The 109,436-nt window shown below is 48.5% G+C and overlaps 4 protein-coding genes across 9 annotated transcripts; 1 reads left to right on the forward strand and 3 right to left on the reverse strand.

Moving 5' to 3' along the window:
• Positions 1–11,039: 11,039 nt before the first annotated feature.
• Positions 11,040–32,421, reverse strand: CFP (complement factor properdin). 2 transcript variants are annotated; one of them, XM_078610523.1, is made up of 12 exons: positions 32,251–32,421; positions 26,970–27,161; positions 24,674–24,821; positions 22,113–22,282; positions 20,677–20,844; positions 18,952–19,137; positions 17,853–18,038; positions 16,461–16,658; positions 15,770–15,893; positions 14,058–14,200; positions 13,261–13,367; positions 11,040–11,592 (listed from the first exon to the last, which is right to left on the reverse strand). In XM_078610523.1, the coding sequence occupies exons 2-11, from the start codon at positions 27,046–27,048 to the stop codon at positions 13,261–13,263; spliced, it is 1,509 nt and encodes a 502-aa protein (XP_078466649.1). In that variant the 5' UTR covers positions 27,049–27,161; positions 32,251–32,421; the 3' UTR covers positions 11,040–11,592. The 2 variants fall into 2 exon arrangements, with proteins under 2 accessions (XP_078466649.1, XP_078466650.1); XM_078610524.1 differs by adding an exon at positions 26,485–26,592 and having other exon boundaries at positions 26,970–32,421.
• Positions 32,422–32,430: 9 nt separating this feature from the next.
• On the forward strand, positions 32,431–37,942 carry TMEM271 (transmembrane protein 271). Its single transcript, XM_078610526.1, has 2 exons — positions 32,431–33,375; positions 35,540–37,942. The coding sequence occupies exons 1-2, from the start codon at positions 32,979–32,981 to the stop codon at positions 35,998–36,000; spliced, it is 858 nt and encodes a 285-aa protein (XP_078466652.1). The 5' UTR covers positions 32,431–32,978; the 3' UTR covers positions 36,001–37,942.
• Positions 37,898–76,284, reverse strand: EOGT (EGF domain specific O-linked N-acetylglucosamine transferase). Of its 3 annotated transcripts, none has more exons than XM_078610521.1 (17): positions 75,815–76,284; positions 72,300–72,434; positions 65,819–66,014; positions 63,882–63,985; positions 62,735–62,843; positions 59,297–59,391; positions 56,469–56,573; positions 53,595–53,701; positions 52,135–52,238; positions 51,770–51,862; positions 49,857–49,928; positions 48,969–49,055; positions 47,976–48,044; positions 46,392–46,453; positions 45,044–45,163; positions 43,372–43,474; positions 37,898–43,122 (listed from the first exon to the last, which is right to left on the reverse strand). In XM_078610521.1, the coding sequence occupies exons 3-17, from the start codon at positions 65,999–66,001 to the stop codon at positions 42,976–42,978; spliced, it is 1,560 nt and encodes a 519-aa protein (XP_078466647.1). In that variant the 5' UTR covers positions 66,002–66,014; positions 72,300–72,434; positions 75,815–76,284; the 3' UTR covers positions 37,898–42,975. The 3 variants fall into 3 exon arrangements, with proteins under 3 accessions (XP_078466647.1, XP_078466646.1, XP_078466648.1); XM_078610520.1 differs by having other exon boundaries at positions 72,300–72,560; XM_078610522.1 differs by lacking the exons at positions 72,300–72,434; positions 75,815–76,284 and adding an exon at positions 66,419–66,506.
• A 2,981-nt stretch (positions 76,285–79,265) lies between these two features.
• Positions 79,266–106,279, reverse strand: TMF1 (TATA element modulatory factor 1). 3 transcript variants are annotated; one of them, XM_078610537.1, is made up of 19 exons: positions 105,985–106,279; positions 102,321–102,385; positions 101,425–101,645; positions 97,127–98,712; positions 95,375–95,478; positions 94,393–94,519; positions 93,146–93,251; positions 92,592–92,734; positions 91,449–91,615; positions 90,510–90,666; positions 89,343–89,435; positions 87,935–88,091; positions 86,673–86,865; positions 86,059–86,128; positions 85,426–85,518; positions 84,403–84,525; positions 83,427–83,561; positions 82,616–82,741; positions 79,266–81,680 (listed from the first exon to the last, which is right to left on the reverse strand). In XM_078610537.1, the coding sequence occupies exons 3-19, from the start codon at positions 101,567–101,569 to the stop codon at positions 81,537–81,539; spliced, it is 3,669 nt and encodes a 1,222-aa protein (XP_078466663.1). In that variant the 5' UTR covers positions 101,570–101,645; positions 102,321–102,385; positions 105,985–106,279; the 3' UTR covers positions 79,266–81,536. The 3 variants fall into 3 exon arrangements, with proteins under 3 accessions (XP_078466663.1, XP_078466662.1, XP_078466661.1); XM_078610536.1 differs by having other exon boundaries at positions 101,425–101,649; XM_078610535.1 differs by lacking the exon at positions 102,321–102,385.
• Positions 106,280–109,436: the final 3,157 nt, after the last annotated feature.

The raw sequence follows: 109,436 nt of genomic DNA on the forward strand, positions 1-109,436 counted from the left end.
TTCTTAAGCATCAGAATGTGGCCCCAGAAAAAAAAAAGTTGTTATACGCACAAACTAGCCAACCAGCTACTTAATACTAGCCAAACATCTGACCATAACCAATTAACCACTATTACTAGTCATCGCTGACTAAACAACGAGCCAACCAGCCACTAGCATTAGCCCTCCACGAACAAAACCACCACTTGTGCAATCCTGCCTGTTGTGACCGTAACTCTTCCCTTAAATGAACCTCTGCCAACTTCACCGGTCCCATTAAAAATTTTTGTCCGCCTTTCAGTTTTGCTATTCGTGCCACCATCATGTATTTTGTTACGTTGTATCTTGTAGTAATAATAATAGTTTTTTTTAATGCTTAATTACGTGCTTAAGTTTGGTTATGAGATCACCAAAACCAATGAGTCCCAGAGCTCTGCTCCCCCCCATTGGCATTGATGTCGGGTGCGCAGGCAATGCGATTGTATCGTGACCCACGTGTGGCAAGGGCTCCAGGTGGACATGGAGGGGGGGCCCATTTAATGCCTCACACCAGGGCCCATACCAAACACGCTACGCACACTACTCCAATACAACTGAAATATAGAACTGCATCGATTATCTTTTATTCGTACTCCAATAGTCTGTTGTGAAAATTGCTCGTTCTTTCGTTATTTCCCAAGCCCGCACCGTATCGGTTGCTCTTGATGTCAAAAAAGGTCATAATTTTTATTTTATCCCCCCCCTGCAAGATGAACCATACACGCTCAATGGGATATTTGGCTTCATTAGCATTTGCTCTGAAGCTGTTTGCCACCCAATATGCAAAGCAGAGGCCTCTTCAACGCCGCCCACGCACGACATTAATATTTTACAAACGTGGCCATCTCAGGAGTGAACCATCCTGCAGGTGGTGCATCCCATTAACCCCCGTCACGAGTAAATGCTCCCCGCTGTCGCGTTGCGGTCTTTAACATCGGGCTGTGGAGTGCCTTGAAGGCATGGCAACGAGTCCCGCTTCGAACATCGTTGCCAAGATCATGCAAGCGCGCATACAATATCGGCATTGTGTTTATACGAAGCAGTGGCCGATGGTTACCGTTGCGTGCGTGCGTGTTTGTTTGTTTGCAAAAAAAATTGTGTTTTGCGGAGAGGCAGCCGCGTCCTTTTCAGCGTCCGAGAGCGTCACATGCGCCAAGATCTATCCACCGCTGCATGAAAGTCTCGTCAAGCCATCGCCATCTCTCAAGGTCCTGCGAAGGACGTGTATGTGTACATCCCTACGATGCGCTTCCCTCTGGCTGCCACTCCGCGACTGGTCTCGGACGCTGCCGCTTTTCGCACTTGCGGTTGGCTAAGGACGGTGCAAAAGAAGTTCAACATACCGAACATGAATACTTCTCGTGGCGTTTCCTTCTCTCAAGCCCGCTTACTTTTACCGTGTTCCTAACTTTGCGTATGTTCTCTAAACCGTCTGTTCTTCTTTCTGTCATCGCCCAGGAACCAATACCACTCAAATTTTTTTAAATCAAAAATACAAACAATTTCAGCAGCTTTGTCAATTCATTGCTGGATGTCAGGGTCCCCTAAAGTGTGTTGGCCGTGGGGGGGTTGTTAGACCATACTTCACCACGCTGGGCAGTGTCCAAGACCGGCTTGGATATCGCTCGCCAACTAATGTTAGCCTTAGCCAGATTTCAAGCTCTTACAGCAGAAGATGTAGCTTGGTCTGCGAGAATGTTCCCAGCGTCAGGTTAACTCGTAGACGAGTCAAGCTTGCGTGTTGGTATTTAAAATCGATGACATTTTGATTGAACCCGGTTCTGACGGGGGGAGACGAAAACAAGAACATTTCGAATGGAAAACAGAAAGAGTCGAAGCAACGTGGGTGGGTTAGCAACTTTCAGCCTGGAGAAGAAAACCACGTTTCATCCAACAGCAGACAAGGTAATGTGCTGATGATTTTGTTGAACCAAGTGGAGGAACTTGCTGGAAAGTGGCCTTTCTTTTTGTTTAACACTGCCCAGCAACTTCACGCGGCACGGGACAGGCTGCAACTTCCGCTTGTGCCCAACCAGAGCGCCACCGTGACTGTCCAAGTGCTCTTCGAGCTGCACTGGCTTCCGATTGCCGAACGAATACCTCGTTATCAGATCGCGCTCATTCCGCGCAAAGTGCTCGGAAGGACGACCCGCCGAAGTGGATGTCACAGAGCTTCCTGCCGAGGTCCCTTTGAGTGATCAATCTGCGGTCCGCTCACAGTAATGGGTCTCCACTTTCCCCACCTGCTCAGCCCAACAGGGTAAAATGGTCCATCGCATGACGTTCGAACCGATATATATATAACTTTAAAATTCTCAAAGTGAGAATTTAGCCAAATGAAGTGCCAGAACCAAGGGTTTTTTTGTGTGTAGGTGTGTGTGTGTGCATTCATTGGTGACCAGCACCGACCCAATGCAGTGAGAACACGATTTGACGACGGGAGGCTTCGCTGGAGGTCAGACTCAGGAACTGAGGGGTAACGGCCTCGGTGCTTCTGACCTTTGAGTCACACGGCCGCCTCTCTCGTGCGCTGCCTCCTGACGTTAGCGGCTTCAAAGGACGCGATGCTGGGCAGCGCCGTGTCCCCCCGACCACCCACGGCAAACTGGCTTGGGCATTGAGGCGAGCGAGTCCGTTCTGGTGAACTTTGCTGCTTAGCTGAATGCATGTGGTGGTTTCGTGGCCCAGCCTCTCCGGGTTACTTTGCTCAGTCGGTGTTTGACCATACTCTTTGTTTTTTTCAGTAAAGTCACGTAGGTAAAAAATAAAAATTACTTAAATCACGACGTTTCGGGCGCAACACAAGCGTCCTTCTTCAGGTTGGAACAACTTAGCGAAAGCACACCGCTTAAGTGTGCACACACAACTTAGCGAAAGCACACCGCTTAAGTGTGTCGCGCCCGAAACGTCGTGATTTTATTTATTTAAATTTTTTACCTACGTGACTTCACCGAAAAAAGCAGTATGAATCCTTGCAGTCACGAACTTCAAATCTAGAATACGGTGTTTGACCGCTGAGGGCGTAACGCAAGGCTGTAATTACAATACATATTGGGGGGGACATAAATATTCAAATATGAAAAAAATTCGTCGTCCCCCCCCCCCAATATATTGCTATAAAATAAATTTCTGTTTATATGATTGTGGTTATGGTTGTACTTTATTAATCCCTAATTTCTGCCATTACATACAATGAAACAAGAACATGTAAAAAAAGAAAAACAGAGCAATGTAATACAATGCACTATTAGACATTATTGTAAAAAAAAATACATCCTATGTGTTCGTGATTTTTTTAAATATTTTAGGCAGAAAATGTCAAGAAATTCGTTTTTAAATTTAGATTTTTTTTTCGAGGGGGGGGGACCCCCACACCCCCTGGAAGATTTAGTCCCCCCCAATGTTGACTCCATGGCTACGGCCTTGGCGTAACGGATTACATTTTTACCCCCCAATTCCTGTCGCTGTGTCCCCCTGTAGCGTCACCGTTCCGCAGCGATGCACATTGATGCCTTCTTCATTGAGGGCGATATTTGCACGTAAAATAACGATCGATCGATTGATCTATGGCACTGGCGTTTATTATGGTAGCTCCTGCACATGTTTCTAGCTACGGTCCACTGTGGCTTCAAGAGTTTCCCCGGCACGAAAACTGCGGCAAAGTTGAGCTTTGTTAGATATTTAATTACCAGCACTCTCTCTTTTTTTTCCCCCACCTCACCCATGCTGTGGCTGTGCCCTTCCCTCACAAATGTCAAGAATGGCTCCATAAAGCGGCACTAATTAGGGGGACCCACAGCTGATGCACCACCGCTCCTCAGTGAGGCGTCGAATTTGTATTCAGCCCCTTTCGGGATGGGTCTTCGGACATCAAAGTGTGACATTTTGGGCGATGGTTAATCGCGCGTTGGCTTGCATTCGCTGTGCTCGTTACCATCTTCTTACCTCGCCGTGTGCATCCTCCATCTCGGCGTCCTTCCCGGAATCCCTCATCGCCTCCAAGCTTGTGCTGCTGCTGCTCCTTCACCTCGGTGTCAGGAGGCAGTATTCTCAAACACAGCTGGCCACGAGCTCGTCACGCCTGACGGCTCCCTTCAGTTTAACGTGGAGTAGGTTTCCGCGACCAATACCATCCATCAAGGTTTTTTTTTTTGGGGGGGGGGGGTTAGATCACGTAAATATATAAATGTGTCGTTAAAGCCGCCACCACTCGACACAGCCAATTAGCAAGGTTTGTCACGTAAACAGAACGTGCCAATTCGTTACTAGTACAGCAACACCGGTGTGTTGGAGAGCAAAGCCACATCATTTACAATCTAAGTACGACGTTTCGCCAGTAATTACCAGAGGTGTGGACTCGAGTCATGTGACTTGGACTCGAGTCAGACTCGAGTCATGAATTTGATGACTTGCGACTCGACTTGGACTTGCATAACAATGACTTTGTCCCACCTATGAGATGTGGACTCGAGTCATGTGACTTGGACTCGAGTCAGACTCGAGTCATGAATTTGATGACTTGCGACTCGACTTGGACTTGCATAACAATGACTTTGTCCCACCTCTGGTAATTACAACTAGCTTCATCGGCCAACACCGCAGCGACTCCACTCAGAAGGGTTCCGCGGTCTTGACAGACGCGTGGCAGGCGGCACACACACGGGATGAGACTGAGAAAAGAGAGCCGTGGACAAGTCGCAGATGAGAGAGAGATTAATTCGCCTTTTTATAAAGGGTGCTTCAAAAACTGTTTTAACACTCATATGGGACTATCGTTTTTAATGGGAAAAGAACGGATAATACACTGTAGCATGATAACACATTGCTGCGGAGGGAGCTGGTAGGAACGTTGGGTTGCTCGGTCAATGGCCAGGGTCAACGGCGGCGTGGTGTATTCCGCAAATATGGCCGACTGTGAGGGCGGGCACAAGCCGGCGTGAGTAGGTGAAACGTTGAGTTTTATAAGGGCACCACGGGGTGACCAGCCCCTCCCCACCCAGCCCCACCCCTCCCACCCCCCACCCAGCCCCACCCTCCCCACCCAGCCCCTCCCTCTCCACCCAGCCCCTCCCTGCACGACGGACACAATAATCCCCTGTTGGCTGGTGTAACCAGGAGGTTCCTACCCGTAACAAATGTAAATGTTTATAGCTTCACAAAGTCAAAGAGTCTCTCCACTTGCTTGCCATCGTTGTCAAGACACGCCTGGAATCTTCTCCAGGTGGTCTACAGAGCCCGGAGGCTGCACATCTCTTGTGGCATGGTCGCAAATTCCCGGAAGTGTTAACATTTTTTTGAAGCACCCTGTATTTTCCCATTGGCTTTTCACGTTCGTCACGATACGAATCTGAGGTCATATTTGGTTGCACCACGGAACCCCGGGTGTCCCCTTTGAGCTGTTTAGGGGCCCTCAGCGTTGTTGCTCACTTTGCTACGACGTCACCGCCGTCGCCCACACTCCCTACCTTCTTGACCTCGTGTCGCCCTTCCTCTCCACCGCGGCACGCCGTGTCCCAGCAATCACCGGTTCCTCTAAACGTCAGATTGTCCGTCGGATGAGTAAGGGTGCTCTTCACATCATCAAGCCTCCGTGACAGAGACTCCCTGTCCCTGCTATTTTGCCCCGCTGATTCCAATGTGACGTGAATGTCCCGATCCTGGCTAATTCCCCCTTTATGTTACCGACAAATAGACAATGTTCTTTTTCGTCAATCGCATCATGCAATCTGTGTAATTGTATCCATGTAATTTGCAGCGAAACGTCCATAATTCCACGGTTGCCTCTTCTGCCTTTGAGGTAGCCTATCAGCTGTGCTTGCATTACACTTAAATAAAAACACAATTGCCTCTACATCACACGTATTCCATGTCTGTGCCTTTATCTTATGAGCACGTGATGTAAAACGTGGTGCGATCCGTCTGTGTGCAGGTGCCAGGTGGATTGTTGCATGGTAGAATTGTGACGGGGGTGGTGGCGGCTTTTTTTTCCAGCAGCGAGTGGGTTGACCATGGCTGGCTGATGATGATGATGATGTAAAGCACTGTTTTGTGATATATTGTCGATTTAGTTTGTGAAAATATTTTGTAAAATTATTCGTTTTCTTACGTGGCAAGCCGTCATAGTTTTTCGTTGTTGTAATGCAAAAAAATGCGTGCACACTTAATTTACTACTTAATGTTGAAAAACAAATTAAAAATGTTAGCAAAGAGAGTGGCACAAACAACGATGAAGGCTTACACGTTAAACGGTCGTTGGATTTAAATCAGAAGTGCAGTTTGGTGAAATCACTCATTGAGTGCCTCCGAAGCCTAAGTTTAAAAAAGGGCAGATATTTGTTATGGCTTGAGTGGGATATTATTATAAGGTGTGTGCATATATATACAGGCAGACCTCGCTTAGCACTCAAGTTGCGTTCCTGGAGAAGTGAGCAGCGCTAATCGAATCGGTGCCTACAAGGGGTCGTCATACCATTGCCCACATGGGGATACGTTCCCGACAGCAGCGTTATATATTTCGTATGAGCAACAAATGAGGGCTTCATTGGGTATCGCTTATGGCGCTACTAATACATGGGATGGGGTAAACATTATTTTAAGACTTAAAGCTTTCGTGACTGCAGGAATTCATATTCTTTGGGTCTTTTGGTAAAGTAACGTAGATAGTTCTAGATTTGAAGCTTTCGTGACTGCAAGGATTCATATTCTTAGGTTTTTTCGTGAAAGTCACGTAGGTAAAAAAATTAAATTAATAAAAGTAAAATAAAAATAAAAAAATAAATCGTCACGTAGGTAAAAAATTTAAATTAATAAAAGTAAAATTAAAATTAAATAAAAATCGTCGTGATTTTTATTTTATTTTTGTTTTACTTCATTAATTTAATTTTTTTACCTACGTGACTTTACCGAAAAAACCTAAGAATATAACGTAGATAGGTTCAAAGAAAATAACAAAAAAACTACGACGTTTCGATCGCAACACAAGCGTTCGTCATCAGGAAGACAAAATTACTCCTTTTTTCTTCCTTGTGTTGCGTTCTACAGGGTCTCGCGCTAAGCGAAGTCTGCCTGTATACCGCGTATTTACCTATTAAAGCCTTCTAAAGTCTCATTACTCTTTTTTTCCCCATGACCATCCAGAATTTGGATGACTGCCCGATGATGCCATGAGTAAGGAGTGTGTTCTGGCGTACGAGATGAAACCAGAGGGCACACAGGCCACGCACGCATACAAGGTCGACAGTCAACACTGCCATCCTCTGACCATCTCACGGTCACACGTCCTCCCCCCAGTGGTGTGGAGGTCACCCGATCCAACGGTAGTGAAAAATGCCCGACCTTGCTGAGCTACAAAATTCCGAGTTAGCTAAGGACAGGCAGAATGAGAGGGCGTGAAAGGCGATTTAGTCGAGGCGATTTGTTCTCCGGGGAGAGATGGAGCAGTGAAATCAGCTCGCGTGCACATGGCTACGCTCGGTTTATCTTCTTGGTTCTTTCGGTAAAGTCACGTAGAAGGTAAATAATAAAATAATAAAAATAAAACATAATAAAATAATTCTCACGACGTTTCGGCCACAACGCAAGCAGCCGTCCTCAGTGAAGAACAGGTCTGTCGGAAAGACAGCGTCTGAATGTAGAAGATGAATCCCTGCATTCACGAAAGCTTCAAATCGAAATTTACGCTGGGTTTGTTGGCATTACAGGACCCTGAGAGAGAGAGCGGCGGTTTTGGGTTCCTTTATCTTGCGGCGGATTAATCGTGACGGGCGATGATAAGGCAACAGGTTCGCACACCTCTTCTTAATCTAAAACGAACTTAAACGAAGCAAATACATGGGGAAGCCCGGTGGTTGTACTCAGTGCCGGATGAAGCGAGTGCGGGACCTGTAGCATATGATGTTATAAAGGGGCCCTCAATAAATAAAAAGACACGTGAATATTAAAACACACACTGTTTTTACTTGCACAGTAAAGTAATTGTATATTCTCATTTTCTATACAGCCAGTTAATACGACAAATCGCTAACCTTAAACACCCAGTCGTTTATAAAAATCGAAAGCAGTATAGTACTATAGTAATAGAGCAAGTGCAGAATCACTGAACCGGAATTTATAGCTTGAAAGCATTTAGCGCGGGGCCTTTGAAATCGCGAGGCCCGTAGTAACTACACGTGCAGCTACTACACGTGCAGCTACTACGCGTGCAGCTACTACGCGTGCAGCTACTACGCGTGCAGCTACTACGCGTGCAGCTACTACGCGTGCAGCTACTACGCGTGCAGCTACTACGCGTGCAGCTACTACGCGTGCAGCTACTTGTGCTACGAGGATAATCCGGCACTGGTACTTGTACTGACTGCACGTGAAGCTCCACGTCCCGTTGTGTTTTCGGAGAAGTCGCTTGCCACTCAGCGGCACGTATTGCAGTGTCGCCCCCGTGTGGCCACTTACACCGAAGTGAATTTGCCGTCAAAACTCCACGCCAGTGAGACGAATGAATGGGATCGATGACGCATCAAAGTGAAAACACGTTTGTCAATAATGAAACCAACAAATTGCGACGTTTCGGGAAATGGCTCTTCGTCTAATCACACACGCATCTAATTTCGTGTCAGAATCTATTCGTATGTACGGATGAAAAAAAACAAGAATAGGTTTTACCCTTTTTGTCAATGAAACAGTTGTGTTAAGATGTGCAAACACCAAACAGAAACGGCGGTGAGAATAAAAAATAATAAAATTTCAATGTTTTTTTATTCTTATTTTCACCTACGCGACTTTACCGAAAGAACCAAAGAGTATGGATTCTTGCAGTCATGAAAACTTCAAATCTAGAACCAAACAGAAACCTTTTGCCAGGAACCATGCCTGCATTGACGACACGTACTTGTGGTGAACATGCAAATAAAACACTGGTGGTTAGGGTTATCAGACGGGGCAGTAGTAGTGACTGGTTGTTTAGGTAGTTAGGGTCATCAGACGGGCTTGTAGTTGTTTCACTAGTTGGCTGGGGTTATGCTCATCAGATGCGCTCAAACTAGTGACTGGTTTACTAGATGGTTAGGGTTTACAACATTTGTATTTTAAAAGCAGTAAAACTTTTAGTTTGCATAGAGAGGGTTTCGTGCTGAGTATACTGCAACTGCATTTTCATGAAAATGCCAAAAACAAACAAACCTGTGAATGATTAATTTAAATCAAGAAATAGAACACAAATCTCGCGTGAAAGTACGGACAACACAACTGCACACATCCCCACAACGGACGAGGAGCATCTGACATCGTTTGTACGTTCAAAGACAAAAAAAGCACGTGTTGACGCTTCCTTGACGGTCACATTGTTTATTAGTCTTGGTGGTCCTCCGATGTGTGGCAGGAGCTCCTTCAGGAAATGAAATGGAGGCAGCGACAAGTTCACCCTTGATCTGCCACAGCTGCTGCCGCTGTTTGAAGCAGTCCCAGGCCTCTGGTGGGCAAAGCTACGAGATAGGCCCCCCCCCCCCCTTGACAACCGCCACGAGATATGTTTTTAACAGCAGTGTCAAAGAACAACACCACTTATTTTGCCAAGGCGGTGCGCCCCGTACAGCGTTAAATTTTCGAGACCGTGAGCGTCAGGACAGCAAGAGGGGGCCGTGATCTTATAAAAGCCACTGGCTGCGACCGCGTGAGACAAATCAAATATTGGGGTCCCACCTGACCGATGTCTGCACCCCCTGAGCTGATAATGTAGCTACTATGCCATTGATAATGTAGTTACTACGCCACTGATAATGTAGTCACTACGCCACTGATAATGTAGTTACTACACCACTGATAATGTAGTTACTACGCTACTGATAATGTAGTTACTACGCCACTGATAATGTAGTTACTACGACACTGATAATGTAGTCACTACGCCACTGATAATGTAGTCACTAAACCACTGATAATGTAGTTACTACGACACTGATGATGTAGTCACTACACCACTGATAATGTAGTTACTACACCACTGATAATGTAGTTACTACGCCACTGATAATGTAGTTACTACGCCACTGATAATGTAGTTACTACACCACTGATAATGTAGTCACTACGCCACTGATAATGTAGTCACTAAACCACTGATAATGTAGTTACTACGACACTGATGATGTAGTCACTACACCACTGATAATGTAGTTACTACACCACTGATAATGTAGTTACTACGCCACTGATAATGTAGTTACTACGCCACTGATAATGTAGTTACTACACCACTGATAATGTAGTCACTACGCCACTGATAATGTAGTCACTAAACCACTGATAATGTAGTTACTACGACACTGATGATGTAGTCACTACACCACTGATAATGTAGTTACTACACCACTGATAATGTAGTTACTACGCCACTGATAATGTAGTTACTACACCACTGATAATGTAGTTACTACGACACTGATGATGTAGTCACTACACCACTGATAATGTAGTTACTACACCACTGATAATGTAGTTACTACGCCACTGATAATGTAGTTACTACACCACTGATAATGTAGTTACTACACCACTGATAATGTAGTTACTACACTACTGATAATGTAGTCACTACGCCACTTAGTCCAGACCATGGGTGGAAAAACCCGATTTTTCCAGCGGCAGGCATCGGGTTTTTTCTTTAATACAATTAAACCCGATTTTGGGGAATTAAAACCTGGTTTCATGAATACGAAACTCTGATCCAAGGCTTAGGCTGCTTCCTCGTCGGTGCTGCTATCGTACTCGGGGGGCCGTCGGGCACGGGGTAGTCGTAGAATGCGGCGGGCAGGTTGGTCTTGATGAACACGAGATTCTCCTCCACAATCGTGGGCGCCAGTGAGTTCCTTAGCTTGGAATGGATGAAGCCCATCGTTGAGAAGTTGGCGAAGGGCGGTTCTGCAATTAGAACCAATTAAACCGGATTTCTCCCAATCTCAGATGATCGGGTTTAATATAAAAAGACAATTAAACCCGATTTAAAAAAAACCAGACTGTGCCACCCTTGGTCCAGACGATGTTGATTTATCAGCTTAATTTTTTGTGCAATATCCATCGTGAACAACTTCAATCCGACAGAAGTGAACTCAACAACCCACGCGTCGATTCTAATCATCCTTCGTAACGTGCTCAAGATTTTCTAAGCGTGAACGAACGTGCTGCATTTGAATGTCATAAGCAAACGTGGGCACACGCCAAACGCTGGTGTGTGTTATAACAGAATGAGTGGTGTACGATGCTAGTCATCTTAATATCAAATTTCGATGTAAAGCTTTCGTGACTGCAGGGATTCATATTCTTGGATCTTTCGGTAAAGTCACGTAGAAAGGAAATAATAAAATAATAAAAAATAAAACAATCAAATTCTCACGACGGCTGCTTGTGTTGTGGCCGAAACGTCGTGAGAATTTGTATTATGTTGAATTTTTCTATATTTTATTATTTCCCTTCTACGTGACTTTACCGAAAGATCCAGAATATCTTAAGATCAATGTGCTGCTTTGAAGCACAATCCAGGCAGGGTGATGGGTTTGCATCTTGTCCCGTGGTGCAGTCGATTTCCTAAGCGAAGAAGACAAAACACATTGTTGAGCGTCAACTTTCACATGAGATGCAATGCCACTTGGTTTGTTCTGTAAATAAATAAAAACCGTGTTGTATCGTTGGTTCACATTAACGTTCATATACGGGGCGTTCGACCGTGACCCCATCGTTTGGGATGCGCTTAATCTTGTCAGACCTCAGAAGCTAAACAGGATTGAGTCTAATTCTAGATTTGAAGTTTTCGTGACTGCAAGGATCCATACTCTTTGTTTTTTTCGGTAAAGTCACGTAGGTAAAAAATAGAAATAAATTTAAATGAAAATAAAAAATAGAAAATAAATTTAATTGAAAATAAATAATTTATTTTATTTGTTTTCATTTATTTTCTATATTTTACCTACGTGACTTTACCGAAAAAATGTAAGGGTAAGGATTGAGTCTGTGTAGTGTGGGGTGGATGGGTGACCACCGTCCATTAAACAGCTGCTTCAGGGTTGTGCCGTGTTGTGGGCAGCAGAGGGCAGTCCAACAAAAGGTCAAGGCACAGCCTTGCAATGACCTGCTCATGCCACCCTCGTAGAAGGCATGTTGGCCTTCTCTTCCTAGCTGGGATAGGGAAGATCAGAGCACGTGATAACACCGTGTGACATTAAAGGATGAAAGCTACTTGGATCTATCAACTCCAGTTTGTATCCGAAACAGTGGACAAGAGGCGTTGTGGCCATTTCTCGGTGTTGTTTGTACCTCAGAGGCGTCAGCTATAGCACGGATGACGAGGGTAGGTGATTAATCGATTTGAGTACGTAATAAAGGCAGGGGGAAGAAGGGGAGTTGCATGGATTTCTTGGCTGAAAATCTTCAAGCGGAGCTCGATGGCACACCACTGTGTTGTGCCATCATGCTCGGCTAATAAACACATTCCTGCGGAGGGAGCTGGTAGGAACGTTGGGTTGCTCGGTCAATGGCCAGGGTTAACAGCGGCGTGGTGTATTCCGCAAATATGCCCGACTGTGAGGGCGGGCACAAGCCGGCGTGAGTAGGTTAAATGTTGAGTTTTATAAGGGCACCACGGGGTGACCCCAGCCGCTCCCCACCCAGCCCCACCCCTCCCACTCCCCACCCAGCCCCACCCTCCCCACCCAGCCCCTCCCCACCCTCCCCACCCACCCAGCCCCTCCCCACCCTCCCCTCTCCACCCAGCCCCTCCCTCCCCACCCAGCCCCTCCCTGCACGACGGACACAATAATCCCCTGTGGGCTGCTGTAACCAGAAGGTTCCTACCAGTATGAATCTACCATCGGTAGCAGAGACAATGACAACAGTTTAACACGTGGGCTTTCGTGACCAAAATCATCCATAATACAGGTTTTATTTTTGGGTGAGATCGCGTCAATATAAATGTGTCGTTAAACCCGCCACCACCCGATACAGCATGGCACGTTCTGTTTACGTGACGAACTTTACCAATCGGCTGTGTCGGGTGGTGACGGGTTTAACGACACATTTATATTTACGCGATCTAACGCCAAATAAAATAAACCTGTATTATGAACAACAACAACAACATTCCGCCAAACGATTTATTTTTTAATCAGAGGATTTGTCTGTCTAAGTAAAGGCCCCCTCAAGTGCTGCGTACAGAGAGAGGGCTTCTCCCGGCGTGGAGTGTGCAGCCCCAGCGCGTACCTAGTTCTCACAGTCCACGTCGCTCGCGTTTTCTCCGGAGCCGTTCTCATCCCCGCTGCCCCCATCACAGAGGGGCTTTGTAGGCTTGGGACGAACTCCCTTGCAGCCTGCAGGAAGATCCAGGGCAAAAAGGGTGCAACAGCAGGAGCCCGAGCAGCAGTTGGCATCATCATCATCATGGCTTAATATTCACATCGCACATCCCACGCGATGCATCTCGAGGCGTCCAGCAGCAGGGGACCCCCCGGTGGCAGCTGTCTCAGTGTGGCGCAAGGTCAGCACAGCAGCGGCCACGGCGAGTGAGCGTTAGTCTGCCAGCATGGGGCGATGCTGCTTCGTGGTTTACCCAATTCAGTAACTTGTGCGTGTCTTTATAAAATTTGGCAAAAATTTGGACCATGATGCCGGGACACATAGGCCACTCTTTTTTTAATGTTATGGGGATATTTAATGTCCCACTGTTAACCAAGAGGAGGTGCATTTCATGGTTAATGCATCCGCGGTATTAACCAGGGTGGCCCACACTGGGCTCGAACTGCAAGTCTCTGCAACAAGCATCAAACGCGCTACCCCTCAGCCGGGTCACCGCCCGCAAAGATGCGAAATTGCTTCACGAATTTTTGCGGCGTGGCCATGCCAAACAATCTACCTCGCATCGTTCCAAGTTTAGTTTGTGCTGCCGTAAGCACAGCCCAGTTACGAGTAGCCGTGGACACAAAGCGCATTATCCCGCGGCTAACGTGAGCCTGGCAGGGGAGGCACATAATAATGTTGGTGCACGGGTCAGGGTGTCTCACCGTCATCCACGCCCTTGGGACAAGCGGGCAGAGCAGGGCATTGCTGCTTCTCCTCCGCGTCGTTGCGGGGAGTGCACTCCTCAGCCGGAGTTCCCCAGAACGTGATGGGGATGTTCTCATTGGCGTCAATCGCCTTGACGGCTCTTGAGGAACAGGCACCGTAAACATCGTAGGTGGGTGGCATGCGGGTGGCTGTGCAAAGCTGGAGCCACAGAACTTGCTGTGCAAAATATTTATAGGTCCAAAGATTTACATGTCATCGGCCATGATCTATTTGCTGCTGGAGTAAGGCCTCCCCATGCTGAGCAGTCCGGGTTGCTGATGTGGGGCACGTGTATGTGGGAGCGAATAAATACAGTCCAACAAAGAATTTCGCTGCAATGCTCTCTGCTGTCCATCGGCACAAGGCCGAGAATTAAAAAAATACTTTAACTCAGGGTTAGATTTTGGGCTCAGGAATTGGGCTGGTTCTAAGTTGGGTTGGCATGATATGGCAATACTACAATGTATATTGTAGGGTATATACACTCCACATTATATCAGCGGTTTTGCTAAATATATCGGAATTACCATTGCCAATTGTTTTAGAAATAATTTCTTACATTTAACAAAACACAGACGTGTGATTTTATGAACAGCAGGAAGACCAGACGGCCGTAACGCCGTGCGTGTGTATCATGTGACCACCACACTGCATGAACAATGCTGTCAGCGTTGTCTAAACCACCAGCTCCACAAAGCTCAACGTTTGGCCGTCTCACAGTCTCACTTCTGCCAACAGGAAACCGTATACTGGTTTCATCATTATAAGGACTCATCAGTCCAATGTAGTACAATATATCATATTCACTCTTGCCCTATCCCTCTAAAAGCGCATATATCGAGAGGGCTTGCACCTTTAGCCTATGGGGAACCCCATTAGCACTTGGCTAAAGACAACAATTATTTAAATCCAACACTTTCTGTACATGATGAGAAAACCCATCACAACAGGAAAACGACATGCAGGCTGGAAACAAACAGATGTAACAAAGGTGAGCTGGCTTGGAAGAGGTCAAAATATCTAACACTGGTCAACAAAAAAAAAACATTTTTTTCTGGCCTGGACTTTTGCAGCTGTTTTAGACTAATTTCAGGGTGCTGATTCCAAATCTGATCTCAGATTTGCTCTATCACATCTCATTTTATGCTATCGGCATACCCCATTTTCATTGATTTTACCCGAAATCAACTCTGTCACTTATGATTGCAAGTTGTTGCGAGTCAGTGACTGCTTTAGTGTTAAAATATGGTGCTGTATTTTTAGGATAGTGTGTTTATAATATAATTTTATGTAGATATCCACATTTATTTAATATTTTTCTTCTGCAGTTTTAATTGAAAATGCAATATTTGATATCTCAAAAATCTGATGTGATAGACAAAAACTGATGCCAGATTTGGAATCAGCACCCCAAAATTACCTTAAACCCGTTAGAATACCTTATGCCAGAAAAAGTGTGTTGACCAGTGTATAATAGATGGACTCTCTAGAGCTCCCTTCTTCCAAGCCCTTCCGCCAGCAGTTGTGAGCAATGTAATTTCCAAGCTGCACCTTTAACCTTGACCCTATCGTATCGCGAACAAAAAGTGACACCTTGGCAAAGCCTGGCTGTGAACAACGGGAGATGGCCGACGTGGTCACGGGGCTGGTCGTGGGGGACAAGTCTCACTTCCAGGGAGGCAGCGGCGTCTTGCAGACGCGTCGGCGCACACTGGTGGAGCACTGGCCGCACGGGGGTTGGCAAAGGCTCCACTCGCCCCACTCGCCCCACTCGGGATTTTTCACCTTCAGCTCTGAAAAAGAAGACACAACGTGAGGAGCCACCCCCGTCCGCTTCAGCAACGTGACGCAGACATCGGTGCGAGTCTCGAGGTAAGGGCTCAACGCGTTTCAGTGAAGACTCCTACTGCACATCGTTTCTGCTGTGCATGCACACAGACAGCCCTCTTGTCGTCCCACTGTCGTATGAGGGCCTACCGCCTCTTCCTCCAAGAGGAGGCCAAAATACCTTTCGAGAGGGCGTCTTTGGAGCTCCTTCTAGTGGAGGCCTTTCTGGCAGCTGTGGTGTGATCAAGCAAGTGCAGGGTTGCACCTGTACCACATTTTTCAGTGCTGTGCGGGGGGAAGCGGCGGTGCAGTGATTAGCGCACTCCGCTACGAACCCAACATCGTGAGTTCGATTCCCGGCCACGGCTAAACATCGATCGCCGGACCAGTGCTCAGCCTCGCCACCGTTCAGCCGGCGTGGTGAAGTGCGGCCAAAATGAAACCCCTGACCGACGCGGCACGACGAGGCCTTCGTCTAGTGGATCGAGATGCTCTATGTGTTTCCACGTGGACGCGTGCGAGGCGCCCGTTACCACGGATGGTGCAGTTTTCCAGGTTGTAGCAGGCGCGGATGATGAATCCCTCGCCGTTGCACGCGGTGCCCTCCTCGTCTTGCCCCACGCAGAAGCGCTGCATCGTTTGCTTGCCCACGCGGTTCCGGCAGCGGTTTTCGTACGGCGTATTGGACATGCACGTCGACCAGGACGACCACTCCATCCACTTGCCGTCGGCTGCGGGCGACAAGGCATCACGCGGCAAGTAACCCGAGCTGGACATGGTAAAAACTGTGATAATTGTTTTTTTACCCTTTTATCTGGCAACAAAACTGACAACTTTTTTTACGAGGAGTCATGTTTGCATAGACCACAATACCTGCAGTCATAATGCAATCAAAAAACATAACTCTGATAATGTATGCACTGTCCTTGATTTTTTACTGGCAAATGAGGTACCAATGATGGTAAAAACTGTCAACTTTTATTTTTCAACATTCCGCCGAATTTTCTGATAAACCAAATCAATTGGCATATTTGTCCACATGACGTCTTGATTTGATTGGCTCTGTCGGGTGGTGGAGGGTTATCTAATCTAATTGATATTCATAAAGCGTCTTCACTCAAGGCGCCTACAAAACGATGACAGAATGGAATTATGTCGTCGACAGGGGGTGTCGGAGGGGAGTGAGGGGCAGAGGCCCGGACAATTGCATACTTGTCAACCCCTCATCAGTGCCCCACCTTGTTACAGACCAATTCAGACCTTATTGGTCACCCCGTGGTTCCCTTATAAATCTCAACGTTCATCCTACAAAGTTCCATCGCAAGGAAGAAACACAAACAAATAGACAAAAACTGAAAAACTTAATTTCCTTTGACAAAAATACGGCGTAAACCGCATGGGTTGACAGGTATGGAATTAATTCTAGATTTGAAGCTTTCGTGACTGCAAGGATTCATACTCTTAGGTTTTTTCGGTAAAGTCACGTAGGTAGAAATAAATAATACAAATAATAATAGAAATAAAATAATAAATCACGACGTTTCGAAGGCAACACAAGTCTCCACATCAGGTGGGACCGTCACAGCTAAATTTAATGATGTAATGATACGCGTGACACCACAGACATGCGAGAAGGCACAACCAGCACTAATTAAAGCCGAGGCTCTGTGGTCCTGAATTAATTGGGTAGTTTGACCAAATCCATTCCTGAGGGTGTCTACATGTGGCAGGAAACCAGAGTACTTCGAGAAAAGCCACACTCAATTCCCATACAGACGGAAATTAACCCACTTGCTTGACTGCCATAGCACCCTGGCCACGAGCCACAGGCAACGGTGACCTCCACTCCCAGGGGTTAGGGATGGAGCTTCGCGATCATCGTGCGATCCACCGTGTTCTTTGCGCGCCATCTCACTGGCCCGTACCGGGGCACTTGTGACTCGAGTCGCACAGCTCGGTTTGGCTTTGCCGTCCGTCCTCGCTGCCGGGGCACAGCCGGCCCCCGTAACGCGGTGCCGGGCTGTCGCAGAGACGGGTGTGCACCCTCGTGCCCAGCCCGCACGTCACGCTGCACGCCGACCATCCGCTCCACGCGCTCCACGCGCCGTCCACTGCGCACATACCGCGCACGGGAACACACCACGAACACCATGAACACCATGAACACCACGCACACACACACCATGCACAACGAGCACGGGCACACACACACCACGCGCACTTTACGCACAGGCACGCGCACCACACACAGGCACCCAATACTGCTGCCGTGCTGTGGCGAAGAGGCTGTGGTTCTGTGTAAGACCCCGGTAATCAGAGGCGGATCTGTGGTCCTCCCCACGGAGATGGGTGAACGGTCGTGAATTGTTAGGATTTTGAATAAAGCCCCGCATGAATAATTTGCCTGATGAATAAAATCGTTTCGTTTTTAGTTTAACCACCAGACTCAGCACCGCTGCTCAGCTTCCAGGTTCTGAAGACACCTGCTTGGAGATGGATGATTGAGAGAAAGAGAACACATTTAGATTTAAAGCTTTCGTGACTGCAGGGATTCATATTCTTGGTTCTTTTGGTAAAGTCACGTTTTATATTTTTATTATTTTATTATTTCCCTTCTACGTGACTTTACCGAAAGAACCAACAATATAGAGAAAACATTATTTACTATTTTTATTTTACCAGACAAGGCCCACTGAGCTACATGGTTCTTTGTCGAAGCGATCTGGCCACACATGATAGTTCAACAAAGTGGCTTATCACGTGGAAGTTTATAGCAGCCAAATACTCTAAACGCGTGTTTCTAAATCTGGAGGGAAAAACCAGAAGCAGCGGAAAAAAATCCACCCAACCACGGGGAGAGACACACAAACTCCAAATATACAGGCGTCAGCGTCGGGATCGAACCCACGCCCTTCCGTACACCAGGCGAGGCAGTTAACATCTCGCCACCAAGATGTGACACACTTCAAAGTCACTTTCCGTCGCCTTCTCCCATGGCCCCCTCTGTGGCACTGCCAACCGTACCAGGGCAGGGGTCCAGATCCAGGCAGGGCCCCGTATCCTGGGAGGCCCCAGGGCACCGCGAGCCAAGCGGCGCCACGGAGGGCACAGGGTTGTCGCACGCACGGCTCCTCGTCCGCACGGCACCGTCGTCCCGGCAAGTCTTGGAGCACTCGCCCCACGACAACCACGAGCCCCATGCTCCGTGAGCTGCCAGGGGGTCGTCGGGCACGGGAGGGGGGGGGGTGATGGCAGAGGTCGCAAACGGGTTTTGATTCATTACCCGTACCCGTACCCGGCCGCACCAGGGTCGCAAATGGGTACCCGTACGCGCGGGTACGGGTACCCGTTCCCTACCCATACCCGTACCCTACCCGAAATGAGTAACAAACGGCTATTCACCAGTGCCTCACGGCCTACCCGTACCCGGCCGCACCAGGGTCGCAAACGGCTACCCGTACCCGTACCCGGCCGGGTACGGGTAGCCGGGTATCGGGTAAGGTACGGGTATCGGGTACCCGGTTGCGACCTCTGGGTGATGGGCAGGGAGGGGGGGCAACGGCCGATGATAGGTCATTTGCAAGGCCACAAATGAGACTCCGATGGCCCACACAATTTATGAATTTGAGGCTAAATTAAAGACTTTATTTTCGAACTTGACATACTAAAGGCTTTCTTGGCCAATGTTACGACTTTCTTTTGTTTATGTTTGGGCACCCTAACGCGAAAATCTATTTAAGGAGCATTATTTTCAAAATGTGTACGGATAACTCAGATAGCGTACGGATGACTTTAAGTCGGCCAAAAGGAGAGTCGTCTCAAGCAGTTTAGTTTCGCAATTTGGTTTCTTCTCGTTTTTTGTGCATATCGTCTAGACCAGGGGTGGGAAACCTTTTTTCTGCTAAGGGCCATTTGGATATGTATAACATCATTCGCGGGCCATACTAAATCATCAACTTATAAATTAGCCCGTTATATTTGGTCAAACATTTCATTAACTCACCCCTAATGTGATGGCAGGAACCGCTTCTCTTTGGCGAGGCGTGTGATGTTAGCTGGTATTGATGATGTTGCTACTCGCAGCTGCTTTTCCAGGTTTGCTCCTAGATTTATTGAATTTCGAGTCCCGCCTGCGGTTGCCTTGGCAGGGCCACACCAAATGATATCGCGGGCCTTGTACGGCCCACGGGCCGGACGTTCCCCACCCCTGGTCTAGACTGTTGTATTTCAATGTTTTAATTTTTTTGCAATCACTTTTTTACTGAGCATTTATCTCAAACACCCATTTGTTCCCCCACCTAGATACATACTGCATGGGTCGTGCGGTATAAATAATAAATGATGATGATGACGTAGCAGTGTTGGCAGTGGGCCCTCGTGCAAGTAATGAAATGAGAACCTCCCTCTACTTTGTCCCTCCTCTCTTCACAGCTCTCAGTGTCTGGGCGTCTCCAGCCCATGGGCCCCCCCCCCCCCCCAGTGCAGTTGCATTGCTGGCACACTCAACAGCCACACCACTGCAACGAACTGAGAAATACTGAGGATATACTCGTATCAGTTTAGGGTAGGCCAAATATCCTCTTGAGGTCTCTCTCTAGAGGTCCCTCTAGCGGAGGGGCAGCAGCATCACGAGCGGTGAATTGCAGGGCTGACTCGAAAAGAAAAACCACGGTGGATCACAAAACGAGAAATGGAGTTTGGAAAATCCTGACTCGCTCCCTCTCCATCCCCGGGCAGCAAAGTACTCACTCGGGCAGATCTGTCCGGTCTCACAGGCCACGCTCTCGCTGGCTGGGCCGTCGCAGCGGACGCCGCACGCATGGGCACCCTCGCACGTTCTGGCGCGACGTTTCTGTCCCGCGCTGCACGTGACGGAGCAGGCAGACCACTGGCCCCAGCTGCCCCAAGCACCTCGCACTGCGTTGCAGACAAGCGGCGACACACGCACGCCAAGGGAAGGGCCCGTCGCAAACTCTTTCACGCATTCACACATTGGCCCATGGGCTCAATCGTTGAATCAAGGTGGTGCTCACAAACGCAAACGGAATCATCAATTCTCAACACTTTGTTGTTTTATTGTTGGTTTGCTTCCAGATTTTATGCCGGTGGTGCGCGAGGTGTCATCTCACGAGACAAAGTACCCATTCGGATCTCTTCCGGAGTCAAAATTATATTTAATTTAAATTAAGCGCAGAGCCAAATTCTATCTAATGGTCTTTTCATGCAGTCATTGGCGACCACAATAAGACCATCGCCTCAGCACTGCACTTATAAACTGGAGACGTTGAATCACTGGAGGCTGCTTGGATTCAGCGGTGCCAGCTCAGCGTTCTGACCTCTGACCCACTGTGGCCACCTCATTTGCTGCTTGTGTTGTGGCCGAATCGTCGTGAGAATTATTTTATTATGTTTTATTTTTATTATTTTATTACTTCCCTTCTACGTGACTTTACCGAAAGAACCAAGAAGATGAATCCCTGCAGTCACGAAAGCTTTAAATCGAAATCAGGTAACTTCTTTCTAATGTACAGTGCCCTGCAGTCTCATATAAAAAGTTATCATAGTTTCCGTTTTCAAACTGGTTCATTTCATATTGTTATAGTCTGTTATGCTTTACAATGTGGTGGTTAGTCACAACCGTAATGCTGAAAATGTTCATCTCGCTTGGTTATCGTTAACCAAAATGAAATCAAAACGCTTAGCTGGTGTTCACTGTCATCAACAAGATGAACACTGACACCGATTGACCTTCACCAAGAAAACCAATTGGCCAGCCTGTACTGGACCACGGACGCACCATTCAACTTTCTCACAGAGTGATCTTTCTTCTTCTTGGTTCTTTCGGTAAAGTCACGTAGAATGGAAATAATAAAATAATAAAAATAAAACATAATAAAATAATTATTACGACGTTTCAGCCACAAAGCAAGCAGCCGTCCTCAGGTGAAGAACAGGTCTGTCGAGAAGACAGAGCCTGAATGAAACACCCCAGACTTGGAGCGTCTATTTAAGCTGGGTTGGAGGGGGGGAGAGCGCCTTGACAAAATAATTTGCATATCAAGAGGAATTTAGCATATTTATGGGAAATGCAGAGTGATCTTTGCCTGGGCCACAAATCAGCCACTGGAACGGGCCCGCAGAGTGTCCACTAACCAAGCCACGCCAGCTCTGCCCAGTTCCCTCACCTGGGCAACAGACGCTTGCGTTGCAGATGCGGACCTGGAAGCGTTGATCCAAGGGGAGTAATTTGTTGCAGGCGCCCGTTCCGATGCAGACCTTGGACCGAGAGCTGACGCCACTGCCACACGAGACGCTGCAGGGTGACCAGTCAGACCACTCCGACTGGAACGCCTTCCTGTTCGGCGCACAGCGACATTGGGGTTAAGGCGACGTTGCAGTGAGGCCCCCTCGCAAGTTGACGCGTTGCGTTCCAACGTCTCCGATCGCTTCCAGGAGCTCCTACACTTGTTTTCTTCTTGGTTCTTGCGGTAAAGTCACGTAGAAGGGAAGTAATAAAATAATAAATATAAAACATAATAAAACAATTCTCACGACGTTTCGGCCACAACGCAAGCAGCCGTCCTCAGGTGACTTTACCGAAAGAACCAAGAAGATGAATCCCTGCAGTCACGAAAGCTTTAAATCGAAAAAATCTCCTACACTTGTTGTTGTTGCCGTATTGCAGTTTCATTCACGGGGGCAAAGAAGCGAACTTAGCAGCTCGTTGCGCTGCGCGAAGGGCACGAGGCATCTTTGGTCACGAGCCGTGCCGGATGAAGCTAGTGCGGGGCCTGTAGCAATACCTACTATAATGAGCCAAGAATGTCTGTGTGTCCCGCACGTGACGTCACTCCACGTCGACCAGCCCCCCTCATGAATAATCATGAATAGGTTACATCCTCCACATGGAGCCCCCTCCCACCATTAATAATCATGAGCAGGTGATGTCACTCCACATCGAACAGTCCCCCCATTAATAATCATGATAAGGTGATGTCCTCCAAATGGACACCCCACCTCCATTAATAATAATTAGCGGGTGACGTCACTCCACATGGGGGGGGCGAGGCGCCTCCTCCCCCCTTCTCGGCGTCAACTCACAACCCTCACTACAAAGGCAGAACCCTCACGTCACGCGATCTCCGTAACGCTGTTGAGACATCGAAGTAAAAAGGACGTCACGATGAACAAGGGATTATAACCTTAAAATGAAACAGGTCTGTGTCACCGCGCCCTTACAAATTGCACACGAATTGATGCAATGAATATCATGTCGCGGTCTGCTTTTCGCTTGCAAGTTTCAGATTTACTGCCATACACCCGTCCTTGGACAGGCAAAGGGCTAGTATGTTATAAAGGGGCCCTAAATAAATAAATAAAACACGTAAAAATTAAAGCACAAATGTTTTACTTGCACAGTAAAGTAATTGCCAACCGCATTAAAGTAATGATCAGCCACGGCAGAAGTGTTGATCCTACCGTGTTTCATTACTTTAATGCGGTTGGCTCACACGAAATTGATTTCTCTAAGACGAAGGTACTTTGCAAGCCCACTGGCTATCAACAAAGATTTGTTCATGAAGCCATCCATATATACAGACACAGACACAATTTCAACCGAGATGATGGGTACAAACTCAGCTATCATTGGAAGTACGTCATCAACCACTTTAAGTCATAACTGGTTGTGATGTTTTCTCCTTGTCGGCTGTCGTCCCTTTCCTGTCACCGTCTGTGCTTCACCTTCGTGGTTTCTGACCCCAAGGCAGATATGCCCCGCCCACTCTGTTCCGTTACCAGGATGCTTGTGCCACGCCCCTTTTTAAACCTTTAAAAGCAGCTTGCATTCGGTGGCATTCCCCCCCTTTTTACTCCTGATGACGATCGCTTGTGTTGTGATCGAAACGTCGTAGTTTTTATTTTATTTACTTACATTTTTTCTATCGACGTGACTTTACTGAAATAACCAAGAATATGAATTCCTGCAGTCACGAAAGTTTTAAGTCAAAAATATATAAAACGGTTGATGAGCACAGGCCCAAATGATCAAAATGCCAAGTGACCAGCAACAAGAAACACAATCAAAGTTGTAATAGATGACTAAACGATGTTTGATCGACACTCTTTGGTTCTTTCGGTAAAGTCACGTAGGTGAAAATAATAATAAAATAAAATAAAAAAGTGAAAACAACTAAATTAAATCACGACGTTTCGGGCGCAACACAAGCGTCCGTCATCAGGTAGAAACAACCACAGCAAAAACAGTTGCTGAAGTATGCCACAGAGATGGCTTTGACAAGGGTTATTATAAATGTTTGATCGAGCAAGGTTATTCAAATTTGAAGGAGGATGGGGGGGAAGGAGGGATGAGATGATGGAAAGGAATTCCAAAGCCAAGCAGTCCAAGGAAAGAAGCAGAAAGAAGGAAAGTTTTTGGACCTGCAGTGTTGGTGGTTCAACAAAGTACGAGTTGAACGAAACGGTCAGTCTGGTAGACCGACTCCTCGGCATGGGTGGAAGAATGGCCGAACGAAGTTCACGGCGCAGTCTGCATGCATGTTGAACTTATTTCGCAACGTACGTAGCCAACCGTGCTTATCGGGAGCATCGCTACGACCAGTAAACCCTGGCAGTAGCGATAAAAGAGCGAAACGGAGACCACCGACCGCCGGCGTGCGAGCGAGCGGAGTGAATCGGTCATCAGTCGGCCCGACTTGCTTCAACGTCGCTTCGTGCGGCCGCTCACCGGCACGCAACGCATGCCCTCCCTTGTGGCGCAAACCCAAAGGTCGGGTTCCGGCAGCAGGCTTCCTGGGTCGTCTTCTGACCGAGCAGCAGCTCCTTGCTGCACACACCGGTCCTGGGGTCCACCTCTGTGTAGCACGCTCCCGAAGCTGTGGGGCAGGGGATTGCAAGTCAGTGCTATCTAAACAGATTTGGCATCGCGGTTACTGGCCCGGTGGTTCAGCGGTTAGAGGCAGTGGCTTGTGAATGGGAAGGTGGCGAGTTTTTCGAATCCGCGCGGTTGTTGACTCAACCCAACGTTTTTATGGGGTCGATAAAACGGTGACCACTTTTGTGGAGAAGTCAATAATTGGTCGTCCCACGTGAAAGGGAAGTCCGCACGAGCCGTCTCGGGGGGACAGGCGCTTCATTCTTGCCGCACTCCCAACCAAGACACGCACTCGCAGGACGCTTCGCCGCCAGAAGACCACCATGCCCCCCCCTTCACACACTCTCTTTCCCTTCCCCCTCGAGCCTTCCAGAAGGTTCCCTGTCCCTCCTCCTCTGCCTCCCATTCTACATTAATCAACTTCTCCCTTCCTTACCTGTCCCTAAACCCACTTTCCCCCAAATTGAACCTCTCAGCCAATCCCACGTCCCGCTTCCCAGCAACTGCGCCCTACCCAGCCAACCGTAGTTTATGAATGTATTACCCTACGGTGTCCTTACATAACAATTACATATAGACGCACTCGCTCCTGCCATGGGAATGATGAATTGCCACCTCTGGCTCAGGTCTGTAAGCAGGAGATGCGCACCACCTCATTGCTCATTTGAGCAGGAAATCACTCGGACGTTTGACTATAACACGAGGCCAACTTTAATTAAACAATAAAACCCGCAATTTATAGCGCGCACATATTGCACTGACCGTGAAATTGCGGCAATTGTCATGGGCAGTGCAATCAGTACGAACGACCACAGTAACTTGTTACGGCTTCACATAGCTACATGGTTAAACAAATCAAGTTGATTTGAGAACTTCAACAAGACGCCAGAGATATTCTAAGTTGCAAGTGACTTTGGTCACGAAAAATTACAAAAGTAATAACTTTAAATATCGCACAGCAATTAAGTCAATAGAAATCAAGGGGAAGAACATACACTTTACAGGAGAAATCTAAAATACTGTACAAACATCAGAATAGGTTTTCCTCTTTTTTTGGCAACAAAACAGGTGTTAAGATGTTAAAACACCAAACTGAAACCTTTTTACAAGGAATCATGTTTGCATTAACCACAATACTTGTGGTCAGAATGCAAACAAAAAAATGCTCTGATAATATATGCATTGTCTTTGAAACTGATTGGTCCACACCAGAAAGTGTACAAACATAATTATGAGTACAAACATACTGTCTAGTTCATGGAAAAGTCACCTTTGCAGCCAAGAGAAACGCTATCATCTAAACAGGAGTCAATTCTTGGACTGACTAACGATCCCACATCTTAAGGAACTCGCCCATTGTTTCAACCGCCATACCTACAGAGTCAAGGGTAATGAATGTGTGAATATCCTCAATAACAAATGAGCCTCCGAAATGTTGCCGATATTCCAGCGACATCACCACGGTCAGATTCCGCAGCTCCAGAGGGTCGGTGGATTTTTCTCCGGGTCCTCCGGTTTTTCGGGGGTTCCCTCCACGTTTAAAATCAACGTGCGTTTAGAGTATTTGGCTGCTATATATTTCCACGCGATAGGCCTCTTCGTTGAGCTATCATTTGTGGCCAGGTCGTTTCTGAAAAAGAGCTCAATAGCTCAGTGGGCCTTACCTGGTAAAATAAAACACATTCCTGCGGAGGGAGCTGGTAGGAACGTTGGGTTGCTCGGTCAATGGCCAGGGTCAACGGCGGCGTGGTGTATTCCGCAAATATGCCCGACTGTGAGGGCGGACACAAGCCGGCGTGAGTAGGTTAAACGTTGAGTTTTATAAGGGCACCACGGGGTGACCAGCCCCTCCCCACCCAGCCCCACCCCTCCCACCCCCCACCCAGCCCCACCCTCCCCACCCAGCCCATCCCCACCCTCCCCACCCAGCCCCTCCCAACCCTCCCCTCCCCACCTAGCCCCACCCTCCCCACCCAGCCCCTCCCTCCCCACCCCAGCCCCTCCCCACCCTCCCCTCTCCACCCAGCCCCACCCCTCCCATTTTTGGATGCACGACGGACGGACAGACACAATAATCCCCTGTGGGCTGGTGTAACCAGGAGGTTCCTACCAGTAAAAAAAGTTTAGTTTATTCGTTTTTAGTTCTTACCGGGCTGTGCTGCTCCTGTGCTCACCAGGGCAGCTATCACGGGTAGCCACAGCCACGCAGCCTCCACGGTGAGCGACATGGCAGAGTGTGGCCCAGAGCCATCCAGTACCGACTCTTATCGGCTCGAAGCGCCGGTTTGTGATGGGGCTGTCACTCGCTCACTCAGCCTTGCAGTGCCAGCATCCTGTTTTTCTGCTCGTTGGGCATAAAACAAGAATGAAAGACACGAACAACAACAACAAGAATAACGATTGTGCCTGTGAAAGGCCACAACATAATGGTGCAATGGAAATCTGATTTGTGCAAATCTTTATGAAACTGGAAGTGATGTTTAGTTCATGGTCGCCAAAACCGTTGCTTTCAAGGTCACTAATTTGCTGTCAGGATTGAGGTGTCATATCGTTATCATAGTTAGTCATGATCAGTCTGCTGCTGGGTGAAGGCCTCCACGAGCTGCCTCCATCTCTCAAGATCCGGCGATGCAATGAGCCACCTAGCACGTGAACGTGAGCTGATCTTCATTGCTCCATCTCCTCGACGGGTGCCCCACTGGACGCGTTCCATTCCTCGGCTGCCGGTCGATCACTGGCCACCGGCCCTTGTAGCGGAGTCTCCTGCCCAGCTTGTTTGATGAGATCAGAGTTGTCGGGGAAAGACGTCTGATGAGGAAAAGTCGACACTCAGAGGTGCTTTCCTCGGCCAAAACGGGGGCCTACTTTTCTCGATTTTAGAATTTCAGTTGCATAACTGAGTAAAGTGCTGTGGGTGGAGCGGTGGTGCAGTGGTTTGCACACTGCGCTGCCAACCCGGCAATCTGAGGGCAATTGCAAGCCACGGCTAACATCAGTGGGGCGTGATCTCTGAACCAGTACTGAGCCTCCTTGCCCTTCATCAACCCGCACAGATGGCTATAAGTATGGCCCGACAACCTCTCACGGCTGACACGGCATGGGGTAAGCTTTTATCCAGCAGTGGATTAACAAAGGGCTGTAGATTATTTTGTATTCCTACTATCCAACCGTGTCAACCAGAGCTGGGCTCTCCAATGATTTAAGTCGATCGATTACTCAACCGATTATCGATTCGGTCACTCGACTCATCAATTGGCTCACACAAAAATGAAGTTGAGTTAAATAAAGTCTCACTTCTGATCGCACACGTGTGTTGCTGGACGGGAGGTAATGGGCCCGAGTTATAGACCACGCACGACGTAGTTCATTTACAATTTTCTTAGGAATTAAATTGATTTTAAATTGACTCATTGTCCCTGGCCTAGTTTCAATGCACCCTGCCGATAGCTCTATATTTAAACATGAGCTATTCATTTAACCTTCAGGACTCCTCTGCTGCAGGGAACACAAGCCACACCCACTGCACTCCGAACAGAGGAATTTACCCATGACCAGCTGGGAGCACATTAACGCCTTACCATGTGGGTTACGCGGTCGTGTGCGACACAGTTTTGCAACAAAGGTGGTGCCTCCCACAATGTGATCTGTGCAGCACCGGTGGCACGTGAGCCATCTGCTAAATAGTCAATACACGTGTATGTGTGTGCACGTCTGTCCCTTGCAATACCAAGCAATGTGTAGCATTGTACGTACTAAAGGTATTAGAATCAAGAAAGCAGTATCTGCGTGTGTGTATATATGTATGAATGTATATGTTTAAATGATCACCTCCAATGTCAATCCACTGCTGTATGTATGTTGAACTTCGTTCGCACTACGTGACAACCCTTACTAGTTGGCTGTGTCGGGTGGTGGCGGGTTTAACGACACATTTATATATTTACGCGATCTGACCCAAAAAAAATACTACCTCTATTAATTATATTGGTCGCGACAGCTTACGTGTTAAACTATATTTACTGTAACCGACATTGTAAACCATCGGATTTATGAATCCTGAAATCTTTGATGTCGCTCAGATACAATATCTTTCTGGGGCTCACAATGAAGAAAAGCTGGTGGGACTTTCAGATTAAATATTGTTTAAATGTTGCTACGTGAGCGAGCAAAGTTTGGGAACTCAGGAATTTTGCTCTTTGGCTTTAGAGGCGCTGCGGCAGAAATCATGAGCCTTCGTAGTGAAGGTCAAATTATTTCCCCCAGGTTAAATAAGCACTGGGCGAGCCAGAGAGCGCAAGGGAAACCGGCGGAATTGGGATAAATGCCAACGAAGAAAATCATTGACGCTGCACTCGCTCTGCCGTGTTAACAAAACAGCACGTGTGAGGGTGACTGCAGTTGACCTCAAACACAAAGATCCCCCGTGTAGCCTTAAACAGATTGCTGGGGCAAGTGCTGTTCGCGAGCACCTATGAAGGTTGGCACGGTGGCACGACAGGGATTGGTGGCATGCACCACGCCCGGCCGCCTTTGTCAGATGCTCACTTGAGGCCGAGTGTGTCACCACTTATTTATTATTATTAATTCTAAACTGATATATTTATTGTAAACTTTCATAGTGCTGTGTGGTGCTGGCCATTTAACGTGTGTGGGCCTTTGGACCTGTGCTCAGCAAGTGTTTAAAAATAATCTCAAAAAGTAACGCGCAAGAGTCAATAAGCCGAAGTGAAACTCTCCTCGTGTGATCACGCGAGCAGTGGCTGAGTGGGGGTTTAAGAATTGCAATCACCACCAGTGGATTGCTGCTGCTGCTGCTGCTGCTTCAGCGAAGTGTTTGTTTTCAAGTTCCCATCATCATCGCCATCAGCAGCGATTCATTTCCACACGGCATCATTGTTAGAGCCCTCTTTGGGAGCAACACACTTCGCCTCCTATCGCCTTCACAGACTGCTGGAGCAAGTGCAGTTAGCGAGCACCTATTGAAGGCTGACACGGCACACCAAGGTGGGTGGCCAGCACCACACCGGGCCACCTTTGTCTCCCTGGTGACGATGTGTACTCATCGCAGCCGGTATTCAGTCGAGGCTGAGTCGACCCAGGGGAGGTCCAGGACCGGTTCAAAGATTCGTTACCGTGATTGCTAACGAGCTCAGATCGCCGGGTTCGTGCGCTAACCACTGCGCCACCACTCCCCCCCACCACCGATCAGCACGGTTGGCTACGTACGGTGCGAAAAAAGTTCGACACACACAAACACTCCCCCAGCTACATGACAGCCAGCCACAGCAAGCGGAGAAGGCGTCCACGAAGCCACGGGCAGTGACCCGGCCCAGGGGACAGCGCCACTAATTGCAGAGGTTCACAATGCCAGGGTCGCCTTCATCATTACCGCGAGTGTCATCACCAACATTCACGACGCGCCGTCTGCATCGCACTAAACGTTGAAATATCCCCATGAGCGAGAGGAGGTCATCGCGTGCCGGTATCAGGGTCCACATTTGTCAAATAAGCAAATTACTCGATTTGGGATTATTCTCCACAATGATCGCCCCCTCTACTTGTCAGACGAATGCCCCAGGTCGCTCTTGCAAATGAGACTCATCCTGACCTCTTGAGTAGACGAAACACAACTCTTGTTGAACCATTGGCCGAGTCGTCCTGAATGGCCCCGATCTCAAAAGGTCAGCAGGGTTCATCCTCGAATCGGTGACCACCAGAGCTTGCCAGTTCGTTCTCGGCATGGCGTTGTGCGGTGACCAGGGCATGGCAGTCAAGCTGGCTCGTTGTTATTCACCAATATCCATTTACTAATGCCTCGTTTGTTCGCACTTGGATGAGAGACTGCCTGAGAATGCCAGGTGTTATAGGCTTGGGTTGCGAGGTGGCCAGGAGATGGCAGTACGGTACAGCAATGGGCTCTTGAATCGATCTTTGCAGAGCTTTGAGCGTTACCCTCTCGTACGCATGAAGTCAAACACTCATGACCAGAATTGGCCAAACATCTCAACGCCATGACCATGAACACAACAGAACAAATCTCGAGAATCAACAAAGCTTTCCCGAGTAAATAATTGTCATTTTGTTTTAGAGTTCAAAAGATCTATTGTTGGAAGAAACAGGCAAATATTTACATGTCACTTCTGTCATTTACACTGCCTTATAACACAATAGTGACCTCGCGATTTTGATAATGGCCCTTCTTTAAACTATAAGAGGGCAACTGAAATCCCACCTTAGACTGTAATATACATTAACATCTCATTTAACGTTGACACAAACAGTTTTGATTTATGTGTGCCCAGTCCGTCCGTGAACGCGTAATAGTGAGTGCGTAGCATTGAGATCACGTGGTTTTCCGGTCATTTCCCCTCCCCCCCCCGATCCATGACAATCCTTGAGTTGTTTTCAGTAAAAACAAAAACTCTGAAACTGCTGCGAGGTTTAAATGGGGCCAGCAGGAAGTAAAACAAGCAAATGCCAGCTCACTTACGGGTATGTGTGCCATCAAAATTCGCCGACTCGTTCAAGAGAAACGCTGTTGTGTCCACGTCTCGTGGGTCAAAGGGAGTTGTCGGTATGCAGCGGTCAAGCGCTGCGCTCCAAACCCAGAACACCACGGGTTCGATTCGCACTTAGGGATATCAACACCAGTGACGATTATCTGAACCGGTCCTGGGCTTCCCCTAGGTCGACTCAGCCTCAAATGAGTACCTGGTTCGGTGTATACACATCGCTACTTGGGAGACAAAGGCGGCCGGGCGTGGTGCTGGCCACCCATCCACCCCCTCGTGTGTCACAGTGCCGGCCTTCATAGGTGCTGCTACTCGTTAACATCACTTGCCTCAACAGACTATTAAGGCTACACGGGGCGGTGAAACTTTATCTTTGTAAATAATGGTGGGGGGGGGTCTCTGGATAGCTCAGTGGCGCTGCAAGTTACTCAACAGAGAACATTTCAAGTTTGATGTTTGTATCGTTTAACCAGGTGAGAACTGAAGAGGCGAGGATAATCTCATTCGCAGGACTGACCTGGGTCACGGCATTGTGCATTGGGTAGAACCAACAAGAAATGCAAACAATTGCAACCGCGTAGAGACCAGGACAAGACCAACCGCATTACAGAATCAAATTGAAAACTGCCCAAAAAAAGATCAATATTATATTACATGCATTTCCAGTGACAAAAAAAAAAATAGTCGTCTCGAACAAATTCCTTAAACAAAAATGTGACAATGTTTCCACACAGTCCACCCTCTACTGCAACACACACGTCGCAGTGACGCAACATGCCTCCCGAAGTGCCAGCAAAACAAAAAGATTCGACACAACATCGTCGCCTTAAGTAACACAGCACACAAGACGTGTGTGGACACCCCGCACCTGCGATTAGCACGTTCGGCTACGTGCGGCGTAAAAGAAGGTCAACATACATGCATATAAACTCCGTGTCGACCAGACCCACACAGTTGAAACTTCCGTAGCCCATAAACCACCTGGACGGCAATGCTTCGTTAATAATTAACCCTCTCCCCCACTGCCCTGGAGATGAATCCGTAGCTTTGCCACAAGAGGCTTTTGACAAGCAGCGAGTTGGAAGGAAGGAATTCGAGCGGACAGCATCGCTCTGCTTCACGACTGCGCTCGAAGGTGAACGAGGGGGGGGGGGGGTTTGAGACTTCGCACGGAGAGCGCCCGGCTGGAAGGGAGCGCAGAGGAATGGGAAGAGAGGCCCCCAGGTGCAGTGACCACGAGCAGCATCGTCGTCGTCGTCGTTTCTATGAGCTGTAACAAATTGGGGGGGGGGGGGGGCACAATTCGATGACAAAATCAGGTCTTCGTCGACAAGTGTCGCATCGTCGAGTCTGCATCGACTTTCTCTTTGCGCCGTCTCGTGCATAGAGTTTTGACCGTTCCACAAGCCTCAGCGTGACACTGCCGTGCCATTTGCGTAAATTGCACTTGGAAACCACAATCACTGGGACCGTGCGTTAGGCAGCCGTGCGAGTCGGAGGTGCGCAACAAAACGTCAAGACGTTTGCTCAACGTCACGAGCACCACGACGGACACCGACCGATGACTCGACGCATCGTCGGTCCATCGCCTCGTGGCCTCCATCGCCTGTGCTCGGCTCAGACCCCACCCCGCCCCGTCCCGAGCGATGGCGCGTTCCGTGCGCACGCGGTGGCGCATCTCGCTCGGAGTCGCCGCGCTCTTCTCGCTGTGCGCCGCCGCCTGCTTGGCCGCGGGCGTCAAGGGCCACCTGCTGGGAGCTCTCGTTGACCCCGGATTCCGTCTCGACGTCACGGCGGGTGGCTTCTACTCGGGCGGGTTGGCCTCGCTCGCCGGCCCCGCGCTTCTCTGCTGCCTGGGCACCGACGCCTGCCGCAGGAGCCGCCGTGGCCGCCGCGGGAGGGAGGCGCGTGACCCCCGCGCCGCGCAGGGCCACGCGGCCGGAGGTGGCGCGTTCCTGCTGGGCGTCACGATGGTGACGATGGCCGTGCTGGCGGCATTCGTCGGCACCGTGCTGGACGGGGAGGCGTTCAGCAAGGCACTGGGCAAGTGGCGCGGTGGCGGTGGCGGCGGTGGTGGGGAGGGAGCGGTGGGGGCAGTCGTGAGGCTCGGTGGCTACGAGACGCGCGGCGTCGATTCAGAGAGGTCGTGGCGAGTGGCTTTCGTCCGTTCGTGGTGGTATATCCACAGGGCCATGATTGATTACGATAATTAGTTGCCCGCGGTAACAATAATAACAACAATGATTTCCTTTGTTTATGCAGGAAATCCACAGGTCACAACATCTTTTTCGGAGGGCTCTCAATTGGGACGTTTGGCCACGAAATAGGCGCGTGACATATGGCAGGAAACCAGAGACCTTAGAGAAAGCCTACGCATCGGGGGCGGGGGGAGAGGTTACACGCAAAGCTGCACAGATGGATTCACGATTTATTTGTTTCGCTGCTATCGCCTGGCCAACTTGCAGCCCCAGCCTGCAGCACCCCTCTTATTCACAGCAGAGGTCGCAAACGGGTTTTGATTCCTTACCCGTACCCGGCCGCACCATGGTCGCAAACGGGTACCCGTACCCGGCCGTACCCGGTCGGGTACCGGCCGGGTACGGGTATGGTACGGGTATCGGGTACCTGATTGCGACCTCTGGGATGAAGCCATGTTGCAGGCGCGGGTGGGTTGATTCTAGGAACTTGAATTGTGAGAAGAGACAAGACGTTGGGAAATGAGTGACAAACGGTTACTCACGGTCTACCCGTACCCGGCCGCACCAGGGTCGCAAACGGGTACCCGTACCCGGCCGGGTACGGGTAGCCGGGTATCGGGTAGGGTACGGGTATCAAGTACCCGGTTGCGACCTCTTATTCACAGTCATTCTACCATTCAAGTGCGTGCCGTCCTGTACCAAAGTGGCTTAACCCTGCTTCGCTTAGGAGCTATTGACGATATCGGGGCACGTTCAGAGTGATTTGGTAAAATCATTCGGCAAGTTCACGTACAGGCGAAAGATCAAGATACATTATTAAAATTAATCTAATCACGTTATGTGTTATCCTGCGGCACGCTACTGTAAGGGAGTCTTAGTAACTGTCATTTTGGTTAATAATTTGACCAAAGTGACCCCAGTTGCAGTGCATGCTCGTCAATGTGTGATTCATAAACTGACGACATTGCTCGTGAGTCAAGTCCAAAAACACGTGTTCGCCTTCTGGTGTCATCTGGCCCTACACCAATGGGGACTAGGCTCTAAAGAAAGCCGTCTCGGGTGTGGGCCAATCAACTTCAAGGACAGTGCATATTATCATCCTTATCAGAGTTGCTTCTTTTTGTTTGCTTTTTTGACTACTTGTGTTGTGGTCATTGCAAACATGATGCCTTGAATAAAGGTGTCAGTTTTGTACCAGTTAAAAGGGTAAAAACCTTCCATTATATTTTGCCACTGGTAAAAGAGATCTCATAGTGAACACGTGTTCAAGTTTTAGTGTTCGAACATTTCTAGTTTCAATAAAAAAAATTTCACGTGAAATTGGAGGCTTCCACAACATTGTGGCTCTCACTCAAGTTGGCTCATTCTGTTGGGTGCATTCTCATCTTTAAGGTTTAGCTTGAGTCGAATAAGCGTGTTAATTTTACATAGATAAGTGAATAAATGTTTGTTGACTTTGTAACTTTTCGATGTTGCTGTCGCAATATGTAATACAGTGATACCCCGATTTACGCCGTTTCACAAACACGTCGTCGCTTTGCCATTAACGCCGCGACCCGATTCGCGTCGTCGACACAATCGTCACCTCTCAGCCTTCGCCTCCACCTACCCCAGGCGGTCGGCTACCCGCGATTCCGGAGCCGTGTGCGAGCTCTGCAAAGGACTGCTGCTTCGTGTCCATTATTTGTCAATGACCCACCGTTTAGAATTCACGCACGATCGGCAGCTCTTGATATATATTCAAGTTTTTTGTTGACCGAATTCAACAACAAAAATGGCTCTTATTCTTCTTACTTTGGTTGCCGCCCCCCGGACCGACCCTGCAGAGCGCTTCGCTTTACGCCGTTTCGATATCCGTCGTCGCACCCATCGGGAACGCATACACCCCCCACCCACCCACCCACCGACGTAAACCGGGGGGTATTAGTGCACGTGCTTAGGCCCTTGCCTCCCATGAATTATCTCTGGGCCACCTCGTAACCGTGCCTTGACGGGGCCCCTGCGCGCAGGCAAGTACGAGGAGGAGTGCACGCGCGGCGGTGGCGGCGGTGGCGGCGGCTGGCGACGGGGCTGCGGCGTGCTCCACCGCTACACCACGGTGCTTGTCATCTCGGCCTCGCTCAACGGCATCGAGTGCCTCCTGGGCTTCGCGCTGCTCATCGCCACGCGCGAGTACAAGCTCGCCGAGGCACGGCGAGACCGGGACGACGGCTACGACGTCGGCGGCGGCGACGGCGGGAACGCCGCCGCGGATACGGAGAGCGGTGGCGGAAGTTCCATTCTCGCGGCCTTCCCGCCCTTCGGGTTCTACGTGAACCCCGCGGCGCTCGGTGGCAACGGTCGCGCGGGGCCGGACCGCGACGTGGCGCTGCCCGGGTACGCCGAGTCGTGTCGCCACGACGGCGACTGCGCGTCGTCGCCGTACAGCGCTCCCCCTCCCGCCTACAGCGACATCTTTCCGGGGAAGTGAGCTCAATGGTTAATTAGCCCACCTTCCCAACTCGCTTTGCTGTTCTTCCATCTCCCGGCCAGTTCAAAAGGCCCAACGTGCTTTCGAGTTTCACAAATCGCGCGTGTGGTCCACCGACCCTCCCCCCGCCAAAGCACTGAATGACGAAGACGGCGATGATGCTGTGCAGCGGCCACCCTGATGAATGCATTGTCGATGCATTGTACCGCGCCTCCGGTTAACACGGTTGCCCATGTATGGTGCAAAAGAAGCTCAACATAGAGAACAATATATGTACATACGTACCACTAAAGATCCTTTCCGATATCATTCGCAAACGGTAAGCGACTGCGTGCCGTCCTCACGGTCAAAATGATTACAAAAGAATGACCCGAAAATTACTCAAAACGCATGGAGCAACCGCCGTCCCGCATCTGCGAAAGCTTGGCAGGACCCTCTTGGAAAGGGTCGTGAGACTCGGCGATGCTCTCCTGAGTAAGCAAGCGTCAACGCCACCTGCAAGGGAGAGCAGCACCTTGGAGGGCAGGTGGTGACTTTTAGCAGTTTCAGGGTGTGGGCAGGAGGGAGTGATGGCCGAGTTGTTGAGGCAGCAATGGCACCGACCACGATGACCACCTTCGAGTCGAATCGCCCCTGAGGAGCTGCGTCAAATGGACTCACAGTCGAGAAAATCTGAGATCAAAAACAGCCGGATGAACCGAACACCTTTGATGTGATTTTATATTTTGATCGCAGTGTTATCATTTTGTTTTTTTCATTGGAGCTGTGCGATTGGGTAGAGACAGACAGTAATTATTCCCATTATGTACCTGGGAAAACCTCACCGTGCCTGAAAAGGTTTTACTCGATTTAAAGCTTTCGTGACTGCAGGGATTCATATTCTTGGTTCTTTCAGTAAAGTCACGTAGAAGGGAAATAATAAAATAATAAAAATAAAACATAATAAAGTTCTCACTTTTCTCTCTCTTTATTGTGTTTTATTTTTATTATTGTATTCTTTCCCTTCTACGTGACTTTACCGAAGGAACCAAGAATCTGAAGGGTTTTATTGAGGAAGATCCTGCATTGGGATATTTGTCCATGTCATTTTTCTGTAGCTTTTAGGATGCAATTGGAGCGCCCGCGGGGAAACCCCCGCTCCTTACGAGGGGGATAACAAAGCTCCACACAGATATATGGGAAGTATCTGCTTGACCACCATCTCATGGCCAAGTCAGCCCAAGCAGACAAAACGGCCTAAATTTACCACGCCTGTAGATCAGAGCCCTCAACAAAGATGAAACGCCATTGGAACCTCATTTGCCAGTAAAAAAAATAATTGTTTTTTTACCCTTTAATCTGGCAACAAAACTGACACCTTTTTTACAAGGAGTCATGTTTGCATAGACCACAATACCTGCAGTCATAAAGGGTAAAAAACCAATTCTATATATATTTTTTACTGGCAAATGAGGTTCCAATGGTGTAAATGCTTACCCGAGCTCTCATACTCTGGTGGTGCATTGTCTTTGAATTGTGCGCCTTTTGGCGTCATCTGGTCCAACACCATGTGAGACTAGGCTCTAAGGAAAGCTGTCTCGGGTGTGGACCAATCAACTTCAAGGACAGTGCATTCATTATCAGAGTTATGTTTTTTGTTTGCATTATGACTGCAGGTATTGTGGTCTGTGCAAACATGACTCCTTGTAAAAAAGGTGTCAGTTTTGTTGCCAGATAAAAGGGTAAAAAAACAATTATCAAAGATGAAACGCTCAAACTCGCTCAGTTTTCATTGCGCACAGATTTGATTATCTAAAACTTTAAACGTCTGCCCTAAACGTTCACGTTAACAGTTTCATAAATATTACCTTGATTCACACCGCACACACACACGCACGAAATAACATTTCCATCTTGATTTTGTGCTGTACAAAATATACTTTATTAAAAGACATTATACTTGCACACTTTCCGATTAAATTCTGAGTGGGCGCGCGGCTTTAAGAACACCCAAGCGTGGAGAATGAGAGCTCCAACCAGGCCCGTAGTGGTAACCCTGCCTCTTTGTAAAACTCCACACACACAAACACGAAGATGCACCGAATCTCTCAAAAGTTCTGCTGCCCCATTATACGATTCCACTTCACGTAAATATTATAAAGTACAATAATATATATTTTTTAAAAGTACTATTACACTTCACGTAATATTATAAAATAAAGCATGAGAAATTTAAAATGTTTTCAAGTAAAGAATGCACACTTTCCTTTGTAAAACACAAGTGTATTTATCCTGGGCTCAGCTGGCCTCAATTTCCTAATACAATTTCTGCTTTTGAAGAAGTTATTGCTTAAACAATTCAACTGTCATTAATTCATCGGCTGGGTTTACACTTCCAAACAGGAGCCTTTATCTTGTTGGTTCTTTCGGTAAAGTCACGTAGAAGGGAAATAATAAAATTATAAAAATAAAACGTAATAAAATAATTCTCACGACGTTTCGGCCACAACGCAAGCAGCCGTCCTCAGGTGAAAGACAGACCTGTTCTTCACTGTCTTTCTGACAGACCTGTTCTTCACCTGAGGACGGCTGCTTGCGTTGTGGCCGAAACGTCGTGAGAATTGTATTTTATTATGTTTATTTTTATTATTTTATTCTTTCTCTTCTACGTGACTTTACCGAAAGAACCAAGAAGATGAATCCCTGCAGTCACGAAAGCTTTCAATCGAAATTTAGGAGCCTTTATCTTCGTTACTCCACTTCCCCATGGCAGATTTTGTCTCAATCTTCCCTCTCATCCTGTCCCATCTTGAGCCGATTCTTCACTGCACGGCTCCTTCCGTCAATTGAGTCAAGCGGCATCCTTCTCTTTCTGCCTCTTGGCCTCTTTCCCCAAACACGCAAACTTCCATCGCTTCCGTCGTCGGAGTTTTCACATCTTGGAAAGTGGCGAATTCACATCATTTTGTCCCCTTTATGGATTGTTCTAATTAAACGCCCGTCTCTCCTCCTGAACCTGCACCAGGTTATCCTTCCGTTCTCATTCACTCTCCTACAATGAGTTCGAGTAACAGAGGTATAAATATATATGTCCCGATCTCAAGTGAGAGAAACATATTCAATTCACGTGCAAGTTTGGATTATTTCCACGTCTGTGCTTTATGCTGTTAATACCTGTGACACCCCCGCATCCTACTTGAGACACAAACCTAATTCCCCACAAAGTAAATTAAGATGTCTTTTGGCAGCTCGTGATTTCGCGAGGGGGGCGGCGGGGGGGGGTGAGTAGTAATTCGTTTCCGATTGTCAACCCAGTGATCAGTCACCTTTGTGCCGGCTGGAGACGGATAATAGCAGGGTTGCACGCTCTCACGTCCCGACCGTCAGCCATCAAATAGTCAAGAAAGCGAAGACGGCATATCGGCCGCCAGTTATCCTGATACTTTCACTCCTTTTCAAGGCTGCTGAACGACACTCGGCCCTGTGTGCAAGGGCCTAAGCAAGGAACCCTTGCCTGGTCACTGCGGGTTCGGAGAAGGCAGGCTGCATGCACGTCAGAGCATAGTACAGGAAAACAACATAGCCCCACAGCAGCCTATGCCCCACCTGTTTCACCTTTGGCGATCGCCCATCGTAGCGCTAAATCAGGATCAATTCTGCTTAGCATCTGACCGATTAGGGGTCGAAAGTATATTTGTAAACAATGGGATTGGCTGTCGATGCAACACTCTTAACAGGACAGGTCTTATATATTGGGACATGTTGGTGGATTCTATCCAGGAGTGACGTACTGGAGAAAACGGCACCGCCCAGAGAAGACCCACACACACACAGGCAAGGGGACAATACGCAGAAGATCCGCACAAATACATTCAAGGACCCACCGCTGTACCGGCATCTCCTGGTTACTTTGCAACTCAAGCCTGCGACATCTGGTGACCGACTATTTCAGGCTCAAATCTGCTTCGCTTCTGATATGATGAAATCGGGCACAATACAATGTGCCCCCCTCCCCTGCAGTGGCAGGCAGGAACGCTGACAGATCTGTTTCTCAGTCTTTCCTGCAACGGACTTTTCGCATTAAACCTTAGTCAGCAGCAATAAAAAAACACCCTCCATTAAAAGAGGTTTTTGGGTTAGTTCAATAGGTATAAATGTGTCGTTAAACCTGCCACCACCCGACACAGCCAATTAGGTTTTCCACGTTAACAAAACACGCCAATTCGTTACTAGTACAACACACCGGTGTGTTGTCAGAGTAAACCCACAAGATTTACAATTCGAGTACGACGTTTCGACGGTAATTACAACCAGCATCATCAGGCGACAGCCAGATTTGTGGCGATTTTTTTTTACTAATTGACCGTTTCGGGTGGTGGCGGGTTTAACGACACATTTACATCTACTCGATCTAACCCAAAAACCTCTTTTATGGATAATGTTGGTCGCGAAAGCGTCCGTGTTAAACTAGAAACACCCCGTTGGTATTTTAAACGAACCTGTTGTCCACCCGTATAAGTTCACGAGAGCAGCCATCACGTTACACATTAAACAAGGTTATGTATTCGTGCAATCGGTGCACGCGCCGCATAAACATACAGCGCTGTGGTTGGGACCCTTGGACCAACGACCGCCCCCCTACGTTGTCCTGCAACATTCCACATTTACTGGAATGTCGGGGGTCAACGTTGCACGAATGCGCTGCCCTGCCTACACAAATATCGATGTCACCATTTCCCCCTCTCTCCCAGCCCCCTCTCTACCCCCATTATTTTAGTTAAAACGAAACAATTTTTATTTTACCACGAAAGGTCCACATAGCTCTGTGGCTCTTTTTCGGAAGCGACCTGGCCACAAATGATAGTTCAACGAAGTGGCTTAATCACGTGGAAATGTATCGCAGCCAAATACTCTTAAACGCATGATTCTAAATGTGGAGGGAAAAACCGAAGAACCCGGAGAAAACCCCACGCGACCACGGGGAGAGAGAGACACGCAAACTTCAAATATGCAGGCGTCAGGGTTGGGATGGAACTCACGACCTCCTGTATATCAGGCGAGGGAGTTAACATCTCTTAGCCACCGTGGCACCCTTCATCTTTCCCCCCCGCGCTCCCCTCCCCACGTAAGCGTTCAGGTTCTCGCTCGCACGGTCCCCACGTGGGGTGGAGGCAGGGAGCCCCCCCCCCCGGGTTTTCTCGTTTAGTTTCTACCCCCCCCACCCCCCTTCACCCTCCACCCCACATCCCTCCACCCCACCCCCCACCCTTGTACTGTGACCGGTGCTTTGTACCGAGCTCGTGTTGAGTCGCAATAAAAAAAACGACTAAACATTGCCCCCGTTTCTTACGGTCGGTGACGAACGCCGCTGTGATCTTTCAGGATAGCCTGGGCCGACACTTTCATCCGGGGCGGACCCTGTCACAGGGTGAACGTGGAAATGGGGACGTACGCGTGTGTGTGCACCGATAAATCACGCGGTAAAATTTCCCGGCTGTGATAACTTAAATAAGTGGCGATGTGTAACTAGTAAGGAATTACTATTTTACCTTAAAGTAGTCAAATGTTTTAAGTTTTTTCGGTAAAGTCACGTAGGTAAAATAATAATAATAAAATAATAATAAATTAAATTTACTAAATTAAATCACGACGTTTCGTAGGCAACACAAGTCTCCGTCTGTGTTGCCTCCGAAACGTCGTGATTTAATTTAGATATTTTCATGTATTATTATTTTAATATTATTTTTTACCTACGTGACTTTACCGAAAAAACCTAAGAGTATGAATCCTTGCAGTCACCAAAGCTTCAAATCTAGAATTTGTCAAATGTCACCTTTTCGCTTTCTGGAATTTTACCAACAGAGCAAGGTTGCTGTGTGAGTTTTCGCGGTCGTGCTGCACGGCTCTCCGGCGTGTTTTCGGAGTCGCGTCGTGCGCCGTTCGGCGCGATATCCCGACGTTTCGCTCCCGCCACGCGCAACTTACAAGTCCCTGAGGAAGACTCCCAGAGCAACGTGAAGCGGAACGTTGGGGTTACAAAAAACCTGATACGCATCGGAGAGCAACAAATGTCTTTTTCAAGATAATTTCTCCATTGTTGCCTAAATATGGGGGTGAGAAGTCAAGCCAACAGAGCCTCACAGGGCACGGAGTGTGACTGGTGTTGCCGTGTTTCTGGTTCGGCAAGGCCTGGTTGCCAGTGGTCGTGAAAACGAGGCATAAGTGCACAGCAGTTAGCCGAGGGATGCATAAGGAATTAGGAGAGGGTGGGAGAAAGGACGAGTGCGGGACAAAGGAGTGGGGAGCAAAGGCTTGTGGGTAAAACCGGGAGTGCCGTCACCATTTTACGTAAGTTCTCACGTTCTTTTCTACGCTTTTGTTTACTTTAAGTAAAAACATTCGCCCTGGTCCAAAAAGCCACCAAAATAACAATAACAATGTATACATACTTTCAAGATACTTCCATGACAAAAACTAAATACATGGCTTTTAAAGTAAAACATCCATAAATCTGGTTGCAAATGTGCAAAGATTCAGTTAAATAAATCAACATCTTATATCATTCATACTTCTTTGATCAGGTCATGTCATTCCCTTTGGAACTTCAGTATGAAAACAATATAATTTTAGACAAATACCTGCATTCAACTGGGATTCAGGCAGCATCATCATATGTTGCTCTGATTACAATTTCCAAGATTCAGAAACTTCCCAGCCGTAGTCGACAACTGAACCTGCTCAAATTTGATGTCCCTCCTCCGTGAGAGACCATCTACACGCCGCTTTGATGAGACCTTCCCATCTTGAAATGGAAGCTTTCTGGATTTGGAATGGCTCACAATGTATCGGGGGGGGGGGGGAAACAATAAAAACGTCCTTCTGGAATTTGACGAAACAAACCGATCGGCCAGCTGGATTTCTGGTGCGGCTCGCGCGGCTGGCCTTGCCACGGCGTCCCCGACAAAAAAATGTCCGGCTGGCCGGCGTCAGCCGAGGTCACAGCTCTTCGTGCCGTCTCTGGGCGGGCCACCTGGGGTGGTGGAGGACCTTGTCTGCCGCCAGAATGACCATGCGCATGAACTCGGCTACGTCAAACGAGTAGTTGGTGAACTTCGGGTGCTCCCCCATGGTAGGGTGGTGGCCCTGGAAGGAAATGAAAACAACAGCACAAAAGCGTTGAACTTCTCAACCGATTCCTGCGGACCGGCGTGGGATGCAGACGGCCCGGGAAGGCTTTAATCCAGCAGTGGATGATGACGATGATGAATTGTAAAGGCTGCCTTCGCGAGTCTGACACAGCCAAACACTTCCCATCCAGACGCCTAACCAAGCTCAACCCTACTTAGTTTCCAAGCCGAGCCGAGAGCGGGCGCACGAGTGGCTGAGACTCACCTTGTCCTGCGGGAACACCAAGCTCTCCTTCATCCAGGTCATGTAGTGCACACCGCGCAGGTTAGCCAGGTCCATGTAGCAGTGGCGGTCGTCGCAGTTGTGGCTGGGTGGGACCACGAGGCATGGGGTTAGCTCGGCAAAGCTCTCTCACCTGCGCAGTAACACGTACATTACTCCTGTCTCAAACACCCAAGTGGTTTATGTAGGCACTTAAAAAACCCATCCTGTTCTAACAAACTGCATCTGTTTTAGTTCGTTCTCACAGCCCCCTCTCGTGTGTTATGCATATTACTGCCCAATGCACAGAGTCCTCTGTATGTGTGTATGTTGAACATCTTTCGCACCGCATGTAGCCAACCGTGCTAATTGGAAGTGTGGAGGTGGGGGGGGATAATAAAATCTACGACCTCCGCATTGTCACCTCCTGCGTGTGTCTGTGAGGTACACTGATCGCGGAGTAGCTGGAAACAGTAGCAACTGTGTACAAAGACGAGAGTAGAATAAATAAGTAATAATAATATTTCGATTCAGATGGATGGTTTATTTCAGCAGCAAGGGCCCTGTTTCATGGGTGTCCTGCGATGGTACACAATAAGACGACACAAGCTCCCTGCCTTATAAAAGACAATCAAAAACATTTACTTGCTGGGTACAGTGACATACCCCTCTAAACCAAATTGGTGGATCACACGGCCGTGTTTTTTGTGTGTGCGTGTGTGTGTGTGTGCGTGTGTGTGTGTGTTCACCCGGGGGTTGTGGGGAGCGGTAGTGTAGCGGTTAGCGCGCTGCGCTATGAACCTGGCGACCCGGGTTCGATTCCCGCTCACGGCTAACACCAGTGACGATTATCTGAACCGGTCCTGGGCTTCTCCTAGGTCGACTCAGCCTTAAATGAGTACCTGGTGCGGTGTGTAAACATCGTCACTGGGGAGACAAAGGCGGTCGGGCGTGGTGCTGGCCACCCACCCCCTCGTGTACCGTTCCGGCCTTCATAGGTGCTCGCTAACAGCACTTGCCCCTACAGTCTGTTAAGGCTATATGGGGGATCTTTGTTCACCCGGGGTAGGGCTCACCGAGCTAGACAGGAAGTATAACAGCAAACAATTATAAAATAATAATACAAAAAATAATACTCTACCACCACCTACGGCTGCAGTGCCTGAGAACACAGCAATGGCTGTTAAGACGGTACCGGACAAGCGAATTAAACTACACAGTGGGCAACGTGAACGAAGCTATAAATGTTGTGAAACTGGCAAACCAGCTGGGCTTCGGCGTGGCCACGAGATGGCAGGGGAGCATGATGGTTTGTGAACCGGATTTTACGAAGCCTCTTTCTGGGTAACTCTGGTTTTCTCCCAAATACAAATGCTCCTTCAAGAGAAAGTGGCCAAACATTCCAACTCAGCATCCTCCTGAAAGGGACTACTGGTACTCACTAATGCTCTCCTACGTAAAAACAGTGGCAGATGCGTGTTTTTGTAATTATTTGTGTTAAAACCTGGAATGGCAGTTTTTTTTTTAATCTAGGTGACAACAATCAGAATCTAGAACTTAACTCAAGTACTCTTCAACGCTTCCCAACCGTTCAAGAAATCTTAAGTTTTCGTGCACTTTATTCAACCAGGAGATGAAATAGGTGGCCATGCGTGCGGGGCTACGGGGAACTCACAGCTCGAAGACCACAGCCCAGTCGGGGAGGAAGAGCAGGTGGGTGAGGCCAGCGCCGTGCATGCCGATGAAGATGTCCGAGTTGTGCGTGACCTTGAGCTGATCGACAAACCCAATCTGCCTGCGGCGCACCGCAGCAGCAGCACAACGAACGGACGAATGAATAAAAGATGACAAGATCATTAAGCGAGCGATCACTAGGAGCTACGATAGCTGGAGGATGCAGGGTCGGGGCGGTGGGACCTGACGGTAATACGAGCGTCACGCGAGTGGAGGGGGACTCGCGCTGTCGGCGGAAGGTGGTGGATATCGCTCTGCCGCATGGAACAAAACTGTTGTAGTTCAATCGGCGGCCGTCGCGCGGTGAGCATGGGCTCCTGGCAGAGGTCGCAATCGGGTACCCGATACCCGTACTCTACCCGATACCCGGCTACCCGTACCCAGCTGGGTACGGGTACCCGTTTGCGACCCTGGTGCGGCTGGGTACGGGTAGGCCGTGAGTCACTGGTGTGTAACTGTTTGTCACTCATTTCCCAACGTCTTGTCTCAACCTACCCACGCCTGCAACATGGCTTCATCCCAGAGGTCGCAATCAGGTACCCGATACCCGTACCCTACCCGTACCCATACCCTACCCGTACCCGGCCGGGTACGGGTAGGGTACTGGTACGGCCGGGTACAGGTACGGGTACCCGTTTGCGACCCTGGTGCGGCCGGGTACGGGTAAGGAATCAAAACCCGTTTGCGACCTCTGGCTCCTGGTGCAGGGAATGAAATGGGAAATGGGATCCCCCCCATCCACCTTCTCGCCTCTTCGTACCCCCTGGCCTGTTGGCCCCAGTGCAGTTGCACCGCCTGCACACCCGATGGCTACGCCAACGAGTTAATACAATACAAGTTGAAATCACAACTTCTAAATATGACTGCATGTCAACAATACTCCGTATAGAAACAGCGAACAGATTTATCTTACAAACAGGAAGGTCTTGAGACTGGGTGATTGGCCACTGACATAAGACGATCGCGCGAGACGAGATGTCGCTCTCAAGCGTGACTGCGTGACACAGGTAAATAACCCATCCTGCAACGAGGCTGGTCTCCGTGAGTCTGCGTGAGCCTGCAGGATTTTATACATCAGTCCTTGTACGCACAGAAATATCAACTGGCACGACGTAAAGTTTTAGCCGCAATATTTGTTCAACGCTGGCAAAAGAGCTCCTTGTAAATGACGTTACTCTGTATAAAAATTTAACTCAATATTATTATTAATATACGTGCCATGCAATCAATGGGTCATTTACGTGTTGCCGATACAAAACGATGCCCCGTGTCGCGGGAAAGCGGCTCACCTGCTGTTGAAGTCCACGAGCCGAACCTCCAGCCAGGACACCGTCTTCATGGCCTTGATGAGCTGCCGGTGACAATCGCAGCAATCAATCGGGCTACTGGCATCGTCTGGGGTGGCAGTCCAATGCCACAGTGATAAGACTCTCGCCTGGTAGACAGAAGGTCATGGGTTCTATCCCGACCCCGATGCCTGCTGTATATTCGGAGTTTGTATGTCTCTCCTTGTGGTGGCGTGGATTTTTCTCCGGGTCCTCCGGTTTTTCCCTCCACATTTAGAAATGTGTGTTTAGAATATTTTGCTGTTATACATTTCCACGTGATTAGCCACTTCGTTGAGCTGTCATTTGTGGCCAGGTCGCTTCTGAAAAAGAGCTACGTAGCTCAGTGGGCCTTACTTGGTATAAATAAAAATAGTTTAGCTTAATAAACTCGAAAGCTCTTTGTGTGTGCAGTTTGTATGCTCTCCCCCTGTTCTGAATGAGTTTCGTCTGGGTTCGTAAAATGCATCTGGTATTGGGCCAAACATCCCAACGTGGCAAAAATGACCTGAAAAATACTGACTTGGGATGACACACTGCAACATCAGCCAAAAACTGTGAAAGTGCAGCAATGTGTTACTCCAAGTCAGTAAACAGCCGCATCCACAGATTTTCACAGAACCACTGGTATGTAATTTATTGACCCCAGAGGGATGATAGGCTCGGAGGTACGGGACTTTCTCACGTGTAAAAAAAAAAACACATGTTTCCCGCATGAAAGGCCAAACTAAATATGGTGGGATTTGCTTTTGCAGTCTTTGGCGACCAGACTGAGACCATTAACTCGCACCATTTGAGAGTGTTGTATAGTCATGCGTGGTTGAAACTCAAGATTCGAATCCGTGATCTCAGCAGTGGTGGCTCAGTGCTCTGACCCCTGAACCAACCAACCCTTCTCCAATTCAACGCATTTGTACCGTAGGTGACATTCTCACAAAATGCATTACCTCGCTCATCTCACTTGCAGTAATGCAATATTTATACTGGTAGGAACCTCCTGGTTACACCAGCCCACAGGGGATTATTGTGTCCGTTGTGCAGGGAGGGGCTGGGTGGGGAGGGGCTGGGTGGGGAAGGTGGGGCTGGGTGGGGAGGGGCTGGGTGGGGAGGGTGGGGCTGGGTGGGGGGTGGGAGGGTGGCTGGGTTGGGAGGGGCTGGTCACCCCGTGATGCCCTTATAAAACTCAACGTTTAACCTACTCACGCCGGCTTGTGCCCGCCCTCACAGTTGGCCATATTTGCAGAATACACCACGCCGCCGTTGACCCTGGCCATTGACCGAGCAACCCAACGTTCCTACCAGCTCCCTCCGCAGGAATGTGTTATCTTGGTCACCCATCCAAGTAATGTATGGATGTGTGTTAAACGTCCTTCGCACCGTACGTAACCAACCATGCTAATCGGAGGTGCGAACACAGCCCGGCCTTTCTTAGCCTCTGTGACCCGACGAAGTCAGGCCACAGAGCTGTAGACACGACTGCCAGTGGGTCGTGCGTCAGTGTGTGTGTGTGTGTTCATGAGCGAGTCCACATCGTCAGGGTAGCCTCACCTCGTCCTGGTTGAGGATGCGGCGGAACTGTGTGCTGCGTGCGAGAAGCGTCACGCGCACCTTGTCAGCCTGCAGCCGCCACGCACGCGCAGCACAAAGACAAAGGTCCCCCCCCCGTGTAGTTTCGATTGCAGACTGTTGGGGCAAGTGCTGTTAGCGACCACCTATGAAGGCAGGCACGGCACACGAGGAGGTGGGTGGCCAGCACCACACCCGGATGTCTTTTTCTCCCTAGCGGTAATGTTTACACATTGGACCAGGTGCTCATTCGAGGCCGAGTCAACCTAGGGGAGGCCCAGGACTGGTTTAGATAATCGTCACTGGTGGTGTCCGTAAGTGGAAATCGAACCTGGGCGGCCGGGTTCATAGCGCAGCGTGCTAACCGCTACACTACCACTCCCCACACTCCCCAGCATACGACGCACACACACACACAGCGCACTGCGGTGATTAATGTGGTTGGCACACGACTCCCCCCAATCACGTGCTGTCAAAGCAACAGTGGGTGGTAGGCGACGTAACGATGCACTGGATCATCAACTGAAGCCCAATGGAGAGACAAAGCCTTTGGCCGGTGAATGAGGAATTTCCATCACCGGCTCAGGGCCAACAAATGAAGATTCATACGACTCCGTTACTTGTTTTGACAGGGAGACACTTTTAACTTTTCAATGCATGCCACGGCTGAGCGCCCTCTTTGCCGATCTGGGAGAGATCCCTCTGGGCCAAACCGCTTGCAGGGCAACATCGGCCTTGTACAAAGCACGCGTCGTGTGTCGTGCGTCATGTGTCATGTGTCGTGCGTTATGTGTCATGTGTCGTGTGCTGTGCATCAGGTATTGTGCGTCGTGTGTTGTACGTCGTGCGTCATGTGTCGTGTTTGTTGTGTGTCATGTGTCGCACGTCGTGTGTTGTGCGTCGGTGCGTCGTGTTGTGCATCGTGTGTCATGTGACGTGTGTGCGCGGTGATTCGCCGCGGGTTCCTCCGGGGACCTTGGGCCACTCCTGCGGGACGCGGAGACGGTGCAGCACGTGCTGGGAGAAGGCCCGGAAGAGCCCCGTGCCTGAGCAGGTGGGAACCTGCACGCAGACGCCCTGGGGTCAACGGCCACTCGCTCCCCCACCTGTCGTCTGGTTAGCAGGCACTCCGCCGTTTAAGAGATGTTTGTATTGTGACGTCCTGGTTTCTGACCGGAGATGTTCGAGGCTGAAAAACGTCGAATCCAACAGCCGCTCCATCTCGGTTGTGAGAACTGCTCCTCGACTGGCCCGCGAGCTAATAATGGTAACGATTGGCGCGTCGTCACACGCCGCTTGCAATCGTCACAACTTCACGTGAACTGTGCGCTGAACTTTCTTTCGCGCCGTACGTAGCCAACCGGAAGGTGTCTCACGGGTCGGGCTCGCTTGTGTTTGGCTATGCCTGGGTGTGGTGGAGCGCTTCACGACAAAACTGTGGCAAGATCAAAAATCGATTATGAATCATATTGCCTGCTAAAAAAAGACCATATTGCTTATTCGATTAAAAAGGGAATTGTAAAATCGACAGTTTCTGTTGCGTGCATGGGGACCACCATGCACAAACACGGCGCTGTAGGCTGCTGCAGCTGCTGCGGGGGGCTAGGTTATTAGCAGAGAGCAGTGCGGCACAATCCACCGTCAGTACTCTACTGTATTGTACCGTGCTCCAATGTCGACGTGTCACACGCCTCCACCAACCCGCACTGACCCCGTGCGGTAAAGTACGGCTGAACAACCTCCACAGACAGCGTGGGAAGGGCCCGCCCGCCCTCCCTCCCCATCTAGCAGTGGATTAACAACAGGGACGCGGATGTGCATGTGTGCGTGTGTGCATTATCTCGGCCGTGTGCGTGCGCTCACGAGGGGGGTGTTGTAGAAGAGGCCGTAGCGCATCCTGGGCAGCAGCGGGAAGATGGCCTCCCTGAAGCACACCTGCGCACGGCCACGGGGACAAGGGCACGAGATGCCACTCGCACTCGCACCGCCGCGGTGGCTAGGAGATGTTATCTCCCTCGCCTGGTATACAGGAAGTCGTGGGTTCCATCCCGACCCTGACGCCTGCTGCTGTATATTTGGAGTTTGCGTGTCTCTCTCTCTCTCCCCGTGGTCGTGTGGATTTTTTTCCGGGTCCTCCGGTTTTTCCCTCCACATTTAGAATCAATAACACGCGAGTATTTGGCTGCGATACATTTCCACGTGATAAGCCACTTCGTTGAGCTATCATTTGTGATGGGCAGGTCGCTCCTGAAACTGAGCTACACAGCTCAGTGGGCCTTATCTAGTAAATAAACATTTTACTTGGGCTGCTTCAAACAAAAACAACCGGAAAATATCTCTTCTACAATGACAATGGGCGGATGGACTAAAGTGCAAACTGCTTCGTATTTTTGTTTGCATTTGTGCAAACAAACTCTTGTCTATAAACAGCCGATTGTCCGTAGACTTTTTTTTCTTCTTCTTCTGTGTACTAGAAGAAAATAAGAGACAGTTGTCTTATTCATGCTCTTCTCATAAATCCTCCTGTCCTCGGAGACCTAACGGTAATCTGGTATTTTTAAATGTAATAATTCTCTAAGATTTTAAGAATATTCTGGCAAAATAATTACATCAATAGGAGCCCAAATGAGAAAATAAATCGAGCAATATTAAATTACCCGGATTTGTCTTCTGTATTTGTTACTCCCACCTCAAACTTAATTTGGAGCTTTCGTGACTGCAGGAATTACTCTTTGGTTCTTTCGGTAAAGTCACGGTATAAAGAGAAAATAACAAATTAAATAATAGCATAACAATTAGGTAGGGTGTTGACTGTTATGTTAGCCGACTCTCTGTGTTGTATTGCATGATATTTCTAAGTTTACTATGCTTATTTTCTCTTTCATTTATACCTGATGACGATTGCTTGTGTTGCAATCGAAACGTCGTATGCTATTATTTAATTTGTTATTTTCTCTTTATACCGTGACTTTACCGCAAGAACCAAAGAGTTACTCCCACCTCTTCAGCGAATATGGATAAAGCGTATGGGTTGACAGATGTGCAGAAGGGTTGTTTAAAGATACTTCACCATGCTCGGGAGTGTGGGTTGGTGAAGAGGGGAGTGCCAGGGCTGGTTCCGATATCACTCGAAATATGAAAATTATCATTATCACTCACCGCACCTTACTGCAAAAATGTATTTTTTCACAATACGGATACTCCTCTACTTACAAACATGTTAGGTTCCAGAGGTCTTACTCTTAGGTTTTTTCGGTAAAGTCACGTAGGTAAAAATAAAAAAATTTAATAATAATAAATGAAACTAAATCAATGATTGTGATTTAATTGATTTATTTTCATTTATTATTATTATTTTGTACCTACGTGACTTTACCGAAAAAACCTAAGAGTATGAATCCTTGCAGTCACGAAAGCTTCAAATCTAGAATTCCAGAGGTCTGTTCGTAAGTCGATTTGTTCGTAAGTCAAACTTTGCTCCTATCGATTCCAAACGTGTTGTACGGCGTGTACACTAAACACGGAGAACGGCTTTAAAAGTTGTATAATCTCCTGTAGAAGTAGATGCCAACTGCTTCTTCACGTTCTGAAGATGTTGATGCAACCACCGCCATCTATCGTGCGGCGGTGGAACTTACGACTCTCGATCCGAACAGGCAACTGGACAAGGTTTGTTAGAGTCTCTGAAAGTTCGTAAGTCGAGGAGTCCCTGTATCGTTATACTTCTGACGATGCCGTTAGCGCTGACCACCGTGACCCCAGCGCGAGGCGTGTACCCGCTTCTGGTCGTAGTCCTTGAGGTGGGTGATGTTGAAGTTGGTGAAGGCACTCCAGGTGTCGCTGAAAAGGTCTCCATAGCCATATAAACTCTTCAAGAGCACACGCACACACACACACATTCACAGAGTTGCATCAAGATTCCCCGTGGAGACTAAGGTGCTGGCACAACATGCGAGGGCAGTGGTTGTGTGGCCAGCGCCATCCCCGACAAAAATTGTCTTCCCAGTACAACAGGAACTCAGTTCAAGGCTGTGCTGTACGTGCGGATGTTGAACTTCTTTCGCACCGTACGTAGCCAACCGTGCTGATCGGAAGTGACAAGATTAAAGCGGGCAGCGGGGGGTCGCGGCCGTGCGCTCACCGTGTCCCACATGACGATGTTGACGTCCTGCGAGAAGGAGCCGTTGATGTGCTGCGAGATGTATAGGTTGACGAAGTCGCAGAAGTGGTGGTACATGTTGACTCCTGTGGGCAGCGCGCGCATTCACAGTGTGCAGATTAATTTTGGCCGCTGTGAATTTCCACACGCGATAAGCCACTTTTTGTTGGGCTATCATTTGTGTGACGGGTGGCTTACGAACAATAAGTTAATAGCTCGGTGGGCTTTATCTGGAAAGATGGTTTAGTTTTATATGTTTTTAAGTCATTAATTTACCTTTCCTTTACTTTGTGCTCCTCTTCTTGGTTTTTTTCGGTAAAGTCAGGTAGAAGGGAAGTAATAAAATAATAAAAATAAAACATGATAAAATTATTCTCACGACGTTTCGGCCATAACGCAAGCAGCCGTCCTCAGGTGAAGACCAGGTCTTCACCTGAGGACGGCTGTCGTCAGCCCCGTAGCATTAAAGAGGCTGGAGAGGGGGGGCTGAGCCCCCTCCAGCCCCTGCTAAATGCAGAGGGGGCCACCTTTTAAATTATGTTTTTACGGTCGAGTCAAAAAATGTCGGTACAAAGTTTCGCAGCATTACATGACAGGCGCCGCTTGCTCTATCTCATTGCGCAGGGGGAGAAAGCTTGAGCAGAATGCATAAGGACAACGCAGATCAAACTGCTCCGGATTTCATTCTCGAGGTTTGTTCAACATTAGCACCTCCGATGAGCACGGTTGGCTACATACGGTGCGAAATCAATTAAAAATACCGTACATACATACACACATACATACACACATACACACACACATACATACACACACACAAAGAGCCCCTGTATAGCCTTAACAAACTGTAGGGGCAAGTGCTGTTAGCGAGCACCTATAAAGGCCAGCACGGCACACGAGGGAGTGGGTGGCCAACACCACGCCCGGCCACCTTTGTCTGCCTAGTGACAATGTTTACATATCGCACCAGGTACTCATTTGAGGCTGAGTCGACCTAGGGGAGGACCAGGACCGGTTCAGATAATCGTCACTGGTGTTGGCCTTATGCGAGAATACACACACACATACACACACACATATACACACGTACATACACACGTACATACACACGTACATACACACACACATATACACACGTACATACACACGTACATACACACGACTGTGTCAGGCCGTCCCTCAGTGTTTATCAGAATCAGGACTGGAGCAGGGGGTCGACAACCAAAATAACAAGGACCATTTTTTGTTCGAATTCGGTAAAAAAAAACCTCAATATTTCAAGATCCGCACAGCATTGTGGTGAATTCGAGACGGCGGTCCTCAAATAAACGACGTCACGGCGCAGCCCTTGAAGAGCCGCACGCGGCACCGGAGCCGCAGGTTGCCGACGCCCCCCCTGGGCAAGAGGAATGCGACACGATGGGGGCCGCTTTGCCGAGCACCTGCGTCGAGCTTCATGAAGTAAGTCGGCGTCTCCACCACCAGGTCGCAGCGGCCGCTCTCCTCGGGCTGCCGCTCCAGCTGCGTGAAGCTCTGCAACTCCGCAAACCTGGGGTGGGGTGGGTGGGGGGGGGGGCAGAGACACCGGCACGAGGAGACGTTAAGCCAGGGTTTTGATTTGTGCACGGGAGATGTTCTGGGTTGCTCGTAGACTGGGGTTGGCCCTTGTGTAAGGGTGTCTGACGCCCGGCACGCGGGCCAGACCGGGCCCCCCAAGCCCCTTCCCCCCGGCCTGCCACGTGTTTCAATATTAGTGACTTATTTATGAAAATTGAACTTTTTAAAGATTCTACCTAAATTCAACCTGAATTCAAACCAGAAATTGATATGGGGGATTTGCCACGCCCGATGCAGTGGTCCAAACAAAGCGGTGTCAGGCATCAGGAAGCAAGCAGCCACAGCACTCAGTGAGTAGCTATACATATAATTTGATTCATTACGTGGGTGGTTAACGTGAAATTAGCCATCGTTTTTTGTACAGCCGATGTTCGGTAAATGAATACCGTGTTATTATGCTTTTCATTTCCACGTGTGGCCCGTGGAAGCTGCATTTGAATCCAAACTGGACCGCTGTCCGACTGGAGAGGGAGAGATGAGTCCTAATTTAGGCGATGTGCTGGGCGTGGAAACATTTTCGCTGGCTGAGGTGGGATAAAATTAAGCCCCCCAAGTGCCTGGTTTTGATGCTTTACCACTTCCTATTTACCAGAGGTTTTTTGGGTTAGATCGCGTAAATATAAATGTGTCGTTAAACCCGCCGCCACCCAAGAAAACCAATTAGTAAGGTTTGCAACGTAATAAGAACGTGCCAATTCGTCACTAGTACAGCACACCGGTGTGTTGGAGAGCAAATCCACAACATTTACAATCTGAGTACGACGTTTCGCCAGTAATTACCACCAGCATTATCAGGCGGCAACCAGATTTGTGGATACATCCTCCAGTTTCGTTCCTTAAATAGAGGGGTAGATGTGATGACGTCACTTGTGAGTCCTTCACGTGCTTAGTGTGGGGGGGGGATTAATGAATGCATATAAATTACAATCTTACTAATTGGCTGGTACGGGTGGTGGCAGGTTTAACGACACATTTATATTTTCGCGATCTAACCCAAAAAAACCTGTATTACGGATGATATTGGTCGCGAAAGCCTACGTGTTAAACCGTTCCTATTTATCAATATTGTAGCAGAGTTGAGCGTGGTGAGTACTTGGATTGGAAATTTGCCTGTGAACAGGTGTTATAGGCTTGCAGGACGAGGTGGTAAACAAACAGCAGAGCAACAACACATTATTACTTGTTGCAAAGAATATAAATTGTTTGAAGGTGGTGTTGCATCAGCACAGATGCAAATTAGGACATGAAAGCAGTCGTCTTCCCACATAAATTTTCAGCCGAATGGTTCCCGGTTACTCGCGAGCGGTGTTCCATTTATACAAACTACTGGGAGTACCGACGGGGAAGTTGGTGGGGCTGGGGGACCGGTATTTGGGTGGAGGTTTGGGGTTTGGAGGTTGCGCAAGAGGGAGGCGAGGTGTGGAAAGTTTCGTTTCACTCTGAGGGCTTCGGCCTTGCAGCGGAGGTGGCTTTCGGGGGTTATTAATGAATGGCAACCATTGATGAATTATTCATGAGCATGCGTTGGCAGCCGGGATTTTTGGCGATGGGTTCTTGAATCTGGATGGGCAGACGCTTCAGGGTTTTCGCCCCGGGTCTCTGGCTTCCTCTCTCAACTCTCCTGCTCGAGCCAAACACTCGCGAGTAGAACAAACAAACATCCGCAAGGCAGGACTCTCCCGAAAGCGAGTCTTGTGACTCGGCGAGGCCTTCCTGTGGGAGGAAAAAAAGATTCTTGTTTGTTTCTACAATACAGAGACTCCTCTACTTACGAACGAGATTGGTTCCAGAGGTCTGTTCGTAAGTCGATTTTGTTCGTGAGTCCAACTTTACTGCTGTCGATTCTAAACATGTTGTACGGCATGTACACTAAACACGGGGAATGGATTTAAGAGTTACGTAATATCCGGTAGATGTAGATGCCACTGGTTTTTTGTGTTCTGCAAATGTAGATGCCACGACCGCCATCTATTACGCGGCGATTGAACTTACGACTCTCGGTCCGAACAGGCAAATGGACACACGGACAGGTTTGTTCGTATATGTCTGAAAGTTCATAAGTCAAATGTTCACAGCTCGAGGAGTCCCTTTAGTTTTTGTTGGTATCGTGTTGTAGCCGCGAGGTGAAGAAGTGTCCGCTCAGATCGAACGCAGTCACCTCTGGTGCATCTCTTTGACACGCTCTGAATAAAAGCGTGACGAGCTTGGCTTCCAGACTTAACGAATGGGCTTTGCGTATGTCCAAGTATGGATGAATGCAAGTATGTTGAACTTCTTTCGCACCGTAGACTCTACATATATTGAGGAGCTACTACTGTGTGTTATCTTGGTGTGGTCTGGGACTGTTTTGTTGTTGATGTTATTGTTGCCTTTGCTAAATCGGACTTGCATAATTAAGTAACGTTTGATTTATTTATAGTTAGCGACTTGCTTACCATTATCTCTATTTTGCACTCCTGTCGCTTGCTGTTGTGACTCGCCCGACCCACCCCCACACCGGACACGTGGGGGAAAAAAGATCTCTCACAGCTGGACCAAAATTCCTCCTCCGGAACCAAGATTCCCCCCCCTCCGCTCCCCCACCGATTCCAATTCTGGCGGGGGCCGGACTGTCAAAGGAGACGGACGAGGGGGGGGTGGTGGTTGGGGTCTGATGGCGAGCGACGGCGAGCGGTGCGAGCGGCGCGACCGGTGCTCACCACGACTGCAGGGGGCTCTTGTGTTCGCCCTCAGCCGCCAACGCGGCTGCGTCCAGGTCGCAGCGGCCGCCAATCTCCCCGGCCTCGAAGAAGTCTTCGCTAAACCTGGCCACAGGAGGGGAGGAAAAGCGCGAGTGATCGAGTGATTTGCTGCGAAACCCGCCGATGCCGAGGTTCGATTCCCGCTCGCGCCCAACACCGGCGGCGATAATCTGAACCCGTCCTGGGCCTCCGCCAGGTCCAACGCAGCCTCGTAGGAACACCTGGTGCGGCGTGTCAACATCAGCATTGCGAAGGCAAAGGCGGCCGGTGCGTGGAGCTGGCCACACCACTCCCTCCCTCGTGTGCCGAATCGGCCTTCGTAGGTGCTCGCCAACGGCGCTTGTCCCACCATCCTGTATGTCGCGATGTAGGGACCTTTATCTTTGTGCACGTGGGTAGTGGGGGAGCAGTGGCACATTGGTTATGGCACTGCGCTATCAACTCTGACCCATGAGTTCGATTCTCAGCAACAACTCCCGTTAGCGGGGAGTGACATCAGTACTGGTCCTGGGCTTCCTCTCGTTCGACTCGGCCTCAAATGAGTACCTGCCATGGTGTGAGAACATCAGCACCAGGGAGACAGCTCTTGTAAGGTGATCAGGGGTTCCTTGTGCAGAAATGTAGGCACGCAATTACAGAAATGGAGGATCATGGGCCATCGTGTCGTTCAAACCTCAAAGGTGTCACACGTGCTATTACTCAACTCCCGTATAATCATGAGAATTTGCATAGTTTCCATCAGCCGTGACGATTTCAAACCTGCCATCATGCAAATCTCCACTTCAGGTCGTCGCGCGACCATCCAGTTTTACCTGAATTAAACCAGGCCAGCCGCGACTCGTTTTCCTGCATCTGGCAAAAGAATGTTCTTCTTCAGCGAAAACATAAACACTCTTTCAATGGTTTCGTTGACAAATGAGTACATGACGGGCGTTCCACTTATTTCCTTGATTGTATCTCCTTCAGTCGTCACCGAACTGCACACAACTCGACTGTACGAACATTGCGCCATCTCAGTTATGGTGAATTCAGTTTGTGGGTGGGTGGGTGGGTCCAGTGCCGGATTATCCTAGTAGCAAAAGTAGCTACATATGCTACGGGCCCCGCACTTTCAAGGGCCCTGCGCTAAATGCTTTCAAGTTATCAATTCCGTACTGTTAGGTTTTTTCGGTAAAGTCACGTAGGTAAAAAATAAAATTAAAAGTTAATAAAAGTAATAATGGAGATAAAATAAAAATAAAATAATAAATCACGACGTTTCGGAGGCAACACAAGTCTCCGTCATCAGGTGGGACCGTCACAGCTAAAATTACTGCATCAAGTGAGGAAAATTCCAAAAGACCAGCCCTTAAATACAAGTTAATTATTTTATTTTTATTTTATTTCCATTATTACTTTTATTAACTTTAATTGTATTTTTTACCTATGTGACTTTACCGAAAAAACCTAACAGTATGAATCATTGCAGTCACGAAAGCTTCAAATCTAGAATGATCAATTCCGGTTCAGTGATTCTGCACTTGCTCTTTTACTATAGTACTATACTGCCTTCAGCTTTCATGAACGACTGGGTGTTTAAGGTTAGTGACTTGTCGTATTATCTGGCTGTATAGCAAATGAAAAAATACGATTACTTTACTATGCAAGTAAAACATTTGTGTTTGAATATGTACGTGTTTTTATTCAGGGCCGCTTTATAACATATGCTACAGGCCCCACACTAGCTTAGTCCGGCACTGGGTGGGTCCTGTTACACAAATTGCACCAACCAAACCGGTGACTGACAACAATCATGGTGAGTAAAACCGGTAGCGTGATGAAATTAAAATCACCGTAAAATGGCTAATTATTAATGCCGATTATTTAAACCTCGCCGAGACCTTTACCAGAGAATCTTACGTTTACGATATTTTGTGAATTCCTTCATTGACTGTGTTTTCTGTAAAAGAAACAAATCAGGAATGTAATAATCTTTCCCACCCACCCTAGGGATTTGTGAATTGTCAAGTTTTGGGGTCTTTGATTCGACTTGAGGATCAATTCCTTTTCGTATCATTTGGCATTGTTTCTTGTTTGTTTCGTCTTGTGTGTACAGTTGTGTTTGCACCACCACGATAAATGCAACGTGGGCATTTAATTTTCTAAAGGATATGCAAAAATAAAGCACGTAGTTTCGCTAACGTGATTCGATGCATGGGTTTTGAGTGTACAAATCAATGGTAATCAACGTGATTACAAATAATTACTTGGCAAGAGTAAACCCACCCTTCTAGACAGACAGCAGTCACACTCAAAATCCGCCGCACAGATAGACTGTCGCAAACCACAATTCTCGACTGCCCCCGACGGATATCATCATCATCATCCCCCGCAGGTGGGCGACTCACACAGGGGCTCCATCAGTGCATGAGCCAGCAACTCTGCAAGCGAGGCTCTGTACTACAAGTGAGCATCACGGCAGCACGTCACCGATGATGGGCGACTGCCTTGTCCCATCTGCCTGTCTCTTCTGCACTAATCTCATCCTTTACGGCCTGCGTCGTATGCACCGCCCGTCTTGCCGTGTCAATTCAACTGCGGCATCTGCACATCGCGATCCTCACACCCAGGAGGCTAGTTCGGACGAACGTCGATTCGATTGTGGGGAGATGCACCGAGCGAACGACCCAGGATGCGTGGAGCAACGCTCGATCCCTCCTCTCCCCTCCGGTGGGTCGCTTGTCTGGTGTCGGCGGCAGGTGAAACGTGGAGTGGAGCTCCCCCCTGAGCAGGCGGAGCGGCCTCACCTGTCGGTGCCGCGTCGGGGCTTGCGCAGGTCGACGTAGAGGTTGGTGGCGCGGCAGTAGCGCGTGTATTGCACGCACGTGAGGGACGAGTCGCCCTGCACAGCCACAACCAAAGACAAAGATCCCCCCCCCGTATAAGCTCATCAGACCGTTGGGGCAAGGGCTTTTAGCGAGCAGCGCTTGTGAAGGCCGTCACAGCACACGAGGGGGTGGGTGGGCAGCACCACGCCCGGCCACTTTTGACTGTTGCGCTAACCTTTGCACTACCGCTGCCCGCACACACAGACTCTGCACACACTAATGACAACGGTCCCCCGTATAGCCTTAATAGACTGTTGGGGCAAGTGCTGTTAGCGAGCACCTATGAAGGATGGCACGGCACACGAGGGGGTGGGTGGCCAGCACCACGTGCGACCGCCTTTGCCTCCCCAGTGTTTACACATCGCACCGAGTACTCATTTGAGGCCGAGTCGACCTAGGGGAAGAGCCAGGACCGGCTCAGATGATCGTCACCGATGTTGGCCATGAGCGGGAATCGAGCTCGGGTCGCCGGGTTCGTAGCGCAGCGCTAACCGCTACTACACGACCGCTCCCCTACGACCAACAACCACCGCCACAACGAAAGCAGCAACCACCACCACAACCACCACCACAACCACCACCACAACCACCACCGCCACCACGACGACGACTAAAACCGCCACGACCACCAGCGCCGCCGCAAGCAGTCGGTGGAGACGAGAGACAGAAGCGACGAGACGGACGGTGCAACATACACCACCAAGTGCCGAGAGAGACCGAAGGGAAACCGACCCGTGAACAGGCGTGCACGATGGCCGTGCGACAGATCCAAGCAAGTTCATTTCAAGTTCATTTATTAGGTATAGCCCTGTGAGCCATTCGGCTCTTGAAACGGGTGCAACTGCAACAAACAAAAACATGAACAAAAAACATCTTAAAGTGAATATGTGACTGAGTGCAAACAGAAAATCCAAAAAAAGACAGCAAAATATTGCAGAAAAAAAGCACCGTACACCAACACTGTTACTTTCCAAGCAGCGAGCTTCGATTTCAGGTCAATCTTTACAGCTTCTTCCGCCCCAGCCCACCCCGCACGTTTGATCCCAGGCCTTGCTGTGAATGTGCTGCAGGTACACCCTGTTATAGACACCCTGCCAAGACTCACCCACCTTAGTCAGTGTGATTCACCTCCATTGTAACGCACCACACCGCATGTATGTAGGAAAGTAGTTTAAAATAGTGGACGAAAACACACTCACCATGAGTGTCTGGTCAGGGTCAAGGGAGTGTCTGGTGAGTGTCTGGTGAGTGGTGTCCGGTCAGAGGTGAGCAGTCAAATCAGGTGGTGACTGTCGGGTGAGTGTCTGCCAACTTGTGCGTTGGTAATCGTCAGGTAAATAGTGAGCGGTGATGGTCATTTGAATGGTGAGCATCACATGAGTGGTGAGTGTTCTGGTGAGTGGTGAGTGTCTGGTGAGTGGTGAGTGTCTGGTCATTGTCTAGTCATTGTCTGGTGCGTGTCATGCGAGTGGTTTGTGTCTGGTGCGTATTTAATATCCAGTGTCAGATGAGTGTCTGGTGCATATCAAGTCATCCCGTCTGTAAGAAGTTATGCCCTTTAGTAGTTAAATACGAAATTCCCTTGGTTCTAAGCGGCTCAAAAGACATTAATGTATCTTGGACAACACTTCACAAGGGAAGCACACAACTCATTTTTATTCAGCATTGCCTCTTGTCTTTAGTTTATTATCCTCCCCCCTCGCCTCCGATGGGCACGGTTGGCTACGTACGGCGCGGAAGAAGTGCAACGTGCACACACATGCATACAACTGGAGTTGGTTCGTGCAAAACCATTGCACCGTGACTAGCCGCTTGCCCGTTGCTGCGCACGCGGCATCCCACAGCCGTGAGTGACAGCGCTCGCCCCACGTGGGGTCATCAAGGCCTCGACGCGATTGCCCTGCCCTGCCTGCGTCCGTCCGTACGGACGGAGAACATCTCGCGCGGGTCACTTTGACAATCACGTTGGCTGCCACCAACATAATTCGGGAACACAATGGCATTTTGAGAGGGTTATTTTCTGTATTACCCCTAGTGGTTGCAGGGGGCGGGGGTCATGTGATCAAATCACAAACAGGACATGCGCGGGTTTGCACGCGCAGGATATGGCGCACGCATCGCGTAAGAACCGATCTCAGTAGAGGGATCGGTGCTGAAACCGAACGCTGCAGTCGAACGCTCTCAGGCGAGTGGGAAACCTTTTCTAAAGTTCATTCCCAGCGCTTAACACCCTCCCTGGGGCAGGCGCAGACATCACAGGCGGCCCCGCCTTAGAAATCCGATAAGAGCTCCCGTAGTAAAAGCCACCAAACCACTTATTTGTTTATTCTTTGAGACCCTTTTGACAATACAATGACAACCCCTGCAGCAGCAACACTTGCATTCAGAAAAAAAAGTTTGGAACGTAGTTTTTTTTTCAAACCAAGATAATCTCTTTGCCATGATACAATGGACCAGGTTCACTCGTGAGGCGTGTTCCAAAGCCTCTTGCCCCTCTTTAGGCACATACCGACGCATCGAGCCGTCAAATGAAATCGATTCTTACGCTCAAAACAGATTATAATTGATTGTTGCTAATACACCCGGAAATAAAATTCACCATGGAGGTAGAAAAGGATGGCATGCTACCCTTCTTGGATGTTTTAATCAAAAGGAGACCAGATGGCTCAATGAGCCACTCTGTCTAGAGGACAGTAACCCATACTGACGCCTACCTAAAACCTGATTCCCACCACCATCCATCCCAGAAGAATTCCGCATCAAAACGCTACACCATAAAGCTCAATGTATCTCCGACCATGAACACCTAACCAGTGAACTCAAACACGTACACCGGGTTCTCAAGGCTACTTTACACCTCTGAAGAGCGATTGCAGCTCGTTTTCCAGCACGTCCCACCCATTCGTATTGCAATGTGGATTCAACATCATGCAATCGCTGCAAGGGATATGAAACCTACAGCTTAAGAGATCCCGTGACTGCTCTGTGCAGATTGCTATGGCATCATGTGATTTGAGGGCAGAACGCTCAAAACTACCTATAAACACTTCCTGGCATAGAGCCCCCAACCCTCATATTGTACACCCCGAAGTGATGACAGAATCACAAAAACAATATAGAAATGTACCAGGAAGTGCACTTTGTATGTATGTATGTTGAACTTCTTTCGCACCGTACGTAGCCAACCGTACCAAATCGGAGGTGTGGAGCCAAACTAAACAAAGTCGCGGCCCATATATATCTCTCTGGAACCACGTATGTTTACCCAACCCCGATTTAAAGCGGTGCAGTTTGACAAAATTCACCGACAGCCCCCTGGGTGTGGGAGTGGGGCGACGGGTTGTGTAGCGTCCGTACCGGTTGCCTGGCTCGGCACAGGGTCTTGAGCTCTCCCACACGCTCCTTCACGTAGCCGAAGTCCGCCTGACGCCAATAAAGGTACTCCGCCGCCTCCACGGAGTTGGCCCTGTAAAAGAAAAACGGCGGACGCCGTTAGCGGCACTGCGATATATGAAGCCGGTGACGCGGGTTTCGCTCCCGGCCACGGCTAATGTTTCCCGGCCGCAGCTGACACCGGTGGTACATGATATACAAACCGGTAATTTAACCCAGCGGTGATGTATGGCCAAGCAATCCTCATGGCCGACAAAGAATGAGGAGGGCTTCATTCCAGCAGCGGATTGACAAATCGAAATCCGAATTTGTATTAATCCTGGAGAAATCCGATGAGCTATGAAGCTTTTTTTTTTACAGATCTCCAATCGGGGCGGATCAGAAAGATACAACAACAAAGAATTACAAACACACCATAGAAATGCAAAGTACAGGAAAGGTAAGCAAAGACTAAAACCAAACGATTTTCACCCCATAAAGCTCACCGACATATTTGCGGTAGGAATGCATGGAAAGAGGCGGTGCAGAAGAGACAGTGAATACGGCGCAAGTGAGAGTTTACAAACAACAGACGGGACAAACGAAAGCACAGTAGGTATAAATCAACAGCATATAAATAGTATACAGAGACAGAGAGCACAGACAGGAGTGTGGCTGGCCGCAACAGGGCGACTGCTGCTAAATGAGGGCTGGCTTTCACTTCCACAACATTCATCATGAAGCATGGCAACACGGCACAGCAGGAAGGGTGACAACCCAGAAAGCAGAGTGCCATGACAGCTGGGAGGGTGCCAATAGTGCGACAGTGACATTGCGGCTGTGACAATTTTGTATACATCAATGAGAGAGCCAATGCTTCGGATACAGTGTGATGCATAAGTGAGTGCGCGCTTGTGCATTCATGTTCTGGTGAAGCGGTGAGTGTGTTGGTGCATCGGTGAGTGTGCTGGTGGCATTTGTGAGTTGACGAGTGAACTGGTGAATCGGTGAGTGTGCTCATGACATTTCTGAGTTGGCGAATGAACTGGTGACATTTGGGAGGTGGCCGCTGATCTGGCGAATCGGTGAGTGTGTTGGTGCGTTGGTGAGCGTGCCGGTTAAGTGCGCTGACCAGGCGGTGTTCGAGGATGAGCAGACCGGGAAGCGGAAGCTGTGGCGTGGCACGCACCCCTCCTCGTAGCCCCAGCAAGAGGAGTTCACCCTCGACAGATGTCTCTGTGCGACAGCAGCAGCGTTCCCAATCCTTCTCGTCGCGTCATCTCGCGCGAGCACGCATCTCACCGCTGTGTGCAGTGAATTTATGATAATGCAGCACGGAGCCAATGTGTGCACAACCAGCGTTCGTATACTCGACACTCAAGACTTTATTTCAGCTGGCCTCGGAGCCCGCTCAGCCGAGCAGCACTTTTACAAGGACGACCAGACGTAGACACAGTCTACATCCACCATGCCATCGTCACGGCAGGGCCGGTCGAATAGAGGAACAACCAGAGGTCTATCTTGAAACTTCCCAAGGCGGGGGCAGGGAGCAGTCACAATCGTACCGAGAATATTGAAATAGGGCCCTACATTAATAATACATCAATATATTGTATCTTTACATTTCAAAGAGGGGTCACTGCCTGCATCGCCCCCCCCCCCCGCCTTTGATCCGCCACTGTAACGTCAATCAATCGAACTTTATTTCTTTAAATATGCATTTCTCAAATCAAGGCCCCTGCACACACACTATTATTATTATTACAAACAAAATTACCACTGACCGTACCGATGTCCGTGTAAACATGACGACAGTGAGCGCAGAATATGCAACGACAATATAGGTGTGTGACACACCGTACAGTTAGTTTGCGTCTTTGACCACAGTGTGCGTGACGCTCATGCTCGTGTTTCTGGACAGCGGAGATGTAGTTGCAACATCCGCACAGTCCTTCATTCCTACAGGGTCAATAAAATGACGATCGCTCTGCGAGAAGTGGTTGTGCTCTGCGTAGATTTTTCCGCTGCCATAGAAATGTGGGATTTCAACCCATGGGCTCAGGGCTGTGAAAAAGGAAGGGACCACCATTTTGCACTCCTTTTGGAAGGAAACTACTTGATGGGTTAATTTCTTCAAACTCGGTGGCCTAGATTAAATCCCTGGTCAAATATACACAACGGCACCAGTGCTCCAAATGATGTCTGACCCTGGCCTGACCCATCCCAACCAGTCCCCACCTGAAAACAAGAACAACTCTTGATGCTCGGTCAATCACTCAACGATCAGCAGGGAAACACATTGGCCGATAGTTATCTTGCAAGGTTAGCTACAGGAATTTGCCCTTTAGCCTCTTTATTTTGCTTCCTTGTACCTAAGACGTGTGTGTCTGTCTGTTGAAACTTCGACCACACCGTACGTGCTATTCGGAGGCGTGGGGGAAAGACAGCAACAAACCCAACACAAAAAGCAGTTTCTAAAGAAATGAGCTAACAATGTAGACGATAAAAAAGTACAAAGTTCCACTGGATTCATAATATCGGGAGGAGGAGCGTTCCAGATGGCCGCAGAAGCGTGTCTGAAAGCGTCGTGATGCGGTGACCGTGCACAGACTCCAGAGCCATGCGCCAACATCGAAGGCACTGTGAGCACTTCTACTTCTATCCTGGAAGTTCTCCCTCCTCTCCTTTTGAATTTGAATTCAAACCTGTTGAGCTTCTTCGGGTAACGACAGGCACACTTTATTCATGTTGCACTGTTTACATAATATGTGGTTCTGACCGAAACTATAACTTTGTATTTTATCACTGCGCAATGTTCGCATTTCTTCCAGGGTAATATCACCACTTTGAAGCACTTTCTGTTACCAGTTAATTTGCTTTGCTACCACTGGAGTTTAAGGAGAATTGACGTCGACATATTTGACCTTGTGATGTAACCCAGGCCACCATTGCAAGCGAGTGCCACGATTACGGTTGGACTCCCGAGTGCACTGAGGGTGCACAAGCAAGTCTCTATACCTTGCAATTGCACGGACTTCGGCAATCCCATTACGGGCCACTGCCACTCACCTTGTACGGACACCGGGGGTCCGCCACGCATGACTCTGTCTCTTGCGGGCGGCCGTGCAGGTAGTAGGGTATGTGCTCAGGGTGGAGGTTGAAGTTGGTGAAGTTGGTTGACGGTGAGATCTGAGCGCCGCCCAGGCACGGACAGACGACAACCCAGAGGCACAGCGCTGACCACGGCGCCATCCTCGACTCGAACCTGCGATGACACGCCGAGCGGAATTTGTGTTGTTGTTGTTGTTACAACACACGAGCCACGTGGAGGAGACACCTCGTACCCTGACAACGTCCTTGCGATTCGCTTTCACTCGATTGTCACCAGCAGTTGTCAACATCGCCTCCTGAAACTGTGCGTGAGATTCCATCCCCTCCCCCCGCCTCACCCAGCCCCAGCCATCTGTGCTGCCGACTGCCCGTCGCTGCTCACGGCTACCGTTTCAGCTTTCGTTAGTGAACCGTGGCCGGGAATCGAACTTAGGTTGCCGGGTTCACAGCGCAGTGCGCCACCGCTTCCCACGATGTAAATACGTACACTATTTATACAAACACACACACACGTACATGGTACACTATTAATACAAACACACACACACAAGTACATACGTGGACAACGCCGCACACAGTCCCCGCGGTCAGAAACGACTCTGGCGCCACGACGCCAAGGTCGCGTCTCGCCGACAGCAGCGAGCGCAGACCGGGCCGCGGCCGGGACGATCCTGCCTCGATGGGTTTTGAAAACAAAACGACAGGAAAGTAAAAAAAAACCTCCCCAGAAACCGCGGGCGTGTCGAGGAAAAGCCCCGAGATAAAGCCCCGTGAACGAGCAGCGTGCAGCGTTGTGACCGTGGCGGGGGGGGGCGGGTTCACGGCGAGGACCCCCGGGGGCGATCCCCAGGGCGCGGTGGTGCGATCTGCAACTTTAGAACTCGACTGTGCGTGGGCGGCGTTGTCTCCGACGGTGGGAAAGAAAGCCATCTATTCTCACACATTACCGATCCCCTTCGAGGCAGCCAATGCCATGCACGTACACACGCACATACACACGCACGTACACACGCGTGCACACACGCACGTACACACGCACATACACACGCGTGCACACACGCACGTACACACGCACATACACGCGTGCACACACGCACGTACACACGCACGTACACACGCGTGCACACGCGCACGTACACACGCACATACACACGCGTGCACACACGCACGTACACACGCACGTACACACGCACGTACACACGCGTGCACACACGCACGTACACACGCACGTACACACGCACGTACACACGCGTGCACACACGCACGTACACACGCACGTACACACGCACGTACACACGCACGTACACATGCACGTACACACGCGTGCACACACGCACGTACACACGCACGTACACACGCACATACACACGCGTGCACACACGCACGTACACACGCACGTACACACGCACGTACACACGCGTGCACACACGCACGTACACACGCACGTACACACGCACGTACACACGCACGTACACATGCACGTACACACGCGCGTACACACGCACGTACACATGCACATACACACGCGTGCACACACGCACGTACACACGCACGTACACACGCACATACACACGCGTGCACACACGCACGTACACACGCACGTACACACGCGTACACACGCGTGCACACACGCACGTACACACGCACGTACACATGCACGTACACACGCACGTACACACGCACGTACATACGCAACCTCCAGCTAATTGTTTGAATTTATTTCTCACACACTTTTTTTAGGTGAAGGTAAAGGTGCAGCCCCTGCAGTTGCTCGCTCACGCCACTGCCGACAGAAGGGCCTCCACTCGACGGAGGTCTCGAGACCATCTCTAGAGGGTAGATTGAAAACTCAATTCTTTAAAAATGCCTTTTGTCTTTAGTTTAGTCCTCACCCTGCACCTCCGATGAGCATGGTTTGCTACGTCCGGTGCGAAAGAAGTTCAACATACAGGGTATTTTGGCCTAATCTTCCACGCTGATCAGACATCTTGGAAGTGGGAGTATCAAACCACACGTGACCTCTACCGATGGACTAACTGTGGCGTAAGGAGCCGTCCATAAATGACGTCACGCGATTTTTGACGATTTTTGACCCCCACCCCCCTCGTCACACGGCGTCACAAAAAGTCAGACCACCCCCTCAAATATGACGTCACAAAGCTCTGCCCCCCCCCCCCCAAAAACCATATTTCCATTTTGAAAATAAAACATGCTTCAAATCGCTTTCAACTATTGTCATTGTAGTGCGTATTTAATGTGACGTCACATTTCTCAAACCCCCCCGACCCCATCACACATCGTCACAAATGTCTGACCCCCCCCCTAGGTGCGTGACGTCATTTATGGACGGCCCCTAACCCATTTATACCGCTCGGTGTGGACAGAGGCGGCGCTTGTGGATTTCAGAATCTGGCACCAATGGTTGCAACTGCCACGCCGGGAGATCGAATTGAACTTCTGACCTCTGGATTGCAAGTCCAGTGTGCGAACCATTATTTCACTGCAGCTTCCCTCAAACACTTTACACAACACATGTAGATTACAAATTCTTACGGCCGAAAGTGGGTAATGCCAAACTAAATAATAAATACAGACTCGGGTTCGATTGACTCAATCGTCATCCATGATCAATAAAATTTTGCCAATTACCAATGAGGTTATCCTGGTCTCTTTGAGTTCTCACCTGGATAAACAAAATAAACGCGAAACTTGAAGTTTAATCCACTGTTGGATAGCAAAAGAAGTAATATTTAAAAATAAAATTTTAAAACACGCTTTAATGAAATGTACCCTACTCGTAATGGCAGAACTCCACGACTCCAGGAAGTGGCCCCAAAGCTTGCCTTAACGTAAGGGACCGTGGTGGTTTACAGCCAACGTCAGTTGAGCGTGGACAATTAGACCTAAGCCGAAACATAACATATAAAAATTAATGTTTATATTTGAAAAAATAATTTTTGATAGAATATAGTATTATCATCAGTATGATACTGGTGTAACCAGGAGGTTCCTACCAGTATCACGTGTCACAAAGCCAGTCCTTAAAAGTGCTGCATGCGGCTCCAGAGGCGCTGGTTGCCGACCCCTGGTCCAGACCACCGGCCAATGGCGGCTCGTGACATCTCCACTGGGCGGGGCTGTTGCGAGTGACCCCTGAACTGTCGGTGTTCTAATAAAGAAAACCTCGCCATGTCATTGGCCTTCCCGTGAAAGTGATACAACTGTCTTATCTACCAACGGTCGGCGTTTATAGACAATACGAAACAAAACAACAAAGCACTCAAATGCTGTCCCAATGACCCTCAAGTCCACACTACACAACCCCATTGACACCGCCAAAAGCCTAGGGCGTGTAGGCCGTGACCTGCTATATTTGCACAGTGCAACGTAGCGTTGTGACATCGTCATTTCTGATCCATTCAGTGCACGTGATCACCTCTCGTCACCTCTTGTCTGCAGGCCTCTCATCTGTATGACCTGTTTATCTTTCCTCCGATGTGGCCCACGGGCAAAAGCTGAAGAACCCTGGCTTTAGCATTACTGTTTACATAACATTACATCCTGTAATGGACCCTCGTGTTTGTCACACGCATTTACTGGTCCTGGCCCATTGAATCGGCAACGAATGCCAAGGAGAAAGACTCGGACATAATTATAACGGCATGTCAATGTATCTTAAATCAAAACCGTGTGTATAAACACAGCCAATCACCCGTGATGTGCCCAATGTTGTCACACCTCAGAGGCTAAGCAGGGTGGAGACTGGATAGTGAGTGCTCGGATTGATTAAAACTGGCTGGGGGTTGTGCTACGTAGTGGTGGGCAGTGGAGCAAAATCCATCATTGTTCTGTACTTCAATGCTCCCACCATCTTCGCTCCCCACCGCCACCGACTCGCACTGACCAAGGCTTGGTGAGGTCCTCATCCAGCAGTAGATTGACAAACGGGCTATACATGTACTCATAATAATTCCCCTTCTGTATCGAGTGACACAAAAGCCTATAGAACACGAGCAAAAGCCCGCTCCTGGTTAAGTATAAAAGCATGGGCTGTTTTTTTGTATGGATGCCTGCGAGTGTGGCCACAAATCGACCACATTGTAAACACCCACGGCTGTCCTCACTCCTTTAAAGGAGGAATGGACGAGATCCACTCTGCTTGCGGAAAACAGGGAAACAAATAAATTAAATCAGGACGTTTCGGAGGCAACACAAGCCTCCGTGTTGCCTCCGAAACGTCGTGATTTAATTTATTTGTTTTCCTGCTTTTAACCTACGTGACTTTACGGAAAAAACCAAAGAGTATGGTTCCTTGCAGTCACGAAAGCTTCAAATCTAGAATGGATAACAAATCTAAAATTACATCTTTAACCTGCTGTTATTAATCCGTACAAAAGAAGTATGTATGTTTGTTGAACTTCTTTCACACCATACGTAGCCGACCGTGCTATAATCGGAGGTGCGGGGGGAGAACAACAAACACAAAAAGGTGTTCTAAAGAAATGCATTTTCAATCGAGATTTATGATTGCGATTTTTTTTTCACTCCTTTAAAGGAGAAATGGACGAGATCCACTCTGCTTCGTTACCCGGTTTGCGGCTGTCGCCTGATGAAGCTGGTTGTAATTACTGGCAAAACGTCGTACTCAGATTGTAAATGTTGTGGCTTTGCTCTCTCCAACACACCGGTGTGCTGTGCTAGTAATTAATTGGCACGTTCTGTTTACACGACAAACCTTACTAATTGGTTGTGTCGGGTGGTGGCTGGTTTAACGACACATTTAGATTTTTACGCGATCTAACCCAAAAAAAACCTGTATTATGTTGAAATTCTTTCACACCGTACGTAGCCAAACGTGCTAATCGGAGGTGCCGGGCTAAGGACAAGAAACTAAACACACACACACAAAACAAACCACGCACGCAAGACTTGCTCCAGCTGGCAAGCGTGTGGGAATCTGGCTCGCTGGCTGCTCCAGTGTCATTCACAGCACCAGCAGCAACCACTGTACGTTCCCACATGTTGATGTTGGAATGAGGCGCTGTATACATCTCTAGGAGATAAAGACTTACACATTACCGCCACGTACATGCGTATTCATGCAGTTCCAGAGTATACAGCATATCTATTCGACTGTATCGGTAACGCATTTTCCGTATGTAAATGTTATATAACACAAGTTTTAAATGGCACGTAACATATACGCACATTAAAGTGTGTACTGTGCACAAAAGTCACGTTATATAAAGCGCATTCCTACAAACCTACGCATTTGTGAACCATGTAATTATGGAACTTATGTAAAAGCATAGACCACGTCGCGAACTCTGGCTACATCCCCTCAATGGCCTAGCCACCCGCCAAACTAAGACCGTCAGGACATCGCGTGCTCTTAAGCTGTGCCCTCTGCAACCGCCTGGAACACTTCCTTCTGGCATTAGAATTTCCACCAGAACTTTGGCTCTTTTAAATCTACATCGAAAACTCATTTACTTAGGGCTGCCTTTTTTGCGTATCGTCTGTTGTCACTCTCCCGCACCTCCGATTAGCGCGGTTGGCTATGTACGGTGCGAAAGAAGTTTCAACATATTATGCAGAACAAGGCTAGGAAACACCCGTGGAATTTCACGGCTTAATTCTCCCCAAAACAACCCATTTGTCCTCCACACAATTACACAACAACAACCGCCATTCGCCACTAAGTGGTGGTGACGTCACCACGACGCTTGTGCCAGGCTACGTGCACGTTAAGGCCACGTGAAGTGTCGAACGCCCGCTGGCAGGAGGTCATGGGACAGACCCAGGTGCCATGGGTTGACTGACTGAGATGACTGTCCGATGCACCGCCTGTGACCCCTAATGTGCCAACGACAATTCCACGCACAATTACACACAATTATAATTACACGCACATATATATACGCACACAAAAAGACATAGATCCCCCGCATAGCCTGAACAGTCTGTTGGGGCAAGTTACTGTAGGCGAGCGGCACTGTGGCACACGAGGGGGCTGGCTTGCCAGCACCACGCTCAGATGTAATGCTCACATTGATTTCCCAGCAAGCGTTGGGCCAATAGTTTGTGGCATGTGGTTGGCACCGTTGGACCAATGTCGGCCCAACGTTCCGTGTTAACTGCTCGAATGATCACCGTGGCGGTGATCGCCTCCGATTTACAACCCCGCGCCAGTGGCAGGAATTCCTCATTCCTATGGCAGGGGCGAGTCGCACCATGGTATTTACCTATTTTATCGTTCACGAGAGGATGATGGATGGGCTATCGAGTGAAACTAGGATTTCGAACTCGCAAGCTCCCTTTTGGGGAGGCACTCGCTCTCCCGCCGAGCCTACTGGCTGGGTAAATGAAGTAAATGTGTGAATAATAGGATACGGGAGGGCGTTCGTCAGGCAATATAACAACGTGGAATCGTACTCACAAGTGCTTGCTTGCTTGCTCTTTGCTGCTGGTGCTGGCAATAATACCGGGGCAGCCAGCCAGGTACCTCTGCTGCACGCTTGCCAGTTGGAGCAAGTCACATCACGAGAGAGTGAGCGCCGCCACTGTGTGGACCCTGCAAAAGGCACAAAGATCCCCCCTGTAGCCGGAACAGACTGGTTGGGGCGAAGTGCTATGAAGGCCGTCTTTGTCTCCGTCTTTGTCTCCCCCACACCAGGTACTCGTTTGAGGCTGAGTCGACCTAGAGGAAGACACCACAACCGGTTTCAGATCATCGTCATCCGGGAATCGAACTCGGGTCGCCGGTTTCGTAGGGAAGCGCACTCACCGCTGCACCACCGCTCCCCACACACAGACATACACACAGACAGACACACACACAGAGAAGCACAGAGACACACAGAGATACACAGACACACACAGAGGCACACACACAGACACACAACAACAACAACCGCCATTCGCCACTAAGTGGTGGTGACGTCACCACGACGCTTGTGCCAGGCCAAGTGCACCTTGAGGCCATGTGAAGTGTTGAACGCCCGCTGGCAGGAGGTCACGGGGCAGACCCAGCAGGTGCCACGGGTCGACTGACCGAGATGACCGAGATGACTGGCTGATGCACCACCTTTGCCCCCTACTGTACCAACTTGCTGTGCTTTAGCCACCCGGCACTCCGCTCGTTGTTGTGAGCGCCGCTCCTCCGCCCTCCGTTGTTGTTGTAGGGCGACTGCCTCCAACTGCCCAGTAGCGTCCTTCACGAGCCTCCTCCACAGAGGCCGATCTTGACACCGCTGGTACCAGTCATCGGCAAGTCCACTTAGCTCCACGTCCTCCTGTACCACATCACTCCATCTCCTCTCTAGCCCGTGCCGCACCCGTTTAGCCCCCTCGATCCGGCCGAACAAAAGCTGTTTAGGCATGCGGTGGCTGGGCATGCGGGCTACATGACCCAGCCAACGCAGCCTTGCCTGCCGGAGGAGCTCACCGATAGGACTTTGCCCAGATCTTTCAAGAATTTGTGAGCTCCTCACACAATCCAGCCTGGTTAAACCCAGGATGGATCGTAGGCAGGCCAGCCTAAATGTTTCCAACCGGCGAAGATGCTCCATTAGGGGGGTCCACGTTTCGCAAGCGTAGAGAAGGGAGGGAATGACCGTGGCCGAGAAGACCTGAAGCTTCGTGCGGAGCGACAGACCAGGTAGCTTCCACACAGCGTTACGCAACCGATGAAAAGATATTGCCGCTCGACTGATTCGGAGTGAGACCTCTGCTGTTAAACTGGAGCCGGTCATAAGCACACTGCCCAGGTATGGGAAACTCTCCACTCTCTCCACAACTTCCCCATCACCGATTGGGAGTTGTGGGGGTGGAGTGTCCGATGGTACAAAATACCCAGGCAGGTGCTTAGTTTTGGTGGGGCTGATGGTAAGGCCCCATCTCTTAGTGGCACGCTCCAGTCTCAGCAGCAGCGTCTCCAACTCCTCTTCTGAATGAGCAGCTATTACCAAATCATCGGCATACATAACGTGGTTGACCAATAGGGAGCCATCCCTTGATCGCACCCGGGCGTCGATCAGCCTCCCATTATATCTGTACCAAATAGAAATTCCCCCGGTACAGCTATTGAAGGCTTCACGAACTACGCAGTCGAAATAGATGTTAAATAATGTGGGAGCCAGAGGACATCCCTGTCGCACCCCAAGGTGTACAGGGAAAGACTCCGACTCCCGGCCACGTAATTTTACCCGGGCCCGCTCACCATCATGAAGGTCCTTAATGATCGTGAGTAGAGGGTCAGGGACTCCGAAAGCACGAAGAACAACCCAGAGCCCAGGCCTATTGATGGTATCATAGGCCTTGACCAGGTCAATAAAGCAGAGATGTAGGTCTTGTTGGAATTCCCTACACCTCTGCTGTAGCAGACGGACAGAAAATATGGCATCTGTGCAGGACCGCCCTTTCCTGAAACCGCATTGGGGTCCCGCAAGCCTCTCCTCAGCGTGCCTAGCAAGGCGATGTTGAATAATCCTTGCCAGGACCTTTCCTGGCACACTGAGGAGTGAGATGCCCCTGTAGTTGTTACAGTCTGTGCGGTCCCCCTTCTTAAAGAGGGGGACCGCACAGAACCCCTTCTTAAAGAGGGGGACCACCAGGGCATCCTTCCAATCCTGCGGAACCCATCCAGTGGTTCAGACTGTTGTTATGTCATATAGGGCAGTCTGTGCACAAACGCCACCCTCCCTCAGCATTTCGCTTGGGAGATCATCTCTGCCCAGTGCCTTTCCTGGTCTCAAGACCTCTTCCAATATTTGAGGCACCGCAGCCTCAGCAGGGTTAACCCCACTTTGTGCCATGATGTTTTCCTGGCTGAGGGATTTCCCCTCCCCCAGGACCTCACAGAAATGCTCAGCAAATCTGCAAACCTGTTCCTGGGGGTTGGAGATTGGATCACCGTTTTTTCCCCTAATGATGGTAATAGGTGTGGCGCTGCAGGTTACTTTTTTTGATGGAGTTAAATAGTGATTTGTGATCGCGGGCCACTGAGGCAGACTATCTCCTCAGCAACCCGCGACTACCACCCACAGAGACACACACACAGACACACACACAGGGGGCACTGCTGAGATGCGGAGATCGAGGGTGGGGGGAGGGGTAAGGGAGTGGACGTGCCGAAACTTGCCCGAAGGGGACAATTGACAATACCCACCCGCCACCACCACCACCAAGAAAGCACATCCAGCCGGGGTTCTAATGAATCCATCCCAGCCACAGAAGCCCTTCCCTCCGAGCTCATTCTCACCACGTGCTCAGACACAAAGACAAAGATCCCCCCCCCCCCCCAGTGTAGCCTCGACACACTGTTGGGGCAAGTGCTGTTAGCGAGCAGCAACCTATGAAGGCCCGCACGGCACGCGAATGGGGAGACAAACGCCGCATCGGGGACTCATTCAAGGCTGAGTCGACATAGGGGAGGGCCCGGGACCGGTTCAGATGATCGTGATCCGGTGTGTGGCCGGTTCGCCGGGTTCATCGCGCAGCGTAGCGCCCCAACCACTGCACCACCGCTCCCCACTCAAGTTTCATTTTCAAGTTTCATTGATTAGGTAAAGCTCTGTGAGCCATGTAGCTTTTGAGTCGGGTGCAACCGCAACAAACAAAATATGAACCACACAATTTACACAGCTCGAGACAACGATTCCCTTCTTTACGCAGCCCACCAACCCCCAGCCACCACCACCACCACCAACCCCGGCGGGCTAAAACGGAAATGTCAGCCTTGAACACAACTTGAGTTGCCTGTTATATATATGTGTGTGTTGTGTTGTGTTCTTACTACACACGGCTCTGACTAGACACGTGTCTCCATAATAACAACATCATCGTCACCACACAGAGAACCACGCAGCCTGTGACAGGCACCACCACCAACACCACCACCAACACCACCACCGCCACCAACACCACCAACACCACCACGTGGGGCTCACACACCTTGACGCAGGGCGAGGAGAGTATCTGCTGCTGTTGTTATGTTGTTGTTGATGCTGATGCTGTTGGTGTTGATGCTGTTGCTGCTGTTGTTGATGCTGTTGTTGATGTTGTTGTTGCTGTTGTTGCTGCTGCTATTACTGCTGTTGTTGTTGCTGTTGTTGTTGCTGCTGCTGTTGTTGTTGCTGCTGTTGTTGATGATGTTGCTGTTGTTGCTGCTGTTGTTGCTGCTGCTGTTGCTGCTGTTGTTGTTCCTGTTGTTGTTGCTGCTGTTGTTGATGATGTTGTTGCTGTTGCTGCTGTTGTTGCTGCTGTTGCTGCCGCTGGCTCCGGCCCGCCTGTCACTGGGTAATGTAACGCGGCTACTGTACAAGGCCCCGGCGACTCTCACGTGTTGGTGGTTTGTGAGTGGCCCCGAGCCGCTCGCTGGAGCCGCGTGGGACCGACTGACCACGCGCCCACATCACCACCACCACCAGACCCACCACCAACCCCCACCACCACTACCACCCACCACCCCCACCACACACCCACTACCACCCCCACCAGCACCACGCAGCCACTACCACCACCACCCCACAGCCACTACCACCACCACCCCACACCCCCCACCCCACACCCACCACCCCCACCACACAACCACTACCACCACACCCACCACCACAACCACCACCAACACCCCCACCAACCCACACCACCCCCCCCCACCAACCCACACCACCCCCACCACCACCCACCACCCACCACGATTCGCTTGCGCCCCCTGGTGGTGGAACGGCGGTCCCGGCTCAAGAGGAACATCGGAGCCACCGAGAGGTTTGGGCGTCGAGAACTGTGTAGTCAAGGCTGTGATGCAACAATGGGGTGACCGTGGAGAATGTATGGGTTGAATCCACGGCTCATACCGTGTCAAGCCATACGGTTCATCTTCTTGGTTCTTTCGGTAAAGTCACGTAGAAGGGAAATAATATAATAATAAAAATAAAACAATGAAATACAATTCTCACGACGTTTCAGCCACAACGCAAGCAGCCGTCCTCAGGTGAAGAACAGGGCTGTCGGAAAGACAGCGTCTGAATGAAATATGGTTCAGTCCGAATTATTGTACAGGGAAATTGAGTTTTCAGGTCCATACGGACAAAAAAAGATGTTTGTCTATTTGTTTTTAAGGGCACCGGGTGACCAATAAGGTTTTAAATTGGTCTGTAATAAGGTAGGACATTGATAAGGGGTTGTCAGCGATGACTGCTGGATGAAAGCCTCCCCAAGCTGCCCATCCAACAGTGCATCCAACACTTGCACGTGAATAGATCTATTGGAACTAATTTATTTAGATCTGCGAGGACCCCCCCCGCCACCCGGGGCAATCTCCAACTTCAGAAATCGATTTTTGCGTGTGCGGCGTTGTCACCGACGATGGGACAGAAAGCCATCTTTCATAATAAACGTTTTGGGTTAGATCGCTTTATTTATAAATGTGTAGTGGGTTCGAATTAGGTGCACACACACGCAGCTTGGAGGCAACACTATTTATTAAACGGTAAGTAATATAACACTGTACATGAGGTGGTGACCACCTTCCTCAACTCACTAACACTCTGGAACGCGACACAGACTGGACCAGGCAGGCAACGGCCTGCCTGGCCCAGGACGACGACTCGGGACTCGACGACCAATGATGTCTTCACTTTGGAGTACAGTACAACAGCCTCGCTCTGCGTTCACACCACGCTTATATCTGCTTTGGCGTGGCCGGCTCCGCCCCGGCGTGGCGGGCTCCGCCCAGGCCACGCCTCCCTTCCCCCCCACCTCTGGGAAGGTCCGGATCCCTCCACCACGTGACCCCCCAGGCACCCCCTTGGGGCCCCCAGCCCTCGTACGGGCCGACACAGTAGTGACCGTTCTATGTCACTACAAATGTGTCGTAACCCTCCACCACCCGACACGGCCAATCAGCAAAAAAGTGTCACGTTGACAAAAGACAAATAGTTCACTACTTTAGCCAGCCCCTCCCCTCCCCACCCAGCCCCACCCTCCCCACCCAACCCTCCCTGCACGACGGACGGACACAATAATCCCCTGTGGGCTAGTGGAACCAGTGGGTTCCTACCAGTATAATACTGCATCTTTCTGCACTGCACTCTGCTGTCCACTCCGCAGCATAATTTTATTTTTCTTCAGAAAGTCGAAGCTCGAGTTTGCTTCAACAAAAGGCTGTTGGCCAATGTTGACCTGGCAAACCAACGTGCTTGATGTGACTAAAAACACACAACGAACTTCTACTTCATGGGACCTCCTTTGCCAATATCAAAATATAAGAATAGGTTTACTCTTTCTAGCAATAAAACAGGTGTTAAGATGTTAAAACACCAAACTGAAACCTTTTGCAAGGAATCATGTCTGCATTAAACACGCATACTTGTGGTGAACATGTCTTTGTGCTGTTCGCATTTTGGCGTCCTCTGGTCTAACACTGTTTGAGACGAGGCTCTAAAGAAAGCTGTCTCTGGTGTGGACCAATCAGTTGCAAAGACAATGCATATATTATCAAAGGATGCTTTGTGGTTAATGCAGACATGATTCCTTGCAAAAGGTTTCAGTTTGGGGTTTTAACATCTTAACACCTGTTTTATTGCCAAAACCTATCCTTATATAGAACTTCGACTTACATCTATAATGTTCCACAAAAACTAATAATTTTTACCCATGGTGGTTGCTCAACCAATCATTATTTATCCAGGCCCCCACCTCGTTCAGTTTGACACCCCGACGAGATCAATCGTAGTCCGAGTGATTTGGTCCAAGGTCAGAAAGCTTTAGGCCAGAAATGTTCAGCTCTCTGGCTAACTGTTGGTGACGTAGTGGTCTCTGTATAAAAGTTCGTATAATGCACAAATGCATCGATTGGTGTAGAATTGTGTAAATACATGCATCAAATCGCATGTAGATATCACTTACCATTGATGTTTGCCAGCAAATCAGCCGTGGCTGGAGAAACTCAACTCCGGCCACCGCATCACCCCGAAATTCATTCTGGGTCATTGCTATAACTCCAATGATCCATTTCTAAAAGAGGGACCTTGAACATACACATCTGCCAGTTCATCAGCATTGGTTTAATCAAGCTTGACGCTGCTGTTGAGACGATGTCTTTCGAAACCAGTCAAGAGTTTGCTTGTATTGAACCAATGCTTTTGAAAATTAGCCACTCTGAGAAGGCCATGTGGCTGAGATTGGGATGTGTAAAAAAAAACATGACGGGGAGGTAAAGGGTAATATTGTCTGCTTAGCTATGTTACATTCCCCACGACATTAACGATCGATCACTGCGTCAAGTTAAGAAAGTTCACTTGCTCACAAGTCCAAAACATTTAGCCACACACACACCAGTGCTGTAAGTACGATACAAGTGCTTACAATACACAGCTTTGATACAAGGTTCAATGAGCCGAGCACAAGTTGAAGAATTTTATTCAACTGCTTATCCCCATAAATAACCAACGTTCATTCGTGAGTTTCCTTTCATATACCGTATCCTTCAACTAATTGCATACATGGTTAATATTGCGTGTATATCGTGATAAATCAAGGCTATGTTAAGTTTGAATCAACAAAGTCTACCCCAGGACCCTCCATCTTAAATGGGCTTTGTGGAGTGCTAAGGTCAGATGTAGCTCACGTAATTCACAAGTGTGTGTGCACGTGTATTTAGCTATAGACAATGCTCATTTAAGAACATTGTCCACAAAATAACTTGTTTAGATACTGTATATTGTCAGGATTGGACAGGAGACCTTGTTTATTAATGGCAAATTAACCACGACATGCAACTGTAAATGTTAACAAGATTTTATATATACACATACATACACACACTCTTATGTACAGTACCGTACACAGTCACTTCTGAAGTCAAACGTAAAATCGTGGATCGAGAAATGCATTTTAATGCCAAACGACCACACAAGACCTTGGCACTCCAAAAATTCCACTTGGACTGGATGCACCGCAGAATCGTCTAGAATATTACAGCCATGGCCAAACACCCTAATACATAGCAGACGCTTGTATATGCTTGAGTTCCACACACAACGTGCGAAACACTCGGCGAAACCTTGCTATAGAATTAATCGCGCCATCATGATCTCTTTTGAAAAGATCAACTTCTCCGTAAAAGTGCAATGACAGTTAAAAACATAACCCATTCACCAGCTTAGCATTTACGAGGGGGGGGGGGCTAATAAAAAATACCTAACGCTTTAATGCATCAATAATAAATCTACATCACCATGACAGCAACAAAAATTATCTGGTCACATACAAACGATGGACGTGCCAGCAGAACATAAAACAAAAGTGTCTGTGCAGACGTGATAATGGAGCACATCACCGACCGCTTTGTGAAAAGGATGTAAAAGAGTGAAAAGGCTTCCAAAAATCGGGCTTCAGTCACAGCTTAAGATGATGTCTGCTGGAGCACTGAATGACTGTACCACAGCGATCGGATGCAAATAGGTCTGCGGCTTCTTGCGATGACGTGAGTGACACCACAGATTTCACACCATGGGAGAGACTCTTGGCATAAGCTTCCTTTAACCGTGAACGCTGGTGGGAAAAAATACTGTGCCCTGCACCCTGTTGCAAACGGAATGTTATTGTGGGATAAGCGTTTCTCACACACCGCCTTCTTGTACTTGTGTTCAAACAATGGAATATACAGGTTAGATCTTAAGTTTTCGTGACTGCAATGTTCCATACGCTTTGGTTCTTTCGGTAAAGTCACGCAGGTATAAAATAAAATAAAAATGTTTTTAATTCTAAATAATAAACAAAAGTAATTAAATCACGACGTTTCGGAAGTAACACAAGCTTATTATCCACTACAGTAATGTATTTCTTGCTGTGGTTTTCTCACCTGATGACGGAAGCTTGTGTTGCTTCCAAAACGTCGTGATTTAATACATTTTTTGATTAGGCAATGTTTCTCTATTTATTTATTTATTTGATACCTGCGTGACTTTACCGAAAGAACCAAAGAGAATGGAATATACAGTTCTTAATCCAGGCCTGCATGATGGGTTAATGACAAAACAATACAACAGATGCCCCTGGGGGTGCCTCAGAGTTTTGCAGAAATGCTGTGATCTTAAATTTCAATGGATCTACGAGCATTACCGCGCCGTAGAGCAAATTTTCACTCGTGCTGTTTGTAGAGGCATCTGGCATGAATGGCGGCGATGAGAAAGCAGACATCACACTGCATGCCAGGACTGAACTCCCAGCAAAGAACCTCCAGATGGGGATCTTGAGCCACAGTTTCGTATTGAGATGATACATTCAGCTGTGACTAGGAGATGCGCAAATAGTAGGGCTGGTGGTGATGTACTGACAACAGATTGATACCATCCTACAGTATTAACAACAACAAAACATTCATTGGGAAGGAATTTGACAAAAAAATTATCTGGGTTGTCGAGGAAGGCTGGACTTAAAATGGCAAACTCAACATGGTACGATCCATAACTGGTTAGCGGTCACTTTGATGACCGCAACAAATAATTAGTATAGTTTCGCGTCACTCTTGGGTGAAGTTCCAAAAATGTATTTTTGGACATCTTCATCCCACAGCCACCCAAGAAAGAGGCATCATGGGATGGGGAGTAAGGGCAGGCGGAGTTGAGGAGGCTGACATGTCCCAGTGTGCGGCAGCAAGATTTGTCCTGCACTATGTGGGTCTCTGTCGTAGCAGCTCCTCAATCTGAGCCTTGTACATGTTCTTGATGTCCTGCAGGTCCAGACGAAGCTCTTCGGCCTCCTCCGCCTTCTCGCCATACATCTGCAGCATCGTGTTGTACCGCTGCTCCAGGTCCTGAGCATGCGCACGAGCGACAAAACAAGCCACCAGACAATTTTTCTATCTGCTCGCTCACTCACTCACAGAAGTGATACCGATTAATAGTGAAATGTATGGAGTAGGCATGTACGATCGATCTAGATGGACCCAAAATAACCGAGTGTGACCACGTGGTCACATGTAGCACTCTAATGATGGACATTAGGTCAGCCAATAAAATAATATGAAAAAAATATCCAGGTGAAACTCGGTTTTTCACGATGGTAAAATCGACTCTTGCGCTCATGACACATGCAATAAATCATGCATATAAGATTTTTTTATTATGGAAATTGTATGCGGAGGGTATGCTTACCGATACGTTTCATCCAATGTCGAGAACAAAAGTGCACAAACGTGACCAGTAAAATTGATTCCTCAATGAAATTACGACTCTAGTGTAGAGGCGAGGGCAGGGGTCAATCATTACATTGCAAGTAGAAAGCCAAATTAACGGCACATTGGTTTTGAAGCCGCTTGTAATCTTCGACTCGGCGTGTCATCCCAGAAGTAAAAAAACTAAAAATGAGCATCACTTTGTAAATGTCACTGCCTTAAAACGAAAAATAAAGAATAAGTGACGTTTCGGGCAATCGCCCTTTTTCATCGTGCAAGATATGCTGCGAGATGAAGGGCGGAATATTTTTGACCTGGAAAAAAACATTTCTTCCAATTTTCAAGCGCTCAGTCACTTGCGTTGTTCTTAACGTGGCCCATCAGGTGTGGTGTTAATGTGGCCCATCAAATGTATTTAAAAATCCTGGTTGGCCCTAAGTAAAGAAAGGGTTTCCGCTCTCTCCTGCCTTACACGAGCGGCTCCTTCAGCTGCAGGACACGCGGTTGCGCGTACGCGTGTGCGCACTGCAGGGAGACAACCGGGGGTGGCGACGACGATGCTGACCGACGCTCACCTTCAGCTGACCCTTCAACTTGGGCACCTCTTCCGTGCTCTCCTGCAGCTCCTCATTCTGCGTGCTCAGCTTCACGAGCTCCTCCGTCATTAGCATGCGCGTGCGCTCCAGCTTGCCGATCTCCGTCTGGCAGCACGACACGCACACTTCGTCTCTCAACGGGGTGGGGAGGAGGGGGTAGTGCTGCGGCAGCCACAATACCTGGCTGATCTTGCGCAAGTAGCATAAACCATCACGCGAAATCCGGTCATCCTCGCGACAGATTTTCGATAGCCATTGAACAAAGACGGACACCGCATCGTGCGCTTTCAGATGCGCGCTTCTACGGCCATCTCAAAAGCTCTTCCTTCCATCATTAGGAAGCCACTAGAGGCTATGCACTTTCAAATATAGATTGAAAACTCACTTCTTTAGAAATGGTTTTTGTGTTTAAGTTTGGTGTCCAACCACGCACCTCCAATTATCATGGTTGGCTACGTACGGTGTGAAAGATGTTCAACATATTATTGGTTCTTTCGGTAAAGTCGAAACGTCGTGAGAATTTTGATTGTTTAATATTTTTATTATTTTATTATTTCCCTTCTACGTGACTTTACCGAAAGAACCAAGAATATGAATCCCTGCAGTCACGAAAGCTTTAAATCAAAATGTTCAACGTAGATATATATAATGCAGTGCGGCGGGCGCTCTTACAAAGTACGTTCGTCGATGGTCATGATATCAGCATGCAATCTGTGCGTGTATCTTGGCCAACGTGCAACTGATTGGGTTGTTTCCCAGCCGATGTTCTGGCCAGGGCACAAGCCTTTACCTGGAGCTGTGCGATCTCCCCTTCGCGCTGCTTGAGTTGCGACTGCAGGCTCTCGATGACGCTGGAGCCAGCGTTCAGTCGCAGCGCTTCGTACACGTTTCCAGGACCCATCAGCGCCTGCTCGATCGATTCCTCCTGCGTTGACAGAGGCAGGTCCGCATGTACGCATAGTTACGTGTGAATACAGTGGGACCAATGATTTGAATTAGTCAGATGTATACAGATATATGCCATGGTGCACAAGGTGTCTGGCAATGTACTTATTTAATCCATAATAAAGGTTTTTTGGGTTAAAGCACGTCCATATAAATGTGTCGTTAAACCCGCCACCACCCGACACAGCCAATTAGTAAGGTTTGTCACGTAAACAGAACGTGCCAATTCGTTACTAGTACAGCACACCGGTGTGTTGGAGATCAAATCCACAACATTTACAATCATTACAATCATGTTGGGTGGTGGCAGGTGAAATTTACGCGATCTAACCCAAAAAAACCTTTATTATGGATATTGGTCGCGAAAGCCTACAGTGTTAAACTACTTATTCAATGTTTGCACATAGACACCAGAGTAATTATATTTCTATCTGTAAGTTTTTAACAATCCCACTGCTGGTTCAAGGCCTCCTTACAATGTCTTCCACTCTTCAAGATTACTTTCCTCCTCCATCTATGGAGGCCGGCACGATACACAAGGGAGTGGGTAGCCAGCACCACACCTGACTGCCGTTGTCTCCCCAGTGGCAATGATTTTACACACCGCACCAGGTACTCTTTTGAGGCTGAGTCGACCTAGGGGAAGCCCAGGACCGATTCAGATTGTCACCGGTGTTGGCTGCGAGCGGGAATCAAACTCGGGATGCCATGTTCGTAGCGCAGTGGCGCTAACCACTACACTACCGCTCCCCACGATTTTAAATTGAAATATTTTAATTCACAAACACACTCGTGTGGTCTTTGGCAAGTGCCAAACGAACCTGCGTTACAGCACTGGCCGACGTTCCACTGACACTCTCGTTGAGGCCGACTGAGCTGGAGCTTGAGTGACTTAACACAACTGAAATCCCTTCCAGAGACTGTGCCCGTGACCCTTTTCGTTCCTGCACTCATGACACACAATAGCAGACACGTGGGTCAAATCAGACTCATAACAGTGATTGCAAACGTTGAAAAAAAAAATGCAAGCTAAAACACAAGTTGCTATTTTGTAGACATGTACCAAAACTGCGTGTGTCCTGGAATGCCGACCGTGAATTTGAAGCATCCGTGAATGAAGAAAAAATAATTCAAGGTCACGTTGACTTTTAGGAGCACTTCCATGGCACCCTCTAGTGTGATGTCCCAAGGGCATGACAACATAGAGGACTTCATTTAATAGGCGGCATGCCGTCGACAATTAAATGCATCGATCATGGCGAGAAACACGATCAATAGAAGTTAGTTTCTGGTGGCAGACTTCAGAATCATGCTCGCTGTGCTCATTGCTTGGCTCAGTCAGGTACAATGGCAGAGGTGACATCACACTTGTTATTGCTTTATTTCTAAGAGCACATTTAAAAACCTGGATCGATGATGATTTGGCAACAAAAAATAGAACAGCTCGCTGTGCTTAAGGTTGCGTCTTCTGCTAAGCCATATCTGCACACAGGAGGATAATGCTTTGACTAGTGGTCACAGCCACTGGGTTTCCATGAAGGATAATAGTTACCGCACTGCTAAGTCACTGTCATTTGTTCATCGGCATGACATCACTAGAGTGCACACTATGGTAGCACATCTGACCATTATTAGAGAGTCTGTATTATTATCAATCATGAAAGTAACTTCTTTCAAACAGCCTGGAACACAGCCTAGGTACAATTCTACAATCGCATCTCTGATTAGCATGGTTGGCTACGTACGGTGTGAAAGAGGTTCAACATACACACATACAAGACATTTGTTTTCTCCCTTGTGCCTTCCTTTCATATTGCCAGGCAGCATGGTGGTTTGAGACGCACCTTCTCCTTGAGGGCTTCCTGAGCGATCAGCGCCCTCTTCTTTTCCGCGTCCACCTTCGCTCGCTCTACCTCCAGCTGGCTCAGCAACAGCGTCTGTGGGTTCAGCGATTGAGCATTCAAGGCCCTCTGTTTAATAACAGTACACTTCACTATACACTAGACTATACACTACACTACTATACACTACACTACTATACACTACACTACTATATACTCAGAGACCCACAGACTACTCACACAGTAGAGACCCACAGACTACTCACACAGTAGAGACCCACAGACTACTCACACAGTAGAGACCCACAGACTACTCACACAGTAGAGACCCGTAGACTACTCACACAGTAGAGACCCACAGACTACTCACACACAGAGACCCACAGACTACTCACACAGTAGAAACCCACAGACTACTCACACAGTAGAGACCCACAGACTACTCACACAGTAGAGACCCACAGACTACTCACAGCACTGCACGGTATTAAAAAACGCCTGCCGTGAACACGTGCGTAAATGTGCAGGATCCCTGTTCATTTTAGCATGACAATGGAGCCCAATTCGTAACAGAGAAAAAGATTATGGAGCCATCAGCAATTTTGGCATTGTATGTGATGCACACACGTGTTGTACCTTGTCTTTTCTGGCTTCCTCCAAGGTCTTCAGGTGCTCTTCCCGCAGCGTCTCCAGTTCCACCAAGCTTCTGCAATAGCAATACAGAAGAGACCAGCATTTCTTGCCACTTCACGTTTCACTTTATACAAAGGTACTTAGCCATACACGGTGCTCATGCCACTGCCGGAGTAGAGCTTCTCTCATTCGGTGTTGTCTTCTACGGTGGGCAGCAGATGAGTAAGTAGATAATCACCCACACATTACCTTGCTGCAAACAATGTGCCTAGGGACAGCTCACTTGTGAATTCCGCTTACTTGTCTGTGACTTGTGACAAATATCTTTTAACAAGTTTTACTATTTAACATGTTTTTATTTTTCCACTATTTTATGCCAACTGTGCATTATTTCACGATATGAAGTGTCCATTCAGATATCTTGAACGTTTCACTTTCAAACCCAGTTTACTCACAGCTGGCTTGCTTTGATTTAAAACCCAGGATTTCAGCAGAGCCAACAGCTAAGCTTTGACCTCCGAGCCAGCCGGGCCACCTCTTGGGACACAAATATATTTGACTTGCATGGATGCAAGCATGGGCTGTGTGTGGGGGGGGCTACGGAGCTCCGGCTGCACCTCGACTGCTGCTCCTGCAACTCATGTTGCCGCTGCTTCTCCATGTCCAGCTGCCCGTGCAGGCGGCCGCGCTCCTGCCGGAGGATGGCGCTCTGCGACTCCAGCGCCGACAGCTGCGCGCTCTGCTGCATGAGCGACTCCTGGGCGGCGCGCTCGCGCTGCACGGCCGTCGCCTGCTGCATCTGAGACTCGGCTGCACGCAGACACACACACAGCGCATGCGCAGGAGAAGGTGGTGTTCTAGAGTCAATGAATAATGACAGCAGACTCGTGGCTGAGATCAGCAGACATGTTCAAAAGCCAAGTTCAAAAGTCTTGCCCAAAGAGAAATGACGTCATGCTATGCCATGACATCGTGCTACAACGCAATGACGCAATCCCCCACACCATGTGACTCCCTAATAGGCGGCACCCCGCGATGAGGGTGGAGGTGAGCATAGATCGCGCGGCGTGTATGACCTCATCTCAAATGTGATTTCAGGAAGTGCCGCACGTTGTTCTGTAATTCCAATGTTTCGCCCCACGTGCTGGGAGAAGCTCCCAAAGAACTGAAACTTCCAGCACGTAGAGTAAAACGCTGGACAGCATGCCAATGCACAGTACAACACAGAAAACACATTGCAGAGCTACACAGCACAATCAACCAATGCAGTGTTAAACAAACTTCTGTTAATCTGTCCCAGAATGTCAAGACCAACCCAGAGTTGGTTTCATTAAATCAATTGAGTCAATTTGCTTGAACAGCTGGGGTCAGTTGAGTGAATCAACAATGTGCTATGCGTCTGGCCTCATCTCAAGTCTCACTGACAGGAGCAGGAGAGTCATTGGTGAATTTATAGATCCAGGATATGTGAGAGTAACCTTGAGGTGAGCGAAGGATGTCTATCCTGATCTGAGGATATTAAACAAGTCTGGCAAGCTAACAGGCTGAAGAACTAATACATTGCTTATTATATTTTTCATAATTCTCTGCATATTAAGCCAAATCAGGTGCTCCACCACTACCTTTCCAGCCAGGTATATCCAAACTAAAATTAAATCTGTTACCTATAAAAAAGCAATCCAATAAAAACGAACAACTCCAGCTGTGCATTACAGACTGTGTGATAAGCATTTGAAATCAGTGTGAAAGAAGACTTAACATTTAAGCTAAACAATAACGCCAGCACGGGTGGAAGACACAAGGCACAGGGGCGACATGGAGTAATGCACCAGCACTGACAAAACCGACGTGTGGCGTGGTGCCTTGGCAAGAAGCTCACCCAATCGGTCAGACAAGCTCCTCTCGAGCTTCTCCCAGGAGGCCGACTGCGCGCTCAGCGTGCCCTGCAGATTCTCGATCTGCCGCAGAAGCGGGCGCGTGGCGGTCGAGACGCCGTGGCTCAGCTCCTGGTTGCGGCCCTCCGCCTCCTGCAGCCTCTGTTCGCACAAGCAGGTTGACAATAACACACGGGTTTTTTTTACAAAACAACAAGGGTTTATAAATCGTGCCTGGGTTTTCAAATCATGCGGCAAAGCAAAGCCTTCGATGCAAGGTTGATTGTTCACGTTCAACTCATTGCACACGTGATGGCTGGAATGGTGAAAACGAGTTAATGAAAGTGAGCATTTAAATTATTCACCGAAGTGTAGAACTACCTATGATCCAATCACGGTCCGGAATGAGCCTGATATCATCAAATCTCAGAAGCTAAGCAGAAGTGAGATAATGGTGCTTGGATTGGTGACCACCATACACAACCAGAATATTCTATTGTTGGACTATACTTCTACAACCCCATGTATATGCTCTCTGCCTTCAGAACCTCCACTGGCCACTATGGTGAAGAATGTTCAAATTATCCCAATAACCTGCATGGCGTGGACAGGCCTTCACATAGAAAAGCCTTCAAGGCTTTGATTTGCAAAAAAGCCCCAATTGTTTAAACAAACCGCCAGATGTGGTGGTTAAGGCCTATAATTATCCACCACTTTGGAGGCTAGGGTTGGTGGTGTACATAGATTTATCAAACTTCTAAAAGCACGAGGCTGTGACATGGCCAGGATATGTCAACAGGGCAACAACAGTGGGTCAATGACGTATTTATGCAGAACTTTATAGAGTGCCTTGAGAAAATCAATGGGAGTTGAACAAACATTCCAAAAGAGACTCAGTGAGGCTCATCAGATAAATGAATTATTATTCATAATATTCGTAAAAAATACCCATGACTTTTAATTACGTAACTTTGCTTACGTTTGTATAGAACTCATGCTGCATTAATGGCTTATGGCCATTTATACAAACCCAAGCATGAAACTTGACCTTTGGTGGCCTTAACAAATCGCACACGAGCAGCTGACCCATTAAGATGAACAATGAAGAGTACACAGCTAGTGTCCAGCAATGAGAAAGCCGAGGCAAACATTGATACCCAAGTGATCCTGCGGCAAGCGTGGATCATTCCCTTGCAACTCCCCACGGTCTCGCTCGAACAACACGGCCCTATGTGCAGAAGCCTCGGCTTTGGGAAAAAAAGCCATATCAACACTTGCGCAGATCCATTTCGCATTCGGCTTTGCACATTTATTCGTCACTTAATTTAACGAGCAACAAGTGCCTTTTGCTGCCAGCTGCTTTCCAAGTTCTTCCCGACCGGTTTTCTTCCCCTTCCTCAGGTTAGTGCTCACCTGTTGCATCTCGCTGAGCTCCTGTCTGAAGTAGTCTTCTTTTCTCGCCTGCTGTTGTTCTGCTCTCTGCAGGGCCAGTCTCAAGTCCGTCACCTGCACATGCCACGGGAGCCACAGGCGTTGCATTAAAACTGGTAATCAGTGGAGTTCAGTGAAAGTGCACCGAGGATTACGATCGCGACACACCTATGCTGATCAAGATATGCTGGTCAAGACTACTTTGTTAAAGGACAAAGGGCATGTCTTGTCATGTAACTATGCCCCACCCACGGCAAATCAATTGATGATATGTCGTGATTCAGTGATTCAGGGTCCAATTAGATTCAAGATCCGATTCTTTTATACTACTGCGGTGAATGTAGCAGTCACTAGTGGCCGCTTGTGAACCCTTTACTTACATTGCATATTAAAGGATCACTCGGGGAAACACGATTCGTAGAAATGCAATTCTATCCATGCATCATGAGCTTAAAGATCGATATTAAATAAGGAACGTTTTAACCGTTACGCATCTAATACCTAGCCTGTGTGCCCCGGGTTGTCTGACATAAATTTGAATGTAAATAGAGAAATCAGTTAACTGTGTTGCGATAATGTACTCTAATGGTGTGATTTCATAGATGGTGAGTGATGTTAGTGACATCACTAGAGAGCTATAATGGTTGTATTTTGACATCTTATTAAGTAAGCTTCAAACATTTGCTGGGCAGCATATGCCTTAGGTTTGTATATACAAGACCTACTTAGTGTTTTGGGTGCAATCTTCCTCTGAGCTAAATGTTCTCAGTATTAAACATGAATTCTATTCTCAGCATGCAGTGACTGCGAATCAGTCTTCACCAACTAATTTAAGCTCCGGGGTGCGCTTATCTCCACAATGCATGTTATTATTTAATGCATTAATTATCTGTAGCAATTACAAAGTGGCTATGACATCACATGCGTGTATGTTGAACTTCTTTCGCACCCTACGTAGCCGACCATGGGGAAGGACAACAAACTAAACACAAAAAGCAGTTCAAGTTTCAAATGAACTTGCATGTCTGGCTTAGTGCCGTCTAAATAAAAAAAGATCTCGTACTACAAGCCCCCTTTATGCTACATCCACCAGGTTCATAATAACCACAGCCACGATCACCGCCACGGTGCTCTGATTGGCGCCCTTGCCTGCATGGACAGCGCCTCGTGTTGCTGGATGGCCTCCTCCTGCTGCTGCTCGAGGGCGAGGCGCATCTGCTCGTGCGCCTGCACCTCGCGGCTCAGCACGGCCTCCTGGGCTTCGCTTTCGCGCGACGCATTGGCGCGGTGCAGCTCTGTCAGCTCCCTACGGCGCGGATACAAAAAATAAAGACGCGGACTTTGCCGACGCGACGAAAGACAACGGGGCAGCATCAATTTTCGTGAAGGATCGTCGAATCGTATTGTGCTCAGCGCACGCTTAGTGCCAACGCATGGCGACTCTGCACAACGTACTCACGCACGTGTACGTTCACGGCCTTTGTGATAAACCACCGCTTGCGAAGGACCTCTCCACGTCGTGTGGGTCATTGGAGGTTATTTGACTTAATGTCCCCACGGTGACCAGCGTGGTGGACAATAATACAGCACAACAGTCCATTTTTCTGCACTCTCGTCTGCTGACATAGCCCTGTTCTCATGTTGATATTGATATACAAATGCATATCAAAAATACGTCCCACATTATTCATTCAGAAGATAAAACCCCAATTTGAATCAAACCTTGTAGGCTCAAGTTGTGTTGGTGTTGGGGAGTTTTCCTATTGAAAACCGGTCAAATTTATTACACAAACCAGATCCAAAAAGACAATGGTCATCTCATCAACAATGGTCAACGCACTGCTGGACGCGGCTTCTACACACCGCTGATCAAATAATTCCCAAGACAAACGCACCTCCGAAAGCGATACCATAATCCATTCGCGAGGAATGCTTTTCGCCAATTTGTGAACGCGTGCTCATTCTCAAGACACGGAGCCGAGCGTAAAAACAATTTAGCAGAGCGAGTGAACCCATTTCGAGGGGCGAGTGAGTCACGTTAGGGCCGTGAGCGAGCCATGTTAGTGCCGCAGGCCGCGTGTCCCCCACTTGTAGGCGTTGTCGTAAGCAGCCTGGAGCGTGCGGTTGTTCTCCTGCAGCGCAAGCAGCTCGGCCTGCAGGCGCGCCGTCTCCTTTTCCTGCCGCTCCACCACCGCGTTCAGCTTCCTGATGTTGTCCCTGTGCTGCTTCTCAACCTCCTCCTTGCCGTCCAGCACCTGCGGGCCCCCCCCACGCGTGGGGACAACGCCAACGCGGCGCTCAACGCAAACGTTGGGTGGCGGCACGACGGCGATCCATTGAGCCGTCGAATACATCGGCCAGAACCACGCAAAGTTTCATTTTCAGCAATATCAGGCAGATGAATAGGAGTGTTCATTGGTTCATTTGTATAATCGCCGGTTAAATTTTTTAAGAAGATTTCTCTGTCGATTTACCACCGTTTCATAATTGCAAAGTGGGTGTTAAAGAATTGGATATTTAAAGGATTGGCCAGTGCCATTTCCAAAATCTGAGGTTTTTGAATTTCAACCCAATGATATGTCTATATAAAACACTGTTCCAATATAATCTGAAGTTTTCCATGCTAAAGAGGTAATGAATGTGGTTAGGATCCTAACTGAATAATGGAAGGTAATTTTGACATCTACATCGCAAGCTGCAGGTCAACCACAGCAGTAGCCACTTGGCATCATCTTCAACCACAGCTTAGGCCACAGGACAGCTTCAAGGTACAACCCAAAAAAACAAACGGCGCTCATCTTCAACATCCCTTCAAGACCTCTAAGTACACACACTAGGGGGACATCACTTTCCCACCTATCACATGACAAGCCAAATTAAGTTTAAAAAGTCAACGATTTCCTGCTCAAGTGAGCAGAGGTGGTGCTCATCTCCTGTTTACAGCCCTGAACCAGTTGTGCAAATTCCACTTTCCTATGGTGGGGGGCCAGTCTTCCCATAGGACAACCACAATAGACTTCCCCACAAGGTGAGTATTCATATTGTCGACCCCGTAGGGACGATGGGCTGAGTTCAACCCCCCCCCCCCCCATCAGGATTTTAACTCGCCAACTTCTGTCCGTGAGCCGCTCGCTCCTGATCTGAGCCACTCGGCCACCTCCGTGTGCGTTACGAGCTGCGTCTGCCTTTACCGCTACCACTACAGGGCACGCGTGCGTGGCGGCAGCTTGCCTGCTGTAGTTGCTGCAGCTCCCCCTCCAGCTCACGGGTGCGTCGGCTGTGCTTGGACAGCAGCCCCTCGTTCTCCTTCTCCTTGGCGCGCAGCTTCTTGATGATGGTGGAGGTCTGCAGCTGCTGCTTGGAAAGCTTCTCGCCTGCGAGGAATCAAGCCCGGAGACACCCGTGGGTTTTGTGACTCTCGATGCAGTTACCGGTGGTATGCTCGCACTGGAATTGTTTGTATGCGTGTGTAAGGGCAGACCGTTCGTCAACCCACTGCTGCATTAGAGCCTCCCCACACTGTGCGGGTCGTGGGCGTTATTTGACCATACTTCACCACACCAGTTAGTGTGGGTTAGTAAAGGCAGGGAGCATAGATGTCGGGGCATAGTACAGTACAACAATGCATTTTCTGCACTGCCCTCTGCTGACAACTTAGCCGCACAGAATTAATATATGTTGTATTTACATGACAAGTACATCTTTACGTAGATAATTAAGAGGACAATATGGAGTGACATTTTTTCAACGGTTATGTTTCCCATATAGTTTTACCTACTGCTCACCTTCATCCAGAAGGCCCTTAACCTGCTCGTCCTTCTGTCTCAGTAGCTCTGCCGTCTCGTTGGAGTTCAAGCGCGTGGCCAGATCCTGCTTGACCAGCTTCAGTTCCTACCGCGCACAACAACACAACGGGGAACGTGTGTTATTGGAAATCACAATTTGATTCAATATTTCTTCAAACTATTTGGTGAATGTAGGTCCTCTAGTGGCTACAGTGGGTTAACCCATTGCATACCAATGTGAACATAATACGTGATTTTATGCATGTATGGTGAGAAAAATAATATATTTTTCTTATTGATGATTTATAATTGAGAAATTGTTACATGATGGCAAAATTACTGCACCTCTTCTATAGTTGAAGAGCAAAGCTAAGGTAGAGAGAGGGCAGTTCTCCATATTCAGTTTTTAGCCTGCGTAATAAAGTCTCCAAATTTATAGTACATTGAGTAAAATGAATTTTCAGGCTGTAAATATTACCTTCAACTGATAAGTAATTTAAATCAATTGTGTGAATACTAACTTATGGGGTATGCATAACAAACTGTTACTTTGGACTACGTAACCTAAAGCTGAGCGTACTCTTAGGTTTTTTCGGTAAAGTCACGTAGGTAAAAAATAAAAAAAATAGAAACAATAATACGTCTTCCGACCTGAAGACTTACCGATAAAATTATGTTATTTTAGTACATGTACGTCATCGGAATGGGAAAGGTTTAAGTCGCCATCACTGGTCATCCTAAATGTGTTGCCGTTGGCAAATGCCTGCAACTATTGCCCTAAACATGACCCGTTACGTCATGCTCTCTCGTGTAGAGATCCTGAGCCAATCGCCTACATTTAATATTCTTATGTTTTTTCGGTAAAGTCACGTAGGTAAAAATAAATAATACAAATTATAGAAATAATAATAGAAATAAAATTATAAATCACGACGTTTCGGACGCAACACAAGTCTCCGTCATCAGGTGGGACCGTCACAGCTAAATTTACTGTATCAAGTTTATTAAATCCTTTATAATCCTTGCAGTCACGAAAGCTTCAAATCTAGAATTAAAGCTGCGCGGCAAGATCTCCGTGAAAAATGGTATACATAAAATTCATATATGACGCAAAAGTCAGTTATTAATGTGCAAAGTGCCCAGGGCGCAGATTACTCGCTGCTGTGAATACGTGAACTGCAGGATAGTGGTGCGAACGAGCGAGCGAGCGAGCGTGCGTGCGTTCGTTATGGTTACGGAAGCCACACCTTCTTGGTGGCGTCCCTCTCCTTGCAGGCCGCCTGAGCCTTCCTCTCGGCGTCGGCGATCCGCTGCGTGAACTCCTCGCGCAGCGACACCACTGTGCTGCTCTCGTCCCGCAGCCGGGTCAGCTCGCTGGGCAACGCAGAGGAGACGCATCGGGCAAAGTCGTTGAGAGTGACTGACATGGCCAGGGCTGTGGTCCAGAAATCAGTGCAATTAAACCAGCAGCGGCTTCGACGACGTTCTTCGTGCCGAGAGGGTTTCACGTGAACTGCGTTGGGGAGTCATCAACGATGGAATTCACAGCGTGACAGCAACTGGCATGACCAAGAGCACTGATGCACCGAGGCTGAGATATACAACAACCAATGAAATTAAATCAGCTGTGGTTAGGGAACTAGATGAAACAAAAAAATATATCTACACATGCTTGAGTCATTTAGGACTTGATGCAAACGTCACAGAAACATAAATGAAAAATTTGGTTTTTTTCACATTCTATTTTAATGCCTTCATAGGATGGCTTTCAGCTTAATAGTGTCCTGAATATACAAGTTCATCCATTATCTTCACTTTACCCAATTTACTTCAATTATATCACTTTTTTATAGTCTAAACATATAAAAAAATCTATTCATTGGAAGTAAATAAATACCAAAACAATTGAAAATCCCACAAGCCAGTTGTGTAACGCACACCTGTACAGTAACTGCTCGATAAATAAGTAACTGATAAAGCAGTTGCAACACAGTCGTAAACTGAGTGCGCCACGCACGTGGAGCGTGGAGATGCGGGTAATAACAAGAAGTCAGCATCGTTTCGCACGACTTTCAATTTGACCTTCGGGATTGCAAGTTTCATTTCTTCCCAATCTTTTTTTTGGTTTTCAGAGGTCCGTCCCAAATTATTTTTTTCTCATCATATCCACCATCCTTATTTGAAGGACTCTCTGTATTATGCGAAGGAGTTATGTGACCCTGTACTCACTCCTGGAGGTTATCCTGCGCCTCTTCCAGCACAGCCCTCTCTTTGCTAACGGTAAGCAGTTGACCCTCCCGCTGCTCCAGCTTCTGCGTCAACTCGTCGATGATCTGCAAACGAAAAGGAAGAACGGCTCTTGCTGGTAAAGATTTAATCGCCGCCTTGTGCTGATGACCACTCCTGTAACATGTCACTGTCAGTGACACGATAAATAGAGTTAAACCAGCTCAATATATTTAACCCAAGCATATGGTGCTGAAGCCTATGGACAACATATGACCACATCTGCACCTCTGATTAGCTTAGCACGGTTGGCTACGTAAGGTGCGAACGATGCTCAACCTGCATTCATAAACGGAAATAGGCCCAATCTCATCATTCATCTGAGTAGCTAAGCATAGATAGCACAAATGCGTTGCTATAGCCTGCTACAGGTGTACATGATGAGCAGCAGAGGGCAGTGCAGACAATGTCGTTATATTGTACGTTGATGCTCCAAGCATCAATACCTCCTGCCTTCACCACCGACCGGTGTGGAAAAGCATGGTGTTAAAAAATACCCGTCATGATCTGCATTGAGCAGTGAAATGACAAATAACTGTACGTGCACAAAGGATCTTGGGGGTTTATGTGACTGACATAAGCATATGTGCCTTATGCCGTCAATGGTAAATATTCAAATTGTATTGTAGATGTAAGATCTAAGTCTATTCGTCGAATAATGTTCATGGGTCCCCCAAAGTTAGCCAATTGGTCAAGTACAACCTGATGGTAATATTGAGCGTTTGGGTCCTTTGTCAGTTGATGGATTCAATGTTAACCTATGTATTCTATGCAAGTCTATTGCACCCATCTAAGTCCACTACTCCTGTTAGGTCGACAGATTCCCTCAAAGCTGATGGTGCTATGTTCGCTTTTGGAAGCTGTGGAAGCCTATTGGTTGTTCGTAACTCTCTGTGTCTGTGTGACTAAAGTCTGTGGGACCCATGTTGACCTAATCTGACCTTTGGGATCGCGATTTTCACTTCATCCCAATATTTTATAATTTCCAGGGGTCCTTCCCAGAAAAAAATCTCATTATATGCACCCTCATTATTTCAAGAACCCTCTGCATTACGCAAACAGGGTTTCTGTGACCTGTAATTCCAAAACAAGCTGAACCAGTTTTTTGCCACTTAAAAGTAAGCCAAGTGTATTTACATAAAATAACTTATGTCTAGAAATGACACTCGTCAGCCAGAGACACAACACGGGTAATTGCAGCAATTGAAGAGGAAATCGAGTAACTACTCGTGCAGTGTATTTTTAGACATCTCAATAAGTGTTGCCATTAAGATTTTATTCTAGTACCGCAAAAACCCAAGCCAGTTAAGATCAACTTGGGTTTTGTTTTGGGTTTGTGCTGCCTCGCCATAGCCAAACACCACATTCGTGTACATCCATTTGTCAATCCACTGCTAGATGAGAGCCTCCCCCCACACCATGCTGGTCATAAAAGGTATTTGACCGCACTAAACCACGCTAGTCAGTGTCGATTGGCGAAGGTGGAATGCGTAGATGTGGAAGATTATAACACAACTACAGATTTTGCTACGCTGCCATCTACTGCCCACTGCATAGGCCCACTGACCTTCTGATGACCTTTTAGTGCGTGGTCACCCATGCGAAAAGTATTATCCAAATGGACGAGATGGGGCACATTCCGCGTGAATTGAGCACAGGTAAACACACGGCCAAACTGAAAGGTGACTGTCCAACCTTTTGAAGTTCCATTTTTTCATATCCGAGGGAGAGGTGTTCCAGCCCTCTGGGCGTCCGCTTGTTCTGCGTGACAACCTGCGCCTGCTCCTGAGGCGCCGCCGCCGCCTCCTCCGCCAGGGCAGCTGCAGCGGCATCGTGGGCAGCACCAGCCACGTCGCAATCCAACCGTATGTCGGACATCACCAAGGCGGCCTCCTCGCCCTCTAGTTTTGGTTCGGTGGGGTCCAGAGTTTCGCCAAGGGCCTGCGTGTCTGAAGCGACCGCCTGTTCCTCATACACCGGCGTGGTACTCCGCTCCATCTCCTCCACACTGTCCACGTCGTGCTGGCTGAAGCCAGACACTTCCAAGGCGTCCTCACTGGACTTGCCTTCAGCCGGCACAACATCCTCGTCAGCAGGCACGCAGCCTTCAAATGGCACACGGTCGCAATCTGCCACGGCGGATTGCTGCTCCTCGTGCTGCGGCCGCTCCTGCTGCTGATGGTCGTAAGAAGCTGGTTGGGTCTGTGCGAAGCGCGAGCCTCCGACCTCGTCGTCCGAGTTGACCTCGCTGATGCTGCGGCTGTCCAGCGAGCGCACGCTCACCGAGTCGATCCTCTCGAAGCCGTCGGTGGAGGAGCTGCCACTCTCGTACAAGCGCTGGTCATCGTCACCAGGTGCCGGCAGGAAGGACTGCACCTGAACGAGCGGGGAGAGCGCGGCCTTGTGGTCAGCACGTGAGCTCGCCGAGTTTTCGCTCTTCACGCTCTCATGGTCCAGCACCTCGATGTCGCTCGTGCTCGACGTTCCGGAAGAAAGCGGCCCTGCCGGAGGAGACGGAGTCTTGCTCTGCCGGTCCTCGCTGCCACCATCCATCAGCGGTGCCTTCACGTCCGATGTCTCCTCTGCCGTGGCATCAGTATTGTAGGAGCACTCGTCTACAATCTCCGTTGATTCTTCCGCTGCAGCTGCTAGAACCATGCTTATCGACGAGCTGTCCGTGTCTTCTACTTTACCATCCAACTCGTCACTTTGCTGCTGTGTATCATCCTCGTCTTCTTCTTCTCCTTGCTCACCGACGCTCATGTCCGTGTCGGGCATCTGCCACGAGCTCTGTAAATCTCCAAAGTTCTTGCTCTCCGAGCCATCCGTGCGTTCATCACTCGGCAGGCCGCTGTCTGCCTCGCAGGGCGATTCTGTGGATGGCTTCCGTTCCAAGGAACTCGCTTGGGATGCAGTGTCCGGTCCTGACATTGGCTGCAGGCTTGGCTCGCTGGCTGCAGACTTGTGCACCTTGCTGTCAAGTTTCCTCCCGAGCTGCATCCCTCTCTGCGCCGCTTTCGGCTCTTCCGACTTTTTCTCATCAGCCCTGGGCATCCCGTCATTCTCCTTCACTCTGTTGCCGCCAGGCCTGGGCGAGGACGTGTCCTGCTCTCCCGTGAGAAATGCGCTGAAGAAGCTGTCCGTGTCTTCGTTCAGGGTGCGCGACACGGGCGTGGTGATGGCGGGGGAGAGGTCGTCGGCTTCCTCCGAGTGCGGTGCCGTGCCCCACTCGGAGGAGCTGCCCCATGCCTCGCCCCCGGACCCAATCACGCTCCCTGGACCTGTCCAGAAAAGTGACGGAAAAAAAATCAATCATCATGAATCTAGATTGAAAACTAATTTCTTTAGAACTGTTTTTGTGTTTAGTTTGTTGTTCTCCCCCTGTACCTCCGATTATAGTACGGGTAGCTACGTACGGTGCGAAAGAAGTTCAACAAACATACATACTTATTATTTTGTATGGATTAATAACAGCAGATTAAAAATTTAATTTTATATTTGTTATCTACTAAATTTTTTGTTCAGAAATAGAGTGGATCTCCTTTAAAGGAGTGAAGACAGGGTGTTGACAATGTGGTCGAAGGTTTAGGATTCATGCCCACTCACAGACAAACATACATACAAAACAGCCCATGCTTTTATACTTAACCATGTTCTATCGGCTTTTGTGCCACTCGATACAGAATGGGAATTATCATGTTTGTAAATACTTTGGTGTTTTCATATTAGATAAACTGTCTATCTTTAAATGCATGTCAATGGTGCATAAGATGATTAATCATTTATACATTTGCCTCTACAAAGCATGATGACAATATAAATCAGTACATTTAATCCATAGAAAGCATATGGAGTTAATAGATGTTCATCCTGACACCATGAGATTGGAAACGATGCTCGATATTTCTTTGCGATCACTATTATTCACATTTTCGCCATAAGAGCCATTGCATCACGTTGCCAGCAATAGTCAGTGTACCTTTGCACTTGAACAATATTAACTGCAAATAATGTTATCAACAAAAATTGACAGCACTCTATTTTTCTGTTGTAAGGCAGTGTTCATGAGAAATCTGATGAGTTTGTTTTGCTATTAAATGTTCAGGCATGTAGAGAAGAAAATAAAATGATTCAAGGCTTCTCAGGCTTTAAACTGCACATGCTCATCTTAGTTATGCTATGGGTGGAGTGCATACTTTCCAGGATTTAAGCCACACCAGAGTTTACTTTGTTACAATTTACAATTTTAACATTATGTTTTTCTCAACTTATTAAGGATCCAGGTTGTGGTTAAATAATAAAGGGTGAAAGTTAAGCTGAGGTGACAAATACCTCCCTTAAAATTATATCCACCCTCTCCCCTCTCTCACTGCTAGCTTAAAGGGAACAGATGCATGGACATGGCAATACTCGGATCACATTTATGATATTCTCCAGATTATACAACTCTCCAGAGAGTAAGATGTATCTCAAACTTGAGGCCTGGTGTTAATGAAGTTATTCAAATCTGGACCCACATATATACACGAACCAGATTATAAGATGAAACTCCTGCTTTAAAATACATGGGGGGGAAATTCATCTTAAAATCTGGAGAATCAGGAAATTACATTACATCAAGAAAATAAAAAGTGTTACGTCTAGGTTAAACCTGATTGGTCTGAGCCTATTACCTGACCCACTTATTGAACCAAACCCTTAACTAAATGCACTCGACTGACCAATAAACTATGCCAAAAACATCACACTACAAGTCTGCGACCCAGTCTGTAAGTTCAGCTGAGCAATAGGCAACGTCTTGCATCATCACAGAATCGTAAGTGCTCCACGCGTGCCAATTATACACACATCCACATTTTTTCAACATATTTATTGAATATTATGTTCATGCCAGCTGGCTTGGTGACATTGTGACGTAACACCTGTCTCGCATTAGGAAACATATTTCACATCCAGGTCAGAGCTCAACTTCAATTATCTCTCTGGGATTAATATAGAGAGTACCACTTAATGGGAGGTTAACAGAGGTTGTCTTTACAGCCGAGTGGGTGCCCCGAGGGCTAACACTGCATCAGCACCACCGAGAAAATGGGTTCGAGTCAGGACTCCGACCCATGATGATACGGTTCTAGTTAAACGTCTCAGATGGCGTAAGCATGACTGTACAAAAACGTATTATCTATCCTTGCTTTTTTCCTACAATTAGGAATCATTTCAGTTCTGAGGAATAGATATTTCTCGTCTCAATACAGTGGGACAAGCACCTCTGTAGTGGGGCAAGTGAGACGGTGTAACATCTAGTGGGGTAAGAGGTAACAGAAGGGACCTCTTTCAGTGGCTGTTCTCCAACATGCAATGGCAGTCCACTTTCTACAGCAGCTCCTAATGGAAATGTACGCATCTCATGAGAAAATGCCAATCGCTTGATTGTAATGCAGTTAGGAAGTGACGTGGGGAAACACTGCTCCTTATCAAATATATTAAATGTAGGTGACTGGCTCAGGATCTCTACACGAGAGAGCATGACGTAACGGGTCATGTTTAGGGCAATAGTTGCAGGCATTTGCCAACGGCAACACATTTAGGATGACCAGTGATGGCAACTTAAATCATTCCGATGACGTACATGTACTAAAATAACGTAATTTTATCGGCGAATCTTCAAGTCAGAAGACATACCGAGGCTCCCACAAGGTCATGCGGGAGGGGGGCGTGTGGCACAGTTTGGCGTCAGCTATCATAGAGTGTGGTCGTATCGCTACGGTTCTCTGCGGTGAGTCCAATGTCTTTAAAAACAACGGCGCTACGCCTCTCTAAATAAATTAAACGCCGAACCGCTTGCGCATTCCGAGATTCCGCGGTGAACAGGACCCACCCTGCAACTTGCAGATGTGTCCAACATCACCCATCTAGCGAGCACGTTCTAATCCTTGGCTGCCACTGTGTCATTAGACCCGACCACAACACATGTGCGTGTGCCCCCTTGTGCTCACCGTCCAGCAGGAGGTTGGGAGCGTTGCCGCCGTCCCACGAGAGTCCGTCCTCCTTGATGTCGAGCACGCGGTCGATGGATTTCTGGGCCGTGGACAGCGCCTGCTTGGCAAAGCTGGACAGGTGTGACGTGTTGAACCAGCTCATGGTTGGCTGCAAGGAGGAGGAGGTCTTGTCTAGATTCCGGGTTGAGGTGCTCTGACGAGACCCAGAACCACAGGGGCTGCCTTTCAGGAACGCGCATGAAATGGAGTAGAGACAAGTAAATATCAAATTGACATGGTTCACAAACAGTGCTGTACACGATAGTGTTCATGGCATGCTGTGTAAATAGAGTTGGTGAAGCAGAGGTTGGAATTTAAAAGACAAAATCCAAAAAACAAACAGCTCTTAACTTTCAGACAAATACCGTATATAGGGCTGTGTGTCCCTGTCTATATGAAGTCAGTTTCATGCTTAGTTCATGAGAAAACGAATGTAAAATTATGGCCAAGCACATCAATTATGTGGAGCTGCATTGTCAACATAGTGTAGTACGGCAAAATATATTATCGCACTGTACTATGCTTTAATGTCTAGGCTCCTTGATTTGACCAATCTGCACTGACCAGCATGCTTAAGTATCGCCCAATAACCCCCTCGGCAAAAGGAGAGACCCTTGTTAGAAGTGTATTGGAAAAAAAGGCTTTAAATGTGTTCATCAATACGATACGAATTTGCATTTAAGTATTATAATGTGTAGAAGTGATGTCAGTGACATCACTGGCCATAATTTCAGTCATTAATTTTAATAAACTCATGATAGATAACCCAGGACACACAGCCACAGTGTGTGCTAAAAGATAAGAGCTATTTTTTTTCAAGCTGCATCTTCCTGTAAGGAGGTAGTAGTTCCTACCTTTTTATTGCTGCAAGGTCAGCCCCTGCATGCTGCGTCAGTCAGATCGTGCCTACAGGTGCTCACTGATGGGAGGGAAGAGTGGGAGAAAGAGAGAAATTGATTAGGGTCAGATGAAGTCAACTTCAAGGGCTTGGACAGCAAATAAGTCCACGCCTGTGCGAGTACCAGTTGGCAAGGTGATGAATGCTGCCTAACACTGCTCTCGCTCGTTCGGGGTGAGAGTGGCTGAAGCTAAGCGACTCCTTCCCCACGGAAGGCACAAGATACGTCATAGTTGTAAGGTGGTGGTGTTAACAGCAGAATGTGGCCCTGGCTCTAAGAGACCTGGCATGACAGTGTCTTTGCTACACATGCTACTTGCTCTTGCATAACCTTACACGTGGCATTAAACATCTTAAATACATAAAGGGATTAATAAGTCAGGTTTTGGGAGTAAATATATTTTACTGCTTGTACGGGTCTTCCATACCTGGCAATTGAAATAGTGTAAAGGACATCCAGGCTAAATTCCAGGGTTTAGAATGGCGCTGTAGATTATGTTGAGTGCAGGAAGTGTAAATGGCGGAGGTTAATATGGTACAGTGATGCAATTTGCATATATTGTAGGTGTTATTCGAGATATCTTAAGATCGCTGATGAAGGTGTTATAAAAGGAACATGCAACCCAATCAACAAAGATGCTTCTTCCACAGAAACTGCACGTGCCTACACTTTGTGTCACCGGCTTGCCACCAAAATTGCTTAGCGCTATTAATGAGAAAAATATATATGCACTTAAAAACTACTGACAATCCTGTGAAAATAGAAGAATCTAGGCGAGTCATTTGATTTAAGATTTCTGGGAGTGATATTAGTGATCGCACCAAAATACTCTCATTATTCACTCGTTCCCCACCACGTAGCCCAGAAGCCAGTAACTGTGTTGCTTTATTTCAGCCAATGCCCAATTGATCCGGAATGCCCCTGAACCCTGCGTCCTGTTCTAGAATGTTAAGCAGGCCTGAGCCTGAAATGGTGTTTGGATAGACGGCCAATGTGTATAACAAATGTTATGCTTCGGCGCTAAGTAGTGGGCAGAAGAAAAATGCTGTCCTGTATGCCATAACTCCCACGTTTATAATCCGGTCCTCACCAACCAACACTAACCGGTGTGACCAAGTATGGGCAATTAACCCCCACATATTCTTGGTTCTTTCGGTAAAGTCACGTAGAAGGGAAATAATCAAATAACATAAATATAAAACAATAAAAATCATCACGACGTTTCGACTGCAACACAAGCAATCATCATCAGGTGTGATTTCATCAGGTGTGATTTTACACCTGATGATGATTGCTTGTGTTGCAGTCGAAACGTCGTGGGAATTTTAGTTGTTTAATATTTTTATTATTTTATTATTTCCCTTCTACGTGACTTTACCGAAAGAACCAAGAATATGAATCCCTGCAGTCACGAAACCTTAAAATCAAAATTTAACCCCCACATCTTTGGGAGATCCTCATCCAGCAGGGTCACGATGATTCAGGGGCCGCACATGCTTAACCTGTAGTTGCCGTAAAGGTGTAGTTGCTGCTAAAACTAACCCCGAGGGTGCCGGTGCATGTAGCCAGCAGTTGCCGTGCTGCACAAGCTGCGTTTTTTACCTGCACTGGACTTGCACAGTTAAGCCAGAGTTGTTGCATGTCATCTGCATTAGCTACAGTTAAGCTGTACGGTATCTATTATAAGCACATACAGTTAAGGCTGTCGTAGTCGTTAGTGTTGGTACTCTAATGGGATAATCCGAATGCCTCGCTCCAATTAAGTAATTGACATGTTGCGCGTGGGACCGTGACTTTTGAGTCCTTTTTCCCCATTAACCAAGGCCTCCAACTCGCAGCGTGTAGCCCAATAACACAGAATCAAGGGGAGCACCCACGATGCAAGGCAGAGAACGAGTTGTTCTTTATTCCGTAGACTTGCCCTGCAATTCGCATCTGCCACGCACACACAAACACCGAGGTACGACCCTCCACACAAGCTGTTACGGTCCAGTAAATATACAAACGTTGGGTCAACGTTGGTATTTGGTGGTTGCCGATCCAGGAACTGTTCAGGCTCAGACCATGCGTAGGTTTCGAGGTCTGACGGCACTGGGCGTATCAACAAGAGTGGATCAACACAGTATCGATTACATCGACACGGGCGAACAATAACTGCGCTAGATGCATCAGCGGTGTGAATTACATCAACAGGAGGGGGGGGGGTGATCAGGACCGTACCGTGTTAATTGCATCAACGCTGTTTCATTGCATGCACCATGCGTTGGTGGGGCGCTGCGGTGGCTAGGAGATGTTAACCCCCTCGCCTGGTATACAGGAGGTCGTGGGTTCGAGCCTGATGCCTGCTGTATATTTGGAGTGTGCGTGTCTCTCTCTCATCATCATCACGGTGGCTATGAGATGTTAACTACCTCGCCTGGTACACAGGAGGTCGTGGCTTCGATCCTGATACTGACGCCTGCTGCTGTATATTTGGAGTTTGCGTGTCTCTCTCATCATCACGGTGGCTAGGAGATGTTAACTACCTCGCCTGGTACACAGGAGGTCGTGGCTTCGATCCTGATCCTGACGCCTGCTGCTGTATATTTGGAGTTTGCGTGTCTCTCTCTCTCTCCCCGTGGTCGCGTGGATTTGTGTCCGGGTCCTCCGGTATTTCCATCCACATTTAGAATCAACATCACGCGTTTTACAAAGTATTTAGCTGCTGCTGTAAATTTCCGCATAATAAGCCACTTCGTTGAGCTACCATTTGTGATGTCGCTTCTGAAGAAAATAGCTATATCGCGCAGTAAGGTCTTAACCTGGTAAGATTATAAAAAAAAGTTAAATCGATAAGTTACGAATCGCACCAACACGGCTGATCCACCAATAAGCCACAACAACCACCACCAAAGATCCCCCGTACAACCTTAACAGACAGTAGGGGCAAGTGCTGTTAGCGAGCACCTATGAAGGCCAGCAAGGTACACGAGGGGGTGGGTGACCAGCACCACACCCGACCGCCTTTGTCTCCCTAGTGGCGATGTTTTACTCCACATCGCACCAAGGTACTCATTCGAGGCCGAGTCAACCTAGGAGAAGGGCCCACGGACCGGTTCTGGTAATCGCTAATCATTGGTGTCGGTGGCCGTGAGCACGAATCGAACTTGGGGTCTCCGGGTTCGTAGCGCAGCGCGCTACCGCCACCCACAACCACCACCACAACCACCACCAACCACCACCACAACCACCACCACAACCACCACCACCAACCACATCCACCACCACCACCAACCACATCCACCACCACCACCAACCACATCCACCACCACCACCCACAACCACCAGCACCACCACAACCACCACAACTACCACCAACTACCACCAACTACCACTACCACAACCAACCACAACCATCACCACCACCACCCACAACCACCACCACAACCACCACCACAACCAACCACATCCACCACCAACACCACCACCACCAACCACAACCACCACCACCACAACCAACCACAACCACCACCAATCACCACCACCACAACCACCACCACAACAACCACAACCACCACAACTACCACGAACCACCACCACCAAAACCACCACCACAACAACCACCACCATCCCCGCTCACCGCGAGCTCCTTCCACGACCGCCGCTGCCGTGGTGGCGACCCGAGGCGTCCATGTTTTGCGAGTGGATCAGCGAAGGCCGCGAAGAGTCGCTGGGACGACGGCGGCGGCGGCCTCCGTTCAAAAAGCAATCGGCAACGATCGACCCTTGGGGGCGAGTTCGAATGGGTGGAGTAGTGGTGGACGCCCCGTGGCTCCACGAAAGACTCCTTCCACCCTCACCACCCTCCTACCAAGGCAGCGTGTCCACGTAGCCTCGCGCTGCTTGGGCGATGACGTCATTTGTTCATGATGATTGACGTCACGCACACTTCGACTGTTTACCCACCACACCACCACCACCTGACACGCCGTGACGTCATTTGTTGATGGTGAATGACGTCACGTGCACTTCGACTGTTTACCCCCCCAACACCACCACCTGACACGCCGTGACGTCATTTGTTGATGGTGAATGACGTCACGTGCGCTTCGACTGTTTACCCCACCCACCACCGCCGAAGCCGCCGCCACCACCACCTGACACTCCGTGACGTCATTTGTTAGTTAAGGCGATGGCGATAGTTGCGTGACGTCATTACGTGGAGAAGACGGGACGATGTAGAAAATGCGGTACTGTACTCGAACCTGTCAACCCCTTATCAGTGCCCCACCTTGTTAGAGACCAATTTAGACATTATTGGTCACCACGGGCCACCAACCACAACCACCACAACCACCACCAACCACCACAACCACCGCCACCACCAACAACCACCACAACCACCATTAACCACAACCACCGCCACCAACCACCACCAACCACCACAACCACCGCCACCCACAACCACCACCAACAACCACAACCACCACAACCACCACCACAACCACCGCCACCCACCACCAACCACCACCAACCACAACCACCGCTCCTACACAACCACCACCACAACTACCACCACCAACCACAGCACCACAACCACCACCAACCACAACCACCACAAACCACAACTACCACCAACCACAACCACCACCTTATAAACCTCAACGTGCATCCTACAAAGTCCCATCACAAGGGAGAAACAAACAAATAGAGAAATATCGATTTATTTATTTTCTCGCATTGAAACGACCGTACGCCGTATGGACCTGAAAACTCAATTTGCCAGTAACAGAATGCAGGGTAAACCGTGTGGGTTGACACTACTTTACATGTATGTGTACTGCACATGATTGTATGTAGAACTTCTTTCACACCGCACGTAGCCAAGCGTGCCAATCGTAGGTGCAGGGGAAGAACAACAAATTAAGGAAAAAAGCAGTTCTAAGGCAGAGTGGGGGGCACAGGTGGTGCATCAGCCCAGTCATCTCAGTCGGTCAACCCATGGCACCACCTGGGTCTGTCCCGTGACCTCCTGCACCTAGCCTGGCACAGTTGGGGGCACAGCTGATGCATCTGCCCAATCATCTCAGTCTGTCAACCCATGGTACCACCTGGGTCTGTCCCGTGACCTCCTGCACCTAGCCTGGCACAGCTGGTGCATCTGCCCAATCATCTCAGTCGGTCAACCCATGGCACCACCTGGGTCTGTCCCGTGACCTGCCAGCAGCCTTCAACACTTCACGTGGAGACCTCAAAGTGCACCTAGCCTGGTACAGGCGCCGTGGGGACGTCACTGCAACTTATGGCAAATGACGGCTGTTGTTGTACATGATATTGGTAGGAACCTCCTGGTTACACTAGCCCACAGGGGATTATTGTGTCCGTCCGTCCGTCGTGCATCCAAAAATGGGAGGGGTGGGGCTGGGTGGAGGGAAGGGTGGGGAGGGGCTGGGTGAGGAGGGTGGGGAGGGGCTGGGTGGGGAGGGAGGGGCTGGGTGGGAGGGGTGGGGAGGGTGGGGAGGGGCTGGGTGAGGAGGGTGGGGAGGGGCTGGGTGGGGAGGGGCTGGGTGGGGTGGGGCTGGGTGGGGAGGGGCTGGTCACCCCGTGGTGCCCTTATAAAACTCAACGTTTAACCTACTCACGCCGGCTTGTGCCCGCCCTCACAGTCGGCCATATTTGCTGCTTGCGTTGTGGCCGAAACGTCGAGATAATTATTTTATTATGTTTAATTTGTATTATTTCCCTTCTACGTGACTTTACCGAAAGAACCAAGAAGAAAAAAAGAGGATTATTCACTCTCTGCTGACCATTAACCGCATACCGGCTTGACACTGCTAAAATGTGAAATGGACAGCAATTCAACAACAAGGGATCCAGCGTGAGGCTCTGGCCACATTGTGAAATTGTCACTCCTCCTTGTGTCCTTACAGGACTCGCAAAGAGGACTGCGGAATGTGTATACAGCTGACATTGTCGACAAGTTTCCAATAGCCAGCTTCAGCATGAAAATCACGGAGTTGCCAATGGAGTCGCAAATTGTCCCACCAGCTGCTTAATCCCTTGTCCCTACATTACGAGGTGAGCAGACGCTGTCGTTTGAGGTGCAGATTACCTGGAAATCGCATGGAATTCAACCATGGTTAACCAGAGTCCTGCTTGACAAAACGGTTGTAGCAACCATCGAATGTGCATCACCTGCCTGAAGTAAACGATAAAAGAGTGTGGCATTCATTATTTCTTGAAATAAACATTTAACATGCATTTTGTTTTATATATACCTTGCCTTATCATGTTCTGTGTGCTGCGTGGGTATGAAGAACTGTATACTCTTAGTTTTTTCGGTAAAGTCACGTAGGTAAAAAATGAAATTAAAATTAATGAAAAATAAAATAATTCATTTTTATTTCATTTTTTACCTACGTGACTTTACCGAAAAAACTAAGAGTATGAATCCTTGCAGTCACGAAAGCTTCAAATCTGAGGAACTGCTTAATCACATGCGACAACAGGGCAAACTTGAAGCAAGCAGCACATGCGCCTTTGTTACCGTTGTCCCAACAGCAGCTGATGCTGAAGTCGTTGCAATCCCAATATCTCAGGTTAGCAAATACCGCAATGCAACTCACAGACAGCTTTTGGCTGCACTGTGTAGTGAGCTGCCCATGGCTGCTTTCAACAAACGCCTTGCAGTACTCCAGGGAATTCACGGCCACTCGTCTGTCACAATACAAGCAAACATCAATGCTTCGCTAGGGTCCTATAGATAATCTCGCCACCAAGCAATCCTCCAACATCTTATTGGTTCTTTCGGTAAAGTCACGTAGAAGGGAAGTAATAAAATAATAAAAATAAAACATAATAAAATAATTCTCACGACGTTTCGGCCACAACACAAGCAGCCGTCCTCAGGTCAAGACCAGGTCTGTCGAGGCGACAGCGTCTAAATGAAACACCACCACGCTTGGAGCGTCTATTTAAGCTGGGTTGGAAGGGGGGAAAATGCGCCTTGACAAAAGAATCTGCATATCAAGAGGAATTTATAATATTTATGGGAAATGCAGGAATGCGACTAGTGCTAATTTGTGAAATGCG

Source organism: Lampetra planeri, chromosome 34, assembly GCF_965212315.1.
Source record: "Lampetra planeri chromosome 34, kcLamPlan1.2.h2, whole genome shotgun sequence".
Classification (NCBI taxonomy): Eukaryota; Metazoa; Chordata; class Hyperoartia; order Petromyzontiformes; family Petromyzontidae; genus Lampetra; species Lampetra planeri.

Bases quoted from the DNA above. Each gene is read 5' to 3' on its own strand.
- CFP (XM_078610523.1), bottom strand. From the start codon at position 27,048: ATGTCGCTCACCGTGGAGGCTGCGTGGCTGTGGCTACCCGTGATAGCT. The intron at 18,039-18,951 runs GTACGGTTGGCA...GTATGTGCGCAG, and splicing joins GGATCTGGACCCCTGCCCTG to TGGACGGCGCGTGGAGCGCG. The intron at 15,894-16,460 runs GTAACGGGCGCC...CTTCTTTTTCAG, and splicing joins GGAAAACTGCACCATCCGTG to AGCTGAAGGTGAAAAATCCC.
- TMEM271 (XM_078610526.1), top strand. From the start codon at position 32,979: ATGGCGCGTTCCGTGCGCACGCGGTGGCGCATCTCGCTCGGAGTCGCC. The intron at 33,376-35,539 runs GCAAGTGGCGCG...CCCTGCGCGCAG, and splicing joins GGCGTTCAGCAAGGCACTGG to GCAAGTACGAGGAGGAGTGC.
- TMF1 (XM_078610535.1), bottom strand. From the start codon at position 106,037: ATGGACGCCTCGGGTCGCCACCACGGCAGCGGCGGTCGTGGAAGGAGC. The intron at 86,129-86,672 runs GTGCAGCCGGAG...TTGCTATTGCAG, and splicing joins TTGCAGGAGCAGCAGTCGAG to AAGCTTGGTGGAACTGGAGA. The intron at 85,519-86,058 runs GTACAACACGTG...CTGAACCCACAG, and splicing joins AGGAAGCCAGAAAAGACAAG to ACGCTGTTGCTGAGCCAGCT.
- EOGT (XM_078610521.1), bottom strand. From the start codon at position 66,001: ATGGCGCCGTGGTCAGCGCTGTGCCTCTGGGTTGTCGTCTGTCCGTGC. The intron at 62,844-63,881 runs GTCAGCGCACTT...TTTCTTTTACAG, and splicing joins TCATCCTCGAACACCGCCTG to GGCCAACTCCGTGGAGGCGG. The intron at 46,454-47,975 runs GTGAGGCTACCC...TGTCACCGGCAG, and splicing joins GCATCCTCAACCAGGACGAG to CTCATCAAGGCCATGAAGAC.